Source organism: Manis pentadactyla, chromosome 5, assembly GCF_030020395.1.
Source record: "Manis pentadactyla isolate mManPen7 chromosome 5, mManPen7.hap1, whole genome shotgun sequence".
Taxonomy (NCBI): Eukaryota; Metazoa; Chordata; class Mammalia; order Pholidota; family Manidae; genus Manis; species Manis pentadactyla.
Genome location: NC_080023.1, coordinates 154,927,328 through 155,071,506, shown reverse-complemented (window position 1 = coordinate 155,071,506; position 144,179 = coordinate 154,927,328). Strand labels below are relative to the sequence as shown.

At 43.3% G+C, this 144,179-nt stretch overlaps 3 protein-coding genes across 4 annotated transcripts; 1 reads left to right on the top strand and 2 right to left on the bottom strand.

Moving 5' to 3' along the window:
- Positions 1–29,133: 29,133 nt before the first annotated feature.
- Positions 29,134–92,299, bottom strand: CHMP4B (charged multivesicular body protein 4B). Its single transcript, XM_036902533.2, has 5 exons — positions 91,926–92,299; positions 34,093–34,270; positions 32,290–32,404; positions 31,166–31,292; positions 29,134–29,991 (listed from the first exon to the last, which is right to left on the bottom strand). Exons 1-5 carry the CDS (start codon positions 92,113–92,115, stop codon positions 29,927–29,929), a joined length of 675 nt encoding a protein of 224 aa, XP_036758428.1. The 5' UTR covers positions 92,116–92,299; the 3' UTR covers positions 29,134–29,926.
- On the top strand, positions 41,378–43,081 carry LOC130683893 (zinc finger protein 639-like). Its single transcript, XM_057502916.1, has one exon. The coding sequence runs from the start codon at positions 41,656–41,658 to the stop codon at positions 42,979–42,981; it is 1,326 nt and encodes a 441-aa protein (XP_057358899.1). The 5' UTR covers positions 41,378–41,655; the 3' UTR covers positions 42,982–43,081.
- Positions 92,300–101,206: 8,907 nt separating the features above from the next.
- ZNF341 (zinc finger protein 341) lies at positions 101,207–143,818 on the bottom strand. Of its 2 annotated transcripts, XM_036902534.2 has the most exons (15): positions 143,428–143,818; positions 138,757–138,867; positions 137,100–137,296; positions 134,488–134,637; positions 131,528–131,779; positions 127,617–127,812; positions 126,146–126,236; positions 117,334–117,527; positions 115,797–115,987; positions 114,447–114,655; positions 108,876–108,972; positions 107,227–107,359; positions 104,383–104,494; positions 104,053–104,123; positions 101,207–102,464 (listed from the first exon to the last, which is right to left on the bottom strand). In XM_036902534.2, the coding sequence occupies exons 1-15, from the start codon at positions 143,564–143,566 to the stop codon at positions 101,938–101,940; spliced, it is 2,670 nt and encodes an 889-aa protein (XP_036758429.2). In that variant the 5' UTR covers positions 143,567–143,818; the 3' UTR covers positions 101,207–101,937. The 2 variants fall into 2 exon arrangements, with proteins under 2 accessions (XP_036758429.2, XP_036758430.2); XM_036902535.2 differs by lacking the exons at positions 137,100–137,296; positions 143,428–143,818 and having other exon boundaries at positions 138,757–138,825.
- Positions 143,819–144,179: the final 361 nt, after the last annotated feature.

The following is a 144,179-nucleotide window of genomic DNA, read 5'->3' as shown; positions in this document are numbered from 1 at the left end:
TGTCCCAGCAGAAAGCTCCAGTCAGCCTCCTTCTCTGGGGTCCATCTTACCACAGCCTTCTCTGTGCAGCCTCTCCCTGCCTACCTATATCTTGTCCAGGACAGAGAGGCCAGGTGACTGCCTAACCAGACCCCCACTGGGGCATGAGATGCCCATTTACCTTTCTAGTGGAGCCCATCTCTGCAAGTGTTCCCTTTGGTGATCTCCTCTCCCCTTCCACAGGGAGGAGACAATAACTCCCTACCCTACCCCTTGGGCTGACAGTTTGTAATCCAATAATTTCCTCTTCTCTGTCTCTCACTGATTTTCTGCTTATGAAGACAGAACAAGGATTTGGGGCTGGGACAAGAGGAGGGGGTCAGTTGGGATAACAGAACTTGCTGGACTGTTTGTTATAAGCCCTAAAGAGTATGTCTGGCCCCAATTTTAACTAAACTTTTTAGAATGTGGGGCAATAATGCCTTTGCCTATGGCTTTAGCCTTGGTCATCACTGTTGGGGCTACAGGAAACTATGTTGCATGCCTCACACTGGAACGAGGACAAAAATGTTCACTGCACCATTATCTGCAATTGTGAAAAAATGGGAACAACCCCAATGCCTAACAGTAGGGGAGGGCTATAAACTCCACAAGAGCAGGGACATCTGCCTAATTCATTGCTATATCCCCAGTGCCTAATGTGGTGTCTGGCATAGAGTAGGTGCTCAGAAAAGGGAAGGGGAAAAGGCAAGGAAAAAAGGAGGAAAGGAAAGAGGGAAGGAAGAGGTGGGGGGAAGAAAGAAGAAACTTGGAAAGGGTCTTTCATAAGCCCAGAAAGCAAACTCTTCTCCCCTTCAGCTTGGTGGAGAAGATAAACTTTCAGGGGGCTGTTACTGTTCATTTTTAAAACTTCCATCAAATGACTCCAAAATTCAATTCCTTCTTGAGTGTTTTTCCTTTTTCATTTTTATCATCCCCTGTCTTTTTAACACTCACTGCCAAATTCCCTGTTTGGAACAGTTGATTGAATTGTGGCTCTGGGGACTTGCAACAGTCATTTTAGACACTTAAGAGTTCCAATCACGTCACCACCATGCCAGCCCCACCTCTAGAACCATCTCTTATGAAAGTCAATTATATCTTTACAGCCTAGAATGTCACACTTTGAAACACGGGCTGTAAAAATAAAAATTCTCTGTGACTAATGTATGTCCAATGAAAATATAAAAATATCTATTTAATGGGAGAAAGCTGATTGGAAAAATCCACATGTTGGTCAAGTTCCATGGCTAACATCATGGGGGGCACAGGCCTGAAAAAGCCTGGGGGTTTACCTGTCCAGGGGCCAAACTGTCTAATCCCCCAGGGTTCAGTGAACTCCCTGATCCTCCCGCCACAGGGAGTAGCAGCCTAGAGAGGCACTCACATCAGTTGAACACCTCTTGTATGCCAGGCACGGTGCTAGGCACAATATCATGGAATCCTGAGAACAACTCCTGAGGCAAGATTTATTATCACCCTTTTGTAGAGGAGGCTTCCTGTGGGGTCTCAAAGGATGAAGAGGAGTTTACTGGGGAAGAAGAGGGACCTGGAAATGAATTACATGAAGAGGGAACAGCAACTTCCAGAAAAAGATGGTGGAGTAGGAAGGCAAGGCAGAAACCTCCTCCCAAAAACACATAAAAGAGGAAAATATAGCAAATACAACTAAACTTGAAAATGACCAGAAGACTGCAGAACTGACCACCTACACCTAAGGAAGAAGAGAGGACGACACAGGAAAGGGTAAAGTGTCAGAGCAGAGATCAAGCAGGACCCAAGCCCTCCCCCAACCCCAGCCTACAGTTGGGAGAAAGGAACAGAGCGGGGAGGGGGTAGGAGCCCAGGAGTGCTGCACACCTGGCCCTGGAGATTTGCTCTGGGAGCATGAGCCCACATTACAGTGGGTTCTGGTATTAGCAGGGCTGGCCATCAGAGACAGGTAGAACACTGTGGGAGACTGAGATTCCAGCCAGTGTGGAGGGCAGGCATGCTCCACCAGTCCTGAGACCCAAGCAGAGGTGGCAGTTAGAAAGACTTGCCAGTAGTGGTAGGGGTGCCAGAGGGGCAAGGGTTAGAAGAAACTCTCTCCTCGGGAGAAAGGACAGGTGGAGAATACCTCCCCAGTCCTTCCTTGGCTCAACAGATTGAGAACTCTCAGGAGCCCCAGATGCCCCATCACCCTTGCTGGCAACACAGTCCCAAGGCTCCTCCCTGTACACACTGCTTAGAGCAAACCCACTCGGCCCAGCAGGAGTGTCAGACTTTGTTGCCTGGCAGACAGTGGGAGACTCTCCCAGCTTCCACAGCTCCATTTCAGCCCAACTGGAGAGGTGCCTGCAGGAGTCATCCCAAGAGCTCCTTCCTCCCTGCATGTGGCCAAGCCCAGTGTTGCACATCCAGTCCACCCACCCCATTGTCCCTACAGTCTCACCATTGCTGCAGGTGAGCCAGAGGGCAGTCCTTCCCACAGCAAGCTCAGCAGAGACTCCTGAGCTGATCACAAAGGCAGCGGCTAAGCAAACTGCCATCACAGACAGAAAGATGCCCTGCCCACTATACACCAATAGCTGAGGCCCCCGCAAAATAGATCCAGGCACTTGAGCTCCTGGGTACCACAGGATGCCTTCTTTATAAAGCTATTACTCTATAGGCCAGGAAACATAGCAGAATCATTTAATGCAAAAGAAGAAACACAGAAACCCTGACAAAATGAGTAGGCAGAGCAATATGTTCCAAAAAAAACAACAGGATGGGACCCAGAATGAGGGCTAAATGAAACAGAGATCACCAATCTTCTTGATAAAGATTTCAAAATAAAAATCATAAACATTGGTCATGGATTTACAGAAAAGTATTCAAGATCTCCAGGAGAGCTTCAACAGAGATAGAACACCTTAAAAAGAACCACTCAGAGCTGAAGAATACAGTATCCAAAATGAAATATACAATGGAGGGATTTAAGAGTAGATCAGTGTAGGTAGAGGAGATGGTGAATGAAATGGAAATTAGAGAACAGGAAAACAATGCAGCAGAGGAACAGAGAGAAAAAAGGATCTCTAGGAATGAAAGAATGATAAGAGAGCTTGTGACCGATCCAAATGAAACAATATTCACATAATTGTTTATGGTATCAGAAGGGGAAGAGAAAGACAAAGGGATACAAGTCTCATTAAGAAAATAATTGTTGAAAACTTTCCCAATCTGGGGAAGGAAATAGGTACTGAGGTCATGGAAGCACAGAGATCCCCTAACAAATGGAACCCCAGGAAGACAACACTAGGACATAATAATTAAAACAGCAAAGATCAAGGATAAGGAGAGAGTGATGAAAGCAGCCAGAGAGAGAAAAAAAGGTTACTTACAGAGGAAATAACATCAGACTATCAATAGACTTCTCAACAGAAACTCTACAGGCCAGAAGGGAGTGGCATGATACATTTAATGTACTGAAATAGAAGACATCCAGCCAAGAATCCACTACCCAGCAAGATTATCATTTAAATTTGAAACAGGTATTAAACAATTTCTAGATAAACAAAAGTTGAAGGAATTGACCACAACTAAGCCAGCCTAACAATATATGTTAAAGGGGCTGCTATAGATGGAAATGTCCATAAAGCTAAATAGCTTTCACCAGTGAAAATAAATCCACAGTTGAAGGTAGTAGACCAACTAATTACCAAGCAAGTACAAAATTAAAACAAAACAAAAGAAGCAAAATCAACTGTACACAAAAACAGTAAAGGGATACATAAAAAGTGCAGATTATGACATCTAATAAGGAAAAAGTGGAGGAGGAACAAGAAGAAGGAAAAAATACCTTTAGATTGTGTTTGAAATAGAGTAATCAGCAATTTAAGATAGACTTGTATAGCAAGGAAGCTATCCTTGAACCTTTGGTAATCACAAAACTAAAGCCTACAATAAATATACACATACATACACAAAAATGAAAAATTTAAATCAAATTGCAACACTAAAGAATATAATCAATAACATGAGAAGAATATAAGAGAGAAAGAAAGGAACACAGAGGAGCTATAAAAAACAGCCAGAAAACAATTAGTAAAATAGCAGTAAAATATATCTATCAATAATCACCTTAAATATAAATGGACTGAATGTACCAATCAAAAGACATAGAGTAGCGAAATGGATAAATAAACAAGACCCATCTATATGCTGCCTACAGGAGACTCATTTCAGACCCAAAGACATACACAGACTAAAAGGCATGGAAAATGATATTCCATGCAAATAATAGGGAGAAAAGAGCAGGATTAGCAGTACTTATGTCAGACAAAATGGATTTCAAAACAGGGCAAGTATCAAAAGATAAAAAGGACATCACATAATAATAAAGGGGTCAGTCCAAAAAGAGGATATAACCATATAAATATCTATGCACCAACATAGGAGCACCTAAATATGTAAAACAAATGCTAACAGAATAACAGGGGAAATAAATTGCAACATACATTCATTTTAGGAGACTTTAACACACCACTCACATCAATAGACAGATCAACCAGACAGAAAACAAACAAGGAAACAGAGGCACTGAACAATACATTAGATCAAATGGACTTAACAGACACTTACAGAACACTCTACATAAAAGCAGCAGGATACACATTTTTCTCAAGAGTGCATGGAACATTCTCCAGAATAGATCACATACTAGGCCACAAAAAGAGCCTCAATAAATTTTAAAAGACTGAAATTGTATCAATGCAGCTTCTCAGACCACAGTAAGAAACTAGAAATAAGTTACACAAAGAAAACAAAAAAGCCTACAAACACATGGAGGCTAAACAACATGCTTTTAAATAATCAATAGATGAATGAACAAACTAAAACAGAAATCAAGCAATACATAGAGAGAAATGAAAACAAAAATACAACATCCCAAAATCTGTGGGAGGTGGCAAAGGCAACTCTAAGAGGAAAGTACATAGCAATACAGGCTTACCTCTAGAAGAAAGAACAAACCCAAATAAACAGTCTAAAATCACAATTAAAGAAACTAGAAGAAGAACAAATGAAGCCCAAAGTTAGCAGAAGGAGGGACATAATAAAGATCAGAGCAGGAACAAATAAAATAGAAAAGAAAGAAACAACAGAAAAAAAAATCAATGAAACCAGGAGGTGGTTCTTTGAGAAAATAAACTAGACAGACTTGTCAAGAAAAAAAGAGAATGTATACACATAAACAAAATCAGAAATGAAGAAGAAATAATCACAACGGATACCAAAGAAATACAAATACTATTGGAGAATACTATGAAAAATTATATGCCAATAAATTGGACAACCCAGAAGGAATGAACAACTTCCTAGAAAAATACAATCTTCCAAAACTGACCTAGGAAGAACAAGAAAATCCGAACAGATCAATTACCAACAACGAAATTGAATTGGTAATCAAAAAACTCCCAACAAATGGGAACCCAGGACCTGATGGCTTCACAGCTGAAATCTACCAAACATTTAAAGAGTTAATTCCCATCCTTCTTAAAATACTCCCAAAAGTAGAAGAGGAAGGAATATTTCCAAACTCATACTGTGAGGCCAGCTTCACTCTAATACCAAAACCAGACAAAGACACCACAAAAAAAGAAAATTACAGACCAGTATCCCTGATGAACATAGATGCAAAAATCCTCAACAAAACATTAGCAAACTGAATCCAGAAATATATCAAAAAGATCATCCAACTTGACCAAGTGAGATTTATTCCAGGGATGCAAGGATGATACAATATTCATATATCAATATCATATACCATATCAACAAAAAGAAGGATAAAGCCACATGATCATCTCAATAGATGCTGAAAAAGCATTTGACAAAATTCAACATACATTCATGATAAAGACTCTCAACAAAATGGATATAGGAGGTATGTACCTCAACATAATAAAGATCATATACGACAAACCCATAGCCAACACTGTACTTAATAGCAAAAAGCTAAAAGCTTTTCTTCTAAGATCGGGACTAGGACAAGGACATCCACTCTACCCACTTTTACTCAACATGGTACCAGAGGTCCCAGCCATGGCAATCAGAAAAACAAAGAGATAAGAGGCATCCAAATTGGTAAGGAAGAAGTTAAACTGTCACTATTTGCAGATGACATGATATTATACATAGAAAACCCTAAAGATTCCACCCAAAAACTATTAGAAATAATGACTGAATTCAGCAAAGTTGCAGGATACAAAATCAATACACAGAAATCTGTTGCATTCCCATATACTAACAATGAACTAGCAGAAAGAGAAATCAGGAAAACAACTCCATTTACAAATTGCATCAAAAATAATAAAATACCTAGGAGTGAACCTAAACAAGGAGGTGAAAGATCTATACTCTGAAAACTTCAAGACACTCATGAGAGAAATTAAATAAGATACCAGTAAATGGAAATCTATCCCATGCTCACAGATAGGAAGAATTAATATTGTCAAAATGGCCATCCTTCCCAAAGCAGTTTACAGATTCAATGCGATCCCTATCAAAATACTGACAGCATTCTTCAATTAACTACAATAAATAGTTCTAAAATTCATATGGAACCAAAAAAGACCCTGAATTAGCCAAAGCAATCCTGAGAAAGAACAAAACTGGAGGTATTATGCTTCCTGACTTCAAGCTCTACTACAAAGCTACAGTAATCAAAACTATTTGGTACTGGCATAAGAACAGACCCATAGACCAATGAAACAGAGAGCCAAGATATAAACCCACACATATATGGTCAATTCATATATGACAGAGGAGCCATGAATATACAATAGGGAAAAGACAGACTCTTCAAAAACCAGTGTTGGGATTAACTGGACAGCTACATGTAAGAGAATGAAACTGGATTATTGTCTAACTCCATACACAAAAGTAAACTGGAAATGGATCAATGACCTGAATGTAAGTCATGAAACCATAAAACTCTTAGAAGAAAACATAGGCAAAAATCTCTTAAATATAAGCATGAGCCATTTTTTCCTGGACACATCTCCTCAGGCAAAGGAAATAAAATAAAAAATGAACAAGTGAGACTTCAGCAAATGAAAAAGCTTCTGTCCAGCAAAGGACACCATGAGCAGAACAAAAATGCAACCTACACTATGGGAGAATATATTTGTAAATGACTCACCTGATAAGGGGTTAACACCCAAAATATATGAAGGACTCATATGCCTTAACACCAGAAAATAAATAAAGGAGGACCTGAACACACATTTCTCCAAAGAAGAAATACAAATGGCCAACAGGCATATGAAAAGATGCTCCACATCACTAATCATCAGGGAAATGCAAATTTAAATCACAATGAGATATCACCTTACTCCAGTCACAATGGCCACTAACCAGAAGAAAAGAAATAACAAATGCTGGTGAGGGTGTGGAGAAACACGAACCCTTGTGCACTGTTGGTGGGAATGCAAATTGGTGCAGCTGCTGTGGAAAGCAGTATGGAGTTCCCTCAAAAAAACAAAAAATAGAAATACCATTTGACCCAGGAATTCCACTACTAGGAATTTACCTGAAGTAAATAAAATCCCTGCTTGAAAAAGATGTATGTACCCCTATGTTTATCACTGCACTATTTGCAATAGCCAAGATATGGAAGCAACCGAAGTGTTCATCAAAAGATGAATGGATAAAGAAGAAGTGGTACATATGCACTATGGAAAATTATTCAGCCATAAAAAGAAAAGAAATCCTGCTATTCACAACAACATGGATGGATCTAGAGGGTATTATGTTCAGTGAAGTAAACCAAGAGGAGAAAGACAAATACTATATGATTTCACTTATTTGTGGAACAGAAAAACAAAGCAAAACAGGAGATTCAAGATGGCAGCATGAGAGGTGAAATGGAGAATTCCTCCCAAAGTCAGATACTATGAAAATATAGTTAATTGCTACAACTAACCCTAAAACAGCAACAAGAAAGAAGGATGAACCAGACTGCATGCAGACCTCACAAACAGAGAAGACCTCACAGACACAGGGTAATGTGTGAAAGCCTTTATCAAGTGGGACCCAAGCACTTCCTCTACCCCAGCTCACTGGAAGGAGGAAGAGAAACAGAGTTGATGAGGGGGTTGAAGTCTAGAATTGCTGAATACTGAGCCCTGGAGGTCTGCTCTGTGAGCAGAAACCTACACTGTGTGGTGCTCTGGACATTGGGGAGCTTAACAGGTGGAGTGCTTGAGAGACAGATTCCAGCCATTTGTGGAGGAGGGGATCCACACCCAGCCACTCTGGGACAAAGGAAAGGCAGGAGGTTTGAGAGGCTTCTTAGCAGCGAGAAGGCTGCTGAAGGCGCAAGGTTTGCATGGAGCTTGCTGCATTGGGAGGGGAGAGCTGGACAAGGTTGTCTGGGTGCACTCTGCCCAGCTGGTTGGGAACTTTGAGGAGCTTCAGGTGCCCCATCCCCCTGGCTGCCTACTCAGCTCCGAGGCCCCCCACTGTGACACGGCGCCTGCTTCACCTTCCTCCTAGCCTGCCGGCACTGGTTCGCAAATGGGCAATCACTGCACTGGCATCAGGCCAGCCAGAAGAAGGCTCAGACTACAACAGCTATAGACACAAAGCACAGAGGCTTACACCTGTGTGCTGGGCCCACTGGCTCTGACACTTGAGACAGGCACCGCAGATGGGAATCAGGAAATATATCTTTTCTCCCCCCAGGCACCAGCTCCACTCCCCTATGACCCCCAGCCTCACTCTAGGAGCTGAGCAGCTCCAGAGACTGGAGCTTCTGGGCACTACTGGGCACCACACAGAATTATGAAACATCAAAAGAACATAGTTCAGACCAAAATCTCACGAACTCCAGAAAAAAGGCCTAATGAAACTAAACTCACCAATCTGCCTGAAAGACAGTTCAAAATAAAAATAATAAACATGCTTATGGAGGTACAGAAAAATATTCAAGAATTCAGGAATGAATTTAAGTTGGAGATTCAATCATTAAGAAATCCCATAACTGAAATGAAACATACAATGGAGGAATTTAAAAGCAGAGTAGATGTAGTAGAAGAGATGGTAAATGGAATAGAAATTAGAGAAGAAGAATACAAATAAGCTGAGGCACAGAGAGAAAAAAGAATCTCTAAGAATGAAAGAATATTGAGAGAACCGTGTGATCGATCCAAACAGAACAGTATTCACATTATAAGGGTACCAGAAGAAGAAGAGAGAGAAAAGGGATAGAAAGTGTCATTGAGGAGTTATTGCTGAAAACTTCCCAAATCTGGGGAAGGAGATAGTCTCTCAAGCCATAGAGGTACACAGATCTCCCAACACAAAGGACCCAAGGAAGACAACATCAAGACATATAATAATTAAAATGGCAAAGATCAAGGATAAAGACAGACTTTTAAAAGCAGCTAGAGAGAGAAAAAAGATCACATACAAAGGAAAACCCATCAGGCTATCATCAGATTTCTCAACAGAAACTTTACAGGCCAGAAGCGAGTGACATGATATATTTAATGTCATAAAGCAGAAGGGCCTTGGACCAAGAATACTATACCCAGCAAGGTTATCATTTAAATTTGAAGGAAGGATTAAACAATTTTCAGATAAGAAAAAGTTGAGAGAATTTACCTTCCACAAACCACCTCAACAGTGCATTTTGGAGGGACTCCTATAGATGGAAGTATTCCTAAGGCTAAATGGATGTCACCCAAGGGATACATAAAGAGCACAGAATATGATTCATAACATACAAAGAATGGAGGAAGAAGAAAAAAGAGGAAAAAAAAAAGAAGAACCTTTAGGTTGTGTTTGTAATAGCACAAGAAGTGAGTTAAATTAGACTGTTAGATAGTAAGGGGATTACCCTTGAACCTTTGGTAACCATGAATCTAAAGGCTGCAGTGGCAATAAGTACACACCTGTTGATAACCACCCAAAATGTAAATGGTCTGAATGCACCAATCAAAAGACATAGAGTCACTGAATGGATTAAAAAACAAGACCTGTCTATATGCTGCCTACAAGAGACTCACCTCAAACCCAAAGACATACACAGACTGAAAGTAAAGGGATGGAAAAAGATGTTTCATGCAACTAACAGGGAGAAAAAAGCAGGAGTTGCAGTACTTGTATCAGACAAAATAGACTTCAAAACAAAGAAAGTCACAAGAGACAAAGAAGGACATTACATAATGATAAAGGGGTCAGTCCAACAAGAGGGTATAACTATTATAAATATTTATGCACCCAACACAGGATTACCTACATATGTGAAACAAATACTAACAGAAATAAAGGGGGAAATAGAATACAATGCATTCATTTTAGGAGACCTCAACACACCACTCACTCCAAAGGACAGATCAACCAGACAGAAAATAAGTAAAGAGACAGAGGCACTGAACAATGTATTAGAACAGATGGACCTAACAGACATCTACAGAACACTCCATCCAAAAGCAGCAGGATATACATTCTTCTCAAGTGCACATGGAACATTTTCAAGAATAGATCATATGCTAGGCCACAAAAAGAACCTCAGTAAATTCAAAAAGATTGAAATTGTACAAACCAGCTTCTCAGATCACAAAGGTATGAAACTAGAAATAAATTACACAAAGAAAATGAAAAAGCCCACAAACACATGGAGGCTTAATAACATGCTCCTAAATAATCAATGGATCAATGACCAAATAAAAACAGACATCAAGCAATATATGGAGACAAATGACAACAATGATTCAACAATGTGGGATGCAGCGAAGGCCATGCTAAAAGGGAAATATATTGAATACAGGCCTGCCTCAGGAAAAAAGAACAATCCCAAATGAACAGTCTAAACTCACAATTAATGAAACTAGAAAAGGAAGAAGAAATGAGGCCCAAAGTCAGTAGAAGGAGGGACATAATAAAGATTAAAGCAGAAGTAAACAAAATTGAGAAGAATAAAAGAAAGAAAGAATTAATGAAAGCAGAAGCTGGTTCTTCGAGAAAATAAACAAAATAGACAAACTCCCAGCCAGATTTATCAAGAAAAAAAGAGAGTCTACACACATAAACAGAATCAGAAATGATAAAAGAAAAATCACTACAGACACCACAGAAACACAAAGAATTATGAGAGAATACTATGAAAAATTATATGGCAACAAACTGGATAACCTAGAAGAAATGGACAACTTTCTAGAAAAATACAACCTTCCAAAGCTGACCCAGAAAGAATCAGAAAATCTGAGTAGACCAATTACCAGCAAATAAATTGAATTGGTAATCAAAAAACTACCTAAGAAAAAAACCCCTGGACCATATGGTTTCACTGCTAGATTTTATCAAACATTTAGTGAAGATCTAATACCCATCCTCCTTAAAGTTTTCCAAAAAGTAGAAGAGGAGGGAATACTCCCAAACTCATTCTATGAGGCCAACATCAGTCTAATACCAAAACCAGGCAAAGACACCACAAAAAAAGAGAATTACAGACCAATATCCCTGATGAACATAGATGCAAAAATACTCAACAAAATATTAGCAAACCAAATTCAAAAATACATCAAAAAGATCATCCATCATGATCAAGTGGGATTCATCCCAGGGATGCAAGGATGGTACAACATTGGAAAATCCATCAACATCATCCACTACATCAACAAAAAGAAGGACAAAAACCACATGATCATCTCCATAGATGCTGAAAAAGCATTTGACAAAATTCAACATCCATTCATGATAAAAACTCTCAGCAAAATGGGTAAAGAGGGCAAGTACCTCAACATAATAAAGGCCATATATGACAAACCCATAGCCAACATTATACTTAACCATGAGAAGCTGAAAGCTTTTCCTCTAAGATCAGGAACAAGACAAGGATGCCCACTCTCCCCACTATTCAACATAGTACTGGAGGTCCTAGCCATGGCAATCAGACAACACAAAGAAATAAAAGGCATCCAGATTGGCAAGGAAGAAGTCAAACTGTCCCTGTTTGCAGACGACATGATATTGTACATAAAACATCCTAAAGAATACACTCCAAAACTACTAGAGCTAACATCTGAATTCAGCAAAGTTGTGGGGTACAAAATTAATACACAGAAATTTGTTGCATTCCTATACACTAATGATGAAGTAGCAGAAAGAGAAATCAGGAAAACAATTCCATTCACAATTGCATCAAAAAGAATAAAATACCTAGAAATAAACCTAACCAAGGAAGTAAAAGACCTATACCCTAATAACTACGGACACTCCTAAAAGAAATTAAAGAGAACACTAATAAATGGAAATTCATCCCATGCTCTTCTCTAGGAAGAATTAATATTGTCAAAATGGCCATCCTGCCTAAAGCAATCTACAGATTCAATGCAGTCTCTATCAAAATACCTAAAGCATTCTTCAGTGAACTAGAGCAAATAGTTCTAAAATTCATGTGGAACCTAAAAAGACCTTGAATAGCCAAAGCAATCCTGAGAAGGAAGAATAAAGCGGATGGAATTATGCTCCCTGACTTCAAGCTCTACTACAAAGCCACAGTAATCAAGACAATTTGGTACTGGCACAAGAACAGACCCATAGACCAGTGGAACAGAATAGAGAGTCCAGATATAAAGCTAGGCATATATGGTCAATTAATATTTGACAAAAGAGCCATGGATATACAATGGGGAAATGACAGCCTCTTCAACAGCTGGTGTTGCAAAACTGGACAGCTACATGTAAGAGAATGAAACTGGATTATTGTCTAACCCCATACACAAAAGTCAACTCAAAATGGATCCAAGAACTGAATGTAGGTCATGAAACCATAAAACTCTTAGAAAGAAATACAGGCAAAAATCTCTTGGACATAAACATGAGCAACTTCTTTATGAACATATCTCCCCGGGGAAGGAAAACAAAATAAAAAATGAACAAGTGGGACTATATCAAACTAAAAAGCTTCTGTACAGTGAAGAATACTGTCAGTAGAACTAAAAGACATCCTACAGTATGGGAGAATATATTCATAATGACAGATCCGATTAAGGGTTGACATTCAAAATACATAAACAGCTCACACACCTCAACAAACAAAAAGCAAATAATCCAATTAAAAAATGGGCACAGGATCTGAACAGACACTTCTCCAAAGAAGAAATTCAGATGGCCAACAGACACATGAAAAGGTGCTCCACATCGCTAGTAATTAGGGAAATGCAAATTAAAACCACAATGAGATACCACCTCACACCAGTTAGGATGGTCACCATCCAAAAGACAAATATCAACAAATTTTGTGGAGAAAGGGGAACCCTCCTACACTGCTAGTGGGAAAGTAAACTAGTTCAATCATTGTGGAAAGCAGTATGGAGGCTCCTCATGAAAATAAAAGTAGAAATACCATTTGACCCAGGAATTCCTCTCCTAGGAATTTACCCTAAGAATACAGGAGCCCACTTTGAAAAAGACATATGCACTCCTATGTTTATCACAGCACTATTTACAATAGCCAAGAATTGGAAGCAACCTAAGTGTCCATCAGTAGATGAATGGACAAAGAGGATGTGGTACATATACACAATGGAATATTATTCAGCCATAAGAAGAAAACAAATCCTACCATTTGCAACAACATGGATGGAGCTAGAGGGTATTATGCTCAGTGAAGTATGCCAGGTGGAGAAAGACAAGTATCAAATGATTTCACTCATCTGTGGAGTATAACAACAAAGAAAACACTGGAGGAACAAAACAGCAGCAGACTCACAAAACCCAAGAACGGACTAACAATTACCAAAGGGAAAGGGACTGGGGAGGATGTGTGGGAAGGGAGGGATAAGGGGGAAAATGGGGCATTACGATTAGCACACATAATGTAGGGGGGTGGCGACATGGGGAAGGCAGTATATACTGAGAAGACAAGTAATGATTCTATAGCATCTGACTACGCTGATGGACAGTGACTGTAATGGGGTATGTGGTGGGGACTTGATAATAGGGGGTGTCTAGTGACCATAATGTTGTTCAAGTAATTGTATAGTAATGATATCAAAAGAAAATTTAAAAATTAAAAAAAAATAAAGCAAAACAGAAGGAACAAAATAGCAATAGACTCATAGACACTGAGAAGTGACTAGTGGTTACCAAGGTTGTAGTGGATATGGGGGTAAGGGGGAAGGGGATAAAGGGGCACAATAATTTGCAATCACAATATAAACTGATCACAGGGATTGCTGAATCACTGTGATGACCATTTGAAACCAATATAAAATTGTATATTAATGATACTTTAATTTAAATAAACAAACAAACAAACAAATAAATAGAGGGAACAGCATGTGCAAAGGCAAAAGGCAATAGAATAAAAGCAGTTTGGTATTGCCGAACTTAAAGTGCTAGCAGGGAGAAGGGAAGAACAAGGCTAGAAGAGCAGGTAAAGGTCAAGTCACAGAAGAGCTTTGTGGACCTTGCTGGGTAAGGAAGTGACTAGGAGGCATGAACCAGAAGCTGGGACGTGGAGTTTGGAGGGACGTGTCATGGAGACAATGTTGGCAGGACTGGGTGACTGATTAGATGCCTGGGGAGGCTGAGGGGAGGAGGGGACCCAGTAAAAACATCCAGATTTCAGTCTTCAGGGCTGATGGTGGCACTATCTCTGACCTGGGGACCACAGGAAGCATAGGTCAGGGGGAAAACGATAAATTGCCCTGTGGTCATGCTGGGTTCATGGTACTCCCGACATGAGCCTAGGATGAGAGAGAGTCTGGCTCAGTAGTGGGTCTGCATCCAGTTCATAAGCACCGTTGTTAGCTTGGTGATGATCCCTAAGGCCCGAGAGCAGAGGCACTCACCTAGGAGAGTGTGGTGGGAGGCTGCAGTGAGCAGCCGTGGGCTTCATCTGTCCCATACAACTTCAGTGGGCCTGCAAGTGCTTTAAATATCTGTGAGCCAACATTTAAACATCAAGCATGCTCACCTAATAATACAAATCTCTGGTTTCACTTGGAATATCAGAAAATCTGGCAACATGGGCTAGAAAGCCTTGACAGCAACCATTGCTAAGAAGTAGCTAAGAAGTGGTTGCCCTTCAGATGGACACATGCACTCCTATTCACCACAGTCCCTACTCCTCCCTATTGTTCACAGAACCCAAGGCTAAGTAGTTCTGTTGTCAGTCACCACTGCAGTTGTATCTGATCCCACACAGCTATCAAATAAAGGGTAGTCTCCTAGAGTCAGAGTTGCTCTTTTCAAGCAAAACAGGAAAGCATATGCAAAATGAGTCTGTGTTACTTCAGCATTTTATTTAAAAAAATAATAATAATAATAAGGGAGAAATGTGGGATTCACATATAAGTATAAAAATCAAACGAATATTCATTTTTGACCTGATTGTTTATAGTTCATAATGCGTGATCAAAACCGAAAGTTTCTGTGATATGACTGCCCTTGCACTGTTCACCATGTAAGAACTTATTCACTATGTAAGAACTTGTTCACCATGTAAGAACTTGTTCGTTATGCTTCAGAAGATTGGAGACTGATGAGAATTAGGCTTGGGGTGGATTAATGATTGTGCATTGAGTCCCCTATACAGAATTTTATTGTTGTTAACAACTATTTGATCAATAAATATGAGAGATGCCCTCTCAAAAAAAAAATGAGTCTGTGTTAAAAGCCCAGGCCAGGCCTTCTCCTCTCAAATCCCTGGTCTAGAGAGAAAAAAGGAGAGTGAGGAGATCAGACATGGAGGGTGACACAGGGATAGACTTTTAAGGAGAAGGTGATCAGCAACATCTAAACTGAAGCTGAGTCAGATAAGGCATGAAGGGCTTGTGACATGTGAGTACGCATAGGCCACGCATTCATCCATATGCAAAGGGTGCATACAGACACATGCATATAGACATGTGTGTGTGTACATACACAAGAACATGCATGCAGGCCCAGTTACAGTCATGTGTGTACATGCCTCTGCACACACAGACACTGCACACAGAGAATAATTTAACAAAGGGGTGTATACACATAAGCATGCTTGTGAACACACACATGCAGGCATGTGGACACACGCACCCAGGCATTGCACAGACACAGGCACACAGGCACACATGTTCACAGAGCCACTGGAACCTGTGCATCCCCCAGGGATCCATGCTCCCACCTAATGAGGCCCTGCCAGTTCCGAACCAGCAACTCGTCACTAAATAAATATGATAAACAACTCCCTCCAGATGGCTCTGCACGTACACCCACTCCTCCTGCTCAGAGGGATGGCACATTCTATGCCAATAAATCCTCCTGTTTGAAAACATTTGCCTTCTTAATTGGCCCGTTTACGGGTAAAATATGTTTCTAGGTAGTGCTCTGCCAGGATGGGATGGTGAGATGCCTGCTCGCCCAGAGCTCAGCCCAGAGACATCGCTCAGGACTGCTGGTACCACAGGAGTCCACTTGACCCACTCACAGAGACAAGACCCAAGGGGGAGGGTCTCAGTACTTTTTCTCCCTGTGCCTCGATTTCCTTTTTGGGGCTCACAGTGATGGAGCTAACTACATGTGACACTGTCTAAGGTCCTTAGAGGAACCCCCTGCCTCTCATTTTTATTTCTCTAGCAGTATGCCTGTGAGGTGTGATGACCATGATAATCCCTGTAGTGGGAAGCCCCCCACCCCAAATATATCCACATCCACATACTTAGAACCTTTGAATGTGAACTTTTGAGAAAAAGGGTCTTTGCAGATACAATTAAATTAAGGATTTTAAGATAGTATCAATCTGGATTACCTAGGTGGGCCCTAAATCCAATGGCAAGTGTCCTCATAAAAGACAGAAAAGACATACACAGTGGGAAGGCAGAGCAGAGATTGGAGGCTGTAAGCCAAGGAATGCCAAGGTTAGCCGGCAAATTTGGTGAGGAGGGATTCTACCCCAGAGGCCCTGCTGACATACTGATTTTTGGACATCTGGCCTGAACTGTGAGAGAATAAATTTCTATTGTTTTAAGCCGCTCTGCTGTAATTTGTTGCAGCAGCCTCAGGAAACTAATACAGCCCTCTCCTTCATGTGCAGAGCGACTGCGCAGAGCTGGGACGCAAACTCTCATTTGCTCTTTATTCTGCCATCTCGCGGTTCCCAAGGACACCCATAGTAGCAGACCCCAGGAAGGGGCAGGGTCTCACCTGGAGACCAGGCAGGGACTGGAACCCAGCAGTTCCCTCATCAGGATCAGAGCCAGATGTGCAGCACAGGACAGTCCTGAGGGGAGGCTCTCCCTCAGGATCCCACTCTGGGTTCCACTGAGGAAGGACCAGAAAGAGACCCTAAGGGGGTTCCATTCTCCTCCCTTCTGGGGGTGGGCCAGGGTGAGCAAACCATGAAGATCCTTTAGAGCTGCTTTCTACTCGGCACTCAGGATCTGCCAAGCATCACAGCCACCTCTCCTTCCACAGGCCCTCCCCCTACTCAGGGAGGTGGGCGCCAACATTTATTCTCCCCAGCTCAGGTGGGAGAATGAGGCCAGAGAGACAAAGCCACACAAAGGGTTACACAACTGCTCAGCAGCAGAGCTGGGATTTGAACTCAGGTCTGTCTACTTCAAATGCCACTTGGCCATGCTGCCTCCTAGGTAAGAGCCAGGGTGCTCCCCAGGGTCAGGGGAAGCAGCCAGGCCACCAGAAGCAGAGGGAGGCCCTGACTCCTTTCCTCTCTCACCCATAAAAAGTCAGTCTGCATTGCAGGTCAGAGTGGGTGGACAATTTGAATCACCCACTGTGTTACCTTGGCCAAGTTATTCCCCCTCTCTGAGCCTCCACCATTTTCTCACCTGTAAAATGGGAAACATAATAGCCCCTCTAGGGGTTATTGTGAGGACTGATGGAAATAAAACCCAGAAGGCCCTTAGCAACTTGCTGAGCACTCAGTAAGTGCTTATTAAATGCTGGCTGGTGGTAAAGTGAGCTAGAGGCCAGGGTGAGGTGGTCCATAGCCTCTGGTCACGGAAGGTCACTTTATGACCCACAGGAGGCCAGGATGACAACAGAGGAGGCCGAAGTGGTGTGTTCACCATTAGCATTCCTTCCCAAAGGACACTAAGTCCTCTGCTCGTGACTCAGCCCTGCTGCTGTTCTGAGAGTCGAGAGGTGGCCAAGAGTGATCTGCATGGCCAGGGATGGGGAGAAAGCAGAGCTGGGAAACGCTGGCAGAACAAGGTCCCCCACCAACACTCAGCCTACCTTTCCAACAGTACACAGTAGGCCCTCAGATAGGTGGCATCAGTGATCTCTCCCCTCTTCATGGGAACATCGTCTGGATATAACCAGTGTGACAGTTAGGAGTTCAGAGCCTGGCTGATATGAACAGAGACCAGATTATTAACGTTGACCACAAGAAGGGTTGGCTAAGGTTAAATGCAAGAATAAAAGAAATGGTGATATTGTCACCACACCTGATCCACTGAAGTCTCTCAGTGTTCTGCAGAGACAATGAGCACGTGTGTTCTGGTCTGGCAGGAGGGGCAGGAAGGCCCTACATAGTGGGCTCACAAGCTTTACAAAAGGAGAAAAACAGCTTTGGGGGTTGGAAAAGGAAATTGGCCTAAGGTGGGGGGTGGTGGCTCACCAAGAGAGCAGAAGGGCGGCAGTTTAGGGTCTGTGCCCCTGGGGGCCCAGCTCCAGGTCAACAACTTAAGTCCCCAGACCGAGACCCACTCCCACCCTCCCAGGTGGAGACCAAGCTCAAGGGGGAGATGCGCTGCCCTCCTTTGCCAGACCCTGAGGTGGGGGCAGGGACCTCCAGCAGACACCTCCTAGAGGATGAGGGAGCAAAGAGCACCCCCGGCGCCCCCCCACAGCTCCTGGCAGAGTGGACACTCAGTAAATAACGGCCATTATGATGATTGTTGTTGTTATAATGAGCCCATCTCCTGGCTGGCCCATCCACCTTATCCTACACCCTCTCCTCTCACCTCCCAGGCCCTTGCAGGAGTTGGGACACACCATACATTCCTCCTCCCATCCCGTCGGGGGAGAGGCGGATTCTAAGCAGACATCATCCCCATCACCGCACACACGCACTCCTGCTGCCCAACCCCGCCTCCTCTTGCCCCTCTCTCAAGAGATGCAGGCCTCCAGGAATAGGCCATCTTCCCCTGGCTAATGGGCAGAGTGCGGGGTCTCACTTCCTGGAAGATGGCGCCACCTGCAGACCCGCGGACGTGATGCGGCATCAGCCCTTAAGTCAGGGAAGGGGGTGGGAAAGACTCCGCACTCTTCAGGGGCCTGGGCCAAGCTTCCCCACTGGACCACAGCATCACACCGCCTCCTGCTGCCCCCTAATGTGAAAGGAACCGCGGCAGCGTTTCCCAAAATGTGTACAGCGGAAGCCACATCCTCATCGAGAAATTTGGAAAATGCCCTTTGGAGATTCTCCATCCACCTTTGACCCTGAAGTCTGACTGAGTTAACCAAGAACACTGAAGCCATGCGAAAGTTAGTCACTCTAGGCCTCAGTTTCTTCATCAGCAGAATGGGGGTGAAGATGTTGCACTAGAAGAGATTATCTTAAAGGTTAGGTGGGATTCTCAGACATTAATGAGAAAGAGAATCAAGTGGAAGCATGTTTGAAATGCAAGCTATGGGCCCCATCCCCAAGAACTTCTGTTCTCTGCAGGAATTTGCATGTTGAATCAGACCCCAGGACATTCTGATGCAGATGATCTGCCAACCCAGGAAGAAAAACAACAAAGGAGAGGACTTTTCAAGGAGGCTGGAGGGGCCAGATCATGACTGGAACGTGGAAGTTGTGCCTCTCTATCCAGAGGACAATAGAAGCCTTGGAAGTTTTTAAACGGGGAGTGACAGCTCTTTAGAAAGCTCATTTGGCTCTGGCGACTACAAAGGATTGGTGGGAGTTAGGCAAGGTGGGTGGCAGAGAGACCAGGGAGGTAACTGCTATAGTTGCCAAGGTAAGATTTAATGCTGTCCTGGAGCAGACAGTGGCAATGGAAGGAAAGGAAGGGGGACAGATTTCAGAGGTAATTTGTTTAACTCCTTTGGAATACAGAAAGAAAACACTGAAATTTCTGAGTATATTTATCTCTTATTCCAGCCCTTTAAAACCTCAAGGGGTTGTATATGTATTATATACACAATATACTGGTACAAGGGCACACACACACATATATATATTTATAAATAGATAAATATATATATATATGTCATATACTTAAAAAAAAATTCTTTGGATAGGGGTTCAGAAACCAGGTAAGTTAATACCTGGCACATAAACCAAACATTGTGTTAGCTATCATGGCAGATAGGCATCCAAAGATGGGCCCCATGGTATCTCCTGTCCTCCATAGTCTTTTACAACTAGCCATGCCCTCATCAAGAGGTGGAATCTAATTCCCCTCCCCTTGAAACTGAGTGAGTTTGCAACTCACTTATAACTAGTAAAATGCAGTGAAGTGACCTCACAGGACTTCCCAGGCTAGGTCATAAAAGTGATGCACCTTTCATGGGACAATCACTTTTAGAGCCCTGAGCTAGGACTACATTGAGGCCCCCATGCTGTGAGGAAGCCCACGCCACAAGGAGAGGCCATGTTCTCCTGCTGACAGCCCTAGGGGAGGTCTCAGCCAATAACCGGCATTAACTACCACATACACTGCGTTAAACAAACAAGTCTCCAGATGATTCCGGCTGTTGAAGTCATCATCAGCCTTCAGGTCTTTGCAGGTGAAGCCCCAGTGACCATGGAACAGAGACAAATGGTCCCCTCTGGAACTTTTCCAAACTTCTGACCACAGAATCTGTGAGCATAATGAAATAGTTGCTTTTCACAACTAAGTTCCAGGGTGGTTTATTATGCAACAGTAGATAAGCAGAACTGCTATCATTACTTACCATAGTATCTTTGTCCATACTTTCTTTGAGGAAACCAAGTGTCCCCCACAAGGCTGCCCAAGCTGAGGAGGGAGAGAAGGAGACAGGTATTATCACTGAGATGGTCTAGGGGAAAATAGGTAGGGCCTAAGGGGAAGAAAGGCAAACCAGCGGGAGAGGGCTCCCACCTTCAAAAGGCCCTTGTGGAAGGAACTAGAAGCCTGACTCCTCCTCTCCATGGTTCTGACCCCACCACTTCGTTCCAGATCACACTAGATGATTCTACATCCTGTTGCCTGTGACCTTTTTGCTCTCAGCAGGAAGATTTCTCAAGAGAGTTGACCTCCTCTTTGGACCCTGGCATTTGATCAAGTTCAGAGTTAGTACCTTCTGAGGGAGACAGGAAAACTGTAAACCTGCCCCTCCCCCACCACTACAGCAGGGATGGGCTTGGGGAGGGAGGCTAGATTCTTGTGGCTTTGCTGCTCCCTACCTCTGTCACCCTGGGCAAGTCACTTTATCCCTCTGAGCCTGAGTTTTCTCAGCTGTAAAACAGAGCAATGAGTGCTCTTGTCCTAAATTAGTTCTTGTGTGGATTAAATGATCCCTTAATATTTGCTGTTCTTTTAGGGCTGTTGTTTTTTTGAAAACCAGAAAGTCCAGACAAGTAAAATCACTGTGAGCAGAACATATTTCTGCTCTGAAAAGAGAAATTTCCCTTTACTTTAGCCCAGAGTTGTTTGATGGGAATTAGGGCTCAGTTTAGCCAGAGCCTTAAGGAAATCTAGCCTGGGATTGGTGCAGAGTTTGGGCTAAGGAAACCAAAGGTCTGTGCTTCTATCCCAGCTCCGCCTGACTCTTCCATTGACTGAACAAGGCCAGAAAGCAGCTTAACAGGAAGGACGGAAGGAAGCTGTTTCTGCAGGGTGTATACCCAGGGCAAACAGGAAGAGACCTAGATGGGGAGACAGGGGACTCAAGTTCATGTTTTAGCTATGCTAGCACTTGCTTTGGGACTTGGAGCACCTCAGTGCCTCAGTTTCCCCATCTGTAACTCATTTCATAAACTTACTGAAGGTCTACTGATTCTGTATCATTGTCTAGCTCAGGCCCCAAGAAAGCCCAGGGTGGCCTTCAAGCCTTTGTACATGCTATTGAAAACTATCCTAATTTGCTTTCTTTCACATATTTTCCCTTGCTGAGTCCTCAGCACCCCTCAATCTTGGCTGAACAGTGCTTCCTCCCACAAGCCTTTCTCGGTTGGGAGCCCTCTTCTCAATGGGTTTTCCTACATTGATTACCCAGCCTGTGGGAGCAGCAATAATGAAAAGGAGGGTGACGATGGCCTAACTGTCCCACCAAACCATGCACTTTGTGTAGACAACTTTGGGCCCCAAATGGGGTTGTTGAATGAATGGTCTTCACAGGACAGGAAATCCATTTGCTTCTTTGTGTCACTTATTAGCAGTGGGATCCAGAGTTCTCGTAAACTGTGCTTTTTCACATCTGGCAAATAGGGTTTGTAATACCTGTGCTTCCTACCTCTGCCTCACAGAGCTCTTAACTTCGCTGGGTGCTGCTATGGTCCATTACCTCCCAGGTGTAAGAGGGGCATAGGGGGTTGAATAGTGTCTCCCCAAATTCATGTCCACCTGGAACCTCCCAATGTGACCTTATTTGGAAACAGGGTTTTTGCAGATGTAATTAATTAAGGTGGGGATGAAGATGAGATCATCTTGGATTATGGTGGGCCCTAAATAAGACAAGCATCCTCATGAGAGACAGAAAAGGACACAGACACATGGGGCAGAAGGCCACGTGAGGATGAGGCAGAGACTGGAGTGATGCAGCTAAAAGTCAAGGAATGCCATGAGCTACTGAAGGCGGAAGAGGCAAGGAAGGATCCTCCCTAGGCCCTCTGGAGGGAGTGTGACCCTGCTGATAGCTCAATCTTGGACTTCTGACCTCTTGAACTGTGAGAGAATAAATTTATGGGTTTTTTTGTTTTTTGTTTTTTTAATTTTTAAATTTTGATATCATTAATGTACAAATGCTTGAACATTATGGTTACTAGACTCCCCCTATTATCAAGTCCCCCCCACATACCCCATTACAGTCACTGTCCATCAGCATATTAAGATGCTATAGAATCACTACTTGTCTTCTCCATATATACTGCCTTTCCCGTGTCCCCACCTCTACATTATGTGTCCTAATCATAATGTCCCATTACCCCCTTATCCCTCCCTTCCCACCCACCCTCCCCAGTCCCTTTCCCCTTGGTAACTGTTAGTCCATTCTTGGGTTCTGTGAGTCTGCTGATGTTTTGTTCCTCCAGTTTTTTCTTTGTTCTTATACTCCACAGATGAGTGACATCTTTGATACTTGTCTTTCTCAGCCTGGCTTATTTCACTGAGCATAATACCCTCTAGCTCCATCCATGTTGTTGCAAATGGTAGGATTTGTTTTCTTCTTATGGCTGAATAATATTGCATCGTGTATATGTACCACATCTTCTTTATCCATTCACCTACTGATGGACACTTAGGTTGCTTCCATTTCTTGGCTATTGTAAATAGTGCTACGATAAAAATAGGGGTGCATATGTCTTTTTCAAACTGGAGTGCTGCATTCTTAGGGTAAATTCCTAGGAGAGGAATTCCTGGGTCAAATGGTATTTCTACTTTTATTTTCATGAGGAACCTCCATACTGCTTTCCACAATGGTTGAACTAGTTTACTTTCCCACCAGCAGTGTAGGAGGGTTCCCCTTTCTCCACAACCTCACCAAAATTTGCTGTTTGTCTTTTGGATGGTGACTGTCCTAACTGGTGTGAGGTAGTATCTCATTGTGGTTTTAATTTGCATTTCCCTGATGATTAGCGATGTGGAGCATCTTTTCATGTGTCTGTTGGCCATGTGAATTTCTTCTTTGGAGAACTGTCTGTTCAGCAGCTCTGCCCATTTTCTAACTGGTTTATTTGCTTTTTCTTTGTTGAGGTAAGTGAGCTCTTTATATAATTTGGATGTCAACCCCTTATCAGATATGTCATTTATGAATATATTCTCCAATACTGTAGGATGTCTTTTTGTTCTACTGATGGTATCCTTTGCTTACAGAAGCTTTTTAGTTTGATATAGTCCCACTTGTTCATTTTTGCTTTTGTGTCCTTTGCTGGGGAGATATGTTCATAAAGAAGTTGCTCATGTTTATGTCCAAGAGATATTTGCCTATATTTTTTTCTAAGTGTTTTATGGTTTCATGACTTACAGTCAGGTCTCAGTTCAAGGCCCTTCTGCTTCATTGCATTAAATATATCATGTCACTCCCTTCTGGCCTGTAAGGTTTCTGTTGAGAAGTCCGATGATAGCCTGATGGGTTTTCCTTTGTATGTGATCTTTTTCTCTCTCTAGCTGCTTTTAAAAGTCTGTCTTTATCCTTGATCTTTGCCATTTTAATTATTATATGTCTTGATGTTGTCTTCCTTGAGTCCCTTGTGTTGGGAGATATGTGCACCTCCATGGCTTGAGAGACTATCTCCTTCCCCAGATTGGGGAAGTTTTCAGCAATTACCACCTCAATGACACTTTCTATCCCTTTTTCTCTCTTCTTCTTCTTCTGGTACCCATATAATGCAAATATTGTTCCGTTTGGATTGGTCACACAGTTCTCTCAATATTCTTTCATTCTTAGATTCTTTTTTCTCTTTGTGCCTCAGCTTCTTTGTATTCCTCTTCTCTAATTTCTATACCATTTACCATCTCTTCTACTACATCTAATCTGCTTTTAAATCCCTCCATTGTATGTTTCATTTCAGATATGGAATTTCTTAATGATTGAATCTCCGACTTAAATTCATTCCTGAGTTCTTGAATATTTTTCTGTACCTCCATAAGCATGTTTATGATTTTTATTTCAAACTCTCTTTCAGGCAGATTGGTGAGTTCAGTTTCATTTGACCCTTTTTCTGGGGTTTGTGAGATTTTGGTCTGAACCATGTTCTTTTGACATTTCATATTTCTGTTTGGTGCCCACTAGTGCCCAGAAGCTCCAGTCTCTGGAGCTGCTCAGCCCATTGAATGAGGTTGGGGATCGTAGTGGAGCGGAGCTGGTGCCTGGAGGGAGGAAAGATCTGTTTCCTGATTCCTGTCTGCAGTCCCTGTCTCCAGTATCAGAGCCAGTGGGCCCAGCACACAGGTGTAAGCCTCTGTGCTTTGCATCTCTAGCTGTTATAGGTGGGGCCTCCCTCTTGCTGGCCTGATGCCAGCACAGTGACTGCAGGTTTGTGAACAGGTGTTGGCAGGCTAGGAGGAAGGTGCAGCAGGCTGCATGTCACAGTGGGGGACCTCAGAGCTGAGTAGGCTGTTAGGGGGATGTGGCGCCTGAAGCTCCTCAAAGTTCCCAACCAGCTGGGCAGAGTACACCCAGACAACCTTGTCCAGTGCTCCCCTCCCCTGCGCAGCATGCTCCGTGCAAACCCCGCCCCTTCAGCAGCTCTCTCGCTGCTAGAAAGCCTCTCAGACCACCTGCCTTTCCCTTCTTCCAGAGCAGCCGGGTGTGGATCCCCTCCTCCACAAATGGCTGCAATCTGTCTCTCAAGCACTCCACCTATCTGAGCTCCCCAACATCCAGAGCACCACACAGTGTAGGTTTCTGCTCCCAAAGCAGACCTCCAGGGCTGGGTGTTCAGCAGTCCCAGGCTTCCACCCCCTCCCCACTCCATTTCTCTTCCTCCTGACGGTGAGCTGGGGTGGGGGAAGGGCTTGGGTCCCACCTGATTAAGGCTTTCATACGTTACCCTGTTTTGTGAGGTCTGCTCTGTTCATGAGGTCTGTGTGCAGTCTGGTTCAGCCTTCTTTCTTGTTCTTGTTTTAGGGTTAGTTGTATCAATTAACTACATTTTCATACCACCTGTGGTTTTGGGAGGAATTCTCCATCTGACCTCTCATGCTGCCATCTTGAATCCCCAAATTTCTGTTGTTTTAAGGCACCTAGTTTGTGATCATTTGTTAAAACAGCCCTAGAAAACTAATAAAGGCAGGCGTGTTATTACCTGCATTTTACAGATGAGAAAACTGAGGCTGAGGCAGGAAATCACCTCCCTAGTCTCACACAGTCGCTAGGCTGCAGAGGCAGATCAGAAGTTGTGTTCTTGGCATCTCACTCTTGGCCTCCTGCTGCAGTGGCCTGCCCACGCACCAGCCTTTGGTCCAGTCTCAGCTTGAAGGAGGATTTTACTCCACAGTACTGCTGCTTCTAAAAATACCACTCCTGCTTCACTGAGGGAAATGGGAAGTAGCCTAAAAAGCTTTCTCTCTACCTCTCCCCTGGTCCCCAAATTATTGCCTGAGCAACTGATGTTCATTCCTCCTTTTCTCCTTCCCTCCTTCTTTTCTCCTGTCCTTCTTCCCTTTCTTCCCTGATTCTTAATGACTGCTTAGCCTCATGCTCAAGATCCCAGTCTAACTCCAACCCCCCTCTCCAGTTCCCTCTCATACCTCTTCCCAAGCAAGTCCTTCCCCACTCACATCCTTCTGAGGCAGCCCCTCACTTCCCTTTCTTCTTGTCACCCCTCAAAAGGTACCCTTGGTCTAGAATGTCCCATTCCTCAAAGACACACGTAAAAAATCCACCCCTTCAAGCCCAAGCTCAAATTCTATCTCCTCCTGGCACAGCAGTTGAAAACACGCTTCCCTCTGATCATACACATGCATTCACACAAACATCCTTGAGTACATGATCCAAGCAGCTCTATGGGCCAGGAAATGCAATGACCTCACTGTCTGCTAAGGGAGTGGCAATCGTGACAACAGTCTGGGGTGGTGGGAAGCACAGGAGGAAGCAGCAAATCCCTGCAGGACAAGGAATGCCACAGGACCAGAGCCCATGTGAAAGTTGGGAAGCACATGTTCCAGGAGGCAGGGAATTCTGCATAGTAGTGTGGGAGAGACATGGGGAAGGTGAAAATGGTGGCCAGGTCATGGAGGCTCCATGTAAGCCATTCTGAGGTCTTGATCCTGTCCACCTAACTCTTCCAAAGTACAGCCCCAGTCCATCTCCAACCCAAGGAGTTTGTTAAAGTGTAAATTCTTGGATCCCCACCCAGCTCTGAGGATGCAGCCCAGGAGACTAAATTTTTAACAAGCTCCCTAGGTAACTTCAATGTACATTTAGTCTTCCAACTGCAGAAAAGGAGAGAGTGGAGGCAGATTGAGGGGTTTAAAAGGAACATCTCATGATCCTTTCAAAGAATTGGTAGCACTAATCTCCTGTCTGTTTTTTGTGTCTGCCTCCATGGTGGAATGGACACTTGGTGCCACCTACTCAGCAACCATCCCCTCTTCTTCCTTTCTAACAGAAACCCAAACTGGTCTAGTAATTGGCTCAGAGAAGGCAGGCCCTACCCCAAACCTCTCAGGGGAGAATCCTGATTGAACCTCTTTGTCCAATCCCCACTTTCCCAGACTCCTTTGCAGCAAGAAATGGCCATATGACAGTTATGGCCCATGAGACATAGGGATAGGTTGCAGTCTTCTGGGAAAGGTTTTGCCTCCTGTTAACATTCACAGAGGTACAAGAAAATCTGAGGCTGATCCTCCTGCTTCTAGACCCCAGGTGTGTGATTAAGGGCTATCTCATGACCTAGAGGCAGCAAGCCCAACAATGAATGACTGATGTGCAAAAGCTGGCAGAGCAGAAGGATGCAAAGAACCTGGCTCCTGAGGACATGGTTGAGCCACTGCCCCAAACACAGACCCCTCTTATCCCCAGCACTCCCGTCCAACCCAAGACTTCTTGTCCTGGAAATATTAGAATGTAAACACATTCTAACAATTGAGGGCAAGAACTTGGTTTGTTGCATGCACTCCCAGTACCTTTAACACTGCCTGACACACAGTAGGTGCTCAGTAAATATATGTTGTTTTGAATGGATATGGAGATAGCCTTACTATTTACACGAGTCAGTTGAGTCTTCTGTAGCTTGTAGCCAAGGAATCCTGACACAGCAACTTCTTTCCAACTGACTGAGAACCTCCTGAAAGCAAGAAAGGGACTGGACATTACTGAACACTGCATCCCATAGGCCTGGAACAAAGCCCACACCTAGTAGCAAAAAGCAGCTATTCCTCAGAGGAGCCCCAGATCCCACCCTGGACCTGGTTTCTGGACTGCAAGAGTTGAATAATCGGATCTGTGAGTTTTCCTCAGGCAGATCTCGGGTGAGAAGCCCCTGAGGTAGCTGATACGAGGATAGCTTAAAAATGTCCACTCTGGATCTCCCACACTAAATGATGCCGGGGGCCATACCAGCTGCAGGCTGAGAAGGTGAAAGCTGGCAGCAAGCATTGCCACTAGATTGTTCCTGAGGTGGAAAGAAAACTTCTGAGAATAGTCAGACCCAACCGCCACACAAGTCATTAATTTTCAAACCACATGGTCAAGTCCCAGTCCTAAGTGTGGCAGCCCTGGGAAGAGGAGAAATGCGTGAAGAGAAGGGCATGAGCAGCTTCAGAGATAGGACTTCTAGAACAATTTGGTCCCACCCCAAAGTACCCAGTGAGTGATAGCAGTGTTAATTGTGAACTTGGGTTGCTTTTAATCTTGAGGTTTGGAGATGGGCATTGGAGGGGAGATCCTCTCAATTCTGCCAGTATGCACCCAGAATTAAGGATGAACATGTACAGATCCACTTCTCTGAGGGAGAGAGTCCATAGCATTTATCAGATTCTCTAGAGGGTAAAAGACTAAAGTAGAAAGAATAGAAGAAGCCAAGGCCAAAGTGATATGGTGAGTCACTGCAGGCCACTTATGTCCTAGGTTCTCAGTCACGCCCTGTGGGAAAGGCCATTTTCTTCAGTGAGCCAACATACCAGACTGGCTCCATGTACCAGTGCAATAGATGGGCCTAGTCAGTGGGAGAACTAAGTTTTCCAATCAATGGAGGCTCTGTTGTCCTGTTGGCATTGCCCATGGACACTAACAGAGAACAGGGACAACCCTAGAGCTGCACAAGAACCCACTTACTCCTGAACTATGCCCAGAGGGTCTCCAAGCAAGGCGAAGGCCACAAACCCATGGCCTCCAGAACCTAAACACATTTCTAGTAAGATATGATCTGTTATTTGGTTCAAATTGTTGATATACATCATGTTCAAGTCTTCCATGTTTCCACAGACGCCACTGGACACCATGCTCACACAGAAAGGATCAACTCCCAAAACAAATGGCAGACTGATTGAACACAACAGCAAAGTATGAAAATTAATTGAGATATTTAATAGACAGTGCAAACCATAATTTCATTTGGATATAAATGTATGCACATGTTTCTAATGAATTATCTATCAGTTATCACAAACAGCAACAAGGACCTTAGAGCTATGTTAGAAAAATGTGTAGCTAGAGCTTAACTCTAATAATCTCACTTGCTCTCAAGAGAACACCATCCATCTCAAATCAGTGTCACAAACTACAAAAGACCAGGGGAGTGGGAGTGAAGGGTGGGTCAGAGTGGTAAACACAGGGGCCAGTGCACAGATGATGGACAAAAATACAGCTCTTGAGGAAACCAAAATCAGACGTATTATTACAGCTAAGGACAATGAAAAGCCTATGGCTTTTAAAAAACGACTTTTCTGCCAGTACAAGTCTTACAAAGAGATGTGCGACAAGTCAACTGACTTAAAAAGGACAGAGGCTACATTTTCAGATTATTTCAACTGCAAATGGTCGACCCTTTCCACTGAGGTTCAGCAGTGGAGTTAGCATAGTCCAGAAGCTCAATGTTGGATTTGCAAATACAGTTTATTTTACAGAAATTCAACATTATAAACAGCAGGCACCCCCCCTGCCCCCCCCTCCCCCCATCCCATTGGGTGCAGACCATGCTATGCAGAGTGAGCAGTGATGCAGCCCTACTGCTTTGGAGGAAGATTCAAGAGTGATGGAATCTGCCTACACCACGTCCTGCCTACCCTGCACACACACACACGGCTGCCTACTGTGCAGGCCACCAGAGTCTGTCTGGGCCCAGCTCACACTGGACCAGTTAAATGGATCCAGCCCAGTTCTCCAATTCCTTCATGTCTTCATCTTCCTCTTCCTTCTTCTTGGCTGTATAAAGACAGAAAAGACTGTTTAGGGGGGCTGGTTGCAGTGCTCCCACCCCATTCTGGCTGCGTGCCAAGGGCTGTGTTACACGGTGTCTACAGCCCTGCCCTCACAGCCGACCTCATCAGGCTATCAGCAGACTGCTTTCTGTGCCTAAAAGCTGCAACATAAAACTCCAGATAACCAGTCACATGTCCCAGCACTTCCCCTACACCCCATGAGGGCCAGACAAAACAAGGATTCCATACTGACAGCCTGTCAGGATTCAGGCAAGGCCTCAGTCCCAGAGAGTGTCCATAGTTGGGGAGAGGGGGAAGAACCCCAGGTGTCTTGCTGGACAGTGTTTGCCTCCCCTTTGCCAGAACATGCCCCAGCAGCTGACTCAACTCAAGGAGCCTCCTTGATACGTGGGACCGTGAGGTAACTATAGTCTGATCACACTCTGCTCCCTGGGCTCTCTCTCCCAGCCAAATCAAACTGTTTTACCTTTTCTAGAAGTTGTGTGTAGAATACTTCCACCCAAGGGTGAATAATGAAGGAGGGAAGGGGGAAAAGGAACAGGCAGAAGGAAATTAAAGTTGTAAAGAACCATGTTTCTAAAAAAGCCAAAGCTGTTTCCTTCCCACAGTGGCTGCCTCTGAGGTCCCAGGCTTTAGTAAGTGTGCACAAGCACAGGATACTAGATGGAATAAAACCACTTCTGTAATTAAACTCTCATACCTTCTCCCAGTGCCTAGAATTTTTTCTTGTTTGGTGACACAGAGAAAATCATTCTGGAATAGTGGTTCGCCACTGGGAGTAATCTTCCCTACCTCCTAGGGGACATATGGCAATATATGGAGACATTTTGGTTGTCAAAACTTGGTGGGGGGCTGTTAATGGCATCTAGTGGGTAGAAGTCCCAGGTGCTGCTAAACATCCACAGTGCACAGAACATGCACCCCCACAACTCCCAACCAAAGAATTATTTGACTGTCCATAGTGTGGAGGTTAAAAAACATTGTTTTAGAGAGAAACCAGGAAAGAACAGGTAATAATGTCCCTGGCAGTCACAACAGATCCTACCTGGTTTTCAAACCCAGGCAAACTCAAGACCCAAACTTAGTCCCACTGACCACAAGATCACCCACCACATGGCATCATGGGTGTTTCATGACTCTAGATAAGAAGTACTCACTGGGTTTTGATGGTAGGGATATAGAGGGGACATTTGGTAGAGGGACTGTTTCAGGTCCACTGATTTCCAGCAAATTCTTGTCTAGTTCCTCCTGTTCTAGTTCTTCTAATTCTGCCATGAGTTCATCCTGGTAAAAGGAAACATATCTTGGAAATCCCAGCCTCTGAGGCAGTACCTCTTACCCGATGGCTCAGGGGACACACACACACCTTCTGGGAAGGTCAGAGGGGAGATGAACTCCAAATCCGTACTCTGTGACTCAAACATCAACATATTAAACATGCTTTTACTCATGAACATAACACACTATCAAGCAATTACTGATATCTATGTCTGGTGTCCTGCAAGAGGCGTGAGCATCTTGAGAAAAAGGATTGTACCTTTTCATTCCTATTTCTTTATCTCAGAAATGGGCACACAGAGTAAAAGTTCAAGAATGTTTGCTGAATTGAAATTAACTTGCCTAGTCCATCGATCTCCAGCTTGAAAGCATGAAAGCCCCAGTGCTGGGAGCCAAGAGTAAGAGCTACAGACTGTTTTCTGAGTTACATAGTAGGAATCAGATAGCACACAGAATTAGTTTCAATGAAGAGTCTGGCCTTCAGTGGACTCAAATCTAAGGCAGAATGAAGTTACTTAACAGGGCCTCTTACTGAATTTTAAAAACCTAAGAGATTCAAGGTCACAACTGCTACAGCAGAAATTGTAGGTGGTCAAGTTCCAGATGGATTGCACATGAGTCATATGTAAAAGCTCCTTCCTTGACTTTACCTTTATTTTATATTGGAGTTGTCTGTTCTGCAAACTTCTCCAGGGTCACCTCAGCTTCCCCAACTCTGAGCCCAGGGACCACCACAGAAAGATGCATGATAACTACCTGTTTGAACCAATTACTGACCTGAAGCCTGCTGAAGTTAACTCCACCTGAGCTTCTACCCCAAAGAGTGAAAGCGTCCCTCAAAATCTAGAATTAGGGAGGGTTAATACCATGCTCTGTGTCCAGGTGTCTGGGAGGTGAGAACCAGTAATTTGCAAACCATGTACCCCTGAGCCTTCAGAAACAAATCAAAGGACAGCCCAGGCATCAACTGTAAAGCCTGTGTAATCTGCAGGAAACCACTCACCTCATCAAACTCTTCTCCAAACCCTACAGGTTTTGAAATAGCTGTTGAAATCTCCTCTGCAAGTTCTTGCTGATCAGCAATATCCTGCATTAACTCATCAACTTTATCGATGTCCCTGTAAACAAAATGACAGTCTATGTATAAGTTCTTTGAGTCAGGAGCAGAAATCCTGCTCCACACAATGTGTTTCCCAACCCCATAACCTACAACTACTCCCTGGGAGGAATTACTTTCTCTTTATTGTCTTCTTCCTCCCCTTTAAAATAGAGAATCACAGAATCCAGATGCTGGAAGTGTCCTTACACATGACATAGTCCAACACCCTAAGGAAATAAGGCTTAGCAAAGTTGGGTTGCCACAGTCATGGTCTCTCATGCAAGCTGGTAAATGTGTCAGATGAGACCATGGGACTTCAACTGAGGGGCCAGCAGCTCTTCTTCAAGCTCAACAGCAATTCTGCACAGGGGCAGATGAAATCACACATCATATAATACAGCCATGCCATTTGACAGGCCCTTCCTATCTACTCAAAGCCACGCATGGCTCCTCTACTAGGCTCCAAAGGAAAGCCAAACATGTAGAATTATTTTCTATACACTGTCAATCACATAAACACACAATTAATCAGTATAACAGATACACATATACTTCAAAGCATGCGCAGTATTTACTAAGATGTGCTCTGTGCTAAGCATCCTGGAGAACATAGAAATGAAGCTGAGATGGACCTCATCCAGGAAGCTCAGTCCAATGTACATCCACCCTCGGATAATTCCTCACTTATTGAAAGGCTACTTTTACTGGAACCCCACATTTCTAGAGCAAGGATTAGCAAACTTTCTCTGTAAAGAGCCAAAAAGTAAATATTTTAGAATTAGTGGGCCATACCTATCTCTGTTGAAAATAGTCAACCCTGTTGTATAGCACAAAAGCAGCCATAAACAATATGTAAGTTAATGGGTACAATTGTGTTTCAATAAAATTTTATTTACAACAATAGGTGGCAGGCCCACAGGCTGCATTTTGCCAACCCCTGTTCTACAGCATAGCTAGTACCTAAAAGGAAGTAAAAAAAGAACTCCAAGCACCCTCAAATATATGCTGCCAAGTCCAATCACTAAAACAGATGCAGAATTTTGCTCATGGGATAAGCCCTCATTTGGAGCCTAGTGCTCCAATTACACTTTAATTACAACTGCAACAAGGTCAGTTATCTAATTCCTTATGCCACTGTATATGAGAAGTAGCTACATAAAGGAAGGACTCCTGAGGTCAAGAACACTGTCAATATGATGGCCAAAGCTCTAGAGCAAGAAGGGAAGCAGAAAATTCCATCAAAAGATGTAAGAACAGAAAGAAAGTCCTGGGATGTACAGTGCTTTTCAGGGTCTCTGACATCAGACAGAAGTCATGGGCATTCATTCTAATACTAGTTCTATCCAAGTTCATAATATAACCCAGGGCAAGTCACCTCTGCTCTCTGGGACAGCTTCTCCATCTTGATAATCAGAGGCATGGGTGAGGACTTTCTGAGGACCTTTCCAGCCTGAAACTCTAGGCTCATCACAATAACCCTGAATTACTGAGAAAATACTGTTTGACTCCATGAGATCAGCTTCTGAAGGCAGCAGGGTACATAACCCATTTTAGAAGAATTTCCAAAAAGAATGCAAATTAGACTCAGGTGTTTGAATGGATAAGTCAAGGGGTCTGCCCAAGGGCATGGCCTGGAATCAAGGCATTCCAGGGCCAGCACTGCCCTGGTGCCAAGGTGCCACCCTCCACCAGTGGGTGGTCACGTACATGTTGTCGTGGGCAGCCTTCATGGCCTTGGCAGCATAGCCCATGTTCTTGAGCACCTCGGTGTTGGTGTTGGCATTCTCCAGGGCCTCTCGCTGGAACTCAATGGTTGATAATGTGCCATCGATTTGTGCCAGCTGCTTTTCATACCTCTTCTTGCGCTTCAGTGCCTGCAAGGCTGCTGCATGGGGAGAAAACAGGGCTTCAGAGAACTGGGTAATGTTCTAGAGTTCACTTGAGTTTTCTCTCTAATTGTAATGGATGCACCTTAGTTGTTACTTCTACTGTAACAGAGGGTTAACAATCTCTTCTACACAAGCACATTCAATTTCCTAAGAGGATGGTACAAAATTCACATACTTCAAAATGCAGTCAAGGACACAAAAAAAAGCATGGAGAGACACCTTGACAAATAATGTGCTTTGAGGTCAAACTACCTTAGGTTCAAACCCCAGCTCACAGACTTAGGTGAGCTACTTAGCTTTCCTAGGTTCATTATGAGAAATAAATGAATAATATATAATATATATAAAGTAAACACCTAACAAAACATTAAACAGTAGATGACCAAAACACAGCAGCTCAATTATTATAAAGCAGTATTAAAGTATCATTTTATGCCAACTAAATTATAAAACTAATAGATGACTATGCCAAATACTGGATCAGCTGGGGTTAAATTGCTATCTCACACATAGCAAACAACTACAAATTGTTATAATGCTACTGGAAAGTAACATGACAACACATAGCAACAGCTATAATGACATTCCTGCCCTAACCCAGTAATTTCCTTCTAGAAATGTATTCAACAAAACAAAAAACCCATGTCTGAAGATGGTTACTACAGAATTCTCTATCATAGAAAATATAACACAATTAAAATAAAGACAGAACTCCCTGCGAGGGACAAATCTTGAGTCTGACCATTTGGCAAAGTCAATGTAATCACCTATCTCAGCCTCCTGGTGTGCTAAGGCTGTACAGATAGAGACCATCTTGTTTTCAGGGCCAGTCAGAGCAAGCAGTTACACCAAGGAGAATTTGTGGCAGAGCAGGGGCCAAAACCCCATCTCCCGACTTCAAAATCCAGGCTTCCCTCCCTTACTGTCTCAGCTCTCCTCTTGATACCAAAAAGTATCTTTAGCAACATCTTAGATGAACAATAAAGCCAGGAAGGAGGCTCAGCACAGACTCAAGCAGAAGGAACACATAGGTCAGGGAAGCTGCCCAGCCCTGGCCTTAGCCTGTAGAGTATAAGCTTAACATATGAACATACACATATATGCACCCATGAACACATGCTCCCCCATGTCCCTCAGCTCCAGACCAGAGCCGCCTCCTGCAGACTGTAGGCCACGGTCAACCACCTCCCCCATCTGGCTGTGGTTTCTCCTTATGTCACATGGAGAGGTCCTATGCTCCTTCCACTCATGCTCCCTGTTAGCCTAGGATTGCATCCTGAGAACCATTTGCAGAAAGGAAAATGGCCTTGGCCTGCAGGTAAGCAGTCCATAGTTCCTCCAAAGCAGCAGATAAAACAACCAAGAAAATTCTTCCGACCAAAGAACAAACCAGGCTAAGAAGAAATTGCAAAATTTCTGAAGAACAATGAAATGTCACTCATTAAAAGCTGAAAAGCCATTCAACTTGCTATCTCCTTGATTCAGGTATGGCTAGCCAGAGTGGCTCTATGACTACAGGAAATCCAACCTGCAGTCGCACCCAGGAGTTCCCAAGAACTTACTGAGCAGTTTCACCTTCTACTAGCACCAAGTCATACATGCTACATTAAGTATCTCACAACAGTAATCCTTTAAGATACAGATGACCATCTTTTTTAGCACATGAGGAAAATGAGGTTCAGAACCGGAACCTGTAACATGACCTGAACATGTAACTCAGAACTCAGGTCACCAGGTGTAAGTGGCAAGAGGGGATTAAGGATTAAGGCATGTGTGGAATTCCAAAGGTCATGCCCTGCCATTCTAACCGTTGTACTTTTCACTTACTGAAAAAGGGAGGATCCTGCCTTGGAAGGGTAATCCAGTTCAGCAAGGAGTGTCAAAGGAACACAGAAAAGAGTGCAAATCCAACCAGGTCATTCCTTTGCTTAGAAGCCCTGAACAGCAACATCTGCCCAGAGGACAAAGCCTCCACATGGTTTCATGTGGCCTGCAAGGTCCTGAAAGAGCCAAGGGACTGGAATTCTCACCACAAGACAGGTTCCAGGAGCCCCCAGCATCAGGTCTGAATCCCTTACCATTGACCAAAATGACAGAGGGAAGACATGCTGGGAGAGTCCTGGTATATAAGCGCTAAATGCATGGGGCTGCTTCCTCCTAACTACCTTGGTGCTGTGTTGCCAGACACACCCTAATTAGCAAGTGATTCTCAAGCCTTCTCAGGCCAGTGTCCTACAGATGCCCTTTCCCATTTCTACCTCAGCTGTCCCCATGACCCATGCCATTGCCCAGCCTATAACAACTGGTCTACCAGTCAAGATTCAGTGAGGCATTCTGAGCGCTTGCTGCTTGGTAAGCAAGCAAGGTGGCTGTGGGAGTCGCATCCACATCTTCATTTAATCTTATTGTACCCAGTGGCAGGGATCCCAGATTTATAACAAGGACACTAGGGATCAGAAAGGTAAAGGGCTCATCCAAGTCACCCTGTTATGTTGGGGAGGGGAGGGCTCAATCACTGGTCTGTGTAAACCCTCAGGCCTCTGCTCTTCTCACATAGGCTCACAATGATGGCAAGTGACACTGCGACAGTTATCAAGAATGAACAGTGAGATGACTCATCTGCCTTGCCTTTCAGTGTCCAGAGTATAGTGCAAACCTTGGCTTTATAGTCAGCTACATTCTGATTTTTTAAACCAAATTTATTCTTTCCCTATTTACACCATAGATTCTAAACTTTTCCCCTAATACATTTTCAACTGGAAATGATTCATTGTATGCCAACTTAAGAACTCTCTGATCTCCACCGTACTTTTAAAATCCTCCAAGCAATAAATGATCCAAATGCCAAACATGCCCGGGAGGTAAACAAGAGTGTCCCCATGAATGAAATAATGTTTATATTATTCATCTTTATAGACCAACTTCTAACACAATGATTGGTACACAGTAAGTGCTTAATATTAAACTGAATCTCCAATTTCGTCTATTAAGTTTTTCATATATTCTATGCAGGGTTCTACATGTGGGGTGCACCCGTATTTTACCTCTGACTCAAAAAAGAAATGATAATGTCTCATTGAAACACCAGCTAAAACAATCATTTGGCAGGATTCTTTCCTCCTGTACAAGTCTGCCTTTGCCATAAGGTATGCCCTCTCTGAGACTAGGAAAAGGTCCTAAGCAAACAGCCTGGCCCTGGAGGGCTCCCCGTCCTGCCTGCAGGATTCACACAATCTCTTCCCCTCCACGCAGTGAGCTCTCTAGGATATTGTCTGGCAAGGACACTTGATTCACTTACCTCAATCTAACTCCTGTGTGTATTTCTCAACTCCAAGGAAAGGGTATACAGTTAATTTACCTCCCCATACGTGGTTCATGAGTAAAGTAACCTTGAAATTAAACATGGGGGAGTATTTGGGCTGTAAGAATATGTGTAAACAGAAATACAGCACTTGAACCACTCTGCACCTTACAATAAGTGCTAAAGTGTAACTTTAGTAAAGTGGTAAAGTTTACACAGTCTAAACACAGTGGTGAAGTATAACTTAGGGCAAACTAAATAAGTAGTGTCACTCTTCATGTATATTGTTACACTTAAATTAAAACATCCTCCATCTCAACCTTATTTCTGATCACAGAAATTTACTTCCGTATGTAACTGAAGTTTAAAGGGCCATACCCAATGTTTTACATAAATACATGCTGGCTGTCAAAGTGTCTTGCTTTATTTATACTTCAGATTCCTGGTGGTTGGGTTAAAAAAACATGTACTGTGTTCTCATCACAAGGAAAAAAACTGTAATTATGTGAGGTGATAGATGTTAACTAAACTTACTGTGGTGATCATTTCACAATATACACATATATCAAATCATTATGTTGTATACCTAAAACTAATACAAGGTTGTATGTTAATTGTATCTCAATAAAACTGGAAAAAATGCAAAAATAAAAGAAAAACAAGTCCTGGGTTAACAAGGAGTTCATCTAAACTAAGTAAATATTCCAAGAAGAGGTGTCCAAAGAAACTTACTTTCTGCCAAAGACCCCCCAGTATCATTCATAAACACAATGACTTCAACAACTGAAATCTAACCCAGGCCAAAAGAAGTTATAAGAGGTAGCTTTCCAATGGAAAAAAAGAAATAGTCCTTGGAATCTCCATATTTAATTATGCCTTTTCTAGTTCCAAGAGAGTAATTAGAGCAGCAATTACAGAATCTAATAACCGGCTTTATTGGCTCTGAAAGCTGAAGCAAAAACAACTCCAACTATGTTGAAATAAACATTGGTCTCCAGAGAGTTGCTTCATTAGATACTCTCAAAGCTATTTAAGGAGGAAAAATACAGAAGAGATACCCCAGGAGGCAGAGAGACTAGTCGAAAAGACAATTCACCTGGAATTGGAATCTCCTTCTACAAGGCATCTGTTAGTGACTGTACAGAAAGCATTTTCAGAGAACACATAAATTCAGTACAATTAGATAGGACATTCTTTTCTCCTAGACAAAGGCAGAATTGATTCTCTTTGAAGAGTTGCTGAGGGGGGCAAGTCTGGCAGTCTTGATCTGGGGGCATTCAGCAAAGAGGTCATTAGCCCAGGGCATCTCAACAGATGCTAAGAAGTCATAACTGTACAGAGAGATTCAGGCATTGGGAGAAGGTGGGTCCAGTAATAGCCTCTCACTCAAAGAAAGATGGTGTACAGAGTCCTTTTGAAAACTCAAGATTCTATAACTAGATTCATCTAGCAGAAGGTACAGGGCTGCGAGGAAAGGGGGAGAGTATCGCTTCTTTCCCACTCTCAGCATGAACTACATACATAGCAAACACAAACACACTCCAGAGAACACTTAAACACAAATGTAACACTAAGAATTCTGAAGAACCCTCACAGCCTGGTCACATAGGGCTACTGGCAGGCAGGGAGTTGACTGAAGCTGAGGAAGCCCTGCTTTCCCTGCCTCCAGCATTCATTTAGAGGCTCCCTGCTCATCACACTCAATAAACCTCAGATGTTCAGGTACCCTCAAGCCAGGAGAACCATACCTGGCCCTCAAACCACTAGTTGCTTTGCTGAGGTCACCTGTCATCTGCGCTGTGTACATGGGCAAGAAAAGACCCAAAGTCAAAACAACAAAGTTAACCACCAAGGTCAAAGAAGCCCATCCTCCTGTAGGGACGGTTATTAGTAAGCATCCCTGCACCACATGGCATCGCATGTCCCGCCAAACCCTGATCAAGTAAGAGTTACAATTCTGGCATCAAAGCAGAGGAGGCCTGAAGGACTCTCGGACTTAAGTTCAATCTGTCTCATTAAATAAGTGAGAAAAAAGAATGCTCAGAAAAGGTGATACACTCTGCCAGGATCTGCAGGGAGTTAGAGGGAGAATCAGGACTAAAAGCCTGGTCTGCAGCCCCAGGCTCTTTCCACCACCTCAACTTTGTTATGTCCAAATTAAATTACTATAAATAAACCAGCAGTTCCCCTGCCATAAGGAAAACAGTCTCCTAATGCTCTTTCATCCAATTTCCAAACTCTGCCCTTTGCAAACCCCATTTAAAAGCTCATGCTGACAGCTCAAAGAACTGGAAAGCTACCCAATATGCTCTCCTAAGTCCCCAGTTAGAAGAAAAAGAGAGAAGAATGGAAAAGAGGTGCTAATCTGACTGGTTCCAGATTACTTTCCCCAAATGGGTGCCATTGATCCTGCCTACAGTTTCAGAAGACAGGGACAGGGCTGGGCTCTCATTTCTCTACCTTATGTAAAGGTAACAGGAACAGCATGGAGAAACTAGACATACAAAAAGGCCTCAGAAACCAAAATGCACCTTTTAAGCCCAGAGATAGGCTGTTTTGTGTCTACTGTCAGTGTCCCAGGCTCACCTGCAGAAAAGAGGGCCTCATCCTGCAAAAGCCTTGGGATGCTGTCCAACACTGCTCTATTCATTCCCACAGTTTAAGAGTTCAGGCTAGAGGTGCATACAGCAGCCTTCTTCTCTGTGGTATCTTTCCCTGTTCTCCTAATTTGCTCTTCATGGCGTGGAGCTAATGCACTCCATTTAGAGATGATAAAGTAAGTGTACAGGACTAGGAAAGCAGACTCTGCAACCCTGATGATTTCACCAGCAAACACACAGGATGTACAGCACTCGTTGCAAGGGAAAATTCTAGAGAGAAAGTCCCTTACCTGTTTAAGGGGGCACAAAAATAAAGGAAATATGCTTCCGATTAACAATCTAATAGGATATCAAAATGCTCCAAAATCACTTAAAATTATGTTCTGTAAAAGGCAGGTAAAAGCATAAGACACCTTCCAACAAGCTTAGGAGATGCTGGGTCACATCAAGTTACTGTGGTCATTTAGGGAGTCTAGCTGTCCAGTTGCAAGTTTAAGCTCCACTAGCAAGCAAACCCTAAGCGAATGACTTAATCTCACTAATTGTCAGATAATGATAATACCCACCTCACAGAGTTATTGTGAGGATTAAAATGAGATGTATGTGATGCTCCTGGCACAGGGCCAGACATGCCTGCATGTTCAGTAAATGTTGGTCACTGATATTAACTACAGGACTTCTTCAAAGACCATTTTAACAGAAAAAGAACCCCTGCCACCATCACCAACACCCCTGCTAAAAAAAAAACAAAACCAATAAAGTTGGGAAAAAACTATTTAAAAACCATCTTGATTACTTTGCCAACACAAGCTTCACCATCTTTGGCCCTGGTTGATGTGTACCAGAACTGTGGTGCAGAGGAAATAGCGTAAGTCTTGATGTCAGAATCCTGGCTCTGATCCTGGCCTGGGGTAAGTTATTTCATCTCCTTATCAAATGGGAAATGGAAGTGATATCACTACCCCAAAGATGAATGAGAAAGATAATCTCTGGAATACTCAAAAAATGTAAGCATTTTCTCTTGCCCATTTCTTTCCCCTTCTGCCTCTTTCTCCTTGCCTGTGTCCGACATTCTTTTCGGGGATCTCCGTGTCTTCCTCTGTCATGCTCCTCCCCCTAGCCCAAGAAAGAGTACACAGCTGTGGCACAGTGAAGAAAAATATAATATAGATCGCCTTCCCGCCTGTCGGCGGGCGCCAGGGTGTGCGGCGCAGGCGCGGACGGCGGCGCAAAAAATGTGTACTTCAGCAAAGAGCGACACTACGTTGGACGCATAGTGGGTTCCAGTTCATTCTCTCCTCCAACAGTTTTGGGTTTCACTTAACATCTGGAAGGCATTTTTTACCATCTGTGAAAACTTCCCTATAATTCATTTTTCCTCACTCCAGTATTAAGAATTATACCAAATTCCTCTGGAATAAGCAGAATTGCAGATGGATTCAGTGGAATTTTTTCTGACCATTGTTACAGTGTTTGTTCTATGAGACAACCAGATTTAAAGTATTTTGACAACAAAGATGATGATTCTGATACAGAAACATCAAATGACCTGCCAAAATTTACGGATGGAATCAAGGCCCGAAACAGAAATCAGAACTACCTGGTTCCCAGTCCTGTGCTTAGAATCCTAGAGCACTCTGCATTTTCTACAGAAAAATCTGCTGATATTGAAATTTGTGATGAAGAGTGTGATTCACTTGAATCAGTCAACCAGCAAACTCAGGAGGAGAGTCCTATAGAAGTCCACACTGCTGAAGATGTTCCAATTGCTGCAGAAGTGCATGCCATTTCTGAAGATTATGATATAGAGACAGAAAACAATTCTTCTGAAAGTCTCCAAGACCAAATTGATGAGAATCCACCAGCTAAACTTTGCAAAATTCTTGACAAGAACCAAGCTTTGAATGTGACTACCCAGCAGAAATGGCCTTTACTGAGAGCTAATAGTAGTGGCCTCTATAAATGTGAACTCTATGAGTTCAACAGCAAGTATTTTTCTGATTTAAAGCAGCATATGATCCTGAAGCATAAGCGAACTGATTCAAATGTGTGTCGAGTATGCAAGGAAACTTTCTCTACCAACATGCTTCTAATCGAACATGCCAAATTGCATGAAGAGGATCCCTACATTTGTAAATACTGCGACTATAAGACAGTAATTTTTGAGAATCTCAGCCAGCACATTGCAGACACTCATTTTAGTGATCACCTTTATTGGTGTGAACAGTGTGATGTACAGTTCTCCTCAAGCAGTGAACTCTACCTACATTTCCAGGAACACAGCTGTGATGAACAGTACTTGTGTCAGTTCTGTGAACATGAAACAAATGATCCAGAAGACTTGCATAGCCATGTGGTAAATGAACATGCATGTAAATTAATAGAATTAAGTGATAAGTATAACAATGGAGAACATGGACAGTACAGTCTCTTAAGCAAAATTACATTTGACAAATGTAAAAATTTCTTTGTATGTCAAGTATGTGGTTTTCGGAGTAGACTTCATACAAATGTTAACAGGCATGTTGCTATTGAACATACTAAGATTTTTCCTCATGTTTGTGATGACTGTTGCAAAGGTTTTTCAAGTATGCTAGAATATTGCAAACATTTAAATTCACATTTATCTGAAGGGATTTACTTATGCCAGTACTGTGAATATTCAACAGGACAGATTGAAGATCTTAAAATTCATCTAGATTTCAAACATTCAGCTGACTTACCTCATAAATGCAATGACTGCTTGATGAGGTTTGGAAATGAAAGGGAATTAATAAGTCATCTTCCAGTCCATGAGACAACTTGATTATTCTCTTTAAATGACATAATGTAAAGTAATAAATTTAACTTTTTTTGGAGATGTTAAAATTGATGATTTTAAGCACAACTTACGGGAATTGCCTTTAACAAGATTTTTCAAATTGTCAAAAAAAAAAAAAAAAAAAAGAAAAATATAATATATAACAGCAGCTAACATTTACAAGGGGCTTCTTGGGTGCCAGGCACCATGACCAGTCCTTTACATGCTCACTGGCTCCTCCCAACAACCTTAGAAGATTAAGTACTGTTATTACTCCATTTGACAGATCAGAAAATTGAGCCTCAAAGAACTTATCACCTGCCTAAGTCATATGGTTAGGCAGTGGCAGGCCTAGGATCAATGCCAGGTTGCCTATTTTCAAAAGGCGTGCTTTTACTTCTCAGAGGAACACCTACTCTGCACCAAGCTAGCAGCTGACCTGGTTCTGCCCAAGCCTGGGGATCTGAGAGCCTCCTGTTCTCCCCACCCAGCAGAATCCACAAGCTAGCCATCTGGCACCAAGGGCATCCGGAGGCAGCTCAGTCTGCCCAGAAACTCTCCACTAATTGGTAATCCATTAGAGTAGGTAGTAAAAGCTTCTAACTGAAGAAAAAAAATTTTTTTCCACTGGACTTTAAATTGGTTAAAAGTACATGTGATAAAATCCAACTATTTTATCAGCCCCTCTTCATTTAGATGGACAATTCTACATAGTTAGAGGAGTTTGTAGTGAGTCTTTTTTCTCTATTTTAAAGAATAAATGTCTTCTCCCCTCATGGCTGTCCTATGTCTTCCCTAGACCACAAGCTCCTCAAGGGTGGAACTTACACTTCTGTGCCCCTAACAGCACTGAGATAGAAGAAGGGAGGGAGCACCCCATAGAGTACAACTCTGCCTTGTGGTTTCTTCTGAGACCAGTAGGCTCTGTGGCCTTCCATCCTTTCACCCCACAATAGCCTTTAGATCTCTTCCCAAGACATAAAACAACCTTCCCTCTGTATTTGAGAAGACCCAGGGACTACAGCTCAAGAACTCAGCAGAGTTTCTCAAACTTTTTTCACTTGCCCACTTTTTTATTTTCTGTGTTAACTCCCAGGGGGGTGCCTGGAACTTTAAAACCAAAGGGTTCAGGGCTTAAGTGATAGTGAGTCTGGGACCTCCTCTGTGACTACATCTGGAGGGATGTAACAGAGACCCAGAGTAAGCAGCTAATTGTTCCAGAGTGGGCCAGGAGAAGTGGTCTAGACCATAAGGAGGAAGAGAAAATGGCCAAGGGGAATCAGGCCCACCCAGGGAACAGTGCAAAAGGCCTGTGTAACCACCTCCTCCTGTTCCTGAAAGGGCAGCTGATGGATTCCCACTGGTCTGCTGAAGCTGGGTTCAATTCGGGCCAGGAAGAGACAGTATTTCACTTTCCAGAGACAGCAGGCATCCAAGGGAGTAGCTCTTGGTGATAACTTAGGGCCAGAGAAGGGAACTAGGATCCCAGGAAGGAAAGTGACCTGCCCTTGGTTATTGAGGCCCCAGTCAATAACCTGTGCCTGTGCTTTGGGATCTAAGGCAAGATTCTTTCCTGTATGCCAGCCAGGTCACAGAATTTCTTTTAACAGCTATCAGAGGCTGAAACTGAGTACCCATGAAACCCACAGGTATGTTTAGTTGTCCCTTATCTTAATATATAAATTTGAATGTTACATATTTCACATAAAAATCCAGGTTTTTGGCTTCCTTTTGATAATGTGGATTATCTGGCAACACTGAGCCCACATTGCTGTCTCGTAACAATTCAGTGGAGTTTAGTAGTAGCCATCATTTTAGAAGGGACACATACTCTCTAGTTCACTTCAGTGCCCACACTACCACCATCACACACCTGGCCACGTTACTTATTTACATGCCCTGACTGCCCTGTAACACCTGACATTAATCTTACATCTGGAAAAAAAATTGTTAGCAGTACCTGGGACAATCCCTTGCCTTCAGGCAATTAAGGTTATTCCCAGTTTAAAGAGACAACTGAAGTCACAAAGGTTCAACTTGCTCTAGGTGCCCTGTCCCCTGGGACAGTGCTGCTTCCACTACCCTGGGGGAGACCTGTGACTACCCAGAATCTGCAACATGGGTCCTGTGATCCTGGATCTGGCTTCTAGATCTAAATCTGTCATGACCAAAGTACGCCACTGAGCAAGAACCCTCACTTTTTAGAGCTTGAACTCCTCATCAAGGACATAGGATGGATTAGATGCTTCCTCTAAGGTCTTCCTTCAGCTCTAATATATGAACCTATATAGTTCTGAGATTTCCAGAAATTGATTAGGAGAAACACAAAAAGGCTTTTTCTGATTGACCCTGTGTGATCTTGAAAATGTAATTTAATATTGATACGCTTTATTTCCTGAGTATTTCACATAATCAAGTCTTTCCTGTCCAATGAAATTAGCAGTATCTTTTTTAACTGGTTTCACAAACTGAATCAGAAAAATCAGAGACTCCCTCTAGCCTCTGAACTCAGCTGCTCCACCTAGGTGGAGAAAGACAGCACTTAGATCCAACGTTAGCCACAAACATCATTCACAAATGTCGTTCAGGGAGATGTGACTACCATTAGAATGTAAACCCAGATGTCCTCATTCTCCATTTCCTTACAGGCTCTGCTGACCTCTTCTGAAATTCCTCTCTTCTGCCAGCCTCAAGGCATTCCCTAGCCTGGCCTCCCAACCCCCACAATCATTTCTTCTTGAGCTTTTTTCCTGGATCCTTTCCCTCCTCTTCTCAATTCCTAATGGTTGGATGGAGCTCAAACCTTGATCCAGGGTCCTTTCTCTCATACTACCCTGAGCTAAAACCACTTCAGAGGCTTGTATTTTATCCCTTCATTTAATGCTCACAACAGATGAGGAGATTTAAGGCTGGAGAGATCAAGTAACTTGCTAACCTCTCAAAGCTTGTGAAAAACAGGCAGAGTCAGAATTCAGATCCACACTCCTGCTTCTAGGCAAGATAAATTGGAAGCGACTAGATTTATCCTTCCATCTGAGAGAAATGAAATGACCATTTTCAAGCCACTGGACATTGGGCAAAAAATTTTTCTGAATTGAGGATCGAAGCCTAATTTGGCTACCCAGAAAACGAATTAAGATACGGTATGAAGAAGAACTTCCAACATCAACATTCTCTGGAAGAGTCATTCCAGAAGATGATCATCAAAAAACTTCAACAAAGATCCTGGTGCTGTTGCAGTTGTAGCTGCACTCATCCCACCGGTTCCTGGACATGCCATTGGAATGAAGAAGAAGATATCTAAGCTGGCCTGTGCATACAGTAAAACAACAAATTTGACTGGATCTATACTGTCAGAACTCAACCAAGAATTAGGAGAAGTGCAAGTAACAGCGCTCCAAAATCTTGCAACTATAGACTATCTACTGTTAAAAGAACATATGGGATGTGAACAGTTCCCAGGAATGTGTTGTTTTAATTTGTCTGATTTTTCTCAAAATATTCAAATTCAGTTAGACAATATCCATCATATCATTGATAAGTTTTCACAAATGCCTAGGGTGCCTAACTGGTTTTCTTGGTTTCACTGGATATGACTGGTAAATGTAGGTCTGCTTTGGTTATGTAGCTGTATTCCTATTATGTCCATGTGTGCACGCAATTTAATTAGTAATTTAAAACCTATACACGCTTACGTTACACTACAAGAAGATATGTCAAAGAAATAATCAATCTTCCCATGTTTTCTTCCATCTGCTACTTCTATAGCTTCTCTTCTTCCTTCATAATTACAACCCCTAAGTAGAATTCGTGCCTCATACTGAAATTACCGAGTATCCTAATTCTTCCAAGTGGTAAAGATACCTCAAGACAAATGCCGGGCATAGAAGCCACAGGGCATAAATATGCAAAAAAGTAAAAAGCTAACCTTTTCAAACAATATTGCTTCTCTCTCACTTGCCAACTTTACATTTCCCTGTATGGCCCCGGAAGATGACTGGTTAGCCAGAGACGGGTAAGATTCCTCAAGGGAGGAACAACCTAAGACAGGCACAGTCGCAGGGGGGCCATCAGGTGAGAAACTGGGGATCAACAGAGGTGAGGCTTAGAACCTCACCCCCCCTGTTTTGAGAGAAATCTTCTGCATCCATGGATGTTTTGTTGCCCTTGTCAAGCTTGGATTAATACTTAGTCTATAGGCACACACCTGATCATCTACATTTGCCCTCTTACAGCACTAAACTATGTTTTCTACCTTTATCTTGCATCTACCTACCATTCAGCATTTTATTAAAAATAATAAAAAATAATAATAATAATAATAAGGGAGAAATGTGGGATTCACATATAAAGCAAGTATAAAAATCAAACGAATAATCATAATTGACCTGATGGCTTATAGTTCATGATGCGTGATCAAAACCGGAAGTTTCTGTGATGACTGCCCTTGCACTGTTCACCATGTAAGAACTTATTCACTAAGTAAGAACTTGTTCACCATGTAAAAACTTGTTTGTTATGCTTCAGAAGATTGGAGACTGTTGAGAATTAGGCATGGGGTTGATTAATGATTGTGCATTGAGTCCCCTATACAGAATTTTATTGATGTTAACAACCATATGATCAATAAATATGAGAGATGTCCTCTCAAAAAATAAATAAATAGATAGATAGATAAAATTTTTTCTGAGCAATGGGAAATAAATAAGGTGAGCCCTACAATTGCTCAAGTTTACTGTTTTCAGAGACTCCAGGCCTTAGTGCAAGGAGAGATAACCAGGGCAGAGCCTAGCAGACTTCCCTGAGTTGATGAGATAGAGCTGAGAGTCTGGAGAGACCAAATCAGCTAGAGATCACAGGACAAAGTATGAGAAAGAAGAGAACTGGTGGGGGAGAACGAACTCTGGAGATCTGCAGAAGTCCCCCTCAAGCATTTAGGAAAATGCTGATGAGTGCAAGTGCGTGAAGAAACTACTTGGGGACAAGGAAAGAACTGCTTGAGAGGACTGGAGAGAACAGTACCAAGTCTTCATATGGGGCTAATTATAGTGCCTGCTCTTCGGCCATATTGGAAGACCTCACAATTCCCAGGGCTCTGGGTACAGAAGGGTCTTGACTCAGTAGTAGGGAATACCTAGCCCTAAATGAGATAAATATTGCTCTGTGGCCAGCAACATTCTAATACCAAAACCAGGCAAAGACCCCACAAAAAAAGAAAATTACAGACCGATATCCCTGATGAACATAGATGCAAAAATACTCAACAAAATATTAGCAAACTAAATTTAAAAATACATCAAAAAGATCATCCATCATGATCAAGTAGGATTTATGCCAGGGATGCATGGATGGTACAACATTGGAAAATCCATCAACATCATCCACTACATCAACAAAAAGAAGGACAAAAACAACATGATCTTCTCCATAGATGCTGAAAAAGCATTTGACAAAATTCAACATCCATTCATGATAAAAACTCTCAGCAAAATGGGTAAAGAGGGCAAGTACCTCAACATAATAAAGGCCATATATGACAAACCCACAGCCAACATTATACTTAACCATGAGAAGTTGAAAGCTTTTCCTCTAAGATCAGGAACAAGACAAGGATGCCCTCTCCCCACTATTCAACATAGTTATGGAGGTCCTAGCCATGGCAATCAGACAACACAAAGAAATAAAAGGCATCCAGATTGGCAAGGAAGAAGTCAAACTGTCCCTGTTTGCAGATGACATGATACTGTACATAAAACATCCTAAAGAATACACTCCAAAACTACTAGAGCTAACATCTGAATTCAGCAAAGTTGTGGGGTACAAAATTAATACACAGAAATCTGTTGCATTCCTATACACTAATGATGAAGTAGCAGAAAGAGAAATCAGGAAAACAATTCCATTCACAATTGCATCAAAAAGAATAAAATACCTAGGAATAAACCTAACCAAGGAAGTGAAAGACCTATACCCTGAAAACTACAAGACACTCTTAAGACAGATTAAAGAAGATACCAATATATGGAAACGCATCCCGTGCTCATGGATAGGAAGAATTAACATTGTCAAAATGGCCATCCTGCCTAAAGCAATCTATAGATTCAATGCAATTCCTATCAAAATACCAACAGCATTCTTCAATGAACTAGAGAAAATTGTTCTAAAATTCATATGGAACCAAAAAAGACCTTGAATAGCCAAAGCAATTCTGAGAAGGAAGAATAAGGAAGCTGGGGCATTACGCTCCCCAACATCAAGCTCTACTACAAAGCCACAGTAATCAAGATAATTTGGTACTGGTATAAGAACAGACCCATAGACCAATGGAACAGACTAGAGAGCCCTGATATAAACCCAACCATATATGGTCAATTAATATATGATAAAGGAGCCATGGATATACAATGAGGAAATGACAGCCTCTTCAACAGCTGGTGTTGGCAAAACTGGACAGCTACATGCAAGAGAATGAAACTGGATTATTGTTTAACCCCATACACAAAAGTAAACTCGAAATAGATCAAAGACTTGAATGTAAGTCATGAAACTGTGAAACTCTTTTAAGACAACAGAAGCAAACATCTCCTGAATATAAGCATGAGCAACTTCTTCCTGAATGCATCTCCTTGAGAAAGGGAAACAAAAGCAAAAATCAACTCATGGGACTACATCAAACTAAAAAGTTTCTGTACAGCAAAGGACACCATCAACAGAACAAAAAGGCATCCTACAGTATGGGAGAATATATTTGTAAATGACATATCCGACAAGGGTTTAACATCCAAAATATATAAAGAACCTACACACCTCAACACCCAAAAAGCAAATAACCCAATTAAAAAATAGGCAGAGGATATGAAGAGACAGTTCTCCAAAGAAGAAATTCAGATGGCCAACAGACACATGAAAAGATGCTCATCATCACTAATCATCAGGGGAATACAAATTAAAACCATAATGAGATATCACCTCACACCAATAAGGATGGCCAGCATTGAAAAGACTAAGAACAACAAATGCTGGCGAGGATGCGGAGAAAGGGGAACCCTCCTACACTGCTGGTGGGAATGTAAGCTAGTTCAACCATTGAGGAAAGCAATATGGAGGTTCCACAAAAAACTAAAAATAGAAATACCATTTGACCTGGGAATCCCACTCCTTGGAATTTACCCAAAGAATACAACTTCTCAGATTCAAAAAGACATATGCACCCCTATGTTTATCACAGCACTTTTTACAACAGCCAAGATATGGAAGCAACCTAAGTGTCCGTCAGTAGATGAATGGATAAAGTAGATGTGGTATATATACACAATGGAATACTATTCAGCCATAAGTAAGAAACAAATTCTACCACTTGCAACAACATGGATGGAGCTGGAGGACATCATGCTCAGTGAAATAAGCCAGGTGGAGAAAGACAAATGCCAAATTATTTCCCTCATTTGTGGAGTATAACAATGAAGCAAAACTGAAGGAACAAAATAGCAACAGACTCACAGACTCCAAGAATGAACTAGTGGTTACCAAAGGGGAGGGGTGTGGGAGGGCAGGTGGGGAGGGAGGGAGAAGGGGACTGAGGAGCATTATGTTTAGTACACATGGTGTGGGGGATCATGGGGAGAACAGTGTAGCACAGAGAAGGGACAAGTGGGTCTGTGGCATCTTACTACACTGATGGACAGTGACTGCACTGGGGTATGGGTGGGGACTTGATAATATGGCTAAATGTAGTAACTACATGGTTTTTTCATGTGAAACCTTCATAAGAGTGTATATCAATCATACCTTAATAAAAAAAGATGAAAAAAAAAAAGAATGGACGATACTGACACACACACAAAAATATTGCTCTGTGCCTACCTAACAAATCTTAAAAGCAAGACCCAAAAGGAAAAAATGTTACCAAGGAAATTAACTATGCCCAAACAAAGTTTTTTTTAATTATTAAAGTATCACTGATATACAATCTTATGATGGTTTAGATATGCAACACAGTGGTTCAACTTTCACCCTTATTATCAAGACCTCACCCCCTCCATTGCAGTCACTGACTATCAACATAGTAGGATGTTATAGAGTCATTATTTGTACTCTCTGAACTGTACTATGATCCCAGTGACCTAATATATTATGTTTGTGAATTATAGTGCCCCTTAAAACCCTTCTCCCTGCCCCCACCCTTCCCAACCCCTCCCTTTTGGTAACCATTAGTCCCTTCTCAGTGTCTGAGTCTACTGTGTTTTTCGTTTCTTCTGTTTTTTTTTATACTCCACAAATGAGTGAAATCATTTGGTATTTGTCTTTCTCTGCTGACTTATATATCACTGAGCATAATACCCTCTAGATCCATCCATGTTGTTGCAAATGACAGGATTTCTTTTCTTTTTATGGCGAGTAATATTTCATTGTGTATATATACCACATATTCTTTATCCATTCATCTACTGATAGACATTTAGATTGCTTCCATATCTTGGCTACTGTATATATCCAAACTAAGTTTAAGAATATTTATAGGAATACAGAAATATCCTATACCCAGCAAGTTTACAACATCTGACATCCAATCAAAAGTACCATGCAAAAAAGTGGATGAATACTACCCATAATTTGGAGAGAAATCAATCAATTCCAAGTAACCCAAAATTAACACAAATGTCAGAGTTAGTAAACACTAAAGTTAAGGAGATACATGGAAAAAGTTTTTTTAAAAGATCTGAATTGAGCTTGTAGATGTTAAAATTATTATGTGGGATTAACAGCAGATTAGACATTGTAGAAGGAAAGATTTGAAAACATAGCAGTAGAAACTATCCAAAATCAAACAGAGAAAAAATAATTTTAAAAATGAACAGAGCAGGGATTGGAGCCAAGACGGCAGCATGAGTAGAGCAGCGGAAATCTCCTCCCAAAACCACATATATCTATGAAAATATAACAAAGACAACTCTTCCTAGAATAAAGACCAGAAGACACAGGACACCATCCAGACCACATCCACACCTGCGAGAACCCAGTGCCTCGTAAAAGGGGTAAGATACAAGCCCCGGACCCGCGGGATCCAAGCGCCCCTCCCCCCAGCTCCCGGCGGGAGAAGAGTAGGCAGAGCGGGAGGGAGACGGAGCCCAGGACTGCCAAACACCCAGCCCCAGCCATCCAGGCCAGAGTGCAGACACAGTGCGTGCGCGGGGGGCCCTGGATACTAGGGAAACAGGGCACCAAGAACAGTGAGCGGGTACCGGAGGCCTGGCGCTGGAGGACATAAGAAAAGCGAGCGGCCATTTTTTTTTTTTTGCTGTTTTGTTTTGGCAAGCACTTTTTGGAAGTCTTAAAGGGATAGGGACCCCAATACTAGGGAAACAGGGCAGCGAGACCAGTGAGCAGATGCCTGAGGCTGGCGCCGGAGAATAAAGAAAAACGAGCAGCCATTTTTTATTTTATTTTTTTATTTTTTTAATTTTACAAATTTTTTTTTTTTTGTGGTCGTTGTTTTGTTTTGGCGGGTGCTTTTTGGAAGTCTTAAAGGGGCAGGGCGGGACACTTAATCCAGAGGTAGAGAATCCGGGGATCTCTGGGCACCCTAATCCCCTGGGCTGCAGGGAGCTCGGAGGCCCTTTACGGAGATAAAGAGCCTCCAGGCGGCTCCCCCTCCAACGGGAATCCACCATTTTGGAGCAGTAGCCTGAGCCAGGCCACGCCCACAGCAACAGCGGAGATAAACTCCATAGCAGCCGGGCAGGAAGCAGAAGCCCTGACTGCGCACAGCTGCCCAGCACAAGCCACTACAGGTCGCTGTTCTCCCAGGAGAGGAAGGCCACAAACCAACAAGAACGGAAGTTCTTCCAGCCGTCACTCGTCCCAGCTCTGCAAACTATTCCTATCACCATGAAAAGGCAAAAGCTACAGGCAGACAAAGATCACAGAGACAACACCAGAGAAGGAGACAGACCTAACCAGTCTTCCTGACAAAGAATTCAAAATAAGAATCATAAACATCCTGACAGAGATGCAAAGAAATACGCAAGAGAAATGGGATGAAGTCCGGAGGGAGATCACAGATGCCAGAAAGGAGATTACAGAAATGAAACAAACTCTGGAAGGGTTTATACGCAGAATGGATAGGATGCAAGAGGTCATTGATGGAATTGAAATCAGAGAACAGGAATGCATAGAAGCTGACATAGAGAGAGATAAAAGGATCTCCAGGAATGAAACAATATGAAGAGAACTGTGTGACCAGTCCAAAAGGAACAATATCCGTATTATAGGGGTACCAGAAGAAGAAGAGAGGAAAAGGGATGGAAAGTATCTTGGAAGAAATAATTGCTGAAAACTTCCCCAAACTGGGGGAGGAAATAATCGAACAGACCACGGAAATACACAGAACCCCCAACAGAAAGGATCCAAGGAGGACAACACCAAGACACATAATAATTAAAATGGCAAAGATCAAGGACAAGGAAAGAGTTTTAAAGGCAGCTACAGAGAAAAAGGTCACCTATAAAGGAAAACCCATCAGGATAACATCAGACTTCTCGACAGAAACCTTACAGGCCAGAAGAGAATGGCATGATATGTTTAATGCAATGAAACAGAAGGGCCTTGAACCAAGGATACTGTATCCAGCACGACTATCATTCAAATATGATGGTGGGATTAAACAATTCCCAGACAAACAAAAGCTGAGGGAATTTGCTTCCCACAAACCACCTCTACAGGACATCTTACAGGGACTGCTCTAGATGGGAGCACTCCTAGAAAGAGCACAGCACAAAACACCCAACATATGAAGAATCGAGGAGGAGGAATAAGAAAGGAGAGAAGAAAAGAATCTCCAGACAGTGTATATAACAGCTCAATAAGCGAGCTAAGTTAGGCAGTAAGATACTAAAGAGGGTAACCTTGAACCTTTGGTAACCACGAATTTAAAGCCTGCAATGGCAATAAGTACATATCTTTCAATAGTCACCCTAAATGTTAATGGGCTGAATGCACCAATCAAAAGACACAGAGTAATACAATGGATAAAAAAGCAAGACCCATCTATATGCTGCTTACAAGAAACTCACCTCAAACCCAAAGACATGTACAGACTAAAAGTCAAGAGATGGAAAAAGATATTTCAAGCAAATAACAGCGAGAAGAAAGCAGGGGTTGCAGTACTAATATCAGACAAAATAGACTTCAAAACAAAGAACGTAACAAGAGATAAAGAAAGACACTACATAATGATAAAGGGCTCAGTCCAACAAGAGGATATAACCATTCTAAATATATATGCACCCAACACAGGAGCACCAGCATATGTGAAACAGATACTAACAGAACTAAAGGGGGATATAGACTGCAATGCATTCATTCTAGGAGACTTCAACACACCACTCACCCCAAAGGATAGATCCACTGGGCAGAAAATAAGTAAGGACACGGAAGCACTGAACAACACAGTAGAGCAGATGGACCTAACAGACATCTATAGAACTCTACATCCAAAAGCAACAGGATCCAATATCAGCACTCTCTGGAAGACTCATGCCAGAAGATGATCATCAAAAAACCCCAACAAAGATCCACGCACTGCTACAGCTGTAGATGCACTCATCCCACCAGTTCCTGGACTTGCCATGGGAATGAGGAAGGAGATATCTAAGCTGGCCTGTGCATACAGTAAAGCAAAAAATTTGACTGGATCTATACTGTTGGAACTCAACCAAGAATTAGGAGAAGTGCAAATTGTAGCGCTCCAAAATCTTACAACTACAGACTATTTACTGTTAAAAGAACATATGGGATGTGAACAGTCCCCAGGAATGGGTTGTTTTAATTTGTCTGATTTCTCTCAGACTGTTCAAGTTCAGTTGGACAATATCCACCATGTCATAGATAAGTTTTCACAAATGCCTAAGGTGCCTAACTGGTTTTCTTGGTTTCACTGGAGATGGCTGGTAATTACAGATATGCTTTGGTTATGTAACTATACTCCTATTATGTTAATGTGTGTGCGCAATTTAAGTAGTAGCTTAAAACCTATACATGCTGAAGTTACTCTACAAGAAGATAGGTCAAAGAAATAATCAATCTTCCCATGTTTTCTTCTGTCTGCTACTTCTATAGCTTTTCTTCTTCCTTCCTAATCACAACCCTTAAATAGAATTCGTGCCTCATATCAAATTTACAGAGTATCATAATTCTTCCAAGTGGTAAAGATACCTCAAGGCAAATGCTGGGCATAGAAGCTACAGGGCATAAATATGCAAAGAAATAAAAAGCTAACCATTTCAAACAATAAGGCTTCTCTCTCACTTACCAACTTTACATTTCCCTGTATGGCCCCGGAAGATGACTGGTTAGCCAGAGACGGGTAAGATTCCTCAAGGGAGGAACAACCTAAGACAGGCACAGTCGCAGGGGTGTCATCAGGTGAGAAATTGGGGATCAACAGAGGTGAGGCTTAGAACCTCACCACCCCTGTTCTGAGAGAAATCTTCTGCATACGTGGATGTTTTATTGCCCTTGTCTAGCTTGGATTAACACATAGTCTATAGGCACACACCTGATCATCTACATTTGCTTTCTTACAACACTAAATATGTTTTCTACCTTTATCTTGTATCTACCTACCACTTCAGTATTTTATTAAAAATAATAATAATAAAGAGAGAAATGTGGTATCCACATATAAATCAAGTATAGAAACCAAATGAGTATTCATATTTGAACTGTTTATAGTTCATAATGCATGAGCAAAACCGAAAGTTTCTGTGATGACTGCCCTTGTAATGTTCACTATGTAACTTATTCATTATGTAAGAATTTGTTCTCCATGTAAGAACTTTTTTGTTATGCCTCAGAAGATTGGAGACTGACGAAAATTAGGCTTGGGGTGGATTAATGATTGTGCATTGAGCATTGACTCCCCTATACAGAATTTTATTGTCGTTAACAACCATTTGATCAATAAATATGAGAGATGCCCTCACAAAAAAAAAAAAAAAAAAAAAAGGACAGACTTCCAATTGTAAAATAAATAAGTAACCGGGATGTAATGTATAGCATAAGGAATATAGTCATGATATTGTAACAGCTTGGTAGGGTGATAGCTGGAACCTAGAATTATGTATATAAATGTTTTATCACTGTGTTGTACACTTGAAACTAATGTAATGTAATACTGTGCGTCAACTACCCTTCAATAAAAAATAATTATCTTAAAAAAAAAAAAAAAAAAGAAACCAAATGAGTATTCATATTTGAACTGACTGTTTATAGTTCATAATGCATGAGCAAAACCGAAAGTTTCTGTGATGACTGCCCTTGTAATGTTCACTATGTAACTTATTCATTATGTAAGAATTTGTTCTCCATGTAAGAACTTGTTTGTTATGCCTCAGAAGATTGGAAACTGATGAAAATTAGGCTTGGGGTGGATTAATGATTGTGCATTGAGCATTGACTCCCCTATACAGAATTTTATTGTCGTTAACAACCATTTGATCAATAAATATGAGAGATGACCTCACAAAAAAAAAAAAAAAAAAAACCAAAAGCAACAGGATATACATTCTTCTCAAGTGCACATGGAACATTCTCCAGAATAGACCACATACTAGGCCACAAAAAGAGCCTCAGAAAATTCCAAAAGATTGAAATCCTACCAACCAACTTTTCAGACCACAAAGGCATGAAACTAGAAATAAACTGCACAAAGAAAGCAAAGAGGCTCACAAACACATGGAGGCTTAACAACACGCCCCTAAATAATCAATGGATCAATGACCAAATCAAAATGGAGATCCAGCAATATATGGAAACAAATGACAACAACAACACTAAGCCCCAACTTCTGTGGGACACAGCAAAAGCAGTCTTAAGAGGAAAGTATATAGCAATCCAAGCATATTTAAAAAAGGAAGAACAATAGCAAATGAATGGTCTAATGTCACAATTATCGAAATTGGAAAAAGAAGAACAAATGAGGCCAAGGTCAGCAGAAGGAGGGACATAATAAAGATCAGAGAAGAAATAAATAAAATTGAGAATAAAACAATAGCAAAAATCAATGAAACCAAGAGCTGGTTCTTCGAGAAAATAAACAAAATAGATAAGCCTCTAGCCAGACTTATTAAGAAGAGAGTCAACACGAATCAACAGTATCAGAAACGAGAAAGGAAAAATCACGGCAGACCCCACAGAAATACAAACAATTATTAGAGAATACTATGAAAACCTATATGCTAACAAGCTGGGAAAACTAGGAGAAATGGACAACTTCCTAGAAAAATACAACCTTCCAAGACTGACCCAGAAAGAAACAGAAAATCTAAACAGACCAATTACCAGCAATGAAATTGAAGTGGTAATCAAAAAACTACCAAAGAACAAAACCCCCGGGCCAGATGGATTTACCTCGGAATTTTATCAGACATACAGGGAAGACATAATACCCATTCTCCTTAAAGTTTTCCAAAAAATAGAGGAGGAGGGGATACTCCCAAACTCATTCTATGAAGCTAACATCACCCTAATACCAAAACCAGGCAAAGACCCCACCAAAAAAGAAAACTACAGACCAATATCCCTGATGAACGTAGATGCAAAAATACTCAACAAAATATTAGCAAACCGAATTCAAAAATACATCAAAAGGATCATACACCATGACCAAGTGGGATTCATCCCAGGGATGCAAGGATGGTACAACATTCGAAAGTCCATCAACATCATCCACCACATCAACAAAAAGAAAGACAAAAACCACATGATCATCTCCATAGATGCTGAAAAAGCATTTGACAAAGTTCAACATCCATTCATGATAAAAACTCTCAGCAAAATGGGAATAGAGGGCAAGTACCTCAACATAATAAAGGCCATCTATGATAAATCCACAGCCAACATTATACTGAACAGTGAGAAGCTGAAAGCATTTCCTCTGAGATCGGGAACTAGACAGGGATGCGCACTCTCCCCACTGTTATTTAACATAGCACTGGAGGTCCTAGCCATGGCAATCAGACAAAACAAAAAAATACAAGGAATCCAGATTGGTAAAGAAGAAGTTAAACTGTCACTATTTGCAGATGACATGATACTGTACATAAAAGACCCTAAAGACTCCACCCCAAAACTACTAGAACTGATATTGGAATACAGCAAAGTTGCAGGATACAAAATCAACACACAGAAATCTGTGGCTTTCCTATACACTAGCAATGAACCAACAGAAAGAGAAATCAGGAAAACAACTCCATTCACAATTGCATCAAAAAAAATAAAATACCTAGGAATAAACCTAACCAAAGAAGTGAAAGACTTATACTCTGAAAACTACAAGTCACTCTTAAGAGAAATTAAAGGGGACACTAACAGATGGAAATGCATCCCATGCTCGTGGCTAGGAAGAATTAATATCATCAAAATGGCCATCCTGCCCAAAGCAATATACAGATTTGATGCAATCCCTATGAAACTACCAGCAACATTCTTCAATGAACTGGAACAAATAATTCAAAAATTCGTATGGAAACACCAAAAACCCCGAATAGCCAAAGCAATCCTGAGAAAGAAGAATAAAGTAGGGGGGATCTCACTCCCCAACTTCAAGCTCTACTATAAAGCCATAGTAATCAAGACAATTTGGTACTGGCACAAGAACAGAGCCACAGACCAATGGAACAGACTAGAGAATCCAGACATTAACCCAGACATATATGGTCAATTAATATTTGATAAAGGAGCCATGGACATACAATGGCGAAATGACAGTCTCTTCAACAGATGGTGCTGGCAAAACTGGACAGCTACATGTAGGAGAATGAAACTGGACCATTGTCTAACCCCATATACAAAAGTAAACTCAAAATGGATCAAAGACCTGAATGTAAGTCATGAAACCATTAAACTCTTGGAAGAAAACATAGGCAAAAACCTCTTAGACATAAACATAAGTGACCTCTTCTTGAACATATCTCCCCGGGCAAGGAAAACAACAGCAAAAATGAACAAGTGGGACTATATTAAGCTGAAAAGCTTCTGTACAGCAAAAGACACCATCAATAGAACAAAAAGGAACCCTACAGTATGGGAGAATATCTTTGAAAATGACACATCCGATAAAGGCTTGACGTCCAGAATATATAAAGAGCTCACACGCCTCAACAAACAAAAAACAAATAACCCAATTAAAAAATGGGCAGAGGAACTGAACAGACATTTCTCCAAAACAGAAATACAGATGGCCAACAGACACATGAAAAGATGCTCCACATCGCTAATTATCAGAGAAATGCAAATTAAAACTACAATGAGGTATCACCTCACACCAGTAAGGATGGCTGCCATCCAAAAGACAAACAACAACAAATGTTGGCGAGGCTGTGGAGAAAGGGGAACCCTCCTACACTGCTGGTGGGAATGTAAATTAGTTCAACCATTGTGGAAAGCAGTATGGAGGTACATCAAAATGCTCAAAACAGACCTACCATTTGACCCAGGAATTGCACTCCTAGGAATTTACCCTAAGAATGCAGCAATCAAGTATGAGAAAGACCAATGCACCCCTATGTTTATCGCAGCACTATTTACAATAGCCAAGAATTGGAAGCAACCTAAATGTCCATCAATAGATGAATGGATAAAGAAGATGTGGTACATACACACAATGGAATACTACTCAGCCATAAGAAAAGGGCAAATCCAACCATTTGCAGCAACATGGATGGAGCTGGAGGGTATTATGCTCAGTGAAACAAGCCAAGAGGAGAAAGAGAAATACCAAATGATTTCACTCATCTGTGGAATATAAGAACAAAGGAAAAACTGAAGGAACAAAACAGCAGCAGAATCACAGAACTCAAGAATGGACTAACAGGTACCAAAGGGAAAGGGACTGGGGAGGATGGGTGGGTAGGGAGGGATAAGGGGGGCGAGAAGAAGGGGGATATTAAGATTAGCATGCATGGGGGGGTGGGAGAAAGGGGAGGGCTGTACAACACAGAGAAGGCAAGTAGTGATTCTACAACATTTGCTATGCTGATGGACAGTGACTGTAAAGGGGTTTATAGGGGTGACCTGGTAAAGGGGAGAGCCTAGTGAACATAATATTCGTCATGTAAGTGTAGATTAATGACACCAAAAAAAAAAAAAAAAAAAAAAAGGCAGTTCCTGTGTGGAGACCTCCAATGAGTTCTACACAAGGGTATAAAGGGCATATAAAAGTGTAGGCAAAGGGTCTGTTTGTGTTTATACAGAGGATCAAAGCCTAATTGGGCTACCCCGAAAATGAACTAAGATACGATATGAAAAAGAAGTTCCAACATCAGCACTCTCTGGAAGACTCATGCCAGAAGATGATCATCAAAAATCCCCAACAAAGATCCACGCACTGCTACAGCTGTAGATGCACTCATCCCACCAGCTCCTGGACTTGCCATGGGAATGAAGGAGATATCTAAGCTGGCCTGTGCATACAGTAAAACAACAAATTTGACTGGATCTATACTGTTGGAACTCAACCAAGAATTAGGAGAAGTGCAAATTGTAGCGCTCCAAAATCTTACAACTACAGACTATTTACTGTTAAAAGAACATATGGGATGTGAACAGTCCCCAGGAATGGGTTGTTTTAATTTGTCTGATTTCTCTCAGACTGTTCAAGTTCAGTTGGACAATATCCACCATATCATTGATAAGTTTTCACAAATGCCTAAGGTGCCTAACTGGTTTTCTTGGTTTCACTGGAGATGGCTGGTAATTAGAGGTATGCTTTGGTTATGTAACTATACTCCTATTATGTTAATGTGTGTGCGCAATGTAAGTAGTAGTTTAAAACCTATACATGCTGAAGTTACTCTACAAGAAGATATGTCAAAGAAATAATCAATCTTCCCATGTTTTCTTCCGCCTGCTACTTCTATAGCTTTTCTTCTTCCTTCCTAATTACAACCCTTAAATAGAATTCGTGCCTCATCAAATTTACCGAGTATCATAATTCTTCCAAGTGGTAAAGATACCTCAAGACAAATGCTGGGCATAGAAGCCACAGGGCATAAATATGCAAAGAAGTAAAAAGCTAACCTTTTCAAACAATATTGCTTCTCTCTCACTTACCAACTTTACATTTCCCTGTATGGCCCCGGAAGATGACTGGTTAGCCAAAGACGGGTAAGATTCCTCAAGGGAGGAACAACCTAAGACAGGCACAGTCGCAGGGGGGCCATCAGGTGAGAAATTGGGGATTAACAGAGGTGAGGCTTAGAACCTCACCCCGCCTGTTCTGAGAGAAATCTTCTGCATATGTGGATGTTTTATTGCCCTTGTCTAGCTTGGATTAACACATAGTCTATAGGCACACACCTGATCATCTACATTTGCTCTCTTACAACACTAAACTATGTTTTCTACCTTTATCTTATATCTACCTACCATTTCAGCATTTTATTAAAAATAATAATAATAAAGAGAGAAATGTGGTATCCACATATAAATCAAGTATAAAAATCAAATGAGTATTCATATTTGAACTGTTTATAGCTCATAATGCATGAGCAAAACCGAAAGTTTCTGTGATGACTGCCCTTGTACTGCTCACGATGTAACTTATTCAATATGTAAGAATTTGTTCTCCATGTAAGAACTTGTTCGTTATGCTTCAGAAGATTGGAGACTGATGAAAATTAGGCTTGGGGTGGATTAATGATTGCGCATTGAGCACTGACTCCCCTATACAGAATTTTATTGTTGTTAACAACCATTTGCTCAATAAATATGAGAGATGCCTTCACAACAACAACAACAACAATAAAAAAAAAGTACACACTTCCAATTGTAAAATAAATAAGTAACCAGGATGTAATGTATAGCATAAGGAATATAGTCAAAATATGGTAACAACTTGGTATGGTGATAGCTGGTACCTAGAATTATCATGTATATAAATGTTTTACCACTGTGTTGTACACCTGAAACTAATGTAATGTAATACTGTGTGTCAACTACCCTTCAATAAAAAATATCTAAAAAAAAATGAACAGAGCAACAATGAGCTGTGAGATAACTCCAAGCAGTCTATGTAAATATACTTGGAGTCCCCAGAGGAGAGGGGTAGATGAAAAGGTATTTTAAGAGATAATGGCGAACATTTTCCCAACTTGATAAGAACTTTTTATAAACCCACAAATCCAGCAGCTCAACAAACCTTCAGCGTAAAAAACATGAAGAAAACTACACCAAAGCACATATAATAAAACTGCACAAAACCAATGGTAAAAGAAAACCATAAAAGTGGCCAAGGGCAAAAAAAATGTACATTACATACAGAGCATAAAGAGAAGAATGACAGAGATTTCTTGTAGGAAACAATGCTAGCAAGAAGACAGTGCAGCACTATTTTTAAAGTACCAAAGGAAAAAAACCTGTCAACCTAGAATTCTAAACCCAGTGAAACCTTTTAAAAACAAAGGCAAAATAAAGACTTTGCTGGACAAAGAAAAGATGAAAAGAATGCATCATCAGCAGACCCACACTATATTTAAAGAAGTCCTTTAGGGAAAAGGAAATGGTATTAGATAAAAATAGATTTCTAGAGAGAGGTATGAGGAGCACCAGAAAGGATAAACACATGGGTAAAGATATAAATTTTTAAAATTACTTAAACAAAATAAAAAACTATTTAAACAAACAAAAAAATAATATATATGGGGTTTTATAACATATGTAAAAACAAAACATATGATGATACTAGGACATAAGCCAGGAGAAGATAATTGAAAAATGAGAGTGTAATTTTTAAGGTTCATATACTACACATGAGATGGTAATGTCACTTGAAAGTGGATTACACTAAGTTAAAGATGTATATTATAAAACTGTAAAGTAAACATTAAAATAACAAAGAGTTATAGCTAGTAAGCCAAATCATAAAAATACTCAATCCAAAAGAAGGTAGAAAAAGAGAAAAAAATGTGACAGATGAGACAAATTTATAGTAAGAGCAGGATGACAGATTTAAACCTAGGGGACTTTCTGCAGATCTCCAGAGTTTGTTCTCCCCTGCCAGCTCTCTTCTTTCTCATACTTTGTTCTGTGACCTGTCCTATGTCCTGGTTTAAATGTACTTTCACATTAAATGTAACTTTCTGAACACCTCAGTAAGAAAGCAGAGATTGTTGGTTGGATAACAAAAGATCCAACTCTATGCTACCCATGAGAAACACAATTCAAAGACAAACAGATTAAAAATAAAAGGATGGTAAAATATATACCATGGTTACACTACTTGAGAGGAAGCTGGAATGGATATTTTAATTAATATATTAGACAAAATAGATTTCAGAGGAAAGAATATTTAGCAGAGACAAAGAAGGTCATCTCATAATGATAAAGGATTCAAATTATCAGGAGGATATATAACAATTATACATATTTATATACCTGATAAGAGATTTATAATACATGAAGCAAAATGGATAGTAGTGCAAGAAGAAAGAGACAAATTCACAATTACAGTCAGATTTCAGTACCCCTCTTCAACAATTGATAGAATGAGTAGAGAGAAAATCAGTAAAGGTACAGAAGCTTTGAACAGCACAAGATCAACAAACTTGGCCTGTCATTTTTATAAGACTCCATCACCAACAGCAGAATACAAGTCTGGGCCAGGGATAGTCTCTACAAATTACAAGCAAATACTTATACATTCTCCCGACACACAGATGCATAAATGGTAGCAATTAGGTCACCTTTGAATCCTTTGCTCTTTACAGTTCATAAGAAATTCTGATCCATAATACAAGTCTCAATACATTTCAGACGATTCATGTCTTCAATGTTCTCTGACCACAACAAAATTAAATCAGAAATCATAAACAGAAGATCTCTAGAGATATTTAGAAACTAAGTAATATACTACTAAATAAGCCTTGGGTCAAAAAATAAATAAGATGGGAAATTATTATTTTGAACAAAAATGAAAAAACAACATATCAAGATTTATGAGATGCAGCTAAAGCAGTTACTTAAGGAAAAGTTTATAGTACTAAATGCCTATATTTATAAAATATAATTTTGTATATTTTGTAAAGTCAACAAACCTCATCTTTCACCTTAAGAAAGTAGAAAAAGAACAAATGAAACCTGAAATAGCCAGAAGGAAGAGAATCAGGATCAAAGAAAAAAAAAAAGAAAGAAAATGGATGTTAACTAGACTTGCTGTGGTGACCATTCTGCAATATATATATACATATATCAATACGTTGTAAACCTGAAACTAATTAAATGTTACATATTAATTATATCTCAATAAAACTAAAATAAATTAAGCAGAAACAACAGAGGCCAATAAAATAAAAACCTGGCTCTTTGAGAGGATCAATAAAATTGAACATCTGGCCAGACTGATCAGGAAAAAAAATTAATAGTACCAGGAATGATAGATGTGACATTACTACAGACTCCACAATATTAAAAGGAAAAGAAGGGAATATTATGAACAACATCATGCCAATAAATTTGACAACTTAGACTGACAAATTCCTTGAACAACCCAAATCCATGCTCCTTCTACTATATCAGGAATTTTATCTTGCTTGTCACACTTTGCTTCAGCACTGGGACAAAAAAGATATAGCACCAAGGCTGCAAGAGCTCACAAATCAGCAGAGATACAGACAAAGTGATATGATGACAGAGGTAAGCACAGGAAACTGGAAGCCTGAGGGAGAGGAACCTGACCTTTGGTGTTATCACATATTTTAAAGGATGGTATGAGATAGCCAAGAGGGACGTATCTCAGGCAGGAGCAACAAAGAATCGTGAGAGAATGGGGAGCGAGCAAGATGAAGGCCCAAAAGAGAAACTCAAGAACAGGCTTGTATGTCTGATTAAGGAGCTGCTGGACTTTACTCCAGGGCTGGAGGGAAGCCACTGAAAGATTCTAAGCAGGATAGGTACATGATCAGATTTGCATCTCAGAAAGATCTTTCTGTCTGTTGTGGGGATAAAGGACTGGTGACCATTGCAATAATCCAGAAGGTTTGGATTTCAAGGGCCTGAACTAAGGCCACAGCAGAGGGGCTGACCAGGAGATTAACTTGAGAGATACCAAGAGGTAACACTCCATGGGTCTATATCACCTGTTTGAACATGCAGGGAAAGGAAATGGAGAGGGAATGACTTACAGGTTCCTGGCAGGAGCATCCAGGTGGTTGAGATGCCATTTCTCAGACAAACTAGTGATTAAAAGAAGAAAAGGTAGGGCAAGAAGGGAGAAACCATTCTTATAAGGTCTTTCTGTGGGGCTGTGAGCTTCAAATTTGTGAAATTCAAATTAGTACCTGGAATTTGAATGAACATTCTCTAAATACGTATGATAAAAAGATAGAGAAGTTCAGGGACTTCTGCATGGGTCAAATCTAAACAAATTCTTATAAAACTGTAAAGAGCACCAGATTCAAAGGCAAACTAATTGTCATCATTTATGCATGTCTGTTTCAGGAGAATATATAGGTGTATGTTTGTAATTTGCAGAGACTATCTCTGGGCCTTGTAATTGGTTGCCTCTGGGAGGGGCACTGAACTAAGGCCAGGGGTAGGGAAGACACTTTTAAAATTATGTTCCATTTACACAACTATCAAATCAAAACAAACAAAAAAGTAACTTACATAAAACAACCAATTTCTTCCTCAACCTCAGATATTTAAAAGCAATTATATTTAAAACAGCAAACATTTGCCAAGAACAATTTAACTAAGCACTGGAGCTGTGGTCTGGTCCCACCAGTGGAGTGAAGGCACAGATTGCACTCTCCCCCGACCCACTAGGTTCCAGGGTGGATGCTCTTAGCCAGGCTTACTCAGGGTGACCAGGTTCTTGGCTGGCACTAAGGGAAAGCAAAGCCTGCCCTTGGTTTCCATTCCTAGGCTGGGAGGAAATGTTTCTTTTCCAACTTTTCCCCCCCTTGCTTCCAGCTGAATCCACGCCAACAAGAGCCCCCTTCTGCCTAAGCAAGCATGACAGCACCCTGGCAACTGAGATAACAGAGGTCTGGGGGCTGGAATCTTTGTGGAGAAGTGGGGAGGGGGAAAATGCCAGAAGAAAGACACTAAAAGGGAGAAAACCAAACCAGACTTTTGTGCTTTAGAATCAAAGAGACATGATGAGGGGGCTGTAGAGAAAAACACCTTCCTTGCCCATATGACAGCAAAGAACAGAGGGGAGGGCAAGAGGAGCCATGGGAAACTTGTGCCCTTCTGGGAAGAAAGTCTTGTCTTGGTCCACAAAAAATGGGGGCACAGAACTTGAGACCTGGAACCCTATTGCATATCTCTATTTTCACACTGCTGTCATTTAATTAGAATGTGAGCCCAGGGAGAAAGAGACTTGCCTCGTATTTAATCTCAGTATCCTCAGTACATAGTAGGTGCTCAGTGAGGGATGGTTGGCTAAACAAACATACTCTTGGAGAATAAAGCCAACACTGTACAAAGGAGGAAACTAAGACCCAGGGAGGTACAGGCAAAGAGTACATGCTCAGCAAACCCCTGGTAGAAGGGTGGACCTAGGACCAGAGCTCAGGTCTCCAGTCCTTCTGTACAATCCCTGCTTAGGCTGGGAAAGAATGGATGAGCGGTCTACCAGGAGGAGGACAAAAGTGCATGAACAACTGTTTTCCTAAAAACTCACCAACCTCAAACCCCAAGCCTCTGCAAACAGACCCTGCCCCGTAAGCCACAGGGTAGAGTAGGCTTGTGATCTAAACTGGGCCACATAAACAGCCCTCTCCCTGAAGTACTGTGATTGGTCTAGTCATGAGTACATGACCCAAGCAGCCAATCAGATTCCTTCTCTGGAATCTGCTAGGAGATTCAAGAGGAAAGAAATGGTGGTGGAGGGAGACAGCAACTCTTTCTCTCCCAGGATCCAAAGCTATAAGCCTGAGCAGCCTGCAACGATGGCCCCAGACTCATGGTGAAGTCAGTAAGAATGAGTCAACATGCAAAAGAGAGACCAGCTCCACCCTGCCCTTTCCAACAGTCATTTGCAGTAAGTACCCTTTCTGCAAAGTAAAACAGTATAAGCTGTCATTCGGTCATCTGCAACTAAATCAAACTGGCCAATTCAAGAAATGAGGTACAACTATTACAGGAGAGGAGAGAAGCTGGAGCAAGATTCTCAATCTGGGGTCTAGGTCTCTATTACAACCTGCAAAATTTCACATGCACTGTATATGTAGTTTTCTGTGGAAACAACACTAACTGGAGTTTCAAAAGGGCCCATGACCCCCACACCCCCTCCCAAAGAGTTAAAAATAAGAGCTAGAGAAAAAGGAGACAAACATTTCCAAAGCCAGAGCCTCCTGATGGGAACTATCATGAGTTCTTGATTTATAGGTCTACTTCCTTACTATTTCCATATCCTACCTCTGCTGTCCCCAACTTCGTTCACGCCTTTACCACTACAAGCTTCTGAATAGATCTTCCTGCTGTCAGGAAGATAACAACAGAATCAATATTTCCTTCTAGCTACTCCCTGCCCTCAGCAACTTTTGTGCTTGGTTGTTTACTGTAGGGTGACCATATAACCTGTTTTCCTGGGATGCTCCCAGTTGACACCTGCTGTACCAGAGCAATTATTAACAGCACCCCGTCACTCTCATAGGTATCCTGGTTTGGATATATATATATAGGTCACCCTACCACCCAGGAATCAGACAAGAACCTCCCTCTTCCCTTTTCTTCCCAGTCACAGATCCTGTCCCATAGTGGGGAGATACATACAGCAAAGGTTCTGAGGATCTCAGGGCAAAAGAAGAGTGGAGCAAAAGGGCATCTCAAGAGGACAGAGGCTTTCTTCTCCTACATGCACCCTGCCCACCCACCTAGGTCAGGGGGATTAGGTGGGAGTTTGGCTAAAGTTTGTTCACTCACACATGCACGCATGCATGCGCACACATACACACACACACACCGACTTCTCCACCTCTTATTTCTACACTCACACTCCTTGACTGAGGAGCCAGAAGGTTAGCTCTCCCCACCTCCACACCCATAGCCATTTGTCACTCCACCGCCCTCTCACCCCCAAAATTCTGGCAGACCTGGATCAAGGCTGGAACATGGAAGGCAGCTACAGCCTGTCTCTCCTTAAGGGCTTGAAAGTCTCTCTGCTCACAGATCCTCAGCCTAAGCCTAAGCTCCTAGCTCTTCAGCACACCAAAGGAAGACCCCTGCCAGCAGCTAAAGCAATAAGGACACAAGAGCAGGAGGACTGTGTCCAGGATAGGCCCCTGTTTGGGGTCAGCTGGGTGTGTGCTCTTCAGGGCACAGGGACAGTGTGTGTACTTGTGGGCTGGGCTCTGTAAGCTCAGGAAGAGAGGAAGAGGAGAGAGAGACGTGAGTGGATGGGGATGAGGATTACTCTCCCCCTCCTCTGGGCCCTGTCCCTTCTCCACTTGTCATCCAATGGTCTCTCTAAACACAGACCTTAACATTCTACTCTCCTGCGTAGAAAAATCTGCACTGGCTTTCATTCTCTGCCAGTTCCTCAGGCTTCCAGTTCTCCCCAAATGCCTTTCTCACTCTTCATCTGTCTAGCTCCCACCGGTCTCATAGGCAGCAGCTTCTCCATCACCCCAGTCTCCCCAGGCCAGGCTAAGATCCTTCTCCTACACACTCCTGCACCACCCCTTGTTGAAGGCTGGCTCAAAGCACTAACACTGTATGTAACTGACATCCCCCTGGACAGTGCAGTCCCTGGCATATATGAGGTGTTCAAGCCCATATGTCATTTGAATGAATGAGAAAGAAGCAATGATTATGGTCTGGTCAGTCACTGTGGCTCAGCCAGTGGCTTTTAAGGATCCTGGGCTTTAATATTCTTAAAAAACCAAGCATTTACTACCAAACCAGAAGGTTTTAAAAGCTGCCCAAGGACCTGCCATCATTGTTTCTTAACATTGGAGTTTATGTGAACCAAGTCCGGCTGCTAGGAGAGTTTTAAAACTATCTCAATGGACTAAAACCCCAACAACAGCCTGAGATACTCATAATTTTGGGAGAGAACCCTAATGAAACTTTTATCCTTGCCAGTCTTCACATTTATGAAATCACATGACCCTCATTGGTCTATCTCCCTGGGTCAATGAGAAGAAATATGGAATATGTTCCTGGCTCCAACCTCCTGGAACATACTGGACAGTACAGTGACATTCTGGGGACAGTCCCTGGCATATATGAGGTGTTCAAGCCCGTATGTCATTTGAATGAATGAGAAAGAAGCAATGCCTATGGTCTGGTCAGTCACTACTGTTCTCTACTGTACAGGCTCTGGAATCAGACAGGCAGTTCTCTATTGTTCTTTGCAAAACTTTTGAGCAGACATGCTAATAATGGCTGGAAAGAACCCTTCCTTAACCACCCCCCATACTTTTGACTATTTTGTGATTCATGTCAAAAATCTCATTGTAATTAATTCCCTAGGGCTGGCCAAATTCTAATGCTGGAATGAAATTAATTTTTATCCACAACTCCTTGAAGTAACTGGGCCACAATCAGTTAATCCTAAAGTACCATGAAGTGGGAGTCAGGCAGATCTATGTCCATATTCTGGCTCTATGATTACAATCTGGGCAACCTTGGGTGAGCCTTGAACTTTAATTTCCTCATTTATAAGACGGTGATAAGAAGAAATAACCCTGGCATGAACTACAATTTGTATCACCTAGGAAAGGCTCAGCAAACATTAACTGAATCAGAATCCATATGAAAAAAAAGCCCACTCCAGAAAATACCACAATAGTTATTCCTAAAAGGCCCTTCCCAAGACTTACTAACTTCCCAAGACTGCTCATGGGCAAGTCACTAAACCTCTCTGAGGCTCATTGTCCACAGTGTAAAATAAGGATAATAGCATCTTTATCTCACTGGACACTGTAAGGAAATAAGGCAGCACATATAAGGCACTTGTGTAGCACAGCACCTGATAGTAAACGTTCAATAAGTCTTCATTGCTCTCTCCCCTTCAATATGGCAAAAGAACAGACACTCAAGCCTAGAAAGCTGACGAACTTCCTCAAGACTGCAGTTAGTAAGTGACAGAGCCTGAATTCAAACCCAGTTTGTCTGACTCCAGAGCCTGTACTGTTATTTTTACTATTTTACACATGAAGACACAGATGAGGCCAAATAGCTAATTTTAATGGCAGACATAAACACTAAAGAACCCTCCTGTTCAGTGATTAATCTTGGCCAAAAAAAGTCCAGAGTAAAATCCAGATCAGTTCATGGATTTCCTATCTGGTCTTTCTGCTGAAGGCTGTAGCTTACAACCATATACGTGACAGTAATAAAAACTGGAAGCTAACTCTAAACTGCACAGAATTACCAGAAACTGAAACACGGAAGGGAAAATAATTTCTATTCCCTTGAAAAATACAAAACAGTGCTAGATTTTAACCTGTTTAGAAGAGATTGTAAAGAAAGGAGTTTCAGGAAGATTTCCTAACAAGGAAAGCAATACCTGAGGGTCTCTTGGTCAAAGAGAAAACAAAAAGATAAGAAGGATAAGCACTGAAGATTCTCCAGCCAATTAAAATCCTTAATCCTGGCCACAGCAGCCTCCACACCCCCTTGCTGTGGGGCTCCAAGGGCTTGCCCCTCAGATAATTGTCCCAGTCTCCCCTGCCTTACCACCCTGTTCCTATTCCTTCAGCACTTCGGTTTTCCTGGCTCCAAATGTTGGAAGGAAGCATCCATGCTCTTTCCACTCCATTCAACCTCTGACCCACCAACTCTCTCTCCTAGCCAAGCTCCCTTCTAAATCCTGCAGAGCACTCTTCCACAAAGTCTTTGGATTCCACCAGCACTGACATGATTCTGGTTCCAGCTCTGGTCAAATCAGTGCCTTAGTTTTCTCATCTGTAAAATGGAGGTAGGCAATGGACCCAGAGGATCTAAGTCTCTCATGTTTTCAAGACACAGTAACTCATCAGAACCTGAACAAGGTTCAGCCAGGCTAAGCCATATGCCTTTCTTTCTTTCCCATTTACACATGTACGAAGATGTAGCTCTGTAATATTCAGATGTCCAAGGTTGTTGTCTCTTCATGCTGACCCTGTCTCAGGCTCTGGTCTTTACTACCTCTGGAGACTCTCTTCAAAGAAAGGGATCACTCTGCATCTACTTTAGACATGGCCATCTTCCCTCCTACCAACCATACAGACATATGCCTTTATTAGCAATTAAAACAGTGAAGGGAGAAAACTTAGAATGTGTGGTATTTTGATGCTTACATGAGTGCATACACATGTCAAAATTCATCCAGCTGTACACTAAGATCTGTGCACTTTACTACATGTTTCTCAACATAAAAAAGTAATAATAAAAAAAATTTGGGAAAAAAAAACCAACTTGTTTCTTACACATGCAAAAAGATCAAAAAAGTCCTTCTTGGGTCTCTTCTTACTTACGATACAGAAAATTCTATGTTTTAAGCTATTTGGCCAAAGGGAGCAAAGAAATTCAGAACAAAATTATCTCACACAAGACTTGTGGTTATGTAAGTCTTAAGACCCAAAAGAGAAGGGAAACCAGCTCCTTAGACACTGGGGGCCAAAGAAGGGGAAGAAAGGCCTCTTGGTTTTTGCCTTCCTTCATTTTGCCCAAGTTCTCTCCTGCCTCCCAGGAGAGAAGGCAAGGTTGAACAAACACCACAGATGTGGATTCTCAGCTGGGCCTGCACCTCTCCAAGTACCCAAGGCCTGGGAATGAAGAGAACTGGCTGAGAAGGGACTGAAAGTCCATAATCTGGCTCCTTTCCTGTATTTATGGACAGTGAGAGGACGGGGGAAAATTCTGCATCTATATAAATACACACATCCTCTCCTCTCTCAGCAAGAGCCAGCCTCTCTCCTCCCAGCTGCTTCTCACAGCCCTTCTTTCTCCCGAGGATCCTAATCATAATCCCTGTCGGGATGTGAGCCCAAGAAGGCCAACAATTACTCGTTTCTGTACTCCCGGCAATCCCTAACACAGCACCCTGCACTACTAGGTGTTTGGGAAACGTATGCTGAATGAGTAACAGAAGGATAATATGAAGACCTCTGAGATTCTTAAAGGAACCAGAGTAAACAAACACTGCTCTCTTCTCAAGTCCTGAGCTGCTATAAAAGCCATCAAGACTGTTGGAGTGCTGGAAATGTTCTGTGTCTTGATCTGGGTGGCGGTTACACAGGTACGTACATTCATAAAAAAACACTGACCTGTACACTTAAGACTTGTCTACTTTACTGTAAGTTAAAACCTCAATTAAAAAAAACAAGCAGCACCAGAAATTGATATTTACATACCAATTCTCTCCTTGTTCTCTTTACAGACTTCCTAATCCTCCATTTAATCCAAACTCATGTAAAATGGGTTAAAAGTAAGAATTATTCTGATCTCTTGCACAGGAGGATCCGGGGAGGCAGAGAAAGACAGCCTGACTACACAGAGTCAGGAATGTAGCAACAAGAAGACTCTGGGGTTTATGATCCTCCAGGCAGTGCCAGCCCACCACACCACGAACAGCCAGTTATAACTCAAAAGGAAACAACCCCCGCTAAAATTGCAACTGTTTGTTTCATCTCCCCTGTCAGGTAGCTTTCTGCATAGCAACTTCCATTTCATTTTCAAAACCATTTTGGCAGGGCTAAGAACATGCTATAACAGCTTCTGCTGAGAGGCAGTTAAGAACCCACTAGAATGAGGAGGTAAGAACATGGGTACTAGTCCCAGGCTTACCTTCATGAGCTGTGTTACTTTTAACAGGTCACCTAACCTCTCTGGGCCTGAGATTTCCATTTATATAGGCAATGAGTTCTAAAGTCACGTGATTTTTCCAGAGCTGTGCAGGAAATAAGAATATACTATGAAAGTTAATAAGAGAGAGAGAAATGTTTTAATGGGCACTAATAGGGACTTGAGGTTTTAAACACCTTAATTTAGAAACAGGTGGGCAAATGTTTTCCATTACTTCTAAGAGGCTTAGTGGCTTGTGGTGCTCCAGGATTTACACTAAGCATACAAGGTCTTTGCAGAGAAGCCCATTGCTCTCCCCAAGACACCCATCATCATCTTCAATCACCACTCTAAAAAGCAGATTTAATTAAAATGACTCGAGTCAGCCCAGCGCTAAGCAGCTAATTCCTTTTTTCCACTCCCCTTACACAGGAGACAAATCCCCACATCCTGTGTTCCCAAAGGTGGTAGGTGAGGAAGTCAAGCTCTGCCATAAGGAAGCACCTCCGTATGCTTAACTCGTTACTGTTGGGCCACAGCAGAAATCTGTGCCTCTGATTTACCAAAAGGCTGGCAGTCTAGTCAGGTCAGACTATTAATCCAAAGGAGGCTCGGATACCAAGAGAGAGGCCTTCTGGCATCTGTGCTGCTCTCCTGGATGGAGGCTCAAGGGAGCAGCTAAAAACGATTATTTAGCTCTGGCCTCTGACTAGGGAATCAAAATGGAAATATGTCCAGTACCTTCTATAAAACAGTCTGTGGCTGCCCTCAACTTTTACAATGAGCAGGGATGTACCCAAATTGCTAACAGATAAAATGAATGCTGAGCTGCTCCATCTTTTTACATAGCAAAACTGCTTGGAGCAACATCTGATTCTCTGGAGAGTTACTGTAATATGGCACTTGTTGACTCAGATAATGTTAGAGCAGGAAGGAATCTTAGCATTCATTTAATCCATCCTTCTCATTTTATTGTTGAGAAAACAAAGGCCCAGCTTGGGAAGACACCTGCCCAAAGACACCAACTGACAGAGTCAGAACTAGACTGTGGTGTCTCTAAGCACTAAGGCCCTGCTTGACCATCCTGGATGATGGAGGGAGCACCTAGGCAACAGGAAAGCTAACAGGAGGCTGGGAGCTCAGGAAGGAGCGGAGGAATGAAGAGTTAATCCTCAGACTTTTGTGTCTAGAAAAGCAGACACCAGGCTGAACTTAAAATGCGTGGCCTCAGAAACAGAGGTCCTTCTCATTGGCCAAAAGAAGTAACTAGTGTGTGCCCTCTCCCTCCTACCTCCCTCCCTCCCACTCCCTCTCCCTCTCATCAAAGATAAACATGAAGGGAAGATTAACTAATCTCAAAGATCACAACTGCCTGCGAGAGACAGCCAGACAGCTGGGAGTGAACCGCACAAGATGAGACAGCCATGGAGCTGATTAATAAATGAGGCTCAGTAGAGCTAGTTTAAGTAGGGAAAATCTCCCTGCTTACCTCTGCATGTAATCTGAAATATTCTCAAATGGGGAAAAGTAGCTCTTCTGTGTCTGGATGTGCTGGGCTTCAGATAAAGCAGATGAAGAACCAGGAAGAAGTAAGGAGAGAAAGGGTAGAGACCTATGGTTGTTCAACAACTCCTCTACCGCACCTCATCCCCTCAGGCAATACTAGGTAGGAAGCCCACCAATGGGAAACTTCACCAGTGTGCTGCAGGAAGATGGCACTGGTCCCCACAAACTGCTCTAGAGACTTTAAGGGTCCATTCAGGATGTGCTTCACGAAATTCAACCTAACACAGATTTCTCAGCTTGGCATCCAGGGCCTCCTCAGGGGGGCTGCAGCCTACCTTCCCAACTGTCTCTCTGCCTGAGCCACCACCACCACCACTCATCCTCCCCCCATAATTCCCCTACCCATTCCACATATACACACAGCACACACTAATCTCAGGGCCTTGGCTCCCATAATCCCCTCAGCCTGGAATGGCCCTACCCCTTCCTCTGTCCCAAATTCAATTCATCTGTGTCCTATATAGTTCCTTCACATGGAGTCTTTCATAGTGGGCACTCAAAATGTTGGCCCAACAGGGTAGAACTTAATCTAACTACCTTTCTCCTTTTCACACCACTATCTAACAAACAAACAGCCCCATTCTGGGATGCCAATCATAGTCCCAGCTCCTAAACCTGAGAGAAGCTGGCTCTTTCTCAGGGACCATTTGTGTGGCCTGGCCTCTCTGAACCTTAACTTTGAAATAAGAGCAACAGTTCTTGTCAGAGAAGCTGAGTGCTTCGAGATGAGAGGCTTTGGAAACACATATTCTCAAGTTCAAGGCCATTATTTTAAACTCCCCTTACACCCATGCACCATTTACCGTCTAATGCTAGGAACTTACAGCTTGTTTCCAGCCCAATGCCTCTTCTTTCATCACAAAATGCCCTAGTGTGTAACTGTTGAGACAGCTGCACTGAGGACTCTGGGTAGCCTGTTGCTTTTTTATTTCCACAGAGTGTAGAGATTTCCATCTTGAGTATGAAGACAATTCATGGTTTCAAGAAAAGGCTGAAGTTTCAGGCCTGTTGTTCTCTCAAATTTCATGATAAAGTGCACCAACTGGTTCCCATCCTATGGGTTTTGAGCCCACAGGGTTTATCGTTACCACTCCAATGCTCTGGGAAAAGTGCCCACCCAGCACTACCTATGCACTAAATGGTAAATGTATCATACAATAACAAAAAATAACTACTACTTGATCACCTACTACCATTCATATCAGATAAAGTCCTAAGATAGAGATACAGTGGGTATTCAATAAATATTGGTTAAAGGGAATTATGTGTCTTCTCAATTAATGGGTACTAAAAGTACAACTATTATAGCACATGACCATCACTGATAATTTTTTGGAATTAGAAAAGGGTCCTCCAACCTGAAAAGACCTCTAGGTTGATGAGAGTCCTGGGTAGGTGGGATTCAGGTCTAGGTCCCAATCCTAGCCAGATTCCCAGAAAGCAGAGCCAGGGGGCCCTGAGCTATCTCTAGACCTTGGAGTCCTCAGCAGAACAACAAAACGGTAGGACTAAAAATACTCTAGTGGGTCTTTTAAGACCCCTCACCCTTAGGCCAGCCTCTGGAGCTCTAGAGCTGTACCTGTGCGGCTTGACCAGCCTTAGAGCATGTTTTGCAGCCCTAGGAGCTCTTGTCCCCCAGGGGATATTCAGCAGTGTTTGGAGACATTTTTAGTTGTCAAAAATAGGTGGGCGGGAGTGCTGTGGACACCTAGTGAGTAGAGGCGAAGGACACTGCACCACCCTGCAATGTACAGGACAGCCCCCCACCCCACCCCCAACAACGATTACCTGGTCTAAAATGTCAATAGTGCCAACACACAGAAACTGCTCTAGAGGCCACTGAGAACATGAGCTTATTGTGGTTCAAGAAATGAAGACCAGGCTGGGAAATGCACAGTGCTAACGCTGGAGCTGGCTGTGAATGAATGAACAGTGAATTAAAGTCTCTCAAACCAGTCTAGACACGTATGAACCATCTCCTCGTCTTCTCTCTGGCACTAGTACCACTGTGCATAACATGATCCTTTCACTCTAAGGATTCCCAACTTTGTCCTCCTCAACCTGACCCACACCCATTATTGATACATACAAGGTTATTGATACACAGCCTTGCTGAAGCTGGCAAGGGAATCTGAGATTTAGCATTAATCAGAAGAAGCCAGGACAATGGCGTGGTGTAGCAGGAAAGCAAGACTTAGGGCCTAATGAAGAGTTCCAGCCTTGACTCAGACCCAGGGAAACCACTTAATTGCTTTGAGCCTTAGTTTCTTCCTCTGCAAAACGGGGTTCAAACCACAATTTGCCCTACCGATGCTTAAGACTTCTCTTTCAAAACAAAACCATGTATGTGGAAGTGCTCTGGAAGCCATAAAACCCTGTACAAATGTGCAAAAGTCCCCTGCAGAATAAAGGTGCTCACAGTGAGGGAATATTATAAAAATTGATTTTTAATGACAAGAGTTTGTCCATTAAGTTATGGGTACTCAAGGTCATGGACTCCTAGCCCTATGGGGACACCAAAGATACCAGAACCCACTGTGATGCAGCCCATTCAGGATCCACAAGGCTCCTGGGTCAGTCCAGTGACTCATGCAATCTGATTCTTAGCTTTCTCATCTCTAATGGGCGGCTGGGGTGTGATACCACTTAATGAATGGGGTTGCTGAAAAGATCAAAAGTGATCAAGTAAAGATCAAACATGATCAAGTTCATAAAAAGTACGTGGCATTTCACAAAGATGGAGGGAATGTTTTCATTGTCTGGCATTTCCCAAAGATTGAGGGAATATTTTCACTGTCTGAAAACTTTTCTCCTGAAAAATATTTTACTTTGAAATATAACATTTTAGAATGAAAATGACTTGTTTGTTCCTATAATGTCCTTTACTGTTCCTGTTCTATCCTTTACAACCCCAAAATTACCTCTAAAATCTAAGCATGAGGAGGGAAGTCTGCAGCTGCCAGCCCTACAGCTGGGTCTGTTATGAGCAACAAGACGACTGCCAGGTTAAAATAAACTCTTAGAAAGTTCCCTCCTTGAATGTGGCCACAGGAACCTATCAGAGCCCACGACAACTCAGCACTCAAATCTTCGAACTCCAGACTTGCCAAGCAATCTGCAACCAGTTACCGTCCTTGTGTAAAATTCTAAAGGGAGAAATGCTCTGGAGAGGTGAAAGCAAATGATACACTTGATGGAGAATTAAGATACCAGCAATCATTTGAGTTTCAAATGTCACTCTAGTCAGTCAACATTTCCAAGTCTGTGAACTATGGGGACACTGAGCTGATTAAACTCCTCATCCTAAAGGAGAGTCTTTCAGGTGGCCTCGTCTGAGTAGCAACTCCTCTTCTAACTTTTGCAGAGAATTAACAGCTGGGCCACACACATGTACAAGTTTCATTTTTGCTTTTACAACTATCAGGTTTATAAAGATTACAAACAAGAAACCTACAGTTCCTCCTTATCCAGATAGTAAAGAACTCACTCCTTAGGTTTATTCCTACTTCCTTTTGTCAGAAGTAAGACCATTTAAAGCATTGTACAGACAAGCTGTACTTTAAATTTAGTATTCTGAAACTAATTCTTTTATGACTAAACTAAATTAAACATTTATCTGTTCTTATGTTCCCCCCAAAAGGGGCTTCTGACTCAAATATTAAGTGCTTTTTGAAGGTACTGAGTAAATTTCCATGTTCCTGGTTTTTCTTTTTCAAAAAATTTTATATTAAGTCAAAGTTCCAAGCATACATTTTAAATTCCCTTCTGCTCTAGTATCTATTACTCTCCAAAATAACAGTTTAATGAAACAGATTCAAGCAAAACACACAACACACACACAGCTGTTTCAGCTCCCTCCACTACATATTCTGCACTCTGAATTCTGAATATGCTTCTAGAACAGATCACACTGTACCATGATTATATCTGATTACTAGTTTGTCACTCTAGCTAGATTGTGAGCATCTTAGAGGCAATGACCTGCCTTCATCTGCATCTACTCAGTAAACTTAGGTCAGTAACTGGCACATAGCTCAATATATACTTACTAAATGGATTTGTGAATGAAGCAAGTTTTCTACCTAACTTCTTTTATTTTTTTTTATTGAAGTACAATTGACATACAATATTACATTAATTTCAGATGTACAACATACTGATTTGACATTTGTATACATTGTGAAAAGGTCACCAAAGTAAGTCTAGTTACCATCTGTCACCATACAAAGTTAATACAATATTATTGACTATATTCCCCATGCTGTACATTACATCCCCATGATTTTTTTTTATAACTTGAAGTTTTATCTCTTGATCCCCTTCACCCATTTCACTGTCCCACCAACGCCCCCACCCCACCCACTGCCTTTAGCAATCACCACTCTCTCTCTGTGTCTATGAGTCTGGGTTTTGTTTTTTGTTTTTTAATTTTATATTCTACTTGTTAAGTGAAAACATGTGGTATTTGTCTTTCTCTGACTTATTTCACTTGGGATAACAACCTCAATGCCCATCTATACTGTCACAAATGGCAAAATTTCATTCTTTTTTATGGCTGGGTAGTTACTCATTGTATATATATGTATATCACATATTCTTTATGCATTCCTCTATTGATGGACACTTAAGGTTGTTTCCTTACCTGGGCTACTGTAACTAATGCCTCAATCAGCACAGGAGTCCATGTATCTTTTCAAATTAGTGTTTTCATTTTCCTCAGGTAGATAACCAGAAGTGGCCCAACGGATCATACAGTTGAGCTTCCAGCTCTGTGAAAAATCTCCCCTGATTGTTCAATAAGAAGGAAGCTTTTCTCAGCAGGTTATGCCAAACCGCAAGCCAATCACCTTGAGCAACCTGGTGGTTGATGCCTACTTTTTTTTTTTGAGGGTGAAAAGGAAAAGATAATGCTCTTTGCTGGATTTTTAACCCAATTAGGAAACCCTGCTCAAAAATTCACTATTACCACAAATCCAGAAATATGTTATTTTGTAGAATCAACTAGGGCAGGCTGATGATGGAATTCCCTGCACTGATCCTCTTCCACCATCTATACTTCATTATTCCACATAATAACTCCTTCTCCCCTAGTTGAGAACCTCCTTGCATTTTCCAGTTTTACTCTATCCATACACTCCTGAAAGGAACACTTTACTTAGGAGAGCTATAAGACTCCAGTGAGAAAATGTAATGGGCTATTTCGTTGTGATAAGTTTTTTCTCTGAGAGAGCACAGATCTATTCAACTGTAGGATCTATAAGGTTACAGGTGGAGTCAATTCCTCTCTACACAAGCCTAACTATGTAGAAATAATTTTTTTAATCACCATGTTCCCTCACTAGGCAGTGACACATCCTGAGCTGAGGATGGGAACTGCCCCTAACTTACCACTGCGATTGCCAGTGCCCTGACAGCCAGTGGGTCCACATGACTGACAACTTGACTGAACACTTGTCAGTTATCCAAATGACTGGCTTCTTTCATGAAGAAGGCTGTTACCCCATCAGTGAACATGTGCTTCAAGTTCTTTTTCAAGGGGGGAAGGGCAGACTTACACTAAACCTCTTTCTGTGACCTCACCAGGTTTGGAAGGAGTTGAAAGTATATGGGAGTAGGTTAAGGTGGATAAGAGTTCAATCTTTGAGCAGCAAAAGAAGTGAGAAAACTGATCAAGGACAGAGCATCCCTGAGTCTCCAGGAATGAATATTGGCACAGGCAAATGAAAAATGCCTAACATTTTCATTTAATTCCCACAGTAAGTATAGAGAGGTGTCTCTCAAACTTTAATGTGCATAAAAACCACCTGGGGAGCTAATAAAAGTGCAGGTTCTGCTTCAGTAGGTGTGGGTAGGGCCTGAGTCTGCATTTCTAACAATTTCCCAAATGTTCCCACAGATCATGCTTTGAGAAGCAAAGATGTGCAGTAAATCTATCCTGTTTTTGTAGTTGAATGAGCTGATGCTCAGATATATGATGAAACCTGTCCCAGATCACAAAACTAGCAAGTGGCTCTCAAGTCTTCTAATCCCAAACCCAACACCTTTTCCATTATACCATACCACTATAACCTTCTTTGCTAAAAAGCCACAACCACAGAGATGTATAGCTTTCCTGCATCCCTCAAATAAGCCCTCTAGTCAGGTTTGTCCTGTAAGGGAGGAGGTAGAGCTAGAAATACCAGCTTTGGGAGATTCAAGCCAGCCAGATGGTTTTGTTAAGAACTTAAATCATTCAGTCATTCAGCTAAGACTCCTTAAGAAAGGCCAAACAACCTAGTGGTTCCTCAGTGCTCATTACTTTACTAATGAAAGGTCACAGGAAAATTGCTTTTCAAACAAAACAACAAAACTGTCTCAGTGATAAGGTAATAATCAGGGCCATACAGCACACAGAACCAAATTAATTCCTAGGCAAATGGATAGCCCTGCAGGTTCTGGGCTATGGCGCTCAGACCTTGGCTAGAAAATTCAGATATTCAACTCTGCCCACTCCACACCTTAAAAACAATGCTGATAAAACAGGAGGACATCCAGAGATGGGGAACAAGGAAAGAACAGAAACATCAGGCAACAGTCAATGGAACAGAGAAAATCTGTCTTAAGAAAGTATAGGCTTGTCCACCACATCAACAAAAAGAAAGACAAAAACCACATGATCATCTCCATAGATGCTGAAAAAGCATTTGACAAAGTTCAACATCCATTCATGTTAAAAACTCTCAGCAAAATGGGAATAGAGGGCAAGTACCTCAACATAATAAAGGCCATCTATGATAAACCCACAGCCAACATTATATTGAACAGCGAGAAGCTGAAAGCATTTCCTCTGAGATCGGGAACTAGACAGGGATGCCCACTCTCTCCACTGTTATTTAACATAGTACTGGAGGTCCTAGCCACGGCAATCAGACAAAATAAAGAAATAAAAGGAATCCAGATTGGTAAAGAAGAAGTTAAACTGTCACTATTTGCAGATGACATGATACTGTACATAAAAAACCCTAAAGACTCCACCCCAAAACTACTAGAACTGATATTGGAATACAGCAAAGTTGCAGGATACAAAATCAACACACAGAAATCTGTGGCTTTCCTATATACTAACAATGAACCAACAGAAAGAGAAATCAGGAAAACAACTCCATTCACAATTGCATCAAAAAAAATTAAATACTTAGGAATAAACCTAACCAAAGAAGTGAAAGACTTATACTCTGAAAACTACAAGTCACTCTTAAGAGAAATTAAAGGGGACACTAACAGATGGAAATGCATCCCATGCTCGTGGCTAGGAAGAATTAATATCATCAAAATGGCCATCCTGCCCAAAGCAATATACAGATTTGATGCAATCCCTATGAAACTACCAGCAACATTCTTCAATGAACTGGAACAAATAATTCAAAAATTCATATGGAAACACCAAAGACCCCGAATAGCCAAAGCAATCCTGAGAAAGAAGAATAAAGTAGGGGGGATCTCACTCCCCAACTTCAAGCTCTACTATAAAGCCATAGTAATCAAGACAATTTGGTACTGGCACAAGAACAGAGCCACAGACCAATGGAACAGACTAGAGAATCCAGACATTAACCCAGACATATATGGTCAATTAATATTTGATAAAGGAGCCATGGACATACAATGGCGAAATGACAGTCTCTTCAACAGGTGGTGCTGGCAAAACTGGACAGCTACATGTAGGAGAATGAAACTGGACCATTGTCTAACCCCATATACAAAAGTAAACTCAAAATGGATCAAAGACCTGAATGTAAGCCATGAAACCATTAAACTCTTGGAAGAAAACATAGGCAAAAACCTCTTAGACATAAACATGAGTGACCTCTTCTTGAACATATCTCCCCGGGCAAGGAAAACAACAGCAAAAATCAGTAAGTGGGGCTATATTAAGCTGAAAAGCTTCTGTACAGCAAAAGACACCATCAATAGAACAAGAAGGATCCCTACAGTATGGGAGAATATATTTGAAAATGACACATCCGATAAAGGCTTGACGTCCAGAATATATAAGGAGCTCACACGCCTCAACAAACAAAAAACAAATAACCCAATTAAAAAATGGGCAGAGGAACTGAACAGACAGTTCTCCAAAAAAGAAATACAGATGGCCAACAGACACATGAAAAGATGCTCCACATCGCTAATTATCAGAGAAATGCAAATTAAAACTACAATGAGGTATCACCTCACACCAGTAAGGATGGCTGCCATCCAAAAGACAAACAACAACAAATGTTGGCGAGGCTGTGGAGAAAGGGGAACCCTCCTACACTGCTGGTGGGAATGTAAGTTAGTTCAACCATTGTGGAAAGCAGTATGGAGGTACATCAAAATGCTCAAAACAGACTTACCATTTGACCCAGGAATTCCACTCCTAGGAATTTACCCTAAGAACGCAGCAATCAAGTTTGAGAAAGACAGATGCACCCCTATGTTTATCGCCGCACTATTTACAATAGACAAGAATTGGAAGCAACCTAAATGTCCATCAATAGATGAATGGATAAAGAAGATGTGGTACATATACACAATGGAATACTACTCAGCCATAAGAAAAGGGCAAATCCAATCATTTGCAGCAACATGGATGGAGCTGGAGGGTATTATGCTCAGTGAAACAAGCCAAGCGGAGAAAGAGAAATACCAAATGATTTCACTTATCTGTGGAATATAAGAACAAAGGAAAAACTGAAGGAACAAAACAGCAGCAGAATCACAGAACTCAAGAATGGACTAACAGGTACCAAAGGGAAAGGGACTGAGGAGGATGGGTGGGTAGGGAGGGATAAGGGGGGGAGAAGTAGGGGGGTATTAAGATTAACATGCATGGGAGGGTAGGAGAAAAGGGAGGGCTATACAACACAGAGAAGGCAAGTAGTGATTCTACAACATTTTGCTATGCTGATGGACAGTGACTGTAAAGGGGTTTATAGGGGAGACCTGGTATAGGGGAGAGCCTAGTAAACATAATATTCGTCATGTAAGTGTAGATTAGTGATACGAAAAACAAAGCAAAAAAAAAAAAAAAAAAAAAGGGCAGTTCCTGTGTGGTAACCTCCAACGAGTTCTACACAAGGGTATAAAGGGCATATAAAAGTGTAGGCAAAGGGTCTGTTTGTGTTTATACAGAGGATCAAAGCCTAATTGGGCTACCCCGAAAATGAACTAAGATACGATATGAAAAAGAACTTCCAACATCTGCACTCTCTGGAAGACTCATGCCAGAAGATGATCATCAAAAAACCCCAACAAAGATCCACGCACTGCTACAGCTGTAGATGCACTCATCCCACCAGCTCCTGGACTTGCCATGGGAATGAGGAAGGAGATATCTAAGCTGACCTGTGCATACAGTAAAACAACAAATTTGACTGGATCTATACTGTTGGAACTCAACCAAGAATTTGGAGAAGTGCAAATTGTAGCGCTCCAAAGTCTTACAACTACAGACTATTTACTGTTAAAAGAACATATGGGATGTGAACAGTCCCCAGGAATGGGTTGTTTTAATTTGTCTGATTTCTCTCAGACTGTTCAAGTTCAGTTGGACAATATCCACCATATCATAGATAAGTTTTCACAAATGCCTAAGGTGCCTAACTGGTTTTCTTGGTTTCACTGGAGATGGCTGGTAATTACAGATATGCTTTGGTTATGTAACTATACTCCTATTATGTTAATGTGTGTGCGCAATTTAAGTAGTAGCTTAAAACCTATACATGCTGAAGTACTCTACAAGAAGATATGTCAAAGAAATAATCAATCTTCCCATGTTTTCTTCCGCCTGCTACTTCTATAGCTTTTCTTCTTCCTTCCTAATTACAACCCTTAAATAGAATTCGTGCCTCATCAAATTTACCGAGTATCATGATTCTTCCAAGTGGTAAAGATACCTCAAGACAAATGCTGGGCATAGAAGCCACAGGGCATAAATATGCAAAGAAGTAAAAAGCTAACCTTTTCAAACAATATTGCTTCTCTCTCACTTACCAACTTTACATTTCCCTGTACGGCCCCAGAAGATGACTGGTTAGCCAGAGACGGGTAAGATTCCTCAAGGGAGGAACAACCTAAGACAGGCACAGTCGCAGGGGGGCCATCAGGTGAGAAATTGGGGATCAACAGAGGTGAGGCTTCAAACCTCACCCCCCCTGCTCTGAGAGAAATCTTCTGCATACGTGGATGTTTTATTGCCCTTGTCTAGCTTGGATTAACACATAGTCTACAGGCACACACCTGATCATCTACATTTGCTCTCTTACAACACTAAACTATGTTTTCTACCTTTATCTTGTATCTACCTACCACTTCAGCATTTTATTAAAAATAATAATAATAAAGAGAGAAATGTGGTATCCACATATAAATCAAGTATAAAAACCAAATGAGTATTCATATTTGAACTGACTGTTTATAGTTCATAATACATGAGCAAAACCAAAAGTTTCTGTGATGACTGCCCTTGTACTGTTCACTATGTAACTTATTCATTATGTAAGAATTTGTTCTACATGTAAGAACTTGTTTGTTATGCCTCAGAAGATTGGAGACTGACGAAAATTAGGCTTGGGGTGGATTAATGATTGTGCATTGAGCATTGACTCCCCTATACAGAATTTTATTGTCGTTAACAACCATTTGATCAATAAATATGAGAGATGCCCTCACAAAAAAAAAAAAAAAAAAAGGACAGACTTCCAATGGTAAAATAAATAAGTAACCGGGATGTAATGTATAGCATAAGGAATATAGTCAAGATATTGTAACAGCTTGGTAGGGTGATAGCTGGAACCTAGAATTATGTATATAAATGTTTTACCACTGTGTTGTACACTTGAAACTAATGTAATGTAATACTGTGCGTCAACTACCCTTCAATAAAAAATAATTATTTAAAAAAAAAAAAAAAAAAAAAAAGTATAGGCTTGAAACATAAGCACCATTTCCCCTGATCTGTCCTGCTGAAGGGGTATTTGACCTGTTCTCTGTAGCCCCAAGAGGCAGAACTGGCAACCTATTTTCTTCCCAATGGAAGAAACACAATTCACAATCATCTAGTGTCAGAGCTCCAAAGCCCTCTAACTCCAGATTCCACATTCTTTCCACCAGCCTAAGCTGCTTCTCCATAGACCTATCACCCCAACTTGTACTGGAGGTAGGCACTACAGGAAGGAACATTTTAGTTTCAAGTAAGAAAGGTGATTTTACAGTCAGAGCTGTCAACAGTCTATGCTGTAGTATGGGAGGATAGAGTACCTAATACAAATCCTGTCAGCAGAGAGGTTCAATCAGCGGTTAATCACTTGGCAGGAATACTGCAAAGGGAATTTGGGAATTGGATGGGTGGCTAGGTGAGACGAACCTGCCAACCCTCAGATGAATTAATCTCTTCCTGTTAGATTTTCCTCTAACACTTCATTTGCACACTTAACACAGTTTGCCTTTTATCAGTTATTTGTTCATGTATGTGTCTTCCTCACTGAACTGTGAGCCATTACAGGGAGAAAGTAGTGTCTTGTCCATCTTTATATCCTCAGTGTGCCTAAGACTATACCTGGGAAACCAAGCAAACATTTACATCTCTCCTGTGTGCCAGGCACTCTGCTAGGCCCTCTACATATATCACCTTATTCCATATGCTCAGAAGAACCCTAAGAAGTATTATTATTCCCTTTTTATAGGTGAGGAAATTGAGACTCAGAGAGGAGAAGTAACTGCCAAGGTACTGCTGAGTGGTGAAGCTGGCAGTTGAATTGAGAAAGCTTTTGCCTATACCACCATGCTGCTATCCTCCTAGAAGGAACTCAATAAACATCTGCTGACTTGAGCCAAACACCTTAAAAATAGACCAGCACTACATCCAGCTAGGTCTGTTGTTGTTTCCTGTTGCTATGCTCAAATTTTCCTTCTAAATATAAACATCCATCCTAAAAATGACCAACCTAAAGTTGTTTTTGAATATCCTCTCTTTCACTTTTTTAAGGACAGTGGCACAACACAAAACAATTCTGGGCAAGGGAACCAAGTTTTCATAAACCTTTCCTGCCTAAAGGAATTCCTCAAGGCCCTAAGAACTCTGCCCCTCTTGCCAGTGGGCCCTGGCTCCATCTCAGGGCTCTGGACCACTACACAAATCAAGTCCTGGTGTTCTGCCTCAAAGATGTCTGGCTTGCACACACCTTCACAGGTGGTTCTCCAGGACTTCACTCTCCACACTCAAAGCCAACCCAGAACAACTCAGTTTCCCTGAGCAAAACTGTCCAATTCAAAGGTACTCACATTTAGCTAAACTTCCAAACAAAATCTATCTTGAATTTCAGATCACACTCACTCACTGGCAGGCACTTAAAAATATTTATTCTCCCTGCCAAATGGGGCAAAAAGAGATTTCATCATTTGAATCAAAGGCACAAGGATGTTTGGACAGCCAACACATAAGGCCTCTCTGACACTCCATCTGTCTTACGAAGTAAACCAAACCCAATCTGGCCAACCATTTCTTCAAACAAGAAACTTAAGCAACACCAAGGGAAATTCCCACTGCTCAGTTCCCTGGGTGGGTTTCAGGTTTTCCACTCTGGGGCCTCTGGGCAAGGAATCCTGCTGGCACATGCACCATTAAGATGCTGTCCTTTTCAACCTGATACCTTGATTTCAGAAAACTAAAAGGCCACATTCACTATAAATTTAACTTACTAAGATGTCTTTTCACATGCTAACATTTTAGAGCAACTTTATTAAACAGGAGAGAGCCACCCTGGCTCCAGGAATGAGCAGGTAATGAAGATATATTTCCCATGAGTGCCTGGCCTCTCTGCATCCATCAGACATTTTCAGCTGAACCTAAATTAACCTGTAAATGAACTGAGCTGCATCCATAAATTCAATAGAAATGTACCAGTATAGTATATTTGACATGCCCAGTCACCATTGCCCAATCTCATACAATTCTCTTGTTAAACTAAAATATATCCTTTCTACAAAGTGTTTTCAGCTTTATAAAACAGGAAAAAAGGGGAATCTGAACCACCTACAGTAGATGTTTTAAAACTAGTTACAATGCCTTAAAAAGAATATTTGATATTTGATTATCTCTCTCAGAAAATGAACAGGGGACTGTTTAGAAAGGTACCAAGAAGACTTAAGTTTGGGTGATTTTTGTCAGTTCACCTAAACTGAAATCCTGGTTTCCATCCAGTTCACAGTGAAAGAACTTTTTCATTTTGACAATCAAACCAAAGAAATCTGACCCACAATAATTTATCAGAAAAGGAAAGAAAAGTATACTTAATATCTGTTACGTGTCACACTCTCTCATACATCTTAGTGAATCCTCACCATAGTCTTGTGAGATGAGTAATTTTTCCACTTTATAGAAAAGGAAAGTAATGATATTTAAGTCCCTAGGATGGCAGGGACTGTGTCTGGTTTCTCTATATTCCCAGAACTGAGAATGGGGTCTAGGACACAATTTAAAAACAAATACATGACTGGAGTATAACAACAAAGCAAAACTGAAGGAACAAAATAGCAGCAGACTCACAGACCCCAAGAAGGGACTCCCAAAGGGGAGAGGTGGGGGAGGGTGGGAGGGGAGGGTGGGAGATGGGGATTGAGGGGTATTATGATTAGTACACATGGTGTGGGGGACGTCACAGGGAAGACAGTGTAGCACAGAGAAGACAAGTAGTGACTGTGGCATCTTACTATACTGATGGGCAGTGACTGCAATGGGGTATGGAGGAGACTTGATAATATGGGTGAATGTAGTAACCACATTGTTTTTCTTGTGAAACCTTCATAAGAATGTATATCAATGATACTTGAATTAAAAATATATATATGACTATAGGAAAGGAAAAGAAATTTGGAAAAAAACACAATCCAACTTTTGCTCAAGGCCCCTAACTGATGCCACTGCCTAGAACATACCTGCACTCTGCAAATAATCTACTTGAGTTTCAGAGATTTGTTTTGAACGACAATCATCTTTCCAATGTGCACAACACAAAGACAGCACTCATATTTGTCTATATGCTTCACAGGGCAGGGCCTGGTCCCATTCCACTTCTTTTTCCCCCACTCAGCATCACACCTTGCACAAATAAGTGTTTAATGAGCTGAGCACATAGGTCATGATGATGCCTGTAGCCATCATGGAAATAAACAGAACACAAGATGCCCACAACCACAAGAAGAACTGGTCTCTGAGTCAAGTTACATCCTCTCTTGAGCCTCATTTTCCTCTCTGTACAATGGGATTAACAGAACATACTCACAGGTTGTTTCCACTGATTTAATAAATACTGAGCATTAACCATATGTCAGGCACTGTGTAAGGTGCTGGGGACACAGGGATGAACATGACCATTACATCCTCAGTGGATGCTGTGAGACTCATAAGAAAAAAGGAGTTTTATAAACTTCAAAGAACTACAGAGTTATGAAGCTCCTTTTCTGTGTTTTCCAACTTGGTTAATGGTATCACTATCCACCCAGTTGTCCAAGCTGTAAACTTGGGAACTGTGCTCAACTTCTCCTTCTCTACCATCCTGCCCACAATTCCAAAAAATCACCAAGCCTCTTTTGATTCACCTTCAGAAAAGTCTGACATGTATTACTTCTCATCTAGTTTTCCCTGCTTCTACTCTAGGCCCTTTGTTCTCACCTGAATAATTATGATTCTCCTTGTATTAATGATAACGGCTAGTATCTATTGATCACTTACCATATGGCAAGCACTGTGCTAAGAGCATTGCATGCATAACATAATCTAACATAATAAGGTAAAAACTAGTACTCTTGTCTATAGAGGAGGCGTCTGAGGTGCAGAGTAACCTACCCAAGGCACAACGTGTGTTAAGTGACAAAGCTAAGCTCAAATCCATCTCTGTGAGACTCTATCCTTACCCCTTGTTGGATTCCCACCTCCAGTCCCTTCCTAGGTAGTCCACACTCCTAGGCAGCCTAGCTCCTGCTAGAGTGCTCTTTCGAAAATCCAAACTCGTGTGCCTCTTCTGTCTCAGGTCTAAGTCTGAAGGCTACAGGCCAGTGTGATTTATCTACTTTCCAGCCCCACAATCTCTCACAGCTCCCCAAATTTCTTACTGAACCATCTCCCATCTCCCTCCTCTGAGAGGCTTCCTTTGCACTTTCCCCTCCAAACAGGAACCTCCTACTGTACAGCCTCTGCAGTCATGTACACACATTCAGCACCAACTGGTATGTTTTCCTCCCTCCCTCCCTCCTTCTTCTCTATCCTCTCTCTCTCTCTCTCTCTCTCACACACACACACACACACACACACACACACACACACTGCCAATCCTGAGTCCCTGGAGGGCAGACATAGTGTATTTTTATCTCTGATTCTCCAGGCCCCAGCACAGTAGCGAGTCCCTAAGTGACTAAATGAATGGTATGGTGTGGTGTTAACACCTCATAGCACCATCCCAATAAGCAGATAGGACCTTTCCCCCCAGGAAGGGTCAGGTTATAGTAGCTCCTATCCACTCAGGCAAACTCAGGAAGACAGACTGCTTGTGCACAGTAAGTACAACTAACTGAGATTGGTCCTCCAGTCTGCTAGCAGTCAGCCTCTCTCCAAGCCTCTTGAAAGCCAATTCAGTCACCTCTAAAACTGCAAAAACTTGACTAGCTCCCAACCAAAAGACCACAGGAGATTTGCACCTTCTTGGATGGGAAGTGAGGGAAGCTGAAACCCTCCTCCACCACCCTGCAATGGGCAGAGCATTCCAAAATGCAGACTGGTTAAAAACAACTACTCTAATTACCATGAACAATACAGGATCCTGACTGAGGCAGTCTTCAGAGAAAAAAGCTACAGACAGCAAAATCTGACCCTGATCTCCATCTCCAGAGCTGCAATTGGAGTCCAGACCACAAATGGACAACTGTCTCCAGTCATCTTCCAGCTCCCACTCTCAGTCCTCAGGGGTCTACTTCCAAAGAGCAGCCAGATGGTGTTTTTAAAACTCTATCAATGATAAGAACACACTCCTGGATAACACCCTTGAAGAGCTTTCCATCACTTGGAATACAACTCAACCTCTACCAGGACGTCCAAGGTCCACTCCCCACCCGTTTATTTCATATGATTCTCTTCCTCGATCATTACATTCCAGAGACAGGAAGTCTTCTCTTTCTTAAAATAGGGCAACCTGTGGGCCTTTTCCTAATGCTGTCTTCCCTGCTTTGAAGACCCCTCTAGATTTTTACAGGGCTGATTCCTTCTCCAGGTTCAGTTCAAACTTGATCTTTTCAAAGAGGCCTTCCCTGACCACTCTATCTAATGTGGCATCCCTTCCCACCCCATCACTCCAATATTTTCATCAGTTATTTTCCTGTCTGTTTCTGTATTCTCCCTCTTTACGGCAGAAGCTGTGTTCTGGTTAAAAAAAAAATTCCAGCGTTTTTGTTGACTATCAGCAGATGACCATCCTCAGGATGGGTTGAAAACAACTATGCAGCCCCTACTGTAAATCCATGATCTTTTTTTCAGAGGTAAATTAACTAGGTCAAAGTCACAAAGCTAATGACTAACAGACTTCTGAGTTAAATACATGTTTGTGAAGCTCCTAAGCCCCCTCACCTTTGCCACAAACCCACCCCGGAAGCTTGTGGCTCTATGGTTCACTCTCATATTGCCATAAAAAAAAGAAAAAGCAAATATATCTAAATTTCTTTATTATTACTAAAGTATTTTCGCATTCACCTCACTTAACAAAAATACAAAGCACTTGCCCAGAAAAGGAAGTAAAATAAGCATCACCGAAGGTTCAATATCCTGCTCTGAAGCCCAGCAGTGACGACTGGGAAGGAGCTGGGACAACCGGAGGAATGGCGTTCCCACTTGTGGTTCAGAGGGATGGGAAGCAGTGAATCACAGGGTGAAGGCCTGTACCACATGAAACTCTGATTAAGACCCAGCTATGAGGCAACAAGACGTATGAATCAGAGCTGAAATGCACTTCAGGCCTCATGGAGCCCAAACCCTGGCTGGTGGATGGGGAAAATAAGGCCGTAAGAAGGAAAGCAACTTGCTCAAGTTCACTCAGCAAGCGATTACAGCCAGATTCAGGGAGTCCCCTCAAACCCAGTCCCCTTTTCGCTCCAGCAAGGAGGCTTCTCAGGAATTCTGAGTCAGGAGGGTGGGGAGAGGCCAGGAGCAGCTCAGGACTCCAGAGGTGGGGCAAGGAAGGGCATAAGTGGGTTGGGGCGGGGGGAAAGGGGGACGAAATGAGCCAAGAGAAAGCAGGCGACAAGATCTGGGAAGGTGGGTGAGGGCAGGCCAGAGGGAGGAGGAAAAGACGGATGAGAAAGAAATAGGACGGAAGAAACTGAAGTGAAATCAGGGTCTGAGTGAGAGCCTGAGGGGAGAGGGCTGGAAAGCAAGTCTCACGGAGGAAGAGTCCAAGGCTCAGGGACACTGAAAGGCATGGAAGGGAGTCTGACGGGGAGAATTCCTGGGTCCAAGGGACCCTGGGGCGTGTCTGACGAAGAGTTCAGGCCGGGGGAGCCTGACGAGTCGCGGCGGTCGGGTGGGGGTGGGCAGGCCGACTCACCGCGCTTGTTTTTGGTGCCGTGCTTCTTAGCGGCCGTCAGTTCCTGCTCAATCTTCTCTTCGAGGAATTCCTGCTTCTTACTTAGCATCTCCTCCGTGTCCCTCAGCCGCTGGATGGCTTCCTGGGGGGTCGCGCCGCCCTTGCCGGCCTTACCCCCTCCCGCCCCGAACAGCTTCCCGAACATCGACATGGTTGCTGTTCGCCGCGCCGGCTTGCGCCGCCCGCTCCCCGCTAGGCTCGGCTCGGCTCCAGCGCCTGCTCTCGGCTCGGCCGCTCCCAGCCGCCGCAGGCCTCTCCGCCGCCTCCGCCCCGCAGCTGGGCCTGGCCGCGCCACTTCCCACAGGCCCCCACGCCCGGCCCGGCCGGCGTCACAGCAACACGCCGCCGACTACAAATCCCGGTGGTCAACGAGCTGGTCGTGCCTCGAATGTAACGGAGGGTGGCGCACTGCATGCCGGGATACTATAGTCTTCCGGCTTAAGGCGCTCGACGGCGCGCCTTTTGGGCCTAGCTAGAGTCAAAGCACGAGCTGGCATGCTGGGAAATGTAGTCTCCTTGGGGCCCTTTTTGTAGGGGTAGGACAGGAGGAGAAATAACAGTATTTTCAAAAACAGTAACCAACATTATTATGCACATTCTGTGATCCAGGCATTGGGCAAAGTGCTTTACATGCATTATCACACTGAATTCTCACAAGCCTATGACAGATAATACTGTTGCTATTTTATAAGTAAGAAACCAAAAGCTCAGAGAAATTGAGTGACTAGCTTATGTTTGCTATGCTGTTACCTCTACTGGAGTCCTTTCTACTCTTTATTCACCTAACAGATTCTTCAAAGCTTAGTAAAGGCTAACAGCCTTGGCACTGGAGTTAAACTGCAGAGGTTCAAGACCCACCTTAAATACTTACTTAGGCAAATTATTTCCCCTACTCTATGTGCCCCCTTTCCAGTGTAAACTGAAGATGATAATAACAAAACAATATCCAAGTTTATGTGAGACAGGGAATGTAAAGTACTTAGCATAGTACATAAAGTACTAAAACCTAGCGCAGTAGGTGCTCAGAAATTTGTATTTTATTCCTATGTGTTGAGCCATCATTATGCATAATAGTTAAACCAAGAAGAAACACAGAACTTTCAAAAGTAACAGAAGTATTGAGGATTTTGTTGCCCCTGCATTACACAGATGCAGCTGGTCAGGCACACATCTCAGTTTTCCCTGAATTTGCCTTCAAGAATCACCTCTTGATCCATTAGCAGTGAGGAGGCTCATATAGCCAATACTCCCCCAAAGCTCACTGTTCTAATTTGCTGCCTCTAGTCTTTTTCACATGTTAATCTTGCATGAAAACTGAGCTTTCTAAGTGAGGGTCTGAAGTTCTCTCCAACGAAGAAAAACCTGGCTTCCAAAAGGCCTTTTTTAGTCCTTTCTGGATCTTTCAAATGTGTGAAGTTGCTTGGAAGAGAGTTTCAAGTAAATGAGAGCTTAACTGAACTTTTTATCTATTATTTCACATATAAGTTTTGTCTCCTCCCCAGACTATGATCTACATGTGGATAAAAATATGTCTTGGGTGGTGATGGTCTTGTAATCTGCCACAATCCCAGCCTGCACATACAGGCAACCATTTCCAGAGGATAGGAGAATTTATTTCACTCAACTTTGCAGGTTAGAGGAAATTTTTCAAGTGTGAGAGACATGCTAGAACTATCAATGGTTCACAGCAGCATAAATTGTGAAACATAAGTCACACTTGTGTTTTTGTAATTGAGACATTCAATATTTTTATTTAAAACAAACAAACAAACAAGGAGGCTTCAATCAAGCCCTACCTTAGGGGTACAGCAACCCTTATCATCTAAGCAATTTGTCTCCTCTCCCCTCTTAAGTCATGCAACGAGGTATAAGGTAGCAAGATACTTGTTAGGTTTGATCCATGACCCAAATAAATATGAACAGGCAGACACTGAAGACCTCACCACCAACAGTCTAATATCGTTGTGTGTTAAACTAAGGATGATAGCAGAACTCCTCATGTCATAACTTTGGGAGCCCAGAAAAACATTTGGGGATGTGATAACAGAACACTCAAGATTCAATCTTGAGTACCAACCTCAATCAACTGGTGTGAGTCACTTGGATTGCTGGGTTGAGAACAAATTCTGAGGCTACATCAGGATTCCTTGTAAAAATGTGCTGAAATAGATTTGTGATGTCTGCTTGGAGTGGAGTGTAGGATGGGAGTGGTAATGTATGGGAAATGTAGCTGCTATTCTGGCCAAGGATCCAACTGCCTTGTTGGAGATTTTCAGGATAGACTGGCTCAATCCTGGAGAGCCCTGGGTTTCCCTGGACTTCATTTTTCTGGTCTCTTAGGCAAAACCACAGCCCTTTCAAACCATGGCTGACTAGTATTAGCTCATTAAAAACCCAGCCATATATTTGTAACCTTCAAGAAAAGCTGAGTTAATAAAACCTATTATGAGTAATAAGTTTTGAATTATGAATACTAAAAGTTATTATGAAACTTGGTCTTACATAATTATACCAGGTCAAATAGAGATAATTTTGCTGATTTTTAGATATAAAAGTAGACCACATCCAACACCCTTCCTGATAAAAATACTTAACAAAAAAGGAATAGAAGAAAACTGCTCAATCTAATAAGGAGCATGTATGAGAAAATCCACAGATAACATACTTAATGGTGAAAGAGTGATTCAGTTGTACTTCTATGCATTAGCAAAGAACAATCTAATAATGAGATTAAGAAAACAATTCCATTTACAATAACATCAAAAGGAAGAAATTGTTAGGAATGAATTTAATCAAGGAAATACAACTCTTGTACCTGAAAAGTATAATACTTTTTGAAAGAAATTAAAGACCTAAATAAATGGAAAGATATCGCATGTTCATGGATTGGAAGACATTAATATTAAGGAGGCAATGCTTCCCAAATTGATCTACAGATTCAAAACAACCCCTATCAAAATCTAAGAGCTGCCTTTTTTGCAGAAAATTGACAAGTTGATTCTAAAATTCATATGGAATTGCAAGGGTCCCTGAGTAGACAAAACAGAGTTGGAGGATATACACTTCCTGATGTCAAAACTTACTATAAAGATACAGTCATCAAAATAATGTGGGATTGGCATAAGGACAGACATATAGACATACGGATCAATGGAATAGAATTGGAAGTGCAGAAATAAACCCATATATCTATGGTCAGTTGATTTTCAACAGGGTGCCAAGACCATTCGATGGGGAAACAACTGTCTTTCCAACAAATGGTGCTGGGATAACTGGATATTCAAATACAAAAGAATGAATTTGTGTCCCTACCACAGATCATATATAAAAATTAACTCAAAATGGATCACAGACCAAATGCCAGAGCTAAAACTACAAAACTCTTAGAAGGAAACATTGGTGTAAATCTTTGTGACCTTCAATTAGGCAAGTTTCTTAAATGTGACACCAAAAGCCCAAGCAACAAAAGAAAAAAATACATTGGACTTCATCAAAATTTCAAACTTTTGTACAGCAAAGAACACTATCAAGAAAGTGAAAAGACAACCTATGAGACGGGAGAAAATAATGGTAAATCCTATATCTGAGAAGGGGGTAATATTTATATTTTTTAAAAACCTCTTACAACTCAAAAACAGAAAGATAAACAACCCAATTAAAAAGCACTGAATTGTACACATTAGTTAAAATGGTGACTTTTTTGTCATGTCAATTTTATCTAAAAAAAACTGTTCAAGTAATGAATAAAATGTATGTTTTGGTGCCCATCACACAAACCTAGATTAGAACTGAAATTCTGCCATTCAGTTAAGTGGCAAGTGTGTCACCTGCCTCAATATCCCCACCTATGATAGACACTATCTTCTTCACCAGGCCAATCTGAGGATTTAGTGACAACATAAGTAACAAGCCTGGCACAGAATATGTATCCAATAAATACTTACAAAATAAAGAAACAATAATAATAACAGGAATAATAAATCACTAACATTTATTGCATCCTCACTCAGAGTCAGATGGCTTACATGGAATATTTCACTTAATCATCCAACTTTAGTCCTATGAGGTAGGTACAGATTACAGCTGAGGAAACAAGCTTAGAGAGGTTAAATGACTTGCCCAAAGTCACACCATTATTAAGTGATGTCACTGGCATTTGAAACCCCAGTATATAATAGAAAATCTTATTGAGCATTTTATGCTAAGTAAGACATTTATATCCATTGCCTCATTTAGCTCACACAACAACTGCATGAAGTGGGCATTGTTATTATACCCATTTTAAACATTAGGTACTAGAGAGACAGGGTGAACAGCTTGCCCAAAGTCACACAGATTGTAGGGGCAGAGCTGGGATTCTTACTGGAAAGACAGTCTGTTTAGCCACTATGCTATACTGCCTACATAAAATTAATGAGCACAAACACATAAATAAATGAAATGAGATGGGTGTGGGAGCAGGTATGACCTTCCTGGGGAATAGAGCGAATTTAGCAATAGGGGTATGACAGACCCAGCAGAACCTGAGAGAGGCAAGTGGAGATTGAACCCTGGAGGGATCCCTGCCCTTGAGCTAATGGGGAATGGGTTACAGAGCCACTCCATACCCATCCATCTGAGCAGGTGCAGGCTATGCACCACGCACTGTGCCCTAAAGGGCCAAATGTTTCCTTCTCAGTGAGGCTTTCCAGGCCACCCCACATAATGCTACAACCTGCCTGCCACCCCACACCCCCAAAACCTCTACTCATTTGTATTTTTCCTTTTTTCTACAGTATTCATCACCTTCTAACATAATGTAATTTGCTCATTTACTTGGTTGTTTATCTTCTGTTTCTTCCACAGGGGATCCCTGCAGATCATTATTGGTTTGGTTTACGATATATTGTCAATGTCTAGAACTATGCCTGACAAATATTAGGTATTAGATAAATACTTGTCAAATGAACGGACTGAAATAGCAGTGAGCTGGAGGACAGAATTGGGTCTGGGCTCAGCCTTGCCTTGATGAGACCTTGGATAAGACCCTTCTCTGGGCCTCAGTTTATTCTCTGTGATTCTACAAAGGACCCAAGGCCCTGAAGTTCTGCCTGACCACACACCAGCCACCCTTGGCAGCAGGAGGTTTCCCCCAACCCTGAGGTGAAATCTGCTGATGTCCCTGACCACCACCCTTTAGGTCCTGAGACTCCATGGGGGTCACATGGTGGCAGCCTTGGGGGCTGGAAGGACCTGCAGCTGCCACATCCACTCCTTCCTCCCCAGGGGAGACAAACCAGTCCAACTGGTTCTCCTGGGTTCTCCTATCAACTGGAACTTCCGAACCACCGCCTCTGTCATTTGTCCTAGGTATTCTCAGCTCCCTCTTAAAACAAAGGAAAGTGTCCTTTATATCAGACATTAAGTTTCAGGGCTTTGGGTTAGCTGTTTCTCAGCCTACATGGCAGATTCTTACTAGAGGAAACACCACTGGCCTCTGTGGAATGGGAGGAGGGGCTGGGTAGAGTGAATCTTATTCTCTCAAAGTGCTGCTGCTGTTCATTCATTCAACAAATATTGATCAAACAATTACTAGGCAGTTCAAGGCACTGCAGATATGTCAGTGAACAAAACAAAAGTCCCTGTCTTTGTGGACCTTTTGTTTCTAATGAGTGAAACAGATAATAAAAAAATGATTAATATAAAAAAAGTGAAGCAGGGTAAGGGGACTAGAGTGCGATGGGGGTGGAGTGGTGGTTATTTTAGACAGATTTGGCCAGAGAAGGTCTCTCTGAGGAAACTACTTTTAAACAAAGGTGAATAGAGGGAGGGACACAGCCATATGAAAATCTGGGGAAAGAGCATTCTAGACAGAAGGAATGGCAAATGCAAAGGCCCTGAAGCAAGAACTGGTTTACATGATGGAAGATTAGCAAGAGGGGAGTTGTGGCTGGAGTGGAGTGAGGGAAGAAGAGCGGTAAGAGACAAGGGCCGCATCCTGGGGAACCCTGCAATCTACAGGGAAAACTTTAGATTTCATTCTGGGAGAGATAGGAAGCCACCAAACCAGAAGGTTTTAAACAGAAAAGTAACATTATCTAATTCAGGGTCTAGAAAGATCCTTGGGGCCACTGTCAAGAGAAGGCTGATACAGTCATCCATGCAAGTGGTTGGCAGTCTGGACGGGGTAGTGGTAGCCAAGGAGATGTATGATGGTTCGAGCCTTAGAGAAGTAGATTCAAATAAAACCCCAGCCCATCAGAGCTGTGAGATCCTAAGACAAAGCAGGAACTTTGGAGTCGGTCCTGGGTGAGAAGCCCAGCTCCACACATTCTGGCTGTGAGTCCTTGGGTAGGTTGCTACACCTCTCTGAGCCTTGGTTTCCCACTTGTAAACTGGGCATGACAAGAGAGCCTGCTCCCACAGGGTGACATGTAAATAAAGCACAGAGCACAGGACTTGGCACTTAGTAGACAGTCCATAAGTTAGCCATGACTCAACTCTCTACCTTTATTGATAGAGAAACTGAGGTCAGTTAGCTTAGAGGCAGAGAGAGGACTGGAAGTGGGAGGGAGAAAAGGAAGCAGGAGTTACAGGGTTCCTCAAATCATATACCATTGAGTCCGGACAGTAAGATGGATGAACAAAGTGGGCTGGGAACATGAAAAATCATGTGACTCTCACTGGCCATCTTGTTTTCCCATCTTTGAGAGACATGGGAAATTAGAATTATTTCTCTACTCTAAGATAAATCAATACAAGTACAGTAAATAGCAACTGACATTCAGCTACAATGCCAGGGAGACAGTAGGGAAGAAAGGGGCCTATGGGCATTAGGAAGCAAGTGCCCACTGAAAGGGGCTCCCTAGCTCAGCCCCACCTGACTGCTGCCCTCCTGTGACGAATACCCTAATTTTCAATAGAAGTCAAAAATCCAGATTTTTATTTGAAATCTCCCAATTTTCTATTATTTCCTAATTGCTTCTAGAGTCTAAGAACACAGTGAGTCTTTATATACTGACGTTGGTACTATTTCACCTTTTCCAATCCGTTTACCATTTCTTTCTTTTTCAAGCCTTATTGCTTTGGTTGGGCCTCCAAGATAATGTTAAAGTCATGATAGCAGCATCCTTGGCTGTTTCTGACACAGAGGGAATGCATCTCACTTTTTACCATTGCAGTTAGGTTTTTAATTTCACTGTTTTAAAAATGTTGGCTCATTTTTCAAAAGTTGTGAGCTAAACAAATTTAATCAGTAGGCTGGATTCAACATGAACTGCCAATTTGTGATCTCTGCTTTACCATGATTCTCTCTCTGAATTTTGACAACCACATCATGGAGTATTATTCTCCCCATTTGACACATGAAGACATTGAGGTTCAGAGAGGTAAAGTGGCTTGGCACAGTCACACAGCTGGGAAGGGGCAGAGCCAGGATTCAAACCTAGTTCTGCCTGATGCCAAAATCCGTGGGACCCTGGATACTCAGAACAGCCCTTCTTTACACTACACTCCGTCTAGCTCTTTGAGGGGCTCTGTGGTCCTGGAGTAGCTCTACTGTCAATTCTGAATGGCCCATGACCAAAGGTCTTGCCCTCTCTGGGCCTCAGTTTCCCCAGCTGCCAACCTAGGAACAATATTGTCCCAGCCTCCTCCCCTGCAGTCCAACTCTGAATCTATTAAATATTATACTTGATCCTGATAAGGCCTTTGTTCTGTGCCCTGGATCTGCCACTTACAGCTGCATAACTGGGCTGCTTAACTTTACTGTGCCTGTTGCCCCATCTCAGATGTAAAATGGGATTAAAAGCAGCACCTACCTCAAAGTGTTTAGTAGCATATGCCAGATATGGCATAAATGCTGGTAAATGTTAGTCCTCATGATTATTGGTAAATGTGCATGCATATGACAGGAAGAGGCAGAAATCTAACTTAAATAGTTGTATTAATATGGACATGTGGTTTTTATCATTTCCATTAATGGCACAATTTTTTTAAATGTTTAATGCCTCTTGTGGGTCCTCCATTATGTAGAGAATAAGGTCCATATTCCTTAACCCAACATCCAAGGACCTCTCTGGTTTGACATCAACCCCTATTTCCATAGAGCAAAGTAGCCAACAGCACATGAGGCAGGCCACCCCAGCCTGAACCCCAGCTCTGTGATTTACTAGCTGTGTGAGCTTAGGCAAGGAACTTTGTCTCTCTGTGCTCCCATTTCCTCATCTATAAAATAGGAATTCCTCCCGATGGGCTGAGGTGATAGCACATAAAAGGCTTAGCACAGGGCCCATCATGTGGAAGCCTGAAGCATATGAGTGATTTATCATGATCTACCCATCCCCATCTCTGGTCACTGTGTACCATTCACTGGCCCTGAAACACTGTCCTTGTACTGTCACACCTGAGTCTTTGCTGGTGCCTTGCTCTCCCTGGTATATCATTACCTATTTATCCATCCATCAAAGCACTATGTGTCATGGCCCAGCTAAAATGTCACCTCTTCCAAATAGATTTCCTATCCCCACCCAGTCCCTCTGGCCTTTGGGAGGGCTGGGTTCACTCACAGACCTCATCCCCCAAGCTGGACACTGTTGCCTCATTTGTCCCTCACATGTCATCATACCTTCCCAAGGTTGTGGGAAAGTCAGGCTTGCTCTGTGCTCCAGCCCTGGGCCCCAGCACCGACATCAGAGGGACATACCAGCCTTCAAAGAAACTCCAGTGTCCAACTCAGTCATCAAGCTCTGCCACGTCCTGCCCTGTCCCTTCTTGGGCCCCAGTTTCCTCTCCTGCAACTGATACAGTGCAACCCAGCAGGGTGGTTGTGAAGAGAAATGAGGAAACACTGGTTAAGGCCTCTTTTCTCCTTCCTGATGAGCCTGGTTGGCTTTCCCTCTAGATTTTTTGGGGAGCTTGTGGAGGACACGTTAGGGGTCAGGGTATCTATAGGCCTCCAGAGGCCTGCTTAAGACAGATCTCTGGCTCTGGTCAGAGTTTCTGATTCCCAAGGGTTTGGGGTGAGGTCCAGGATCCTGCATGTCCAAAAGCAAGTATAAACTCCTTCCCTGGGTGTTTCCATGGGCCATGTTCTGAAATAACCATTCTGAGAGCACCAAACCTCTCCATGGCTAATGGGACAGCACAGCTGTGTGCCAGGTGCCACGGGACGCCTAAGTCCCCAAAACTTTGGAGGGGGGTGTGCTGCCACCTAGGGGCAAAGAAGGAAACTCAAGTTTTAGGCCCGAGCCACTGGACACACATTTGATAAAAACATTTATTGAGCACTTTCTAAGTGCAGAGCACTATGCCCAGTCCTTTGCACATTTCATCATAGTGGATCCCCATGACAGCCCTATGAGGTGGAACTGTCATATAAGTCCCATTGTACAGATGAGAAACACAGGGCTCAGAGAGCTGAAGTGACTTACCCAAGGTCCCACAGCAAGTGAGTGGCAGTGCTTGGACTTCAAGCCAGATCTGGCTGACAGCTGCACTCTAACCACAGTTGAGTGCCTCCTAAACACCTCCATCACGGAGTTATTGGGGACGCTGCGAGGAGCTGTATGTGAAAAGGTCCAGTAGAGAAGGAAGGGCTCTGACCATGTCAGGCCTCCCAGAAAGCAGCTTGACTAGAGGCCACTCCAGGGCAGCCAATAGAAGAGGTGGGCAGACCACCCTGTCCTCTCTTAGCCCAATCACCAGCCCGGACTAGCCAGACTCTGGGCTGCTCAGGCTCAGCCGTCTCTCTTGCCATTACCTCCACCTGGAAGCCATAGGCAGCCTTGCCTCAAATTCCAGAATGCTCCAGGGCTTTCCAGCAGGATAGGGGACACAGCAGGGTAGCCAAGGGCAGGGGTTTATAAATGACATTATAAAAGGAGTTCAGCCAATGGCTCACTTCCATTGGGAAGGATCTCCAGTCCGGCCCCAGAGGCCCCAGACCCAAAGGCGAGCATCAGGCCAGGCTGTGGGAGAAAACACCAAAAGTCCCTCACTCCGAGGCCTGGATGTAGACAGGCACAGCAAGCATGGCACACGGGCCCTCAGCCCCCGCCTGCAGCTCTGCCAGTGCCAGGTTGGAGCCCAGCCCCTCGGCATGCGCAGGCACCACCAGCTCAGGCTCCCCACCCACAGTGCCCCCCACTACGATCGACAGCACAGCATCTGGCTCTGAGAAGGGCGGCTTGCCTGGGGTGGCCCCGGGCCCCGGCCCAGGCCCTGTGTCCTTCAGCTCCTCCAGCCCCAGCGGGTCAGGCAAGGCAGTCCCCACCTTGTGCCCACCACTGCTGCTGCGTGGGGCTGCCCTCTTCCGGGGAGGCCGCCGGGCTTGCAGGTCCTTATCCTTTTGGGGGCTGAGGCGGCAGTGATGATCCTTGAGGTACTTATGCCGGGAAAAGCCCTTGGCACAGCCTGCACAGCGGAATTTGTAGTTGCCCGTATGGGCGCGCTGATGCTCGGCAAGGTGTGCGCGGCGGCTGAAGGACTTGCTGCACAGGCCACACTTGTGGAGCTTCATACCTGGGAAGCAAGAGGAGGTGGTGAGAGATACCCAGACCCTTCCCCCTGCAACAGTGCCTCTGCACATTGGAATAAAACTCAGTCTCTGGCTTGCCCTGCGAGCATCTGTGGGATGTGGGCTCTGCTCCCTCCAGTCTCATGTCCCACCTTCTCCTAGCCACCTGCTCTGTGCCAGCCATACTCGCTCTCCTCAAGGGCACCAAGCTGACTCCTGCCTCTGGGCCTTTGCACTTGCTGTTGCCCTCTGTCTGGAATAGCCTGCTCATCCCCCTAACTTTGCTAACTTTACCAGGTTATCATCATCTCTCCTCTCGGGCTGACTGACACACACTGGCCCCATCAGCTGATTCCCTAAAAGGCAGCTAAAGATGTCTTCATAAAATACACAAAGGATCATGACATTTCCTGATCTAAACCTTCCAGTGATTCCCTAAATTTACCACAAGGCACCAAGCAGTCTTCTGCTTCACCTCTCAAACCCATCCCCTCCATACTCCTACTTGTTCTCTGAGCTCCAGGCCTCCCACCCACCTTTCCTTGTCTCAAACACCCCCAGTCTCTTTCCTGCCTCAAGGCTTTGCTCTTTGCTGCTCCTTCACCCTGGAAGCCATTTCCTGGCTCTTCTCATCCCTCAGGACTCAGCTCTCAAGTCACCTCCTCCAGAAGGCCATCTGTGATAGCCACCCCACTTCTTTCTCTGTTCCATCACTGTGTTTATTTCCATCTTTGCACTCAGCATACTTCACTTTAGCATACTTACTTGCTTACTATTCATTTTTTTTATCTCTGCCACTAAATGCTAAGCTTCCCCAGGAGGGCAAGATGGGGTTTTGCCTGATTCCCCCAGTGCCTGACACGTAGTAGGTTCTCCATAGATACTCACTAAATGAATCGCTAGTGCCTCCATGTCCACCATGAAGTCAACTCCAGTCCACACTCAGTCTGGCCTATGGCCTCACCAGGCATCCTGGGATGAAGGCCCAGAGGGAGCAGTGACTTGCCTGAGACCCCCTAGCAGGACAGCACTAGTGCCACGAATAAGACCCAGGTCCTCTGTCTCCAAGTCCTCAATCTACTCTCCCAGTTTTCAAACTTTCTTTAGCTACTAAATCTTTCTGTAAACCATGGGAGGTGGAAAACCAGCCCAGCTGCTCTGGGAAAGCCGTTCTCCCTAGGGCAGCTCCAGGGAGCCCCTGAGAACTGAGGGGTGCTGTAGAGGGCCCTGCTCCACAGCCCAGCTGCCTTGCTCTGTTGAGGGGACCAAGGAAACTGCCTGGTCATATCTTGGACCCAGTCAGAATCTGATCCCCCCCCCCACCGGATCCACACCTCTACCACCCTGGGCACCTCTCTGCTTTACAGTCATCTCCTCAGGTCGGCTTCCCCCTCAGCCTGGGGGACTGTGCGTGACTCGCCTCTGTATAGCCTGAGGACCCTAACACAGGCCAGGCTCAGGGTTCACGTGAGCAAAAGTCTATAGGCTGGAATGTCCTTGGGGATAATAAGCTTCACGGAATGTGTCTGCTCTTTCTGGAGGGCCTACCCCGGGGAGTTTTAGCTGAATTAGAGCCTTAAAGGAGCCACTTACCAGAATGGGAGAGGATATGAGCCTTCAGCTTGTCCGGCCGGTTGAACTCCTTGCTGCAGCCTGTGTGTGCCCTAGGACCCAAACCCCCTGGTCAGGTGAAGCTCACCAAGCTCAGGACCCGCTTGCCGGCCCCACTGCCAGCCCTGAGCATGAGGGACTCTCCCGTCCATCCTAAGGCCCGGGCAAGGAAGCAGGGTGGGCAGTAGAGTAGGCCAGAAGGGCCCAGGACAGGATAAAAGGACAGAGGGCCTCCGGCCCTCAGATCTGACATTTTTCTATCCCATTGCTGGGTAAATCTGCCCCCTCCCACTCCTGCCAGACTCTACTCACGAGAAGGGGCATTTGTATTTCTTGAATGGCTCATGGATCAACATGTGTCTCTTCAGTTTGTCCTTGCGGTTGAATGCTGACTCGCACACTGAGCATTTGTAGGGCTTCTCACCTGCAGAAGGAGACACAGGTGGGGGACCAAGGGTCCTATAAGAGGGAGTCTGAATATGGGGCTCAGGGGTTCCCACTAGTGGGCAGCAGCTCCTCTAAGGAGGTGGCCTGGGAGAAAACAGCCGCTTCCATTCCTCACAACTTCGTTTTACCAAGAAGAGGGGGCTGTTTCAGACAGGACAGTCAGGAAAGGCCTCTCTTATAAGGCAACACATGAGGAGAGACCTGGGGCAGTAGGGGAGCGCGCCATGAAGGAATCTGGGAGTGAGGGTCCCAGGCCGAGGGAAAGGTGGGAGTGCTTGGTGTGCCTGAGGAGCAGTGTGGGCAGAAGTGGAGTCGGGGAGGGAGAATGAGGCAGAAGATGAGGTCAGTGAGGTCAGCTGGCCCAACAGGGAGGGCCTGGGAGGGCAAGGCTTTTACTCAGAGCCAGATGAGAAGCCACCAAGGGGCTGAGCAGAGGATGGACAGGATCTGACTTAAGAAATGTACAGGCTCCCTCTGGCTGTGTGTAGGAACAGACTGAAGAGGGTGAGAATAGAGGCAGGAAGGAGACCAGAACAAGAAACAGGAAGTAGCCACATACAGGCAATGCTCAGAAAGCAGAACTGCCAATGGACTGGCTGTGGGGTGTGAGAGGAGGTGAGTCAAGGATGAGTCTAGGTGTGGGCTGAGTGACAGGTGGATGGTCATGGCATCCACTGAAATGGGGTCCACCACAGGAGAGAGGGGAATTTTATACCTTGTCCGATGGAAGCCTTGCAACAAACCATGAGGTTAGTATTAGATGAGACCACGAAGTTCATGGTCTACACCTAGTATTTGGGGAAACTAAGACTCCAGTCAAGCGATGTGGTCCAGAGCCCACTTGAGTTGCCCCACATCATCTGCGGCAGAACCCACAGGTGAGGGGTGGGGGTAAGAGCCACTCTCACCTGACAGGGGTCAGGGGACACAACCTGCCCTTTGGAAAAGGGCTGTTACTGGGCTGTTTTGACTTCCTGCCATTATTTTCTCTGCTGCTGGAATGGACAAAGTACTTTTGAAAATTGCCAACCCAGTGATTAAAGAAATCCCAGTTCTAACAATGTAATGCTCACAGCCACCAAAAAGATTAAGATCTATCTGTGTTTCCTGATTTGGAAAGATCTCCTGGCCATATTGCAAGCAGGGAAAGAAAACTGTAGAACAGCTTAATACAGTCCCATTTTTGTTAGGAAAAAACATAATCCCCATTCTCCAAAAAAAACCCTAGCCATATGTGTTTGTATATACACAGATTATGCAGCGAGAAAGAGGGGGAAGGTATACACCAAACTGTCAGCAGCAATTAGGATCTGAAGGGGGAATTTAACATTGTACTTTCTGTACTTCTACACTGCTTCCATTTTTACAATAAATATGTATTACTTTTGGATAATGAGAATGATTTTTAAAACTATAAAGAAGTAATTGAGTAATGTCTGTCAAAATTACCACTGCATATACTTTTGTCTTCTTTTATTGTGGTAAAATATACATAACCTAAAATTTACCATTTTAACATCTATAAGTGTACAGTTCTGTGGTATCAAGTACATCACCATTATCCATCTCCAGAATGTCTTCATCTCTGCCAGCTGAAACTCAGTACTGCATATATATTTTAACCAAGCATTTCCACTGCTAGAAATATACACTACAGATATGCTCCCAAAAGCTTGCTAATAGACCCACACAGCACTGTGTGCCTAAACTAACAACTGAAAAATAATTTAAGTGTCTATCCAGAGGGAACTGGTTAAATAAAAGATGATAAATGCACAGGAAACATCTCCAAGGTATACTGATTTAAAAATAAAAGGTGTATATTAGAGTTATAGTATGTGCTCATTTGTGTAAAAGTAAGCAAGTGTCTTCTAAGGATGTAACGTACAACTAGAATGACCCCGACTAGACCACTAACAATGGTTACCTTTGGGGAGGGGAATTAAGAGTAGTTTCCAAAATGCAAATTGCGAGTCACAACCTGTTGGTGGTTATTTTACCAACTTAAACTGAGCAGAATAGAATAGAAAATACTGTTCTGTGAAACTTTTGTTTCAATATATTCTGTATGTTTATATGTGATTCCTGGGTTGTGACATAAAATTTTTTTTTTAACCATAGGTCATATTAAAAAAAAGTTGAGTAACATTTGGATTGTCCACCTGAGATGAGAGGGGGGTTTGTCTTCACTATATATGCTTTTGTACGGTCAAGCATTGTCTCCTCAGGTCTTCTCAATCTTTAGATCCTTTTCAATGAAAACAAAATACAACAAAGCCAGAATTTTTTAGCTAATAAAAAAACATTTTAAAGATTAAAAGAAAATAAAATGTCAGTGTGTCTCAACTGGGAGACCAAGGAGAGGGGGTTTTGTCCAGGTTTAGGTAGGAATTTTGCAGAGACGATGGCTCCCCCACCCCCAGGGTCTCCAAATGGTCTGAGGGGGCTGATTCTTAGGGGGCAGAGCCCAGAGTACCCCACCAGCCTCAGCCCCTCCAGAGGCTCATCTCTACTCTACTGTTACTGGGAACCCACTGTTCACTTAAGAGGGCAGGTGTGTAGGGGCCAGGACGGAGATGTGGCAGCGAAGGTGAAGAGGGAGATAGGGATGGAGGGGACGGAGAGGAAGGCTAGAGGGGAATGGGAGGGGGAAGAGAGAGGGGCTGGGGAGGGGGCTGGGCAGGAGCTGGTGGGGAGCAGGGTACCCACCTGAATGGATGTGAGCGTGCAGTTTGAGGTAATGTTCCCGCCGGAAGAACTTCTTGCACACCTGGCACTTGAACCTCCCCCCACTGCCGTGGGTGGGCAGGTGACGCCGCAGGTAGCGTTCACAAGGAAACACCTGGTAGAAGAAAGGAGTTGGCTTCAGGTCTGACTCTTCTGAGCTCAAGGGGCCCCACATTTCTAGCCTTTACGAAAACATCTGCCCACCAAGGGTCCAGGCACAGTGTCAAGCTCCGCTCTTGGGCCCTCATAGCTCTCACTACTCGCCCATAAGCCCAGTTAAAATGTTGAGCTGCCACCCAGGCTGTTTTCTCTACACTGAGGGCCTTTCTCTCTTGGCTTAACAAACTTCTATTTATCCTTCAAAACCCAACTCAGGTGTCACTACTTCTGTGAAGCCCTCCCTGACTCCCCAGTGCCGCAGGCAGCGCAAATTCCAGCTTTGAATATCCACCCACATTTTAAAAGTCAGCATTTAACCCACAGAATTACAGCCCTTTCCTGATGTGGGCTCTCCAAGGGGGCAGAGAGGGGCTTTCATTCACTGGCACAGGGCCTGAGTCCAATGACTGACATGCAAAGGAACAAGTGGACAAATGAACAAATAACTGAAGAAATGAATGGAAAGGTAATAAAATGCCAGAAAACACAGAAGCCACAATCTCCTTTCCCAAGCATAGGAAGGGCATTCATTCATTCACTTGACACAGAGAAGTGGTAAAGGCACAGACCAACTACTGACTGGTCCCACTACTTCCTAGCTAGTTGACTTTTCTGGGCCTTGGTTTTCCCAGCTGAAAAATGGGGATAGTAATAGTACACTTACCTCCCAGGGCTAAATGGGTCAATTCAGATAGAATGCTCAGAACAGCCCCTGGCATGTGGTCACCACTCATTTCATGATGCCTTTTATTTGGACCACAAATGCCAAAGCCCAAAATTAGGCTATATAATTAGAAACATCTACAATGAGGCCAAAGTGAAATCAGGGCTGTCCTGGAAAATCTGCCACATAAGATCATAAGAAAATGAGTAGAACAAAGAAACCAGTTAAACACACCAGGGGGATGCAATCATCAAAATCCAGACTTCGGGAAATTTCATAGGACTGATAGCCCAGTTTCTCCAAATTAATTAAAGGAGAAAAAAAAAAAGGAGCACTGGTGGGGAGAACCTTCAGATTAATAGAAACTTTAGCTCTATCCACCAACTGCAATCAATGGAACTGATTCAAACAAACTTTACAAAAATCATGATTTTTTTGAGACACCGCCTACATATTTGATATTAAGGGACAGCCTTTAGTGAGAATGTCCAGATTCACTGAAAAGAAGAACGAATAATAACAAAGATAATAACACATCAGGAAGCTGGAGGCCGCTGTTCAGAGACTGGGCCTGGGCCTGGGAGAGGCCTCACCTTTCGACAGTCTGGCCTGGGCTGGCCCAGCAGCAGCCCCAGGTGGCCACATGTGGTGTCTGTTGGGTTAGATGGGCCAGACAGAGCTCCTACCATTTGTTGTCTGTGTTGACAAGCCATGCACTGAGGTAGGGAGCAGGGGGTGAGGGATTTGCTCCACCACCCTTATCCCCATACTGTCACCCAGGGGGAAAAGGGCAGTGGTAGGTACCCACCTTTTGGCAGTGCGGGCAGGGGAAGTTGTGAGTGGCAGTCTGCAGATGGTGCTCCAGCGCCTCGGGGGTGGAGTATTTGTTGACACACTTGACACACCTAAGTGAGAAGTGTAGGAGAGGTGACAGCAGTGGGGGGGTGGGGGTGGCTGGTCCAGAAGGTACTCCAGAAGAGAGCCAGCCGCTCCCCTCCCCCAACACTAGGAGGCAAAATCCTATATTTAATTCATTCTCCAGTCCATCCACCCTTCTCTCTTGCCACTGGCTCTGTACTAGTCAGCTGCCATGAGCTCTTGCTCTAACACATCCAGTGGCCTCCTCACTGGCCTCTCCACCCAGTCCTGCCACCTGAAGTCCGTTCTCCCCAGGGGAGGCAGAGGGAGCCTGTAAAAATCAGATTGTGTCACACCTTTGCTTCAAAGTCCCCACTTTGGCCTCTAAGGCCCTAATGGCCTGACTAACTGCCACCTCCCAGACTTCATCTTCCACCACTGCCGACCTCACTCACTCTGCTCCAGCCACCCTGCCTCTTTAATGAACCTAGAACATACCAGGCTTGTTTCCACCTCAGTACCTTTGCACTTGCTGTTCCTGCTACCTGGAGCACTCTTTCCCAAGTCTTCGATTGGGCAGCATCTTATTATCCCTCACATCTCAGCTCAAATGTCAACTCCTCAGAGAGGCCCTCCTGGACTACCCTGTCAAGCTATCCCCAACATCCATCCCAGCCACTCCCTATAATGTCACCCACTTTTCTTGTCTTCTTAGCACTTATTATCTAGAATCATTTTATTTGCTTACTTGATTATTATCTGTCTTCTCTACCAGCAATTGCAGTCTAGAGGCAGGGACCATATCTGTCCTGTTTACAACCTGCTCTGAGCACCAGTGACAATCTGTTACAGGAAAGAGTCACAGATAAGGTTGCAGGCCTGGCATCGTCCCATTGCTGACCTTCAGTTTCCTCATCCATAAAATGAGGTGGGAATCCTAAACAGACCTGCCCCTCATTCATTCTTAAGACTGTTACAAGAGTTAAAGGACAGAACTGTGCCAAACAGCTCCTAAACTGCAAACCTTATTAGCAGTCTTTCCTTAATATCACTAACAAGCTATTATTGGCTAACAAGCCCTCAAAACAGCAGTTTCAAGTCACAAGCAACTCTGAAGAAAAGACCCCATTGTCTCCCCACCACAAAAACATCTGTCAGAAAATGGACCTGTTTATGATGAGATACAGTGAGGAATACTACAGGTGGATCGGCAATTCATGCCCAAAACAGAAACATGGGTTCTGCCATCTGTACACCAGGCCCACCGTGGGAAACCCGCAGGCTGTACCGTGGTGGGCCCAAGGGACGCCCCTCAGACCGCACTCTGAACACCACAGGCTAAATGCCTCTAAACAGCAAAAAGGCAAGAGGACGTTGGGTGAGAGCAGAGCTACCAGGACAGCAGAGACCTCGCAAGCTGGTGGGGTCAGAGAGGACAGAATCTGCGCAGCCTTCAGCTGCAAGGACACTTAGATTTCTGTGGAAGGTAGTTTAGTGATAACCATTAAAACTGAAACTCCCTGCCAAAAACTCTACCCTAAGTCACCCAAAGTAACATTCCCAGCATCAGAGCAAACCAACGTCAATGCCTCCTGATATGATGCACAGAGAAGGATATCACGTCACTCTATAATGTTTCTACCAGGTGTGCCAATCCTGGATCTAACCTGAGGTCAAATCAGACAAACCCAACCAAAGACATTCTATACAATAACTGGCCTATGCTCTTCTAAAATATCGAGGTCATGAAAGACAAGCTCAGAATGAAGAACTGTTCCACCTTAAAGGAGACTAAAGATACATAACAACTGAATGCAACATGTGATCCTGAGTTGGATTCAGGAAGAACATTTTTTTTCTTTGTCTACAAAGGATATTATTGGAACAATTGCAAATTTTTAAGTAAGGTCCATAGACTAGGTAACAGAATCATACTGATTTAAATTAAATTAGGTCAAAATAAGTTTCAAAAGAATACTTCCTGAACCTGACTACCCATGGGATGGGGAGGTAGGTCAGAGTGGACAGGGAATTCCTTTCCACTCTATGCCCTTTTACAGTTTTAAAATATTGCATTATATGCAGAGAAAAATTATTTTTTGAAGTAGGTAATTAATCTTAAAAAACCCCTTTGATCTTTGAGCCGCAAAAGCACTTCCAGGGACTTATTTACAAACGAGCAAAGATTTATGTCCAAAGTTGTTTCCTCTGGCATTGTTCATTATAATGATAAACTGAAAATAACCCAACTATCCCTCCATAAAGGATGGGTTACATAAATTCAGCCCATACAATGGAATACTAAGTAGCCATTTACAAGGATGAAGCAGGTCTGTTTATGCTGAAATGCAAAGATGTCCATGTTACAGTTTTAAGCGATAACACCAAGTGTATAGAATGATCCTATTAAGGCTCAGCCCTTTTCTTGGAAGTTGTGCAACAGGAATTTTCACCAAATTTGGTAATCGTGTTTAGGATGATCTGTCTCAAATATAGCCTGTGAGGTTTATATCTATATGCATGCTTATTCCAGATACCCACCAAAGGGCCTGGACCAAGAGGTTAACTGGGGCTATCTTTGGGCAGCAGCATTTTCTGTTTTGGTGTTGTGTGGCTTTTTCAAAAATCCTTTTCTCTGCACACAGATGACTTCAGTAATTAGAAAAAAACCCAATAAATATTATTTTTTAAAGGAAAAAAATAAATATTTACAATATACATAGTGGCATGCATGAAATTCACTTCAGGGGTTTGGTGAGGCACCCCAGGCAGGCCAAGGCGATAGGGCCCAAAGGGAGCAAAGCAGCCAGACCAATGGGGCCTGGACCCTGAAAACGGGATGAAACCACCACACCTGCTCAAACATCATCACAAGAGAAATAAGCTCTCACTTCATTTAAGTCACTGTTATTTTGGGTCTCTATGGCACACAGCCAAACCTATACCTAAATAATACAAATAATAATAATTGCAGCAATAACATCTATTGAGTACCTACTATGTGCCAGGTATCACATCTAAGTGTCTTATAGTTGTCTTACTTGAGCCTTATAAATAATCCAATAGAGGAGGCACTATTATTATCCCCATTCCACAGAGAAGAACACTCAGGTTCAGAGTGGCCAAACACCTTGCCAAGGCCATCCATCGGGTTTCTGGTCGAGCTGGGATCTGAGCACATCAGGTAGCTCCACAGTCCTTATCATTTATCCATTACCATTCCACCTTCAGGCCAACCAGATGGTGGCCTGCCTTCTCCAACCTTACTTTTGGTCCACCAGCTCCAGTGGTTATGAAGGGCCCCTGGCAACTCTAACCCTGAGAAGAGAACCTGACAGAAGTGGTTGACTGCAGGCACAGGGCCTCTGGCACTGGGCTCAACCCTCAGCCTGCAAGCTCCAGATCAGAGCTATGAGGCTTCCAAAGGCCCAGACAAGAGTTTGAATCTCAGCTCTGTGCTGACCCTGCCACTCTGGAGGGCAGGTCACTTATCCTCTCTGAGCCTCAGTGTCCTCATCTTCTAGACAGGAGAACACTACTGCTAGGGATCGAACTGTGTACCTCCAAATTTCATGTTGAAGCCTGACCCTCAATGTGATGGCACTTGGAGATGGGGCCTTCGGGAGGCGAGGAGACTTAGATGAGATCATGAGGAATCCACCACAGGTTGATCTCATGATTATATTAGTGCCTTTATAGGAAGAGACCATATATTTGTGGCATTTTATGAACAGCCTGAGCTAATACAACCACCTACCTCCCAGGATGACAGGGATCAATGTGCCTAAGTCAGAGCTGGCATCCTTTTACTTGGCATCTCACTCGAGAGAGCCATACGACCACAGGAACTCACAGATAATCCACAGCTTAGTAGGGCAAAAGCACAAGAAAATGTCCCCTGAGTACAAATGAGAATTATTCATCACTACCCAGGAATCTCCACCTCTTGGCTGGTCAAAGCTTTGCCTGGCTTTCCTGCCTCTCTGGACCCTTTTTCCAGTCTCTCCCAGGGTAAGTCACTGCACATCCCATTTCTTAAGTCCCAGAGCCCCGGCCAGTTTCTCAGAGCTTCTGTGATTTTCTGTGATTTCTACAAGGCCCTTCACACCCTGGCTCCACTTTCTCCCCCAAGCCCCCCCTCAATATCCTCTCCCACTTCCACTCTACACAACGATCATTCTAACCACTTGCTGTTTTCTTTTCTATCTCTACACTTGCGATTCCTTCTCTGGGAATGCATTCTACCGTGCCCACTGTCTACCTGGCAAATTCTCATAATCTCTTAAAACCCAGTTCAGGTAGCACTGTTCCTGGGACTGCCCTACCTCCCACTGTAGTACTTCTGTACCTTATATAATGTATATATTAGCATTTTATCACAGTATATGGTAAGCATATTTACCTACTTGTCTTTCTAAGAAGCCCAGGCATTCTAAACTCAAGGTCTCTATTTACTTATTTCTGAACCCCAAAGCCTCACCCAGGAGTTATGGGGGGACCTCATTAACAGAAGTTATCAGCCAAATCCCCACAGGTACAAGTTTGTATGGAGAAGCACAAGCCATTCCAACATGACAATATTCAGTAATGAACTGGAAGTTGTTCTCAAACACCTCATGTCACCTCTCAGCAGCATGGATTCCCCAGGCACTGTGTGCTGGGCTGTGTGAGGCAGCTGCCCCCAGACAGCACAGGACAGAGGCAACAGCAAAATGACTGCAGGGCAAAAATATGGGATTTCACAAAGTCATGGAAGTGATATTGGTATCTGCAGGTAACATCAACGACAAAGGAGAGTGGGGAAGGGGCCAGAAGACAGTCGAGGAAGAGAAACTTGACAAGGATGATCGTAGGGTTGCTGGCTCTGAAGAGAATGTGAAGATCTAGGGAGTAAAAGTTTGTGGCAAGACTGAGGGAGCTCTCCACCATTTCTGCCAAAGAGACCTTCTTTATGACTGCACAGAAGATCAAAGCGATGTAAAGGACTGTCAGAAAAAATTACCCCAAATAAAATCCACATTTGATTCATTCCTCGGTCATTCTAAGAATTAACATATAGCTTCAACTTTAACCTAAATTTTATAGATTATAAAACAAATGAATCGTATTTTTATGATTTTTGCTTTCAAATAGGTACTTGTTCATTCTTTTTTCATTCTAAGAATCAGTGGGCCATTCTGACTGTAACCTAAATTTTGTAGATTATCAGACAAAATAATAGTCCCATAATTTCTTCGTTCAGAAAAAAAATCAAGTATTTTTTTCCACTATGAAGGAGAAAATACTGGTTTCCCTTTTTTAGGGTTTTCCTTTTTTTTTAGGATAACTATCTCCCATGCTGAGGAATGATAGGAGAGCCAGCTGCATCTTTTCCCCCACCAGCGCCAAGGCTCAGAACCCAGTCTGCCAGGCTGGACCCCAGCCGAGACCCTCAGTTTCCCCTTTGAGTGTCTCACTGGTCCCCAATGGTCAGAGCCACAAAGGGCCTCCGGGCTCCCTGCTGGGAGAGGGTGGCACGTACTTGTAGACGGCGCCATCCTTCTTGGGGCTGTGCTGGGGCAGGAGGCTGTGGGAGTACTGGTGCACCCCCAGGTCGTACAGCGACGGCAAGTCCTTGCCGCACAGGTGGCAGCGGTAGCTCAGCTCCTCCTGGTGGCTCTTGATGTGCTCCAGAAAGGCGTCGAGCTTCGGGAACGTCTGGGCGCAGCTTTTGACCACGCACTTGTACACCTTGAGGGAAGATGCAGGGCAGGTGAGGGGAGGCAGGAGCGCTGCCTCGGCTGCCACCCCACTCTGCGGCACGCACCTCAGCACTGCTGGTGGGCAGTTCTATCCCGGTTCCCCTGCTCCCCTGCTGCTGGAGCCCTGGTTTCATTCTGATTAAAGTTCTCTCTCCTCAGCCAGTCACGCCTAGGCTCTGTGTGGCCTGGGTAACTCAGTGATAGATGGCTGGGCGCCACAGCCAGGGTACCCAACTCAGCAGGTCTGGGTGGCCTGAAGAGATGCATCCTAACAAGCACCCAGGTGATGCTGAAGGTGCTGGTGGAGGGCCTCACTTTGAGAACTTCTGTTTAACAAAGCCTGCTCAGAGTCATCTCACTCTCTGGGGGATGTGACTTGTTTTAAGTATTTACTATTAGATCCAGACTCTAAAAGTTAAGTGTTAACTTGCAGAAAATTGATCCAGTGTAAATGATGATTTTTGTCAGGCAGAAAAGGTAACTCCAAAGGCCATGGTTTTTATGGCTCTGTACAACATTAACCAGATTTGTATCTAACTTAGCAACCTTATTGCAGTATTCCATTTTTTTCACTGACATAGTTATATATAGATATAAATATCAGCAAGACAGGGAAGAACAGTGGTTGTCAGGGGCTCGGGGAAGGAGGGAGTGACAGCTAATGGGTATGGGGTTTCTTTTTGGGGTGATGAAAATTCTGGAATTAGACAATGTTGACGGCTGCACAACCTTGTGAATATACTAAAAACTGCTAAAATGTATTTTGTGAACTTTGTGGTATGTGAATTATATTAAAAAAAAAATACCATAGTCCCAAATCCCTATAGGCAGGCATTTAGACATCACACCTTCTCAGGGTATTAAGAATTTTTCCTGGGTCTGATTCTTTCATTCTATGACCCTTAAGAGGTAGGCTTCCTCCCTTGGGTTAACACCATTAATGGCCCAGTAAACTGGCCACACTCAGAGGTGGTGGCGGGGAAGCCTGGCCTACCATGGGTAGTTAAGTGGCAGCTCAGAGCAACTGAGGTCCACTCCTCTCACTTTCTAGGCAGTGTTCAAGACTCTGGCACCAGCCCAGGCTCACAACTAGAGCAGCTGTGGCCCCTAGCTGTGTGCTACCCACCTACCTGCTCGTTCTTATGTTGGGTCATGTGGGACTTGAGCTGGAAGTAGGTGCTGAACTTGCTGGGGCAGAACTGGCACAGGTAGGAGCTATCGATAAGGACCACCTGCTTGGCCTCCAGCTTGTCTCCATGATCCTCACCTGCTGTGGGCAAGGTCTGGGGCTGTGGGGCACTTGACAGGGTCTGGCCTAACCCTGTAGAGAAAGTAAGGGAAGGAAGTCACTGAGAAGGACAGAGGAAGGGTCAGGACAGAGAGCCACTCCATGCAGGAAGGACTCACAGAGCACCCCCCTGCATGCACTGACAACATTCATCCCACCACATACCATGGGCTTGGTGTTGGGTACTGTACTCAAGACAGCACTCACAACCCCCAGATGCTAAAACACTGAATATCAACATCCCAACTGATATACAGCTATGCCTCAATCTCCCCTCCCTGGCCTTCCCCTCAAGCACTCTAGGCCTCTCCCTGTTGTTAAAAATCCTGAACACCACTCTTAGCTATACTGATCAGGCCTCCCCAGCTCTTTGTTCTAACTACAATAATTTCTTTAGTTGTCCTTCCCTCACCTTCCCTGAGGACAGGGTCCTCTGACCTCTTCTGCAGAGGCCCAGTGGCCAAGTGCATAGTAGGCCTCCATAAATGGTTGCTAAATAGTTGAACCCTTGGTACTAGGCACTGTAGTTGTTTCAAAAAAAAATAGAAGAAACGGTTTCTTCTCCAAGAAGTTCACAAGAACCCAGAGGGCACAGATAGAATGTTTAAACTCACAGGAGGGCTAGTTCCAATAGAAAGGTCACATAAAAATGGCCGTATGTTGCTGACACAGCAAAACACCCCCTTCATTACCTGGCATGTGGCTGGCATTGCTCACCCATGGGGCTGCACAGAAGAGGCTTAGGCCCCAGCCCTACACTATCCAATATAAACGTGGTAACTGAGAACTCAGAATGTAGCCAGTCCACGTCCAGACCTAGATTTTGAAAACTTAGTATTAATATTAAAAAAAGAATGTGAAATATCTCATTAACAATTTGTTACATGTTAAAATAATAATATATTAGGTTAAATAAAATATATGATTAAAATTAATTTCCCTTTTCCTTTACTGTTTTTATGTAGCTATGAGAAAACTTTTAATTGGATATGTTGCTCAAAGTCAGATCTTCAAACCCTATTCAGGAGAGGATAGGAAGATTCAGGAATCTTACAAAGTGTGAAGCGTTTTGGTGAGGTTTCAATTTCTAATCAACTGATAATGAGTGCCTGGAGCAATATATTGAAAATAGATTCTGAGGTGGGATCCAGGCTCAGCAAAAAAGAGATCATGAGGTCTCCCATGGGTACCATTAGAGTAATGCCACACACATTGTATATTTGTCATCCTTCCATTCACCCTATGCTCCGTTTTATAGATAATGTAGACTGAAGGCCAGAGAGGTCAGGAGGTTGCTCAAGGACACACAGCTAACAACAAAACCTGTGAAGCTGCAGGAGGGAGGTGTGGGAACAGTGGCATTCCCCACTTCCACCCACCTGCGTTTTCCTCGTCCTCCTGCCTGCTGGGGTTGAGGGCCATGACCTGTACAGTTACGGAGTTTCGAGAGATGGTGCCCCCACTGCGCCCTGGAGGCCACACCTTGTGAGTCTGCATGTGTTTCTTGACATTAGACTTCTGGGCAAAGGCACGGCCACACGCGATGCACTGGAAGGGCTTCTCCCCAGTGTGGCTGTGGGAAACAAGGCTTGTTAGTTAGCTCCCTCACGTAGGAACTGGGGTGGCCTCAGCACAGGCACTGCAGCCACTGGGAAGGCCCAGACAGAGCATCCAGAGGCTGCTGGCCACCATCCTGAACCATGAGAAAAAGAGGCCCTCTTGCAGGCAGGCAGGCAGGCAGGCAGGCAGGCAGACCAGAGGCAGACAGACCCTGGGCTCTTGGAGTCATTACTGAGCTGATGAATTGCCCAGCCCTGGAGCTTACCTCCTCTGTGGCTATCTCATACTGTGCGATAAAATATTTCCTGATTATTTAAGCCCATTTAAATAGGAATTCCTGTTATTTGAAGAAGAAAACATTAAAGGAGTCACAGCATAGCACTTCTGCAATCAATATTTTCCTTCAATCATCTCGCCTCTTTAATACATTAAACAATTTAAAAATGAAGCTTCCTGTTGTTGTTGGAAAATGAGTTGTATTGTATATGGAAAATGAGTTGTCATAAATACAGAGTAATGAAAAACTGCAATAATTTATAAAACAGTATTATGAGAGGAGAGGAGCCAAGATGGCAGCGTGAGTAGTTCAGTGGAAATCTCCTCCCCAAAACATACATATTTTTGAAAATACAACAAATACAACTATTCCTAAAAGAGAGACCAGTGGATACAGTACAACAGCCAGGTTACATCTACATCTGTGAGAATTCAGCATCACACGAAGGGGGTAAGATACAAGCTGCGGTCCGGTGGGACCCGAGCACCCCCCTACCCCAGCCCCCCGGCAGAAAGAAAGGAGTCGGAGCAGGGAGGGAGTGAATGCCCAGGACTGCTAAACAACCAGCTCTAGTAATCCACACCGGGAGTGCAGACACATGGTGCACAATGTACTGGATATTAGAGAAACAGAAAAGCAAAACCTGTGAGCAGGTCCCTGCAACTGGCTCCCCTGGGACAAAAGAAAAGCAAGTGCTTTTTGAAAGTCTTCAAGGGACAGGGACCTCACAGCTGGACGAAATCATCCCGGCACACTCAGCCCAGCAGCTGGGAATCCCAGGGAACTCTAGGCGACCTAACCACCTGGGCAGCAGTGCAGCTCTGAAGCCCCTCACGGTGATAACAGCAGCAGCTGAGCGGCCTGGGAGCAGCCACGCCCGCAGCAGCCACGCAGAATCTCCTCCCGGCGCACAGCTGCCCAGGCCAGACCCAAAGGTTGCCACCAGCACGCAGCTGCCTAGCAGGGGCACTGCTCTCACAGGAGAGCACACCCGGTGCACCTGCCACTCTCTGCAGGGCTCTGCACTACTCTGACGGAGACCCCGCCCACAGTGGCTTAGGGGATTAACCCGGAGGCTGCACCAGGAGTGCGGGTAACTGACACAGGCAGTGGAGAAGGGCAGGGTGACGAGCAAACAGGAAAGGACTTTGTTCTCCCAGCTGACACACATGCTACCTGCCTACAGCTACCTCTATTGCCATGAAAAGGCAGAAGAATTTGGTCCAGTCCAGAATTACCCAGACAACCCCCGAGAGAGGGCCTGGGGAGATAGACTTAACCAATCTCCCCGAAAAATAATTCAAAATAAAGGTCATAACCATGCTGATGGATCTGCAGAGAAATATGCAAGAGTTAAAGGATAAAGTTGGGAGTGAGAATACAGAAATAAAACAATCTCTGGAAGAACTTAAGAGCAGACTGGATGAGGTGCAAGAGGCCATTAATGGAATAGAAATCAGAGAACAGAAGCACAGAGAAGCTGAGGCAGAGAGAGATAAAAGGATCTCCAGGAATGAAACAATATTAAGAGAACTATGTGACCAATCCAAAAGGAACAATATTCGCATTATAGGGGTACCAGAAGAAGAAGAGAGAGAAAAAGGGATAGAAAGTGTCTTTGAAGAAATAATTGCTGAAAACTTCCCCAAACTGGGGGAGGAAATAGTCTCTTGGACCATGGAGGCCCACACAACTCCCAACACAAGGGACCCAAGGAGGACAACACCAAGACATATAATATTTAAAATGGCAAAGATCAAAGACAAGGACAGAGTATTAAAGGCAGCCAGAGAGAGAAAAAAGGTCACCTACAAAGGAAAACCCATTAGGCTATCATCAGACTTCTCAACAGAAACCTTACAGGCCAGAAGAGAATGGCATGATATATTTAATGCAATGAAACAGAAGGGCCTTGAACCAAGACTACTGTATCCAGCACGATTATCATTTAAATATGAAGGAGGGATTAAACAATTCCCAGACAAGCAAAAGTTGAGGGAATTTGCCTCCCACAAACCACCTCTACAGGGCATCTTACAGGGACTGCTCTAGATGGGAGCACTCCTAAGACTAAACAGATGTCACTAGAGAAAATAAAATCACAGCAAAGAGAGAAGACCAACCAAATACTAACTAAAGGCAAAAAATAAAATCAACTACTCACAAAAGCAGTCAAAGGAAACACAAAAGAACACGGAATAAAACACCTAACATATAAAGAATGGAGGAGGAGGAATAAGAAGGGAGAGAAATAAAGACTCATCAGATTGTGCTTATAATAGCTTAATAAGCAAGTTAAGTTAGATAGTAAAGAAGCTAACCTTGAACGTTTCATAACCACAAATCTAAAGCCTGCAATGGCAATAAGTACATATCTTTCAATAATCACCCTAAATGTGAATGGACTGAATGCACCAATCAAAAGACACAGAGTAACAGAATGGATAAAAAAGCAAGACCTATCTATATGCTGCTTACAAGAGACTCACCTCAAACCCAAAGACATACACAGACTAAAAGTGAAGGGATGGAAAAAGATATTTCATGCAAACAATAGGGAGAAAAAAACAGGTATAGCAGTACTGGTATCAGACAAAATAGACTTCAAAACAAAGTAACAAGAGATAAAGAAGGACATTACATAATGATAAAGGGGTCAACCCAACAAGAGAATATAACCATTATAAATATATATGCACCCAATACAGGAGCACAAACATATGTGAAACAAATACTCACAGAATTAAAGGAGGAAACAGAATGAAATGCACTCGTTCTAGGAAACATCAACACACCACTCACGCCAAAGGACAGATCCACCAGACAGAAAATAAGTAAGGACACAGAGGCACTGAACAACACACTAGAATAGATGGACTTAACAGACATCTACAGAATTCTACACCGAAAAGCAACAGGATACACATTCTTCTCAAGTGCACATGGAACATTCTCCAGAATAGCTCACATACTAGGCCACAAAAAGAGCCTCAGTATATTGAAAAAGATTGAAATTCTACGAACCAGCTTCTCAGACCATAAAGGCATAAAACTAGAAATAAATTGTACAAAGAAAACAAAAAGTCTCACAAACACATGGAGGCTTAACAACATGCTTCTAAATAATCAATGGATCAATGACCAAATTAAAACAGAGATCAAGCAATATATGGAGACAAATAACACTGACAGCATAAAGCCCCAACTTCTGTGGGACACAGCAAAAGCAGTTCTAAGAGGAAAGTAAATAGCAATCCAGGCCTATCTAAAGAAGGAAGAACATTCCCAAATGAACAGTCTAAAGTCACAATTATTGAAACTGGAAAAAGAAGAACAAATGAGGCCCAACATCAGCAGAAGGAGGCACATAATAAAGATCAGAGAAGAAATACATAAAATTGAGAACAATAAAATAATAGAAAAAAATCAATGAAACCAAGAGCTGGTTCTTTGAAAAAACAAACAAAATAGATAAGCCCCTAGCCAGACTTATTAAGAGAAAAAGAGAATCTACACACATCAACAGAATCAGAAACAAGAAAGGAAAAAATCACGACGGACCCCACAGAAATACAAATAATTATTAGAGAATACTATGAAAATCTATATGCTAACAAACTGCAAAACCTAGAAGAAATGGACAACTTCCTACAAAAATACAACCTTCCAAGACTGACCAAGGAAGAAACAGAAAATCTAAACAGACCAATTACCAGCAAAGAAATTAAATTGGTAATCAAAAAACTACCCAAGAACAAAACCCCTGGGCCAGATGGATTCACTGCTGAATTTCATCAAACATATAGAGAAGACATAATACCCATTCTCTTTAAAGTTTTCCAAAAAATAGAAGAGGAGGGAATGCTTTCAAACTCATTCTATGAAGCCAGCATTACTCTAATACCAAAACCAGGCAAAGACCCCACCAAAAAAGAAAACTACAGACCAATATCCCTGATGAACACAGATGCAAAAATACTCAACAAAATATTAGCAAACCGAATTAAAAAATACATCAAGAGGGTCATACACCATGATCAAGTGGGATTCATCTCAGGGATGCAAGGATGGTACATTTGAAAATCCATCAACATCATCCACCACATCAACAAAAAGGACAGAAACCACATGATCATCTCCATAGATGCTGAAAAAGCATTCAAAAAAATTCCACATCCATTCATGATAAAAACTCTCAACAAAATGGGTATACAGGGCAAGTACCTCAACAAAATAAAGGCCATATACGACAAACCCACAGCCAACATCATACTTAACAGTGAGAAGCTGAAAGCTTTTCCTCTAAGATCAGGAACAAGACAGGGATGCCCACTCTCCACTCTGTTATTCAATATAGTATTGGAGGTCCTAGCCACGGCAATCAGAGAAAACAAAGAGATACAAGGCATCCAGATAGGTAAAGAGGAAGCCAAACTGTCACTATTTGCAGATGACATGATATTGTACATAAAAAACCCTAAAGATTCCATTCCAAAACTACTAGAACTAATATCTGAATTCAGCAAAGTTGCAGGATACAAAATTAATAAACAGAAATCTGTTGCTGTCCTATACACAAATGATCAATTAACAGAAAGAGAAATCAGGAAAACAATTCCATTCACAACTGCATCAAAAAGAATAAAATACCTAGGAATAAAACTAACCAAGGAAGTGAAAGAGCTATACACTGAAAACTACAAGACACTCTTAAGACAAATTAAAGAGGACACTAACAAATGGAAACTCATTCCATGCTCCTGGCTAGGGAGAATTAATATTGTCAAAATGGCCATTCTGCCTAAAGCAATCTACAGATTCAATGCAATCCCTATCAAAATACCAACAAAATTTTTCAACGAACTAGAACAAATAGTTTTAAAATTCATATGGAACCACAAAAGACTCCGAATAGCCAAAGCAATCCTGAGAAGGAAGAATAAAGCAGGGGGCATCTCGCTTCCCAACTTCAAGCTCTACTACAAAGCCACAGTAATCAAGACAGTTTGGTACTGGCACAAGAACAGATCCACAGACCAGTGGAACAGAATAGAGAGTCCAGATATTAATCCAAAGATATATGGTCAATTAATAGATGATATAGGAGCCATGGACATACAATGGGGAAATGACAGCCTCTTCAACAGCTGGTGTTCGCAAAACTGGACAGCTACATGTAAGAGAATGAAACTGGATCATTGTCTAACCCAATACACAAAAGTAAATTCGAAATGGATCAAAGACCTGTATGTAAGTCATGAAACCATAAAACTCTTGGAGGAAAACATAGGCAAAAATCTCTTGGACATAAACATGGGCGACTTCTTCATAATCATATCTCCCTGGGCAAGGGAAATAAAAGCAAAAATGAACAAGTGGGACTATATCAAGCTGAAAAGCTTCTGTACAGCAAAGGACACCACCAAGAGAACAAAAAGGCATCCTACAGTATGGGAGAATATATTCATAAATGACAGATCCAATAAAGGGTTGACATCCAAAATATATAAAGAGCTCATGCACCTCAACAAACAAAAAGCAAATAATCCAATTAAAAAATGGGCAGAGGAGCTGAACAGACAGTTCTCCAAAGACGAAATTCAGATGGCCAACAGACAATGAAAAGATGCTTCACATTGATAGTCATTAGAGAAATGCAAATTAAAACCACAATGAGATATCACCTCACACCAGTAAGGATGGCCACCATCCAAAAGAAAAACAACAACAAATGTTGGCGAGGTTGTGGAGAAAGGGAAACCCTCCTACACTGCTGATGGGAATGTAAATTAGTTCAACCATTGTGGAAAGCAGTATGGAGGTTCCTCAAAAAGCTCAAAATAGAAATACCATTTGATCCAGAAATTCCACTTCTAAGAATTTACCCTAAGAATGCAGCACTCCAGTTTGAAAAAGACAGATGCACCCCTATGTTTATCGCAGCACTATTTACAATAGCCAAGAAATGGAAGCAAACTAAGTGTCCATCAGTAGATGAATGGATAAAGAAGATGTGGTACATATACACAATGGAATATTATTCAGACATAAGAAGAAAACAAATCCTAACATTTGCGACAACATGGATGGAGCTAGAGGGTATTATGCTCAGTGAAATAAGCCAAGCAGAGAAAGACAAATACCAAATGATTTCACTCATATGTGGAGTATAAGAACAAAGGAAAACTGAAGGAACAAAACAGCAGCAGAATCACAGAACCCAAGAATGGACTAACAGTTACCAAAGGGAAAGGGACTGGGGAGAATGGGAGGGAAGGGAAGGTTAAGGGCAGGGAAGAAGAAAGGGGGTATTACAATTAGCGTGTATAATGTGGGGGGGAGGAATGCGGAGGGCTGTGCAACACAGAGAAGACAAGTAGTGATTCTACAGCATCTTACTACGCTGATGGACAGTGACTGTAATGGGGTTTGTGGGGGGGACTTGGTGAAGGGGGGAGCCTAGTAAACATAATGTTCTTCATGTAATTGTAGATTAATGATAACAAAATTAAATTATTAATTAATTAATTAATTAATTAATTAATTTAAAAAAGAATGCAGCAGCCCAGTTTGAAAAAGACAGATGCACCCTATGTTTATCGCAGCACTATTTACAATAGCCAAGAAATGGAAGCAAACTAAGTGTCCATCAGTAGATGAATGGATAAAGAAGATGTGGTACATATACACAATGGAATATTATTCAGACATAAGAAGAAAACAAATCCTAACATTTGCAACAACATGGATGGAGCTAGAGGGTATTATGCTCAGTGAAATAAGCCAGGCAGAGAAAGACAAATACAAAATGATTTCACTCATATGTGGAGTATAAGAACAAAGAAAAAACTGAAGGAACAAAACAACAGCAGAATCACAGAACCCAAGAATGGACTAACAGTTACCAAAGGGAAAGGGACTGGGGAGGATGGGTGAGAAGGGAGGTATAAGGGGAGGGGGAAAGAAAGGGGGCATTACAATTAGAATGCATAATGTGGGGGGGCACGGGGAGGGCTGTGCAACACAGAGAAGACAAGTAGTGATTCTACAGCATCTTACTAGACTGATGGACAGTGCCTGTAATGGGGTTTGTTGGGGGTACTTGGTGATGGGGGGAGTCTAGTAAACATAATATTCCTCATGTAATTGTAGATTAATTATACTAAAGAAAAAAAAACAGTATTATGAAGATCTGGAGCTACACTGTCCAATAAGGTAAACACAGGCCGTATGGGACCATTTAAATTTAAATTCATTAAGATGCAGATTTTTAATAATTCATACTAGCCACATTTCAAGTGCTCAGTAGGTATATATGGTTACTGGCTATTCTATAGGTCAGTGCCAATTTGGGCATTTCCAGCATTGCAGAACATTCTTTTGAACAGCACTATTGTAAACTATTCGTTCTCAAATGAAATTTGACTTTGCCCTTCAGGGGACATTTGGCAATGTTTGGAGACATTCTTGGTTGTCACAGCTGAAGGGTGAGGGGTGCTATTGGCATCTACAGATTAGAGGTCTGGGATGCTGCTAAACATTCTACGAGGCACAGGCCTCCCACACAGAAAAGAACTATGTGATCTGAAATGTCAATAGTACCCAGGATGAGAAAGGAGGTCTAGAGAGAAGCTACTGCCTGCCATGGCTAGAATCTGAGGTTTGCTCTCTCTCTCTCTACCTGCTAGAAAAAATGAGGAAGTATTTGAGAGTCATTGAAGACAGACCAGCACCGAATTGAGGCTTTCTCTTTTGACTCTCCAAAAATTTAAAGAAATGGAAAAGAGAATAATTTTCTGTGTCATATAGAACTTTACAACACCACATCCACAAACCACCTAAAATAATCTCATGTACTCAAGTATCACACTTATGAGAAACAGTGAACATGTCCAACCCCCAACTTCACAGATAGAAAACCTGTGGCCCAAAGAGGGACTCTCTGCAAGTTCTTGGGACAAGAGATACCATGATTTGTTCTGTGTGAGCAGAGAGCTCATAGAGTCATATTCGCAGAGCATAGCAGACTTAAGGTCAGGTCTTCCTGCAGAGGTTAGAACTGAGGCACCCCTCATGGAAAGCCCCTATTAGTTCAAGAACATTTCTCCCCCAACCCTGGACCTTTCCCATTGAAGTGGGCAGGCCCCACAGCTTTCACAGATCTCCCCCACTGCTCCTGAGACAGAAGACGGAAAACCATCCTGACCTGGCCTGAATGTCTGAGAACCATGACAGGTCAGATGGGACTTTGGTCACCATCCCAGCTTGGGAGCGGAGAATGGAGCCTTGCTTCCACTGTAGAAAGCCCCAGCCAGTGCCGCCCATGAGCCCCCTGCCCTACCATGCCTGGGTACCTTCGGATATGCTGCTGCAGGTCAAAGTTCTTAGTGAATGACTTGTCACAGTATGAGCACTTGAGTTTCTGAGCCTTTGGCTTCCCTGCAGCTGGAAGACAGGGAAGACAGGGTGAGGAGTGGGTGGTGAGGCAGGGGTTACAGCTGAATGTGACAAGGGGAGCCTCCAGCTACTGTACCTGCTGGGCCCGGGGCCAGAAGCCCAGATCCTGGGAGATCCACACCCGTAGACAGGCAGAAGGAGGAGTACAGGTGAGCCCTCACTGTGCTTGGGGGAGGAAAGCTCAGGCCATGCTCTGGCTGGGAGAACAGGACAAACCCCTCAAAGCTCCCATCTGTCCTAGGATAAAATCCAACCTCTCTGCTGTGGCCTGCAGAACTCTGCATCCTCTGCTTCCTGACAACCTCATCATCATTTCCTGCCAGTTGCAGTGGACACCTTGCTAACCTTGAAGGACCTCAAACATGATCTTACCTCAGGGATTTTGTACCTGCTGTTCCCCCATGCCTGATATATTTATCCCTTAGATATCCACAAGGCTGTTTCCTTCCTATCCCCAGATTGATAGGAAGTATCATTTTGCAGCCTCTTCCCAGTGTTCTCAATCATACACCCTGTTAATCTCCTTCCTAGAGCATCCCATAGATAGTCATCCCATTATCCTTCTCTCTCCCATTAAACTATAATTGAGGGTGAAAAGAAATCATGGACCAAGATGTTGGATGCTCAGTACCGACACTGAGCCTAATACACAGATGCCCAACACAAATTTGTGGAAGGAAAGAAGGTGGAAGTAGTTGACTTGAAAATCCCTGAAAAATTCTCGACCTCTCTACCCTCCTCCCCGCCACCACCACTTTCTATGACACTGCTTCCTGCCTCACAACTTGGCATCTCCAAAGGAGTGACCAACATTGCTGCTTGCCTGCCTAATATCCATCCTCCCCTCCTTCTTTCTTCACAAATCCTCTACATAATGGGAACATCAATATTTCTGGCTAAAAGAGACATTTCCCAGCTTCCTATGCAGCTAGATATGGTCATATGACTAAGTTTTGATCAGTGAGATGTAAGCAAAAACATCATGTAGAACTTCTGAAAGCTGGGAAATACCCCTTTTATCCTTCTTACTGCCTAGAATAGAAAATTGATGGCTGGAGCTCCAGCAGCCATCTTAGATGATGAGGCACCCTGATAACAGAAGCCATGCTCCAAGGATGGCAGAGCAGAAAGAATATGGGTGCCTGGTGATCATATAGGCACATGATCTCCTAATTGCCTGCCTCTGGCCTTGTCTGCACAGGCAAAAAACAAAATTCTATTATCTGGGAGTCTCTCTTATTTTGGATTTTCCATTAAACATGCAACAAAACTTAATCCTAACCATCATAAAAGGGAACACCAGAACTAAGTAGCTTTGTGGACTGGCCGATACTGAGGAAAGATGCCCATGGCAGGCTGCAGGCGCACCTTCTGGGAGTCCACTGGCACCTTTGGCCCGTCGGGTCTTCAGTGTTGGTGGGGAGTCAAAGGTGGCCACCGTGCCCGCAGTGGCACTGGTCATGGGGGGAGCAGGGTTTGGTCCTTTCGGTTTGAATCCTTGTTTGCCAGGGCTGTACACCGGAGGGGTGGGGTATACTGGAGCCTCCACACACTGGTTTGGCACCTAGAAAGACAGCACAGCTGTGGCTATAGCACAGGGAAGGGGAAGGAGAAGCTGCCCCAGCCAGGGGCACCCTCACTGTGACCCTGGCTGATCTCAGCCACTTCCCATCTACATCACCATCCTAACCCCACCACCTGACTCAGTAACTCCTGTCAGTTAAGACCATCTAGAACTCCATGAAACCAGCAGGCTACAAGCAGCTTTGGAGCCTGGCTGTCCAAGTTCAAATCCCAATTCTGCCACTTGTCACCTAAGTGACCTCGGGCAAGTCTTTTAACTTCTAAGTTTCACATCTGTAAAATGGGGCTAAATCAGAGTTCCCCTCTCATTGGGTTCTTGTGAGAATTAAATGAGGTAACACGGAAAGAGCTTAGAACAGTAAATATTTAATAAACATTGGCTGTTATTATTGTCATTCTTACTGTTGTTAGTGGTAGTTACCACAGAACCAAGCCATCAGAAGGGTCTGTGCCCTCACATGCAACTCTACTTAACTGACCCCACCTGACGCCATATGAGTAGGCATGCTCAGGTGAGAAATGCCACTGAAGTCATAAGAAATCATCAAATGAATTCTGAGCCACTCAAACTTAGTTAACACTAAGCTTACATCATGACACTGGGGCATTACGAACAATTCGCTCACTCATTCATCTAGTCATCATTCATTGGTCTTCTTAGGCTGGCCTATCCAAAATTTCACTTTCTCTCCTTCTCTGCTTTATTTTCTCCTTAGGCTTATTATTATCTAGTAAAGTATGTATTTTACTAACGTGCCTTACTTAGTTCCGTGAGGGTAGGAACTTGTGTTCTGCTTTTGCTTACTGCTCTATCTCCAGGCCTATGGCAATGCTTGGCACAGTGGAATCAATTAAATATTTGCTAAAGGAAGTAATTCATTTATGCATGTATTGGGCATCTGATCTGGCACTAGCAGGTACTGTCGCCAGATCTTGTCTGTTGGCCCTTGGCACCATTCCTACAACCTTCCATGCTCTCCCCTGAAACACAGGGGTGGGAAGCTTGGAGCCACAGTGCTGGACTCCCCAGCCAGCACAGTTCTGACCACAGATTATGTTCTGCCCGTCAGAAGCATGTGCATGAGATTCGGAAGACAGAATGTAGGTAGAACCTGTTCCCTGGCAGCCATGAGAGAGACAGGAGCATTTGAAGTCATGAGTTTTAGAGTTTTATGTTCCCCTCCTGACCACTAGCCCTGAGGACAGCAGGGCAGCCGCAACGTCAGCACCAGAATCCTAGTTTCCTCACCTCCGGGTGCAGCAGCCACTTGGCTCCAAGTGAAACTACAACACTGAAACCAGTGGCACAAGCCAACCCTGACATTTGCTCCTCTAGCCCTTCATCAGCTTTGGAGGCACCTAACTTCCTGTGTTAAATCCCTTTGCCAGAACTACCTAAAGTCCTTTCTATTTTTCTAATACAGTGCTCAATAAATATTTGCCACATGAATGAATTCACCCATCTTTCAAGCCATTGCTGAGCAATTGTGTGACTGTCACTGGGCCTGCTCTCATTAGCTGCAACAGCTCTGCAAGGGGAGCTCCCATCCTAGAGGAGCGGAAACCAAGGTCAGAGGACCCTATTTCAGATGCCTACTAGAGGGGAGCCACAGGCCAGGTACTCAGCAAGCTGCTAAGGATACAAAACCAAAGATGGGCTCTGTCCTCAAAAAGCACCCTCCTCAACATGGAAACCAAACAGCAGGTCCCCCTGTACCAGCCCCCTGCCTACCGGGCCACCATTGTCCTCTCAGCATCTCACTGATTTAATTTTTTTTTTAATTCAACAAAGTCCTTAGGAAAGCTTGCTTTATTTTCCCAGGCTAGGGAAAATCCTCTTGCAGGCTCTCAACATCCCATGGCTGATGGTGGGATTTTCCCCATGGTCTGGTTCTCTTTAGATATAGATGCTACCTGACATGGAATGTCTGTATGGCCAGATTCTAGGGTGAGTCAGAGTTAATGTGACTTCATGTGCCGACAGGCTCTATCTATCATAACCATGCCCCCTAGCACTGATGCCTGGGCAGGTTCTGAACTCTTAGAGTCTTGAGAGTAGACTGCTTGTATCTCAGAGCTCTCCAGGAGGGAATTAGTATGTGCGTATGCGACAATGATCGTATAATGGTTTCAGTTTTTTATTCCTCCCTATCCATGCTCTTTGCAGTGTGACTCTGCAGCTTTTCCCATCAAGAGGTGGTGCCCATTTCCCTACTCCTTACATCTAAGCTGGCCTTGTGATATGCATTTACCAACAAAACTGATACTGTGTCTCTTACAAGCCTAAGCCTCAAGAGGCCTTCAGCATTTCTGCTTGGAATACTATATACTTCCTGCACTGCCATGAGAAAATGCTTGGCTAATCAGGCACATGAAAAGATGCTCCACATCACTAACCATCAGTGAAATGCAAATTAAAACCACAATGAGATATCACCTCACACCAGTTAGAATGGCCACTATCCAAAAGACAAGAAACAACAAATGCTGGCAAGGGTGCAGAGAAAGGGGAACCCTCCTACACTGTTGGTAGGACTGCAAATTGGTGCATCTGCTGTGGAAAGCAGTATGGAGATTCCTCAAAAAACTAAAAATAGAAAATAGAAATACCATTTGACCCAGTAATTCCACTCCTAGGAATATACCTGAAGAAAACAAAATCCCTGATTCAAAAAGATACATGCACCTCTATGTTTACTGCCACACTGTTTGCAACAGCCAAGATATGGAAGCAACCTAAGTGTCCATCAATAGATGAATGGATAAAAAAGATGTGATACACATATACAATGGAATAGTATTCAGCCACAAAAGAAAAGAAATCCTGCCATTTCCAACAACTTGGATTGATCTAGAAGGTATTATGCTCAGTGAAATAAGCCAGGAGGAGAAAAACAAAGACCATACGATTTTACTTATTTGTGGAATATAAAAACAAAGCAAAACAGAAGGAACAAAACAGCATTAGACTCATAGACACTGAGAAGTGACTGGTAGTTACCAAAGAGGGGAGTGGGCAGAGGCAGGGAGGAGGGGGAGGGGGCCTGTTGAACCACTCTATGTACATTTGATAATAAAATAATTTAATTTAATTTAATTTTAAAAAAAGAAAAAGAAAATGCCTGGCTAACCTGACAGAGGATGACAGATGGGTGGAGCAGAGCTGGGTCATCCCACTCCAGGCTATACTAGAAGGGCCAACAGCCAGCCATCTCCAGACATGTGGGAGAGCCCAGCCAAGATCAGCAGTTGCCATGCGGGCCACCATACATGGGAGAACAATACACACTTTTTGCCATATACCACTGTGGGTTTATGGATAGTTCTTACACAGCCATTGCTAAACAATATATCTAGATGTTTAAAAAATGTAAGAGACATTCACATAGATAGTTTTTTGTAATCACTTCCCAAAAAGGCAGGTATTCTCTGGTATTCCGGGAACACTCTGAGAGCAGCTTGCATTTCTGCTACAACTTCTACTTCAGACCACCTTCTCACTGCTTGCATTTTACATTTATAAGTAAGATAGTTTGATTAAAGTCCTTCTCTTCCATGATGTGGTACACTCCACGGTCTGGTTTTGTCCCCCATGGTATCTCCAGCACTGTGTCTGGCACACAGTTGGTGCTCAGGAAAGGTTCAGGTTACCCACGACCAGTTTCTCCCCCTCCACCCACCCCACCTCTGCTCACCTCCAGGGGTGGGTAGGGCTGCATTCCCAATGCCTGGATCTCCACCGTTCCACTCCCAGCCAAGGGTGCCGCGGCACTGTACACCTCCACCACGCCATTCCCACCAGGGTTGGGACGCCCAGGGGGGCCCAGGCTCTGGGGTGGAGGTGGCGGGGGTTGGGGGGGTGGGGGTGGGGGTAGTGGTGGAGGGGGTGGGGGAGCAGGCGGAGGCTGGGTGAGGTAGCCAGGCGCAGAATGCATGTTCAGGCTACTCTGAAATCAGAAGAGAAAATTAATTAAAGCATAGCCTCTTGATACCAGCTGCTTGTTTATCAGTGAGGAAGGGCATTTGCCTTAGCCAGCCATGTGGAAAGAGCAGCTGCTCAGAAGGCAGCTCAGAGGATGGGGCTGGGAGGAGGCATGGAAACAAAGTCATGGAGAATTCAGAGAAGGCATCAGCCTGTGCAGCTATCTCTTTTCTCTATGGAAGTCAACAAAAATGGCTCAGCTTGTGCAGAAAGCATCATATAGCAGACCTAATGTTGCTGTCTTTAGAAGGGCTTGCTTATAAGACAGGCTCTTGACTGCAATCTGAGAACCTGCCTTGTGGAAAGATCCCTATGTCAATAAGGTTGTTGTGCTCACCTGGGGCACCAACCATACCATACAACGCCATCTCAATTTACAGGCAAACCTTGGAGATATTGCAGGTTCAATTCCAGACCACCACAATAAAGCAAATGTCACAAGAAAGCAAGTCAAATGAATTTTTTGGTTTCTCAGTGCATATAAAAGTTATGTCCACACTGTACTATAGCAATGTGCTATAACATTGTATCTAAAAAAAATGATGCACATACCTTAATTAAAAATACTTCCTTGCCAAAAAATGCTAACCATCATCTGAGCTTCCAGCAAATCATAATCACTGTTCACAGATCACAACAAATATAATAATAATAATGAAAAAGTTTGAAATATTGCAAGAATGTGACAGAGACACAAGCAAGCAAATACTGCTGGAGAAATCATGCTGACAGACTTGCTTGATGCAGGGTGGCCACAAACCTTCAATTTTTTTAAAAAAAGAAATTATCTGCAAAGTGCAATAAAGTAAAGTGTGATACAACGAGGTCTGCCTGTACAAACAATGTGATTTATGGTGAACACCTCCTTCCCCTCTGGGAGTCGGGAATTTTGGTCATTGTGGCTGGGTGCCTACGCGACCAATCCCCAGGAAAAGCCCTGGCCTTTGAGCCTCAGCTGTGCTTCCGTGAGCAGGAAACTGCACACATATTGCTGGGCTTCACTACTGGACGAAGGAGTGTGGTTTGTGTAGTCTCTCCTCTCTTCCCTGAGAGGGAGAACTTTGGAGACCTGCACCTGGCTTCCTTCAGACTCCAGTGCATGTGGCTTTTGCCCTTACTGATCCTGCTGTGCATCCTTTTGCAGTAATAAGCAACAGCCATGAGTACAAACATCCTGAGTCCTAGGAGGCTTTCTAGAGAGTCACTGAATGTGTGTGTGGCCATAGACCACTGAAACACAACCACTGACTTCTAGAAATTTATTCTGTAAAACTAATCAAGCAGGTGAGCAAAGATATCTGTACATGGATGGTTCTCCAGTAGTTTTTACAGCAGCAAAAAATAGCAATGACCTTCATGTCCATCCACAGAAGCCTGGTTAAATAGAGGGTAGCCCACCCACATGTTATCTTTTGCAGCTATTAAAATGATAATGCTCATCATCATAAAGGGTGCTCCTCTTAATTTCTGTCCCTTAGGTTCCAGAGTCAAATATGTTTAGGGAAAAATCTGGGGTGACAAAATCAAAAGTATTTCTTTACTACATGAAAAATTCAGGGACAGAGAGAATGCCTCCACCACAGGCTGGTTTGACCAGAGGTCCTTATTTTATTGGGAAATCCTAAAGAGCCAATGTTCTGAGGAGCAGTTTGGGAAATACTGATATAGAATCAAAGGCATAGAGAATGACATTAAACAACAGGCAAAGGAAGAGAAGCAAATTTCAAAACAGTGCATATGCCATGACCCACTTATATAGATATGAATATTATAAATGTACTTATATAAAAAGCTTTTTCTATCTCTATTTGCATTCAGAAGTCAGGAAACCCAGACATCAAAATTTGGGAGGTATTTTTTTCTTTGGGTGGCAAGAGTGTGGGTGGTTGATTTGGTTGGTTGATTGATTTCCCAATCTTTATTCTGAAAAATTTCAAACCTACCAAAGGTCCCAAAAAGAAAATATTTACCACCCTTTATACTTCATCTAATTTACCAGTTACCATTTTGCCACATCCACAATGTGTCTATGTGTGTGTGTGTGCAAACATAAACACACACATATTTATGTTTTGTCAAACCACCTGAGAGTCTGTTACAGACATCGTGACACTTTGCTCCTCAGTACTACACTTAGGTGCATCTCCTAAGAACAAGGATATTCACCTAAAACCACAATTTAATGATCACACTCAGGAAGCTGAATATGGATATGACATTATTATCTAAAATATACACATTCCTCCAAATTCTAATTTCCCCAAGTATCCCAATAATGTATTTATAGTTTTTTCTCCTGATCTAAGATTCAACCAAGAATTACACATTGTAGTCAGTTTCCATGTCTTTTTAGTTTCCAGATTATGACTACTTAACTTTTTATTCTATTGTGTATTTTCTAATGTTTTCTAATGGATGTAGAACGTGTGTTAAAAATAAAAACAGGAGTCAAAATAGCCAGACTGGGGCTATGAAACCCCAAAGTCATGTTCTGGGTCCCAAATGAAGTAGCAGCTTCTCCACACAGCAGGGTGGGTCAGGGGAGGCTGACAGTCTCCCTCCAGCATGGGGCCCAGCTGTGGCCAATGCCCCTTCTTTCTATAAGGTTCTGAAGCCACAGGAGTCAACCTGCAGACATGGAATAAGAGCTATAAGAAGCTGCCCCTTCCTTACCTGCACAGGTGGGGGGCCCTGGGGCATGGGCTGGTCCAGAGAGGTGAAAGCTGACATGGCAGACAAGAGCACGTCATCGCTCACCAAGATGTTCCCCTGCACCAGAGTCTGGATCAGTGGGGATGGGGGCACTGTGATGTACGTGGAGATCTGGACAGCGTGGGAGAGAGAAAGATACGTCTGAGGCTCCGGAAGGAAACAGGCATGTTGAGAAAGATCTGGGCTCTGGAGTCCCATAGACCTGGATTCCATTTCCACCTCTGCTCTTCCCTGCTGTGTGACCCTGAGCAAGTCACTCCACCTCTCCAACCCCCATCTCCTTATCTAGGAAATGAGGAGAAGAGGTCCTACCTCCTGTCAGGCACATACCCTGTGACCCAGCAATAACACTTCCGCTCTCTCTCCTAAGGGAACACTCACACATGTCCGCAGGGAGTCCATGAACAAAAGTATTCTGCACAGCCTTATTTCTAACAGTGAAATATTCCTAATAGCCTTATTTCTAATATTCCTAACCTTAGTGTCCATCAGTAGGAGAATAGAGCAAAAAATACAATATAGTCATGGGATAAAATACTATACATAGGGTAATAGGTATTGCATAAAAAAATCAAATTTTATCATAACACATAGATTATGTATTCTTATTTTTAAAAATACATCTAAAACAATACTACTATACAATTCCTGTGGGTACTTAAATAAATAAGCAAAACTATCTTAAAAGGTGGAAAATGATATGCATCAACAGTTACTGGGGGCAGGGGAGCAGAACAGTGCCAAAGAGGTCTCAATTTGTAACACTCTAACTGTTAAAAGAAGAAAGGAAACATATAGTACTTGTAAACATACACTTAATACAAAAAAATAATAATATGCTCTCAGGGTAATAATAACTAGGGATGAAAGGTGGACCTTAGCAGAAAGTGTCAAAGGTGTAGCAAATGCTCCTCTCAGTAGCTGTAAAAGGTATTTTGTTTTGTTTATCTGTTGCTTTTCTTTACTGGCAGGCCCTTGGCGTCTTTCTAGGTCACCTGTCTGTGGGATCTCTGGGGACAGCAGTGACTATGCCCCACAAACCAGGATCCCTTAACCAAGCAAGGACAGCCCAGGGGGGTTAGGCGATGCTCCATGCCATGGCCGAGAAAGGAAGTGTAGATCTCAGCTCACATGCGTTTTTACAGTGTCACATGTGTTAAATGGGAAATGTAAGACCGAAACTGTGAATGAAAAATGGAAATCACATCCATGTCCAGCCAAGTCACTTAGGCAGGGGGATCTGTGTTGGCCAAAACTGTACGTTATTTCCTTGCAACAGACTGGAGAAGTTTCCATCTCTCCTTTTGCTGGAAAAAAAAGAAGGGAGTGGGGAGAGAGAATATTTTCTGCACGTAAAACTCATAATTGCAAGGAGAAAAATGACTGTTAGAAAAATGACTATGTTTGATTGTGTTAGAAGATCTTGGTAGCTCAAGAAGTTTCAGCCTACATGCTCTATGGATCTGGGGTGAATGCTTTTATTCTGATGGCAGGAATGAGGTCTATACAATGGATGAAGATAATGTTTTAAAGGATTAAGGAGATGAAAATTCAACCCCTTGACCTGGCATCCTGAGACATACACAGCCTCCTTTATCAGGATGCTTTACTCCCTCTAAGGCCCCCATACCCAGGGTGTCTTTACTCCAGAACTATGCTCCTGACTGAGGACTCTGGAAGCTTTTCCAGATACCTCCAGCCTGGCCCTCTCCCCTGCCCTCCAGACTTAGTTTTCCCCACTTCGGTTAATGGCGACTCCACCTCTGGACACCCTTGACTCCTCTTGATCTCAAACCCCACAGCGAATCCATCCACAAGCTCTGTCGGCTCCACCCTTCTCCAATCTCATCCCTGCTCTCTACCTCCACCGCCACCCTGATCAAGCCACCACCACCCATTGCCTGGATTTGTACATCAGCCCCCTAATGGGTCTCCTGGATTTCTCTCTTGGCTCCCAGCACAATCTGTTCTCTGTACAGCAGCTAGAGTGACCTTTTTAAAGTGTAAATCAAACTATATCCCTCTTCTGCTCAAAACCATCCAATGGCTCCCAACTCACTCAGAGTGAAAGCCCACGAGGCCCACACGATCTGCCACGGCCCTCCGGCTGCCTCTCTGGCCTTATCATCTCCCACCCTGCTCCTTACTCACGCAGCCCCAGCTACTCTTACCACCTGACTGCTCCTGGGATAAACCCCGCACACTCCCACCTCTGGGCCTTTGCCCTTGCTGAACCCTCCTCCTGGAATACTTTTCTTCAAACTAGCCTCATGACTCATTCCCTCACCTCCTTAGGTCTCTGCTCAAATATCACCTCTTCACAGAGCTGTTCCCTGAGCTCTACACACAAAATGGCAAAAGCTCCCATCAGTGCCTAGGCATCCCTTTATCTCTCTGCACTTATCCTGAAAAAAACATCTGTTTACACATTCGTTTGGGTACCACCTATCTCACCCAGCTCCATGAGGGCAGTGACTCAGTCTGTCTGCCCACTGCTGTGCCCACTCAGTGCCTGATGCATAGGGGACTCTCAAAGAAGACTTGAATGGATGAACAAATGAACAAACAAATACCTGGCGATTGGCAGGAGGCGGGGCCTGCTGGACGGCTGTGGGTGCTGCAGAAGGCGTGTAGATGCTGTTGGTGGCCAGTGAGACTGTGGCCAGGGGCAGGGCATTTCCCTGGCACTGCTCCCGCTTGTGGGTCATAAATACTGGCAGTGAGTTGAACTGCTTCTTACACTTGCCACAGAGAAAGACATCCTCGTCATCTGGGGGTCATACCCACAGAAACAAGAAAAGGCAAGATAAATGAGGGGGCATCACAGTAAGAAAAGGGACGAGACTTGCAGCTGGACCATGAGAATGGCAGATTTCATGGCATTCTGTGATTTGACATAAATATGTTGAATATTAATTTTATGCTTCCTAGGAACTTTCAAAACCACACAGGTACCTGTAGGAATATCCAGCCATGTTCAGAACACCCAGATATCAAAAAATCAAAAATCAAGATATAGCAAAGTGGGTTCACTTCAAAGTTGAGAAATTCAGAATCTTTATCCAGCCCGAATTTGTTCATCCTCCCCAAATGGGCCACATAATTACACTTCTCTATGACTCTGCATCCCCTGTCCCCTTGCCAAGTTGTTTCTCTCAAAGCATCTCATTCTGCAAGGCTCAGCTTTGATGTCACCTCCTCCAGGAAACGTTCCTAAAGCTAGTCACCATAGTTCCTTCCTCAGGCCACACCACTCAGATCATACTTTTCCCATCACCACCAGACTGTGAGTCCCCTAAGGGAATATGTTTTATCACCAAAACAGCAACATCTGCTGGGCACATAGGAGGCCCTCAATGGAGGGATATGATGGAAGGGATATGACTTCCACTTTATTCTTTCTTCCCTTCACATTGGCTAAAATGTGGACGTGAAAGTGGGAGGCTGGAGCAGTCAACCTGGATTGCATGTTGAGGGCAGCAGACCTACAAAAAAGAAGGGGTCTGACTCTCACCATACATACTCCAAACGCCCAATCAGGACTTAATGTAACAGAGAAATAAACTTGTATATGGTACAAGCCACAAGGAACCTGCATTTCTTATTTACAACAGCTGAAACCGAATCTCATGTATTCTCACAAGATTCCTATGAGGTAAGACTAATGTCCCCATTTTACAGATGCCAAAACCAAGGCAGTGAGATTAACTCATTTGCCCAAGGTCACAGAGCTATGAACCACGGGAACAAGGTTTCAAACCTGGGTGGCTATCTCTCTGTCCCCAGTACTCAAAAATGCTTGCAGAATGAAGAAATGAACACAGACTCGCGCAGGGCTCTAAAAGAAGCTCCTTGCCCTCTCTGTGTCTCAGAGGCCTGGTTTGTAAGTTGGAGAGGTCCAGGTCCAATCTGTTCTTTCCAAAGAGGAGAGGCTGAGAAATGATTTCTGGGTCAAAGGCACAGGCACTGCCAAGGACTGGGGCTCCTAGTCATTCCCTGTGTCATGATCCCCACATTCACTAAGCAATTGAGAAAGAATATCCTCAGAGTTAAGCAGAGAAAGGTACAAGCCTGCAGATGCAAGCTGGGAAAAAAGAGAGAGGTTTCAGCCCCCGGAGGACCTCCTGGGCACAGTGGGCAGGTCACTCCCACACCCCTTCTTGAGCCCCACTGGTTTTCCATGGGGAGCCACTCACCCTTTTTGCTGGTGAACCCTTCCGACATACTCACCCAGTGGCTGGATAGCAGGGGGTGCGCTGACACTCTGGCCTGTCGGATCAGGGACTGCTCCTTGGCCATCCAACAGTGACTGGACAGCCAGGACGGTCTGATTGTCCATCCCTGAGGAAAGTAATGTAGCCTCTTTGGGAGGGGGACCCATCTTCCTGCTCCGACCTCACCCATACAAGCTCGACCCCCTGCAAGACCTCTGCGGCAAAAACGGCTGCTGGTGCTCTGCTATACATTCTGTCCTACTTTTGCTGTGACAGAACCCAAGATTTCGGGCTGAAAACATGGCCCCAGAGTAATGAGTATACTTTCCAGCCACTCTTGTGGCTAGGGAATGTCTAAGTTCTGGCCAATGGAATGTAAGGGAAGGTGTTCTGGGGCGGCTTCTAGGAAGTTTTCTTAAATGCTGCCTGGTATGTTCCTTCTTCTTTGCCCCATCCTCTATCTTGATTCCTAAAACAAGAATATGATGGTGGGAACTCTAGCTACCATCCCAGATCATGAAGACATGGGCCATAGCCTAGGGGCTACAGGACAAAAAGCTAGAAAGGTCCCAGGCCTCTGAGAACCTTGCAGAACACAGCTACCTTCATAGATCTGGACTGTTTTCCTCTGGACTCCCATATGAAAGAAAGAAACTTCTAGCCGGTTTAAGTCAATGCTAGGTTGGGTTTCTCTCTTACTCATGGATGAACCTAATCCTGAGTGATACAGTCCCTCTGGAAATCACATCACCAAGTCTTTCCCAGCCACACCCACAGATTCCACAGATCTGTTTGCACTTGGGCATCCTTACTTCCCTTGTTTTCTGATGTGTATTTGTTATTTCAATTCCTCCATAAACAGCATAATCTGAATCTGTGGTTGGAGGACTCAAGAATATGATTATTTCCATGTTTTCCAATCAGTTGTCACTCTTGAGGTTCACAGTTGTACACTGTCCAGCCATGTCTCAAGCTGGAGAACAGGCCCCCTTACATCTAAGTGGCGACTAAGGCACACTGCCTCCCTCCCAAACAACCCAGACGGGGGCTCCTTCTCTCTCTGTCCCTACAGCCAAAGCTCTGCCTCCAACCTCTCAGGTCTTACCTGGACGCCTGCCTAGATTCTAACTGCAATGCAAATTAGAATCATTAGCTCCTGCAGCCAAAGTGAATCCTTCCCAGGTAACAATGTAGGCTGTGTCTCTCCTGAGGCCAGGTGTTCCCTCCATCCCCTCCTGCTCCCTGAGAAACCACTCTCCATGAACCGGCCCCTCTCCCCACACTATGCCTGCAACCACTCCTCCCACGAGTAGCTATACATGCTCAGGCCCCTAGAATGCTCTCTCTCAAACCCATGTTCCCATCTTTCCTCCCTTCAACACCAAGCATCCATGAGGGCCATCTACACCCTCTATTTCCTCTGCCAACCTCCCAATTCTCCTCCACCCACTTGGTGGAGCTTAGGCCCTCACTATTCCACCAAAATCACCCAAGACCACCTGGCAGCATGAGACATTCTTTTCTGAAACACTCCCTCTCGGGCCGCAGAATGTTAACCTTCCTGGATCTTCGCCCACCTTTCTGCTTACGCCCTCTCAGCCTCCTTTACATTCCTCTCCTGTCCATCCCCTAAATTTTTCTATTTTAAGGGTTCTTTTTATCTAGACTCTCTTCTTCCTCTTATACTCTCCCTGGGCAGGCTCACTCACCCCCAGATTAGTTCCCCTGATTTCTGGAGTTCCAGACCTGGGGTTCATGCTTCCAGGGATGAGCGTCAGTAAATCATATACCATTTTATGCAAAACTGTGAGTAAGTTAGTATTTGTGTGCAAATCTGTTTTTAACAATTTTATTCATAACAGTAAAAAAAAATGGAAATAACTCAGGTGTTCTTCCATGGGTGAATGATTAAACAAACTGTGGTATGTCCATATTATGCAATACTATAACAAAAAGGATCAAACTATTGAATACACAATTTGGATGAATCTCCAGGGAATTATGACGAAAAAGCCAATCTCAATTCCATTTATATGACATTCTTGAAATGATAAAACTTTAGAAATGGAGAACAGATTATTGATGGCCCGGCATCAGGAATGGAGGGGAAAAGGGAAGGAGATGGGTGTGCCTATAAAAGGGCAATATCTTGTAGGGCAGCACCATGTATGCTGACTGGTTATATTATACTATAGTTTTGCAAGATGTAATGTTGGGGGAAACTAGGTAGAGGGTACAGGGATCTCCCTACATTATTTCTTACAACTGCATGTGAATCTACAGAGAAAAATATTTTAAAAATTAAAAATTAAAAAAATACTGCCTGTCAAAACTATGGAGACATAAAAATATCATTGTTGCCAGGGAGGATAAATAGGCAAAGCACATAGGATTTTTAGGGCAGTAAAAATACTGCCCTAATGATGGAAATGTTATATATTTGTCCAACAGAATGTACAACATCAAAAAACTCTAAGATACACTGCAGACTCTGGGTCATTATGATGTGTCAATGTAGATCCATCCTCGGTAACAGAGGTCCTGGTGGATGATGCTGACAGTGGTGGAGTCCATGCAAGTGTGGGGTCAGGGGGCACACAGGAAATCTCTGTTCCGTCCTCTCAACTTTGTTGTAAACCTAAAAACTGCTCTAAAAATATGAAACTTTTTAAAACAATGTTACCCGTCTACGACTGGAATCAATTAAGAGTGTCATCCCCTACCCTTAAGCTTGCTCCTCTTCCAGGAATCCTCATCAGCAGGAAGAGAGCACCACTGTCCACCCAGCCACAGTCCGTGGGGCACCCTTTGATTCTTCCCTCAACCTACTCCGCTCCATCCCTTTTCTAGTCCTTCAGCAAGTCTGGCCTCTTCTGCGTCCAAAATATCTCTCAGATCCACTTTCTTCCATCCCCACAGCCCAGGCAACCATCAGCTCTCAGCCGGACAACCACGGCTGCTTCCACTCACCTTCTCGCTCTCCCTCTGGCAGCCAGAGTGAACTTTACAAAACATAATCAGATTGATTTGCTCGCCTGCTAAAAACCCTTTCTTTGATGCCAAGATCAAGTTCAGAAACCTCTAGCTGCTCACCCACATAAACTTCTGTGACTCCTAGAAGCCCTCTCCCACCGCAGGGTTTTGCAAATGCAGTTCCCACTGCCTGGGTCATCCCCGGTCCCCACAGTTCTGCTGCTCTTCACTGAACCTGGCACACATCACAGTCCTACAAACTAGTTTTTCTTTTACTTCTTCATCACTCAGTACACAAACACATTCTTGCAGTAAAAATTCAGAGTTAAGTCCACACAATCTAAAGAGAAAGCAGACATCACCTCATACTACTGGCCATACAGAGAGAATCCCCTGGCCTTCACATCCTGGGTGTCCACATCCGTCACCCAACATAGCACTGAATGCCAGCTGAGGTTTTGTTGATCTTTTCTATAATTCTGAAATTTCTTTATTTGCTTGTTCTGTAATGTTTATGTGTCCCACACCAGACTCTAAGGCAGGGACTGTCTGGTTCAATTCCTGAAACTGAACCTCTCCAGATGAGGGAAGGGTTATTACCCCCGTTTCATGGTAAAAACTCTCTGAAGAGTTCTCCAAGAAGGGAAGGAACATAGCTGAGATCTCCTGGGGGAGTTGCAGGACTGAGAGCCTCTGTCACATACCACTAGTCCAACCAACTTTCAGTCTGCACTCTAACTTTATGTGTGCACTCATCACACCCATCCAAGGACATTCCTGGGTCTGTTTCCCCTGCGTCTCCTCTGTACAATGCTCTTTAAGTCATTAAGCCTTGCTCCCTGACTTCCAGCCGGTGCACGTGGAGACCCTCAGTGTTTTGTCTCCACAGCTGACAATTCCCTGCGCCTAAAGCCCACTCCCATTCTAGGATCTTGGCAAGCACAGGACAGTCACCGCCCAGTGTTTGCTGGTTTGTCTATGAGAACAGGGTCCTGGCTGGCTTTGCACACAGGTGGCACCTATCCTTCCCATCTGAATTGAAAGACTACATCACAGGACGAGGCACACATCTGGCTGGCGGTCAATGCAAGTTCTTCGCAGTCGGGACACCAGGCGCCAAGCCCTTCCTGCCCCGCAGCCGATCCCGCACCACCGTGCTGCTCCGTCCAGCCCTGCAGGGCCCTCGCATCGTTAGTGCGGCCTCCCTAGCTGCACTGTTTCAGGCCTGGCCGATCCCGGGCCTCTCCGGCTGTTTCCGCCAGAAAAACCCCTCCCGCGCCGGCCGAGGCCCTCGCGGCTGGAGCTGTTCCGGTCAGAGACCCCCCGCCCCGCTGGGATTGTCCCTCCCCGGCTGTTCCGGTCCCGGTGCCTCCCCATGTCCCAGGCCTTGTCTCCCGCGCTGTTCCAGTTCCGGCCCATTGTCCGTCCCCCAGCAACCCGCGCCCGCGGGCCTCGGCTGCCGCTGGTGTTCCGGTCCGATGCCCCAGCCCGCCGCCCGCCACCGAGCCCTATCTCCGCCGCTGTTCCGGACCACCCCCCCGCGGCCCCGGCTCCCGCGGCTGTTCCTGCCCGTGCCCATCCCGCCCCACGGCTGTTCCGGTTCCGCACCCTCCGCCCCGCGGCCGCTGCACGCCCTGGGCCCGGCACTGCGAGGACGCGGCGGGAGGGGGCGCAACGCGGAACAGCCGCCTCCCTCGGCCTCGCAGCCGCTCACCCTCCAGGGCCTCGAAGATAGTCTGCGCCATCTTGGAGCCGCTGCGGACACGGGCTCCGAAAGGGGCTACGTGAGCATTGTGGGAGCCGTGGTGGCAGCGACGGGTCGAGGCCGCCAGGGGTCGCGCGGGAGCTGCCATTGAGTCCCTGAGGCAGGCTGGAATAGAGAGCAGCAGGACTGTTCAAATCAGAGTGTATGGGATAACAGGATGCTCAGGGTTCAAAACAACAGGACACTTGCGGACTTGAACATACCAAACAAGGTCTTAAGGGTCTGCCTACCAAGTCAATTTACTCTTAAGAGGAAGCATTTCCTCTTCCCCAGCCAGGCATGTGCAACCCAGCCCACTGGGTAATCACTCACCTCCGCACCCATTAATAAATAGTACAAGAAGATTCCACCCCATAGCAGACCAGATCCTTTATGAGAGACCCAACGCTGCTCACCTCTCCAGCATGCCAACACTCCCTCCTTGAGTGTGTCCCTTGCTTTAATAAACTGCTTGCTTGCACCTGCTTGACCTGCTCCTGAATTCTTTCTCTACCAGAGTCAAGAACCTGCTCTAGACATCGAGGTCTTATCTAGTGTGGGTAAAATGTAACATTTCCAGAATATCTCGCCTGGCTTTGGTGCATTTGCATATCCTCAGGGGTGGAGAGAAGTTCATCTCCAAGTCAATAAGTTATTACCTGAGTAACCTAGGGGTGTCTGAACCTGAGAGATTAAGGGGAGGAGCTTGCTTGCTTGCTTGC

Bases quoted from the DNA above. Each gene is read 5' to 3' on its own strand.
- CHMP4B (XM_036902533.2), bottom strand. From the start codon at position 92,115: ATGTCGATGTTCGGGAAGCTGTTCGGGGCGGGAGGGGGTAAGGCCGGC. The intron at 31,293-32,289 runs GTGAGTGGTTTC...TCCTTTTACCAG, and splicing joins TTGGAGAAGAGTTTGATGAG to GATGAACTCATGGCAGAATT. The intron at 29,992-31,165 runs GTGAGTACTTCT...GTCTTTATACAG, and splicing joins ATCCCTACCATCAAAACCCA to CCAAGAAGAAGGAAGAGGAA.
- ZNF341 (XM_036902534.2), bottom strand. From the start codon at position 143,566: ATGGCAGCTCCCGCGCGACCCCTGGCGGCCTCGACCCGTCGCTGCCAC. The intron at 114,656-115,796 runs GTAGGTGGGTAG...TCTTCCCTCAAG, and splicing joins CCCAACATAAGAACGAGCAG to GTGTACAAGTGCGTGGTCAA. The intron at 104,124-104,382 runs GTGAGTAGAGTC...TTTGGGTCCTAG, and splicing joins AAATACAAATGCCCCTTCTC to GGCACACACAGGCTGCAGCA.
- LOC130683893 (XM_057502916.1), top strand. From the start codon at position 41,656: ATGAGACAACCAGATTTAAAGTATTTTGACAACAAAGATGATGATTCT.